General features: G+C 45.3%; 1 protein-coding gene across 1 annotated transcript; it reads left to right on the forward strand.

The window, feature by feature from the left end:
- Positions 1–6,716: 6,716 nt before the first annotated feature.
- Positions 6,717–116,150, forward strand: ZNF831 (zinc finger protein 831; the record flags this gene model as incomplete). The annotated part of the gene is made up of 6 exons (XM_082856685.1): positions 6,717–6,750; positions 37,151–40,780; positions 42,005–42,144; positions 66,156–66,307; positions 114,400–114,566; positions 115,305–116,150. Exons 2-6 carry the CDS (start codon positions 37,187–37,189, stop codon positions 116,148–116,150), a joined length of 4,899 nt encoding a protein of 1,632 aa, XP_082712811.1. The 5' UTR covers positions 6,717–6,750; positions 37,151–37,186.
- Between the last annotated feature and the right edge of the window lie 28,029 nt (positions 116,151–144,179).

The raw sequence follows: 144,179 nt of genomic DNA on the forward strand, positions 1-144,179 counted from the left end.
GTAGGGAAACAAAAGGGCCCACCTGCCCCTGGCTCTTCGTCTGTCACTCAGTCACTTTCATTCTCCGTGGCCCTGCGAGAGCACAGTCAGGGCGATGGTCTGGGGAAATGAACTGTGCAGGCAATTACGGCGGGAGAACATAGGAACATCGCGTGTGATGGGCCCTGGGAGGCTTTGAACCTTTCCCCGGATGCAGCACAGTCACAGCCCGGTGCGAGCCCGGAGCCAGCTTGATGGAATCATCTCCATCAGCCAGATGGGAGCTGTTCCGGAAAGGCTGGGGGTGGCATTTAACCCAATAGCCTTAGCTGCCCAGGGAGAGGGGATGAGGACAGTTTTGGGGAAACTGTCTTGAGAGTCAGAAGGGCATCATCTTGGCAAAGTTCTGCTCACTGCCCACTGAGCCACAGGTCATGGCAAGGGGCAACTTTGTGCTTCCTCACTCAGCCCTCTCCAGAGCGGGTTTGGACCCGAGACACCAACCCGAACGCAGCCCATCCTTTTTGTCAGAAGAGTCTGAAGGGCTGGCACGCAGTCTCACCCGACATTTCCCAAGATTGGTATGCAGACCCTGGGGGGTACTGTTTTTTTAAAAAAAAATTTTAACTTATGTAACTTTAGGTGGGACCATTAAAAATTTTTTTAAATAAACTTTTTATCTTGGTATCATTTTCGGTTTATAGGAAAGTTGCAAAATTAGCACAGGGAGTTCTCATGTCCCTTTGCCGCCGTCGTGAGCATCTTACGTACACACGGGGCGTGTGTCATGATGGAGAAGGGTGACGTTGATGAGTGACTGTAACTGAATTCCAGACGTTATTTGGATTTTCAGTCTTTCCCCGAATGCTGGGCTTCTGTTCTAGGAGCAAAGTGAGGGTCAAGGGATATCTTATTTATTTATTTATTTATTTATTTATTATTATTAATTTTTTTTGCGGTACGCGGGCCTCTCACTGTTGTGGCGTCTCCCGTTGCGGAGCATAGGCTCCGGACGCACAGGCTCAGCGGCCATGGCTCACGGGCCCAGCCGCTCTGCGGCATGTGGGATCTTCCCGGACCGGGGCACGAACCCGTGTCCCCTGCCTCGGCAGGCGGACTCTCAACCACTGCGCCACCAGGGAAGCCCAAGGGGTATCTTCTGATATATCTTTTAAAAAAGTGACTACCCAGGTAGTTATTTTAATGGATATTACAAAAGTATACCATGACCACATCAACTATGATTACAGCTTGCAACCAATTAGATGAGGAAAAGCAGGTCGATCTGAAGAAATATACATATAAATGAAGATGGTGTGCAGCCTGGGGATGCGGCTTCAGGCACGTGGTGGTCCAGCTCCCTCTCTTCACCGCTCTGCTGAAAGGGGGGCCATCGTGCAAGGTCCCCCAGAAAGCCGGTGGCAGAGTTCCGGCAGGAGAACTGGCCCAGCGGGAGACTCTCATCCCGGCACCCCTTCCACAATCCGACGGCATCTCCCTTCTCAACTGGAGGAAAGCAGGAGGTGGAGGTGAGGGACACTCTCTGTGGGAGTAAAGTTTCCATTTCAATTATTCAGCTGAACCTTGACCCTTCATTATCATGGATGATCAAAATCCCGCTGGATACGTCATGTTTTAAATAAAAACATGGTTAAGTGGCCCTGAGGATGTGCAGGCAGGTAATTGCATGGGCCACTCGTGTGATTACACTTGGGGGTGGGGGGCACTTTTCTATCTGCCCAGAAATGAGAACAACAGCTGTAGGGATATTGTCACACGTCCATGGAGCGCTCCTTTCTACAGGGACTCTACAGGTCAGCCTCGTTTCTCATTACACCTGGATTGTGATTACAAACCTCTTTTGACAATGAGGGCGTTAAGGGGAACTGAACCCAAAGAGGGAAGGGGCTTAAATGAAAATCCGAGTGTGTGTTCCCAAGAGCAGGCCGAGTCCCCCTGCCTCCCCCCGTGAAGCCCACCGTGACACACTTTGCATTTCATGAGCTTGGAGCCTCTGCGGTTTTCCAAGCCGGGCAGGTCCCACCTGCCTGGTAGGTCGTCTAAGTCCCTCAGTGCAAGCTCTGGGTTTGGCTCAAGGCCAGAGAAATTTGATCGGGCTTGTCACTCAGCAGATATTGACGTTGGGCTGACATTGTGCAGGGTGGCAGAGGACACAGAGGAACGCCCAATCAATCACTTAAGACCCATGGGACAGGTAACCCGAGAAGGACAAGAAATGTGCTGTGAGGGTCCGTCTCGGGAGAGTCCAGAGGACAAGGGTGATTGTTCTGATCGGTCTTTCGTGCTCTCCGTTCTTCACAAATTGTCCCACTGGATGTATAAGAGTTGAAACAAACAAACAACAAACAAACAAACACATCTGTTCATTTCCATTCATTTAACACAGCTTTGGGGATCCTGATGCTGTTCTAGGCCCCGTTCAAGGCTTTGCAGAGGCCCTCGGAGGTCAGGGAGAGAAGGGCAGGCAGCAGGATGTGGGGAGAGAGCCTGCACCTGGGGACCAGCCCGGAGAGACTCGCCTTGTAGGAACTTCTGATCTGACTCACCCGAGGCCCCGAGAAGCACTTCTTAGTGCCCTGCTTGCTGGCGAGGCTGAGCCGGGTCGCCGGGCCCCAGATTTCCTGCACAGACTCATCCTTCTGCCGAGTCCTGGGTGAGGCAGGTGGCTGCTCTCCGAGTTACAAGAAGGGGGCCAGGGGCAGCCGCCCCACCCCCGTGGCTTTCTGCCACGTGACTGCATATCTGGGGACTGGGGAAGGTTCTGGGGGCTGAACCCCAAAGGCAGGGGGTCATTCTGCTCCCCCTGGTCCCAGCTTCTGGACAGGAATGTGTGACGAGGAATGCAAGGGCCATGCAGCGTCGCCCCTTGTGTGCATTATTCTTCCCACCTGGTCTCCCTCAGACCCTCAGGGAGGGTCTGTCCTCCCTGTCCTGGTTTTGCTGCCTTTTCTTCTAGCTGCACCTAAGGGCCTTGCTTTAAAGAACAGTCGTCACAGACTGCCAATTTTGCCAAATGAGCCTTGCCCTTAACAAGAGAGTGAAATACCTTGTTTGTTTGTTTCCTTGGGGGGAAAACAGCCCAGGAAGGCAAATTCACAATCATTTGGAAATGACTTTTTTCTGTCTTTGTTGACTCTTGTCACATGCGTAGTGGCCTGGTTACCTGCTGCCCGCTCTGGAGACTTGATTTATATGACAGCGCTTAGAAAAATCGGAAGGGGGGTGGTTCTTTATTATCTTGAGATATAATTCACATACCATAAAGTTTTCCTGCTAAAGTCTATGAGTTAGTGAGTTTTAGTGTATTCACAGAGTTGTGCACTCATCACTACGATCGAATTCCAGAACATTCCACCACCCTCCAAAGAACCTCTGCACCCATTAGCAGTCACTCCCCTCCCTACCCCCAGCCCTAGGGAACTACAAATCTACCGTCTGTCTCTACAGATTTGCCTGTTCTGAACATTTCACATACATGGAATCAGACAATATGTGGTCTTTGGTGTCTGTCTGGCTTCTGTCACTCAGCACAGCAGTTCTGGGGTCCATCCACATCTTAGCAGGTGTCAGAACTTCATTCTCTTTTTATTGCCTGATGATATCCATGGCATAGATATGTCACATTTTGTTATATAATCATCCATTGATATATTTATTTTCAATTAACTCCAAAGGATTTATTTATTTATTTATGGCTGCGTTGGGTCTTCATTGCTGCACACGGGCTTTCTGTAGTTGCGGCGAGCGGGGGCTACTCTTTGTTGTGGTGCGCAGGCTTCTCACTGCGGTGGCTTCTCTTGCTGCGGAGCACAGGCTCTAGGCGCACGGTCTTCAGTAGTTGTGGCACCTGGGCTCAGTAGTTGTGGCTCACAGGCTCTAGAGCACAGGCTCAGTAGTTGTGGCACATGGGCTTAGTTGCTCCACGGCACGTGGAATCTTCCCGGACCAGGGCTCGAACTCGTGGGCCCTGCATTGGCAGGCGGATTCTTAACCACTGCGCCACCAGGGAAGCCCCTTTTCTTTTTAAAGTAGCTTTTGTACAGGAAAACTTTCTCATTAATTTATCTTAACGAAGTGCTTTCACACTGTAACTTCAGAGCAAAAAAGGCAAATCAAAGTCCTTTTCAGATATAGAGACAGATTCATTCCTGAGGGCTTCCTTGGTTAAGCCTGAGGAAACGTCTGTCCCAGGTCCCGGAGAGAGGCGACCGGCCCAGCTCAGCCCTTTCTGCATTCCTTTCCATAGCTCTCTGCTTCTGGGAGTTTTACCCTACTCCAGCGGAAGGCCCAGCTCTTCAGCACGAGAGTTTGGCCTTTAGTTGGTACCATTTCCTATTTCCGGTCTCCTCCTCTCCATCCCCTGGCCCGCGGCTGCCCTGCGGCCCTCTGTCTCCCTTTCAGGGACTGCCGAGCACTCACACGCGTTTGACCTCGGTGCATTTTCAAGCTTCCCCAGCCTGCCTCTTGTTGGTGCTTCTGCCCAGCAAATTCTTATGCATCCTGCAACAGCCAGCCCACCTATTACCTCCAGGAAGTCTCCCCAGACCCTCTTCCCCCGGACTCCCATGATGCTTTGTTTATATGTTACAGCCGGGCGTGGTTCTATGATAGTTACCAATGGGGGAGGTGTAGGTAAATAAATTGGAACGGAGGCTGGTGTCGGTGCTGGATTCTGGGGGGTGTCGGAGGGTCCCTGGGGAGGGGAAGGGACATGGGAGGTGTGGTCATGCGACCCTGTTGAGGCGTTGCCTCTGGCTCTGTGTCTGTCTCTTTCCCATTCTTACCTGCACGCGACCTGTGTGTGACCTCTTGCACGCCTGGTGGCTCAGAGAGCCAGGGTGGTGCCTGAGCATTGATGCGGGGTGTGTGGGGGATGGAAGCCATGTGAATCCGCATGATTTTGTTCTTCCAAAGACCAGCTCGCTCAGCCAGATAAGATTCCGATTCCTTCCCAAATCCAATCTAGCTCAACAGGAGGCTTAGATACATGACCAGCTGGATGTTATTGATGGCAAAGTGGGGTAAGGAAGCACTCCTCTCCCCAGTGAAAATAAATGGCATATTTTAAAGCAACAGGAAACTGGCCTAAACAAGTTAACGCACCACCAGTCTACACGGCCAGTTTTGCATCTGGTCTGCCCTGCGTCACCCCCAAACGTATTTCTTTTCATTCTCTCATATTCTGGCTTAGAGATTCCTTTTTTGGTTTTTTTTTTGACAATACCAATAGCTTCAATATTTTATTTTATTTTATTTTATTTATTTATTTTTAAGAGCTCAGATTATCTTTTTTATTGAGATGTAATTCACATATAACATTATATTATTTTTATAAAGATTCAATATTTGTATACATTGCCTCATGTATAATGATCTCCACAATAAGTAGCCGTAATATTTTAAAATTGAAGTATAGTTGATTTACAATGTTGCATTAGTTTCAGGTATACAGCTAAGTGATTCAGTTTTTTATATTTATGTTTGTATATATGTATTCTTTTTCAAATTCTTTTCCGTTATAGGTTATTACTAGATATTGAATGTAGTTCTCTGTGCTATGCAGTAGGTCCTTGTCATTTGTTTTATATACAGTGGTGTATATCTGTTAATCCCAAACTCCTAATTTATCCCTCCTTACCCTTTCCCCTTTGGTAACCATAAGTTTGTTTTCATTGTGGCTTAGAGATTCAGTTTGCCTCTCAACCTCCACCACTGAGAATAATTATTTTTATTTATGTATTGAATTCTGATATATTGTATTTTTACATGTTTATGGATTGTACTTGCTGTACTTTTTCACGTTCCATCACTCCTGTGTTTGCTCCTTCCAAAGTCAGAGAGAGCAGGGCAGGAACTAGGGTGGGGAGACAGAGGACTTACCATGGATGCAAACTGAGTCATCAAGACAATATTTTCGTGCAATATCTTGAAAATAAAAATTAATGCAAACTATTCCATATTGAACAAAATATTGACATTTTAAATAAAGACGGCATCACAGAGATCCTTGTGAGGCTTCTCACCATCATCACCTGCAGTGGAAATGCTCAATCTGGGCCCTCGGGAACCTCCAGCGTTAATACGTGGAGAGGCTCTGCTGATGCTTATTCCAACCGCATCTCCAGGAAAATGACCACACTGGCTCTAATTCTTACCAGCCTCCACAGAATAACCATATCTCTGATGCACTGGGTGTCACACCTTCATTTCCCAGCAGCAGGCTCGGTGGCTGGGTTGCTAGATCAATAGTCACAATTACTAAAGGCCTCAGCTGAGCTCTATTTTCTTCCCCGTCTCTGCGGCTCTCTCTTCCTGTTTTCTAAGCGTTGCTACTGTGACATTAAGTGATGTATAGAAAAGAATTGACTTCCTGTTTCTGAGCCAGCCCAAGTTTCGTCTCTGCTTGCATCTCCTCCAGGTGGTTCAAAATGGTGCTTTTCTCAGTTAAACCCGGCGTTGACTCAAAGGCCAAGCCATGGGAGGCCATCCTCTTTTATTTTATTTTCTAAGATGCAGGGAGGATGCCTCTGTCCTCTGAGATGCTGCCTGCAGAGTAGCGACCAGAGAGGATGCCTGAGACGGCCGTCTCAGCAAAGAGAGTGGGAGGAGGGCTGGGCCAGTGCCTCTCTGCTCTGGGGCGCCTGCCCACTTGTCTTTTCTGGGGCTATGGATGTCTCCCCAGTTTCAGGCCAGGTCATTCGTGTTTGAATCGGAGCACCACTGGCTGCAAGTACATCTCTCTTCATCAAGGTATGTAACATACTCCACAAAATAAGTCTGTAGAAGATCCTAGTTAAAAAAAAACAACTCTTTTTTACGTTGTGCTCTTAATGATATATTTACCTTCAAGCGCGCAGTTAAAAAGAAAATGCTACGTAAAACTGGGCCTGACCCAGTTCAGTAATTGTCTTGTGTGCCTGTCACAACTGTTATTTTTGTCGGAATATTTACTGCAAATCATAACGGCTGTCAGAAACTGAGTCCACAATCCGTGTTCTACTGAACACAGAACAACCTATAAGGAAATTCGTTGCTTTATAAGCAGTTCTTTTTTTTTTTTTTAATGATGGACCTAATTAAACTGAAGGTGTGAATTGGTTAGAAACATCAGTTCTATTAGCCCAAGGGTTAGAAAAATAAAACATACAGTATAATCTAAATATCAAGGTATTTGATAGCGACACTATTTTTAGCATTTCTACTGTTCAACCACCCAAGGGTAGCATTTTTCAACGAGATTTACAAGGGACCGTGGACCCTGGACCACGTATTTATACATATATTTGGCTTCCCTTCATCCAGAATAGCTAAGAGCTGGAGGGTCTGTCAGATAAGCCCTGGAGCCCATATTCTGAGAGGTGGCTGGCTCCTCTGTTCCCGTAGCAAATCTTTCTGTGAGAATGAAAGCAGAGATGTTATCTGCCTGAATGCAAGGGGAGACAGGATGCAACTTAGAAAACCGATAACATCAGCTGACTGGGAAAAGCAGAATAAACGTCAGGGTCGGTTTAAAATAATGTGCTTGTTAACTACCCTAATTCTATTGCCCCAGCTAAGGGCAAGCTTTTAGGATCACAAGACTGATATCCATCAGAGCAAGTGTTTAGCTTCTGCAGAAGGCTTGGGGGCTGTGGGAAGATTTTGAGAAGCCAGGAGATGAAGGGCTGCTTCCTCAGTTTTACTTTGACCAGGAAGTCGGGGAAGGGGAACCTCCCAAAACCTAAATAATCACTGCCTAGTTGCCCAGAGGAAATGAGGCCACCAGGAGGGGCAAACGGGTATCAGCCAGAGGCCTTTCTCGTGGTAGAAACCACAAGCATGTATGCAGAGAACCAAGATAGTGGAAGGAGGTGGGGAGGTCTGTGTGTGATTAAGGGGGAAAATCCCAACGTGGAATGCCTACCACCCATACATTCACTGGTTGTCTAGTCCTTTGAACAAGTGGACATGAGCCCCACCCTTTAAAGAAGGAAAACATGGCTTGAAAGTCACGGTGACTTATTCAAAGTCATCGAGTTTGGGAATTCCCTGGTGCACCAGTGGTTAGGACACGGGGCTTTCACTGCTGTGGGCCGGGGTTCAATCCCTGGTTGGGGAACCAAGATCCTGCAAGCCACGCAGCGTGGCCAGAAAAAAAAAAAGATGTTTTACATTACTTTAAAAAATAATTTACTAAGTCATAGAGTTTGAAAGGAGCAGAGCACAGGTTCAAAGACAGGTCTCGTCTCCGAGGTCTGGGTATTCAATCCTCCTGGGTGTGGCTCGGCAGGGATGGTTGAATGGTCGATGATGTGAATGGTTGCGTTCAGGAATCTCTGCAGAGTCCGCTGGGGGCATCCGTAGGCAACCTTCTCCCTGCTTTGACTTGCAACCAAGTGAGAGGTCTTTGAGGGTCTTCATTGCTATCATTGTATTTTCATGACGATTATTTGCATTCATACAATGGCAGAGCCTCTCTGTATATGGCGGTGATGTCAAATGGCCTCTGATATAAGGGTACCTGAGGACAAGTGAGTGGACCCAAAGGAAACAAAGCCAAGGAAAATGATGTGTGTTGAGTCAGTGTTTCTCCAAGGGCAGCCCAGGCCTAGGGACGTGGTTTTAGGTCAACTCTAGATGCTGCAGTAAATAACACGGACTCACACGCTGTGAAGGTTGTTTCCTGTTTCAGTGCCCTCTCTTTTTATTTATTTATTTACTATTTATTAGGCTTTTTTGTTTTGAGATAATTGTAGATTCACATGCAGTTGTAAGAAATAATCCAGAGAGAGCCCACGTGCCTTTTACCCAGTCCCCCCCCCCCATGGTAACATCTTGCAAATCACAACCTGCATATTGATACAGTCGAGATACAAACTATTTCCATCACCACAGGGATCTCTCATGGCCACACCCACTTCCCTCCTGCTCTCTTCCTCTCAACCCCTGGTAACCTTTCATCTGTTCTCCAGTTCCATAATTTGTCATTTCAAGAATGTTATATAAATGAAAAAATAGAACTACCCTATGACCCAGCCATTCTACCCCTGGGTATATATTTGAAAGAAACAAAACCACTAATTCTAAAAGATCCACACACCCCAGTGTTCATAGCAGCGTTATTTACAATTGCCAAGACATGGAAGCAACCTAAATGTCCATCAATGGACATTGGATGAACAGATAAAGAAGATGTGGTGCAGATATATACAATGGAATATTACTCAGCCATCAAAATAATGAAATTTTGCCATTGGCAGCAACACGGATGGGCTTGGAGGGCATTATGCTGAGTGAAATGTCAGACAGAGAAAGAGTGTATGATATCATGTATATGTGGAATCTAAAAAATACAACAAACTAGTGAATAAAACAAAAAAGAAGCAGACTCACAGATACAGGGAACAAACTAGTGGTTACCAGTGGGGAGAGGGAAGACGGAGGGGCAATAGAGGGGGAGGGGATTAAGAGGTACAAACGATTGGGTATAAAATAAGCTACAAGGATATATTGTACAACACGGGAATATAACCAATATTTTATACTAACTAAATGAAGTATAACCTTCAAAAATTGGGAATCACTGTATTGTACACATGTAATTTATATATAAGATTATACATCAACTACATGTCAATAAAAAAATGGAAAAAGTAAAATAAAATATAGAAAAAAGAAGAATGTTATATAAACGAAATTACAGTGTGTGGCCTTTGGGTCTGGATTTTGTCATGCAGCATAAATCTCTGGAGATTCATCAAAATTGTTCACTCCTTTGGATTGCTGAGTATATTCTATAATATAGATGTTCCACAGCTGGTTTAACTATTTATCTGTTGAAGGACACCAGGGCTGATTCCAATTTTCAGCTATTGCACCATGAACATTTGTCATACAGGCTCCTGTGTGAACTTAAGTTTTCATTTCTCTGAAATAAAAGGCCAGGAGTGTAATTCCTGGGTAGAATTGTAGTGGCATGCTTAATTTTTTTTTTTTTTTTAAAGAAACTGCCTAACTTTTTTCCAGAATGGCCTTTCCACTTCATATCCACACCAGCTAATCATCTCATATTTCCACATCCTCGCCTGCTCTTGGTGTCATCACTGGTTTTCATTTCCCCCATTCTGATGGGTGTGCAGTGACAGCTCGCTGTGGCTTTCATTTGCATTTCTCTGATGGTTAATGGCGCTGAACGCCTTTTCATGTGCTTGTTTCCATCTGTATATCTTTGGCGATGTGTCTCTTCATGTTTTTGCTCATTTTCTGATTGGATTGTTGTTGAATTTTTTAAATTTAATTTTTATTTTATATTGGAGTATAGTTTGAATTTTTTTTTAATGTTAAGTTTTCATACTCTAGATCTGAGTCCCTGGTCAGATATATGGTTTACGAATATTTTCTCCTGGTCTGTAGCGGGTGTTTTCATCCTCTTCAAAGCAGGGGCTCTTGTAGAGCAAATATTTTTAATTTTGATGGGGCCCAGTTTATAAATTTTTCTTCCTGTGGGACATGCTTTTGGCATCAAGTCTGAGAACTCTTTCCTATGCCCTGGATTCTGAAGATTTTCTCCTATTTTTTTTTTTTTCTAGAGCTTTACAGTTTTACAGTTTCCATTTAAGCTTGTTTCCCATTTAGAGTTAATGTTTGTATAAGTAAGGTGTGAGGTTTAGTTGAGGTTATTCTTTCTGTCTATGTATGTCAATTACTCCAGCACCATTTGTTGAAAAGGTTACCCTCCCTCCACCAGATTGCTTTTGAACCTTTGTTAAAAATCTGTTGGGCCTATTTGTGTGAGTCTTTTTCTGTTTTTTAAAACAGTTCTGTTCAATTGATCTATGTGTCTGTTCCTCTGCTGATATGACACTGTCTTCATTACTGTAGCTCTGTAATAAGTTTTCAAATTTATTGAAAATTTAGACTGATGCCTCCTATTTTATTATGCTTTTTCAAAACTGATTTATTCTAGTTCCTTTTCCTTTCTCTATAAATTTTCGAATAATCTTGTCTATGCCCACCAAAAAAATCTTACTGGGATTTTGATAGGAATTGAATTAAACCTGTAGATCAATTTGGGGAGAACTGACATCTTTACTATGTTCAGTCTTCCAATCCATGAACATAATCTACCTCTTATTTATTTAGATTTTCTTTGAGTTTTTCATCAGTGTTTTATAAATAGGTCCTGGGTATGTTTTGTTAGTTTTACATTTAAGTATTTCAATTTCTTGAGTGATTACAAATGGTATTGTATTTAAAATTTGGGTTTCCGACTGTTCATTGCTAGTATATATAAGTAGGATTGATTTTTGTATCTCAAGACTTTGCTGAACTTGCCTATTGGTTCTAGAAAAAAATTTTTTTTCCTTGGGATTTTCTACGTAGACAATCATGTCATCTGCAATTAGGGACAGGTTTTATTTCCTCCTCTCTTGTCTGTATGTCCTTTATTGCCTTTCTTGCTTTATCGCACTGGCTGGAATTTGCATATCTATGTTATGTGAAAGGGCTGGGTTGCATCTCTGTCTTATTCCTGATCTTTGGGAGGAAGTATTCAGTTTTCTGCCGTAAAGGGTAACGTTTTTAGATGCACTTCATCAAGTCGAGAAGCTTTCCCTCTATTTCTATTTTCTTTTCCTTTTTTTTAAAAAAATTAATTTATTATTTATTAATTTTATTTATTTATTTTGGCTGTGTTGGGTCTCAGTTGCGGCATGTGGGATCTTTCGTTGTGGTGCATGGGCTTCTCTCTAGTTGTGGCATGTGGGTTTTCTCTCTCTAGTTGTGGCACATGGGCTATAGAGCACGTGGGCTCTGTGGTTTGCGGCACGCGGGCTCTCTAGTTGAGGCGCATGAGCTCAGTAGTTGTGACCTGGGTTTAGTTTCCACGCGGCATGTGGGATCTTACTTCCCTGACCAGGGATTGCACCCATGTCCCCTGCATTGTAAGGCAGATTCTTTACCACTGGACCACCAGGCAAGTCTCTATTCCTATTTTCTGAGACATTTTATCATGAATGGGTGTTGACTTGTATCAAGAGCTTTTTCTCCAGCAATTGATAAATCATGTGATTTTTTTTCTCTGCCCTGTAAACATGGTGGATTACACTGTTGCGGCCCTGGGGCCCTGGGTCATGATGTGTAATTCTTTCTATATTGTAGAATCTATTTGCTGACATTTTGTGAAGGATTTTGCATCTATATTCATGAAGAGATAGTGCTCTGTAGTTTGTTTGTTTGTTTTTTTGGACTGTCTTTGTCTGGTTTTGGTGTTACGGTGATACCTAGTTTCATGAAATTAATGGGGAAATGCTCTCTCCTCTTCTGTTTCCTGGAAGAAGTTTTGTAGAACTGTTGTTAATTTTCCTTTAAACTCTAGGCAGAATTCTTCGGGTCCATTAGGACCTGAAGACTGCTTTTGGGGGAGTTTTAAAATTACAAATTTTGTCTACTTGATAGTTACATTGCTATTCAAATGATCTGTTTCGTATCTGGTGAATTTTGCTAATTTGTGCTTTTTGAGAAGTTGGTCGATTTTATTTAAGTTATTGAATGTATATGGATAGAGTTATTCATGGTATCCCTGTGCTGTCCTTTTGATACTTACAGGGTCGGTCATGATATTCTGTTTCATTCCTGGTGTTGGTAATTTATGTCTTCTCTCCTTTTTCCTTTCTAAATCTTGGTAGAGATTCTAAAGATCAGTTTTATTTATTTATTTATTTATTTTTTAACATCTTTATTGGCTTTGCAATAGTGTGCTAGCTTGTGCTTTACAACAAAATGAATCAGTTATATATATATACATATGTTCCCATATCTCTTCCCTCTTGCGTCTCCCTCCCTCCCACCCTCCCTATCCCACCCCTCCAGGCGGTCACAAAGCACCGAGCTAATCTCCCTGTGCTATGCGGCTGCTTCCCACTAGCTATCTACCTTACGTTTGGTAGTGTATATACGTCCATGCCTCTCTCTCACTTTGTCACAGCTTACCCTTCCCCCTCCCCATATCCTCAAGTCCATTCTCTAGTAGGTCTGTGTCTTTATTCTTGTTTTACCCCTAGGTTCTTCATGACATTTTTTTCCCTTAAATTCCATATATATGTATTAGCATATGGTATTTCTCTCTTTCTTTCAGACTTACTTCACTCTGTAAGACAGACTCTAGGTCTATCCACCTCATTACAAATAGCTCAATTTCGTTTCTTTTTATGGCTGAGTAATATTCTATTGTATATATGTGCCACATCTTCTTTATCCATTCATCCGATCATGGACACTTAGGTTGTTTCCACCTCTGGGCTATTGTAAATATAGCTGCAATGAACATTTTGGTACATGACTCTTTTTGAATTATGGTTTTCTCAGGGTATATGCCCAGTAGTGGGATTGCTGGGTCATATGGTAGTTCTATTTGTAGTTTTTTAAGGAACCTCCATACTGTTCTCCATAGTGGCTGTATCAATTTACATTCCCACCAACAGTGCAAGAGGGTTCGCTTTTCTCCACACCCTCTCCAGCATTTATTGTTTCTAGATTTTTTGATGATGGCCATTCTGACTGGTGTGAGATGATATCTCATTGTAGTTTTCATTTGCATTTCTCTAATGATTAGTGATGTTGAGCATTCTTTCATGTGTTTGTTGGCAGTCTGTATATCTTCTTTGGAGAAATGTCTATTTAGGTCTTCTGCCCATTTTTGGATTGGGTTGTTTGTTTTTTTGTTATTAAGCTGCATGAGCTGCTTATAAATTTTGGAGATTAATCCTTGGTCAGTTGCTTCATTTGCAAATATTTTCTCCCATTCTGAGGGTTGTCTTTTGGTCTTGTTTATGGTTTCCTTTGCTGTGCAAAAGCTTTGAAGTTTCATTAGGTCCCATTTGTTTATTTTTGTTTTTATTTCCATTTCTCTAGGAGGTGGGTCAAAAAGGGTCTTCCTGTGATTTATGTCATAGAGTGTCCTGCCTATGTTTTCCTCTAAGAGTTTGATAGTTTCTCACCTTACATTTAGGTCTTTAATCCATTTGGAGCTTATTTTTGTGTATGGTGTTAGGGAGTGATCTAATCTCATACTTTTACATGTACCTGTCCAGTTTTCCCAGCACCACTTATTGAAGAGGCTGTCCTTTGTCCACTGTACATTCCTGCCTCCTTTATCAAAGACAAGGTGACCATATGTGCGTGGGTTTATCTCTGGGCTTTCTATCCTGTTCCATTGATCCATCTTTCTGTTTTTGTGCCAGTACCATACTGTCTTGATTACTGTAACTTTGTAGTATAGTCTGAAGTCAGGGAGCCTGATTCCTCCAGCTCCGTTTTTCGTTCTCAAGATTGTTTTGGCTATTCGGGGTCTTTTGTGTTTCCATACAAATTGTGAAATTTTTTGTTCTAGTTCTGTGAAAAATGCCAGTGGTAGTTTGATAGGGATTGCATTGAATCTGTAGATTGCTTTGGGTAGTAGAGTCATTTTCACAATGTTGATTCTTCCAATCCAAGAACATGGTATATCTCTCCATCTATTTGTATCATCTTTAATTTCTTTCATCAGTGTCTTATAACTTTCTGCATACAGGTCTTTTGTCTCCTTAGGTAGTTTATTAGGTAGGTTTATTCCTAGATATTTTATTCTTTTTGTTGCAATGCTAAATGGGAGTGTTTTCTTGATTTCACTTTCAGATTTTTCATCATTAGTGTATAGGAATGCAAGAGATTTCTGTGCATTAATATTGTATCCTGCTACTTTACCAAATTCATTGATTAGCTCTAGTAGTTTTCTGGTAGCATCTTTAGGATTCTCTATGTATAGTATCACGTCGTCTGCAAACAATGACAGCTTTACTTCTTCTTTTCCGACGTGGATTCCTTTTATTACCTTTTCTTTTCTGATTGCTGTGGCTAAAACTTCCAAAACTATGTTGAATAAGAGTGGTGAGAGTGGGCAACCTTGTCTTGTTCCTGATCTTAGTGGAAATGCTTTCAGTTTTTCACCATTGAGGACGATGTTGGCTGTGGGTTTGTCATATGGCCTTTATTATGTTGAGGAAAGTTCCCCCTATGCCTACTTTCTGCAGGGTTTTTATCATAAATGGGTGTTGAATTTTGTCGAAAGCTTTCTCTGCATCTATTGAGATGATCATATGGATTTTCTCCTTCAGTTTGTTAATATGGTGTATCACATTGATTGATTTGTGTATATTGAAGAATCCTTGCATTCCTGGAATAAACCCCACTTGATCATGGTGTATGATCCGTTTAATGTGCTGTTGGATTCTGTTTGCTAGTATTTTGTTGAAGATTTTTGCATCTATGTTCATCAGTGATATTGGCCTGTAGTTTTCTTTCTTTGTGACATCCTTGTCTGGTTTTGGTATCAGGGCGATGGTGGCCTCGTAGAATGAGTTTGGGAGTGTTCCTCCCTCTGCTATATTTTGGAAGAGTTTGAGAAGGATGGGTGTTAGCTCTTCTCTAAATGTTTGATAGAATTCGCCTGTGAAGCCATCTGGTCCTGGGCTTTTGTTAGTTGGAAGATTTTTAATCACAGTGTCAATTTCAGTGCTTGTGATTGGTCTGTTCATATTTTCTATTTCTTCCTGATTCAGTCTTGGCAGGTTGTGCCTTTCTAAGAATTTGTCCATTTCTTCTAGGTTGTCCATTTTATTGCATAGAGTTGCTTGTAGTAATCTCTCATGATCTTTTGTATTTCTGCAATGTCAGTTGTTACTTCTCCTTTTTCATTTCTAATTCTATTGATGTGAGTCTTCTCCCGTTTTTTCTTGATGAGTCTGGTTAATGGTTTATCAATTTTGTTTATCTTCTCAAAGAACCAGCTTTTAGTTTTATTGATCTTTGCTATCATTTCCTTCATTTCTTTTTCATTTATTTCTGATCTGATTTTATGATTTCTTTCCTTCTGCTAACTTCGGGTTTTTTTGTTCTTCTTTCTCTAATTGCTTTAGGTGCAAGGTTAGGTTGTTTATTCGAGTTGTTTCCTGTTCTTACCTGTTTCTTCAGGTAGGATTGTATTGCTATAAACTTCCCTCTTAGAACTGCTTTTGCTGCATCCCATAGATTTTGGGTTGTCGTGTCTCCATTGTCATTTGTTTCTGGGTATTTTTAAATTTCCTCTTTTATTACTTCAGTGATCACTTCGTTATTAAGTAGTGTATTGTTTAGCCTCCATGTGTTTGTATTTTTTACAGATCTTTTCCTGTAATTGATATCTAGACTCATAGCATTGTGGTCGGAAAAGATACTTGATACAATTTCAATTTTCTTAAATTTACCAAGGCTTGATTTGTGACCCAAGATATGATCTATCCTGGAGAATGTTCCATGAGCACTAGAGAAAAATGTGTATTCTGTTGTTTTTGGATGGAATGTTCTATAAATATCAATTAAGTCCATCTTATTTAATGTATCATTTAAAGCTTGTGTTTCCTTATTTATTTTCATTTTGGATGATCTGTCCATTGGTGAAAGTGGGGTGTTAAAGTCCTCTACTATGAATGTGTTCCTGTTGATTTCCCCTTTTATGGCTGTTAGTATTTGCCTTATGTATTGAGGTGCTCCTATGTTGGGTGCATAAATATTTACAATTGTTATATCTTCTTCGTGGATTGATCCCTTGATCATTATGTAGTGTCCTTCTTTGTCTCTTCTAATAGTCTTTATTTTAAAGTCTATTTTGTCTGATATGAGAATTGCTACTCCAGCTTTCTTTTGGTTTCTATTTGCATGAAATATCTTTCTCCATCCCCTTACTTTCAGTCTGTATGTGTCTCTAGGTCTGAAGTGGGTCTCTTGTAGACAGCAAATATATGGGTCTTGTTTCTGTATCCATTCAGCCAATCTGTGTCTTTTGGTGGGAGCATTTAGTCCATTTACATTTAAGGTAATTATCGATATGTATGTTCCTATTCCCATTTTCTTAATTGTTGTGGGTTCATTATTGTAGGTCTTTTCCTTCTCTTGTGTTTCTTGCCTAGACAAGTTCCTTTAGCAGTTGTTGTAGAGCTGGTTTTGTGGTGCTGAACTCTCTCAGCTTTTGCTTGTCTGTAACAGCTTTAATTTCTCCATCAAATCTGAATGAGATCCTTGCTGGGTACAGTAATCTTGGTTGCAGGTTTTTCTCCTTCATCACTTTAAATATGTCCTGCCAGTCCCTTCTGGCTTGCAGAGTTTCTGCTGAAAGATCAGCTGTTAACCTTATGGGGATTCCCTTGGGTGTTATTTGTTGTTTTTCCTTTGCTGCTTTTAATATGTTCTCTTTGTATTTAATTTTTGACAGTTTGATTAATATGTGTCTTGGCATGTTTCTCCTTGGATTTATCCTGTATGGGACTCTCTGTGCTTTCTGGACTTGATTAACTATTTCCTTTCCCATATTAGGGAAGTTTTCAACTATAATCTCTTCAAATATGTTCTCAGTCCCTTTCTTTTTCTCTTCTTCTTCTGGAACCCCTATAATTCAAATGTTGGTGCGTTTAATGTTGTCCCAGAGGTCTCTGAGATGTCCTCTGTTCTTTTCATTCTTTTTTTATTCTGCTCTGCAGTAGTTATTTCCACTCTTTTATCTTCCAGGTCACTTATCCGTTCTTCTGCCTCAGTTATTCTGCTATTGATCCCATCTAGAGTATTTTTCATTTCATTTATTGTGTTGTTCATCATTGTTTGTTTCATCTTTAGTTCTTCTAGGTCCTTGTTAAATTTTTCTTGCATTTTGTCTATTCTATTTCCAAGATTTTGGATCATCTTTACTATCATTATTCTGAATTCTTTTTCAGGTAGCCTGCCCATTTCCTCTTCATTTGTTAGGTCTGTTGGGTTTTTATCTTGCTCCTTCATCTGCTGTGTGTTTTTCTGTCTTCTCATTTTGCTTATCTTACTGTGTTTGGGGTCTCCTTTTTGCAGGCTGCACGTTCATAGTTCCCGTTGTTTTTGGTGTCTGTCCCCAGTGGCTAAGGTTGGTTCAGTGGGTTGTGTAGGCTTCCTGGTGGGGGGGACTAGTGCCTGTGTTCTGGTGGATGAGGCTGGATCTTGTCTTTCTGGTGGGTAGGTCCACGTCTGGTGGTGTGTTTTGGGGTGTCTGTGGACTTATTATGATTTGGGGCAGCCTCTCTGCTAATGGGTGGGGTTGTGCTCCTGTCTTACTAGTTGTTTGCCATAGGATGTCCAGCACTGTAGCTTGCTGGTCGTTGAGTGAAGCTGGGTGTTGGTGTTGAGATGGAGATCTCTGGGAGATTTTTGCCGTTTGATATTGTGTGGAGCTGGGAGGTCTCTTGTTGACCAGTGTCCTGAAGTTGGCTCTCCCACCTCAGAGGCACAGCAGTGACTCCTGGCTGCAGCACCAAGAGCCTTTCATCCACACGGCTCAGAAGAAAAGGGAGAAAAAGTAGAAAGAAAGAATTATTAGAAGTAGAAAGAAAGAAAGAAAGAAAGGAGGGAGGGAGGGAGGGAGGAAGGAAGGAGGGAAGGAAGGAAGGAAAAGAAGAAAGAAAGAAGATAAAGTAAAATAAAAGTAAAATAAAATACAATAAAGTTATTAAAATAAAAAATAATTATTAAGAGAGAAAAAAAAAAGGATGGATAGAACCCTGGGACAAATGGTGGAAGCAGAGCTATACAGACGAAATCTCACACAGAAGCATACACATACACACTCCCAAAAAGATGAAAAAGGGAAAAAATCATAAATCTTGCTCCAAAGTCCACCTCCTCAATTTGGGATGATCCGTTGTCTATTCAGGTGTTCCACAGCTGCAGGTACATCAAGTTGATTGTGGAGCTTCAATCCGCTGCTCCTGAGGCTGCTGGGAGGGATTTCCCTTTCTCTTCTTTGTTCGCACAGCTCCCGGGGCTCAGCTTTGGATTTGGCCCCGCCTCTGCGTGTAGGTCGCTGCAAGGCGTCTGCTCTTCGCTCATACAGGACGGGCTTAAAGGAGCCGCTGATTCGGGGGCTCTGGCTCACTCAGGCCGGGGGAGGGAGGGGCACGGAGGCGGGGCGGGCCTGCGGCGGCAGAGGCGGCGTGACGTTGCAGCAGCGTGAGGCGCCGGCCGGTGTGACATTGCAGCAGCCTGAGCCGCGCCGTGCGTTCTCCTGGGGAAGTTGTCCCTGGATCCCGGGACCCTGGCGGTGGCGGGCCGCACAGGCTCCCCGGAAATGGGGTGTGAATAGTGACCTGTGCTCGCACACGGGCTTCTTGGTGGCGGCAGCAGCAGCCTTAGCGTCTCATGCCCGTCTCTGGGGTCCGCGCTGTTAGCCGCGGCTCGCGCCCGTCTCTGGAGCTCCTTTAAGCGGCGCTCTGAATCCCCTCTCCTCGCGCACCAGGAAACAAAGAGGGAAGAAAAAGTCTCTTGCCTCTTCGGCAGCTCCAGACTTTTCCCCGGACTCCCTCCCGGCCAGCCGTGGCGCACTAACCCCCTGCAGGCTGTGTTCACGCCGCCAACCCCCGTCCTCTCCCTGCGCTCCGACCGAAGCCCGAGCCCCAGCTCCCAGCCCCGCCCGCCCCGGCGGGGGAGCAGACAAGCCTCTCGGGCTGGTGAGTGCCGGTCGGCACCGATCCTCTGTGCGGGAATCTCTCCGCTTTGCCCTCCACACCCCTTTGCTGCGCTCTCCTCCTCGCCTCCGAAGCTCCCCCTCCGCCACCCGCAGTCTCCGCCTGCGAAGGGGCTTCTAGTGTTTGGAAACTTTTCCTCCTTCACAGCTCCCTCCCAGAGGTGCAGGTCCCGTCCCTATCCTTTTGTCTCTGTTTATTCTTTTTTCTTTTGCCCTACCCAGGTACGTGGAGGGTTTCTTGCCTTTTGGGAGGTCTGAGGTCTTCTGCCAGCGTTCAGTAGGTGTTCTGTAGGAGTTGTTCCACGTGTACATGTATTTCTGGTGTATCTGTGGGGAGGAGGGTGATCTCCGCGTCTTACTCTTCCGCCATCTTCCCGGAAGTCTCTATTTATTTATTTAAAAAAATTTATTTTATTGAAGTATACTTGATTTACAATGTTTTGTTAATTTCTGCTGTAGAGAAGTGATTCAGGTATACATATATATTCTTTTTCATATTCTTTTCCATTATGTTTTATTATAGGTTACTGAATATAGTTCCCTGTGCTATACACTAGGACCTTGTTTGTCCATTTTCTATATAATAGGTTGCATAAAGATCAATTTTATTGGTATTATTAAAGAACACTCTTTTTTCTTTCACTGACTGTATTATTTTTCTGTTCCAATTTAATTGATTTCTTTCTTTTTCTTTATTATTTCCTTCCTTCTGCTTACTTTGGGTATACTATGCTTTTCTTTTACTAGGTTATGGAGGTAGGAGCTTGGATTATTGATTTGAGACGGTCTTTTCTAGAACAAGCATTTCATGCTATAAATTCCCTCTCAGCAGAGCCTTAGCTGCGTCCCACAGATTCTGAGATGTTCCAGTATCATTTTCATTCATTCTCTGTATTTTTGGGCTCCTTGACACTTCCTCTTTGACCTGTGGGTTATTTAGTAGTTTGCTCTTCAGTTTCCAAGTGTTTGAAGATTTTTCTGTTATTGATTTCCAGTTTGATTCTGTTATGGTCAGAGAACGCTCTCTGTATGATTTCAATTCTTTACCTTTGCTGAGGTTTGTTTTATGAGATATGAGCTATGTTGGTGTAGCGATCTGGGTCCAGTCAGGAATCGGAAGCTATGTAGTAGGTTCAACAAGAGAAATTTAAAATAAGAACTATTAACTCTAAAGAGTGACTGTAGAACATGAGAGAACCCTCCATGGTATTCTAGGATTAAGAGGAAGGGCAGACTTGGAAGACAGTCAGACCTGATTGGAGAAGCTGGGATTTGGCCGCCAGATAGCAGAAGAGTTGGCTGGCTTAGCCAGACTGGAGGTTGCTGGGCAAACAACAGGGAATGTTCTGGAGTGCCTGGAGGTCAGAAGGCGTGTCATTGACCACAGGAGACATGTGTGTGCATTGGGACTCTGGACAGAAGTGGGGACGAAGGCCTTTGGAATGCATGGGCCGCATGTCTGGGTTGTGGAGTGCCCCTCTGTGGACACGTGACCAATGGTGGGCTGTGTGCCGGCTGCACGGGGCTGCAGAAGGAGCTTCACAGCCATGTGGACCCTCTGGGCCACAGACAGGCTCCGTGAAGTCTAGGTAAGACCTTTGGTTTCTGTGGGGGGGGGGGGAGGCAGACAGGGCAGCGCCAGGCTGAGGCCGCCAGGTTGCACAGGGAGTATGTTGGGGCTGTTGGTAGGGGTAGGACTGGTGTATACATCCTCACACCCATCCCACTGACCATCTCCCTGGCTTCTGCTGGGAATTTCAGGAAGCCTCTCCCTCCCAGTGTCCCTCCCACATCCTCTATGGGGAGAACTGAGCATTTTGCCCACTCTGAAGGGGAAAAGCCAACTGAATTGCATTGTTCACCATACAGCGTATGTTGGAGGTGCATTTGGAGCCGAGAGGCAATAAACTAAGAACTGACACAGTCTATCTCTCTGGCTGCTCAGCTTCTGCATGCAGCCTTTTATACACATTGGAACTTCCTGAAAACAACAAAACAACTGTGTGTTTCCACCCAGCCAGATACATCTCTCCTTACGAATGAAGACATTCTCTCTTCTTCACCATGAGAAGCCCCAGTCATTGTATCCACCGTGGGCTCTATTAATGGTCCCTCACATCTAATCTATGACTCACTGACTATTCTGTTCTCTCAAGACTAAGGTGTAAAATTAACCCCCAATAACTCATATAGAAGTTTAAACATACGAAGAAGGAGAGAGAAGTAGAGAATAACTGGTACGTGTCAGTAACTCATTCCTGGAACGCGCGCAGCATCGCACACGAAGCCCTCCCAGGCTTGTGCCTCTGGAAGTGGACACAGATTGTAGTTCATGTCTATGACTTTCTCCTTCCCTCGCCCTTAGGGCAGAACCTCAGCTGCTCTGGGTTCTTCACCTCTTGGAGTATCTAGTAATCCCTGGAAGGTTTGAGTATTTACTTTTTTCCCCAGATCACAGTCACATAGGTCCCTTTGGGGAGGGCTGTAGGAAGATTGACAGCGTGTCTTTGTGGCAATAGTACAGGGACCTTTATCAAGAGGGTCTGGGCTTCCCTTCAGTCAGGGGCCTCTGGGTCTATGAACTGATTTAGGTCTGGAAACTGGATGAAGGGCTGTGATTCTTTTTTGGCGACTCAAGTTGGTTTGCTAGTGGCCACGTAGAGTTTCTTGTTATGTCGAGCGAGCCATGTCCTAGTGGGGTGACCTTTTATTTTACCCCTAGGGACACCATGGTCAATTAGCTACTGCTAAAGATCTCTGTGACCCAAAGAATTCTGGCCCCTGGCACCTTCCTATTGCCCTGTGCTCGATGTGCCCACTCTCCCTTTGACAATTAAGTGTTGCCTCTTGGCCTCTGCTCTCCCAGGAGTCCCGCAGAAATCAGGGAGCCCATCTCAAGGCTGGCAGCCCTTAGTCACACTTGGCCTGAAAAAAGAGCAACCACAGAGGTTTTCAGGGATGCGGGTGTCCCTCACTAAAGTATTTCTCAATGCCCTAGGGAGGAGAGGGCCTTCTGGGTCTTCTTGAGAATTGTAGTTGAGGAGTTGGTGGGTGGGTCTGGATGTTACACGTGGTACATCCAGGCAGCCTTCCTAGTTATCTGAGCCTTTGAATTCTCACCTCCACATCAGGCCAGAGAACCGCTGGCATGTTAACCTCATTAAATCTAGGTCACTATGGGGTCCAGGTTTCAGTTAATCAACCAAGTAAGCTGTGAAAACCACATCCCGTTGCTCAACGAATACATTGAATTGAGACTGTCTAATAAGCACCCTATCAATAAATGTGGCCCGATGGCTGGTGTTCTTTTCTGCCCTTTCTGGTATAACGCCCTTAGAAGCCATTCCCGCACATGCATTCCCTGGTGATATATCTTATTGAGGACCTACAGCTCTTTTGGTGTATAAGCTATTCCCTCTTGAGTCAGAGCCTGTACCTGTCCCCTGAATCAGGCTGATACTTGGCTCTAGTTACGGGTCTAATGGCAAAAGTGGGGGGCTTGTGGTGGGTTCTGAGAAGAGGGAGCATCCCCTTTCAAAGCATCTACCCCAAGTGAGGGTATCACGGGGTTTTTGAGCTGAGGAAGACTGGTCTTCCTGAACCCTGGAGGAAAAGCCCCTGCTGAGCCCCTGCTGGTCAGAGAAGCTCAGAATGACTTGGAGGTCAATGCTGTCGGTTTCTCCAGATCCGATAAGATGTCCTTATTCCAAGTTTCAGGATCTCATTCTTAGACGATTAATGCCCTCATTTTCACCTGAGAAACTTGGTGAGACCATGAATTCAACCCATTTAAATGCAGCACCTTGCACCATTAAATTTTGTGTTTGATTTTCAGCCGTGTCAGCCCTGTGGCTACAAGAAATAAGAAATCCTTTCAGGGCTGTCCTGGAAGCTGTCTGATTCTCAGATCATGACTTGAGGTGGGAGTTAATGGACCTGGGTTTGTCATTTTCTCTCTAAGTGCTCAAGGGCCCTCAAAAAAAAATTCATCTCACACCACATCCCTGATTGTCATTATTACTGCCATGCAGCTTGTGTTCCCAAGGCACGCACTCCCATCGGCACTTTATCGCAATAAACCACGGGTGATGGCTTGATTAATTGCAATGCCACTACACGTCATGGGTGGCCAGCATCCCATTTCTCATTGGCAAGGATCTCAGCATCACACTCAAGTCCGAGGGTATGGCTGAATCAGTCCCCAGATCCCACATTCACCGATCTATCTCTTGGGACCCCTCCCATTACTAATTCTGTAGTATTTGTATCTAATCAGGAGGTAGAAATCACATAGTCAGTTACACTGGGGAAGTTTAGGGTAAGACTGATTAACCGTGATAAAAGAGTAACTATAAGACAAGAACATTCTGTATGGTCCCTAGGATTGAGAGAGACGGCCCAAGAAAGGCAAACTCAGAAGGGGTTCAGACTTCATTGGAGAAGCTGTGGTTTAGTCACCGCATAGCAGAGAGGGTGGCTGGGGTAGCCAGACTGGAGCTGGTCTGGAATCGCTGGGCGCACAATGGGCAACCCTCTGGAGTGGGGGTAGGAGGCAGGCAGTGGACAGCAGGGGACGTGGGCATGCATTGGGAGTCCGGATGCCAGTGGGGACGGAAGCCTGCCAAGCTCATGGGCTGCGTGGAGGGAGGCTGGGCTTGCAGAGGGAGCGGCCAGTCCGCGTGGGCCCCCAGCCACAGACGGGGTGTGCCTTGGCTGCCCAGGGCCCTGGTTTCACTGTCAAGAAAGCTGCAGCTACACCCTCTCCAACCCGAGGCTCTACGGCTGCAGAGAGATCGCATCCGTGGCCTGTGGTGGGCAGGCTCTGTTGGATATCCTCGTATTAATTATGTGGTTGTTTTATGTTTTACATTACAGATTCATACCTCATCCTAGTCTATTGGCGTCACTGCTTTACCACCAGCTGAAGTGAAATGTAAAAACTACCCTTCTTACCTTCTCCCACTTAAAACTGTCTTAAATATTTCTCTAAATACATTAGACAGTGTTTTTGTTTGAACCATCAAACATCATTTAGAAAATTCAAAAGGAAATACTGTATTTACCTATATTTTTACTCTTTCCATCATTCTTTTTCCTTCTTGAGGTTCCAAGTGTCCTTCTGTTATTATTTTTTACAACAATGGATTACACCATTAATTTATGACGACTTCTTATTTTATTTTTTATTTTAAAAAAATTTTTGGCTGTACCTCGTGGCTTGTGGGATCTTAGTTCCCCGACCAGGGATTGAACCTGCATCCTCGGCAGTGAAAGTGTAGAATCCTAACCATTGGACAGCCAGGGAGAGTCCCGCTTCTTTTATTATTTCCTTTCTATGTAGAGAACTTCCTTTAGCCATTCCTCCTGGTGACAAATTTTGTTGTTGTTGTTTTTTTTAATTTGAGAATGCCTTGATTTCCCCTTCATTCAAGAAGAATCTTTTTGTCGGATATAGAATTTGCAGTTGACAGGTCTTTTCTTTAAGCCCTTGAAAAATGTTGTGCTACTTCTTTCTGGTCCCAAGTTTTGGATGGGAAACCTGCTGGCATTAGGATTTGTTTTTCCTATAGGAAGCGTGTCTTTTCTCTTTCACTGCTTTGAAGAATTTTTTCTTTGTCTTAAGAGTTCAGAAGTTTGACTGTGATATGTTTTGGTGAGGATTTCTTTGGGTTTATCCTATTTGGGGTTCACTGCTGTACTGATTCCATGGGTTTATGTCTTTTGCCAAATTTTTCAGCCATGTTTTGTTGAGTATTGTTTTATCGCAGTCCATTTTCTCCTCTCCTTCCAGGACCCAGATGATGTGAATGTTATACCTTTTGTTAATCTCACAGGTCCCTGAGGCTCTGCTCATCTTTTTTCAGCCTATTTTCTCTCTGTTGTTCACACTGGGAAATTTCTATTGTTCTGTTTTCAAGTTCACGGGTTCTTTTTCCTGTCCCTTCCATCCTGCTGTTGAGTGCATCCACTGAGTTTTTAGAATTTTGGTTGTAGTGTTTTCATTTCTAAGATTTCCATTTGGTTCTTTTACTTTTGATTTCTTTGCTGAGACTATTTTTATTTGTTTCAAGCATATTTCTAAGTATTCATGGAGACAATTTTATGACGGCTGCTCTAAAATCTTGGTCAGATGATCCCAACACCTCTTGCATCTTGGTGTTGGTATCTATGAATTATCTTTTTTCATTCAGTTTGACATCTTCCTGGTGTGAGTTGTTTGTTCTTTTTTTTTTTTTGGCCGTGCTGCAAGATCTTAGTTCCCCAACCAGGGATTGAACCCACGCCCCCTGCAGTGGAACCTCGGAGTCTTAACCACTGGATCGCCAGGGAAGTCCCAAGTGAGGTTTTTTTTTTTTTTTTTTTGCGGTACGCGGGCCTCTCACTGTTGTGGCCTCTCCCGTTGCGGAGCACAGGCTCCGGACGCGCAGGCTCAGCGGCCATGGCTCACGGGCCCAGCCGCTCCGCGGCATGTGGGATCTTCCCGGACGGGGGCATGAACCTGCGTCCCCTGCATCGGCAGGCGGACTCTCAACCACTGCGCCACCAGGGAAGCCCCCCAAGTGAGTTTTGATTGAAACTTGAACACTTTGGTTACTATGTTATGAGAGTCTGGATGGATTAAACCTTCTGTTTGTGTTGGCTTCCTTTGACGCTGCTCAGCAGGGGAATAGGGTGGATGGAAGTCCAGGTTGCCCACTCAGCCATCACTGGTGTCTCTGGGGGAAATAGGAGGCCTGGTTGTTGCCAGTGTAAGCTCCCCACGTGGCTTACACTGACCCCGTGGACAGGAGTGGCCTCACTGCTGCTGAGGGGCGGGGAACATGCTGGCGCTCCCTGCAGCCTCATCAGACACCACCCAGCACGGAGGGAAGTGAATAAACAAACTGCGGCGCGCGCGCGCGCACACACACACACACACACTCGGGAATACTACTCAGCAACCAAAGGAATGAACTACTGAAGCAGGCAACAAATTGATTACCCCCTCCCCACCCCCATGTCTTCAAGATGGCATCTGGCGGTCCACTGGGTCCTCTCGGGGGCTCTCGTTACAGAGCTATTCCTCCTTCTAGGTGTCCCTTCCCAGCACTCTGCGAGCTCCAAGCCAGACCCCACAGGCCACTGGAGGACCTGTCGGGGTTCAGGACAGCTCAGCCCGAGGGGGTCTCTCTGTGCAGGACCTGGCCTTGCTCCAGCCATCTCCTTACAGCGCTTCAAGGTGGATGTGGGGGACAGTCTTGGTGTTGCCCTGACTTACACCTTCTCCTTTCTCGGTTGAAACCTGACCTTCCTGTTTGCCTTCCTCCTCTGGCAGGTCCCCTCATCATCATCTCTCAAGACTATGAAAATAGCAGCATTTTCTTTCATTTCCTCTATTAGTGTCATGTGGAGGCTGTAACAAAGTCCCACAAACTGGGAGGCTAAAACAACAGAAATGGACTCCCTCACATTTTTGGAGGCTCTAAGTCCCAAATCACAGTGTAGGCAGAGCTATGCTCCTCTGACGGCTCCAGGGAAGGATGCTTCCTGCATTTTCCAGCTTCTGTGGCTCCAGGTGTTCCTTGGCTAGTGGCCACATCCCTCCAATCTCAGCCTCCGTGGTCACATGGGTCTTTGCATGGCCGTCTCTCTTGTACGTCTGTGTCCTCTCTCTTCTTATAAGGACATTGGTCGTTGGATTTAAAACCCACCCTAAATCCGGTATGATCTCTTCTTGAGATCCTTAATGTAATGACCTCTGCAAAGACCCTAACTGCAAATAAAGTCACATTCACAGGGAGTAGGGATTAGGACATAGACCTATGCTTTTGGGGGACACGATTCAACCCACTACACTTCCCTTACATCACAGCCTCCTTCCACCTCTGAGCAGCTACTCCTGTAGCTCTGCTGTGGCCCTGTTACGAGGGGGCATCTACTCTGTTGTGCAGGAGTCCCGACACACGTCTTGCCTTGGAGCCTGAAGCCTTAAGCAAAGAGAGAAGGCGATTTTGAAAAACGTTTCACTCTCAACAGTAATATCTGCTCTCAAGATTTCGGTCTGCCCGGAAGTCCCACTTTGCATGCTGGCAGCTGAATCTTCCCTTGCTCTTTGTGTCTCTCTTCCTTCTTTAGGAAGGGATATGCCTCCCCGACAACTTGACCCTGAGCATATCTCTCCAGCTCTCAGCGCCTGCTTGCCCTCGTTGGGACAGTAACAGCGCCTATGTGATGGGGTCGCTGTGTGGGTTAGATGACTTGTGTACGTTGAGCCTTCGGCACAGTGACCCATGGCACGTGGTAGGCATTATGTGAGGCTCAGCTACGTCTGCTCTGAATCTGTAAAAATTCTCGATTTCTCTTTGGGCAGATAATTGCCTCGGGCTGACCAAGGTGAAACTGATTAACTTAGAAAAGGAAAAAAGGGAAGCATATGAACACTTTTCAGGTGACTGACCCCATTTCGTTCCAATGCTGGGACAAGTGCTTGTAGATGGTGTCCGTTTAATCCTCCTTGATCCCACCCCTCACCCCCACTTTACAAATGAGAATCTGAAGTTAAAAGAACTTGCAGAAGCCACACGGGGGTAAGTGGTCAAACTGGAAGGTGAACCTTGAGGGGGTTTCCGTCTTCAACCGAGGCGCCCCCAGCCCCAGGGACAGTGGACCAGAGGCAGAGCCCCCCTGCCTCCCATCTGCCAAAGCTGCCCTGACTTCAGCCTCTTCCCTCCAAACATCCGAAACCTATCGACCACCTACAGGGAAATCCCGTAATTTGTGTATGAAAGTTAGGCCATCGCCCGGGATGCTCTTCTGCATTCACTCGCGCAAGCCTTCTGCACGGCGTGTTTTTGTTTGTAAACTCTGGCCTGTTCCCTTATCTCACTTGGTTCAAGCAAATCAAGCGGAATGAATTTGGGTGAAGTAGTGGTGGGGACCAATGTGTGTTTGGGCCTGTCAGGTCCTGGGGCTGCTTTCAGGGAGGTGATGCCCCGAACTAGGTAGTCCCCCTCTCAGGGACCCTTCCAGACCCTTGAGAATCCGACAGAAGTCAGAGATGCTCTCGCTTTCCGGGAAAATTCACCCATGCACGTAATTTAAGTTGTAATTTCACTTTGCAGCCTGGCAGGCCTGATGCACACGCGAGTGGGATGCACAAGTGGGGCGAGTTTAATGGGGGGGCGTGAGGGCTGGCAGGGGGGAGGGCGGCGGTGTTACCCCAGGGACCAGGGACGGTGGGAACCATAACTGGGACCGGGGCATGTCGCCTGGCAAAAATGTGGCCTTGAGTAGAGGGACAGAGCAGCTTTGGAACCAGCCCTGGCCTGACTCTTTTCCCTCCTCACTCTGACCTGTGGGTGTAGACACCACAGGACAGGAGGCTACACCCTGGGGACACAGGGCAGAGGGAGGAAGATGGGGTCTGTCTGGAGGGTCTAGCCTGAAGTTATCTCAGGTCAAGATCTTCAATTAGAGGCATGTTTCCCCAAAGTATGAGACCACACCGCTCAGCTGTGCTAGTTTGTATGACAGATACACAGCTTAAAAGATTAACCATTATATATTTATTTTCATCATTCTTAGAAAAAATAGGAATCTCCCTTTTTTTTGGTAATGACACAGCCCTCCTCCCGTTTCCCCTCCAGTTAATACAAGTATTTATTTGTTGGGTTTTTTTTTTAACTGAGAGGCAACACATGGCATTTGGTATATACTTTGCACTTCTTGGCCAGTGAGAGTAAATGTCTTTTCACATATGTCTTTTTTTTAAAAAAAAGTTAATTGTTTTGATTTTTTTTAATTTTAAAGATTAACAGACAATTTTTAGAGTGGTTTAGGTTTATAGAGAACTGAGGGGAGAGTACAGAGAGTTCCCATATACCACTTACCTACGCCCCTCATACAGTCTCCTCTGTTATTAACATCTTACATTTAGTGTGGTACTTTTTTTAAATTGAAGTATAATTGTTTTACAATATTGTGTGAGTTTTAGGTGTACAGCAAAGTGATTCATAGATATATACATATATTATTTTCCATTACAGGTTATTACAAGATATTGAATACATTTCCCTGTGCTCTACAGTAGGTCCTTGTTGATTATCTATTTTGTATATAGTACTTTGTATCTGTTAATCCCAAACTCCTAATTTATCCCTCCCCCACCTCCGTTCCCCTTTGGTAACCATAAGTTTGTTTTCTGTGTCTGTGAGTCTTTTTGTTTTGTATATAGATTCATGTGTATTCTTTTTTAGATTTCACATATAGGTGATATCATATGGTATTTGTCTCTCTCTTTCTGACTTACTTCACTTAATATGATAATCTTTAGGTCCATCCATGTTGCTGCAAATGGCATTATTTCGTTCCTTTTTTATGGGTAAGTAATATTCCATTGTATATATGTGCCACATCTTCCTTATCCATTCATCTGTTGGTGGACATTTAGGTTGCTTCCATGTCTTGGCTATTGTAAATAATGCTGCTATGAACATTGGGGTGCATGTATCTTTTCGAATTAGAACTTTTGTCTTTTCTGGATATATGCCCAGGAATGGGATTGCTGGATCACATGGTAACTGTGTTTTTAGTTTTTTAAGGAACCTCCACACTGTTTTCCATAGTGGTTGCACCAATTTACATTCCTACCAACAGTGTAGGAGGGTTCCCTTTTCTTAGTGTGGTACTTTTGTTATAATTGATGAGCCCTGGAAACCACTGATCTTACTGTTTCCATAGTTTTGGCTTTTCCAGAATGTTATATAGTTGGAATCATACAGTATGCAGTCTTTTCAGATTGGCTTCTTTCACTTAATAATATGCATTTAAGTGTCTTCCATGTTTTTTCATGACTTGATAGCCCAAGTCTTTTAAGTCATTAAAATTAAATTTTAATTAAACTCATTTCTTTTTAATGCTGAATAGTATTCCACTGTCTGGATGCACCATGTTTTTTTAAAATTTTTTATAAATTTATTTATTCATTTATTTATTTTTGGCTGCTTTGGGTCTTTGTTGCTGAGCGCAGGCTTTCTCTAGTTGCGGCGAGCAGGGGCTACTCTTCGTTGTGGTGCGCAGGCTCAGTAGTTGTGGCACACGGGCTCAGTAGTTGTGGAGCACGGGCTCAGTAGTTGTGGCACACAGGCTCAGTAGTTGTGGTTCGCAGGCTCAGTAGTTGTGGCACATGAGCTTAGTTGCTCCGCGGCATGTAGGATCTTCCCAGACCAGGGCTAGAACCTGTGTCCCCTGCACTGGCAGATGGATTCCCTACCACTGCGCCACCAGGGAAGTTCACCATGGTTTATTTATTCACCCATCTACTGAAGGACATCTTGGCTGCTTCTAAGTTTTAACAATTATGAATAAAGCCGATATAAACAGGTTTGCAGGCTTTTGTATGAAAATAAGTTTTTGGATAATTGGGTAATCATATAGCCCCTTTTTTAATTTTTAAAAATTGTAAAATATGCATAACATAAAATTGATCATTTCGACCTTTTTTTTTTTTTTTTTTTGCGGTACGCGGGCCTCTCACTATTGTGGCCTCTCCCGTTGCGGAGCACAGGCTCCGGACGCGCAGGCTCAGTGGCCACGGCTCACGGGCCCAGCCACAACGCGGCACGTGGGGTTTTCCCGGACCGGGGCACGAACCCGCGTCCTCTGCATCGGCAGGCGGACTCGCAACCACTGCGCCACCAGGGAAGCCCCATTTCAATTCTTTTTAAGTGCAGTTCAGTGGCGCTAAGTACACTCACATCCTTATGCACATAGTTCCCTTTTAACGTAATGCTAGTCCAGGTACCCAGGGGTGGGGAGGAAGTGAGTGGCCCCGCACGCGGCACGGCGGCTGACAGGCGCGCAGGACAGACTGAAGTTTGGGAAACTTGCAACTAGAACAACAGTCTCAGCAACCACGTTCTTTCTGGAAAGTTCGATCTGCTGAATACGTTTAATCCATTCTCCATAGTCTTCTCTCTCAGGGCCCAAAACACGAGTTTTTAAAACTTATTTGTGGCATTGCCATGTTCTCTTTTTGCCCAGGCCCCCTCGTGGGTTGCTTTGAAGAAAGGGGGCTGTGGAAATAGTCACTTTCCCTCCCCATGGGGTGGCACACTCTCTCAGAAGAACATAGTTTTGGGGGGGTGTCGGGGAGTGGGGAGCCCACGCGTGGCAGAGGGAGGAAGTGAGGGGTCCGACGGGCTATCTGCAGGGTGGACCCTCGGGACGGCGACCGGGCGCGGGGACAGCGCTTGGCAGTGGGTCTCGCCGAGCCGGTGGGTCTCCCAGAGGCTTCCCTGGTGCGCCCGCCCTCACTTTCCCCCCTGCTCGATGGGGATGAGACAACTTGCCACCTCCCTGGTTCAGAGTGAGAATCTTCAGTGGCAGTCCTTTGAGGTTTTCCCAGGAAAAGTGCCGTATCCCCCAGGAAGGTGCTGGTGGGCTTGCAGCCTCCCAGTCAGCGATCAGCTGCTGCTAAAAGGCATCGATTTTGCTGTGATCACGGAACAGGCTGCAGAGAGAGCAAAATAATCATCGTGGCAGGTGTGTCAGAAATGTAACGCTCTTTTTCTGGAATTTCTATTTTGAAGCCCCCGCTCCTCCCACCCCAGGCAGTCAGTTCTAGGCTTCTTTTCTCTCTCCCTTGAGGATGGGCTTATTTCGGGGTACAGGTGGTGCTCAGCCCCCAGTTCCCCAAGCTCCACGCTGAGTCACCCCTCCTGCAGCATTACCCTTGGTCTGACCCATTTTCTCAGTCACGCTCAGCCCCCTCTTGGGTGCTCTGGGATTCATCCTGAGCTGCACCGGCTCTGGGCACAGAACCCTGGGGGCTTCCTCCCTCCCTCCCGCCTGGACTCGGGCTTAGGGATGTTGCTATTCTGTCCGGGGGGCGGGGTCTCTCCCGAGTGCCCCGAGGAATGGGGGTCCCAGGTCTTCTCTCTACCCAAGTCCCCTCTGAAGCCAAAGCTGGAGGGTCTCGTCGCCCCCCTCCGACTTTCTTCCCTCCCACCTCCTCCCAACCCGAGGATGGGAAAAACTGGCTGGTCTTCCTCAGATTCCCCTTAGAGTTTAGGCTTTGGCATTCACAAGTCTTTACTCAGTTTCTGCCACAGCACGTTCAGTGGAGGCCCCGCCCATCAATCCCCCTCTGCATTTTACCATTTGGGAACAAGCTGCAGGCAGCATTGCTGGGCATGAGAATTTCTGGGGCCACAGAGCCCGCTGGGTGTGTCCCCTTGGCCAGCTGGACATGCCAGCACACCATTGCTCCCTCAGTCCCCTGTGGGGTAATGTGTTCTATGTGATCTCTTGGTCCCCAGCCGAGTTTCGTAAGCTCCAGCTGCCATCGGTGGGGACTGGCTTGATGACACACTCTTTAAAGCGTCCTTCACCCCAGCCTTCCCGCTCCCCTGCTAGCATGGCCTGAAATCACCTCCCAACTAGAATCCTTATAATGACCTTCTTTCTTGGGAATTGCACCTGCGAACGGCATCCCTTCCCGGAGGCACTGAAGGGAGCCAGCTGCCTTGACTGATGGGGAAAAGACAAGGGGTAGGAGGGAAGGTGGGGTGGGGAGGATTCGCTAGCTAATAGTTCAAAATATTATGGCGTATCACTGGAAACTCAACTGAGCCAAGCACTTCCTCTGTGCCTGACGCCACCCTCGGTGTTTTCTCACACGTTATTTCATCTGATCCTTCCAGGAGCTGTGCCCAAGTGACCTGGGAGCTGGGTCTCGGGGGTGTCCACCAGCAAGCCTGGTGAGCAGGGACAGGAAGGCGGGTCTGATGGTTCCCCTGGGAAGCATCTCGAACTTTCTCAGCTTGAGGGAAGCCTTGTCTTCCATTCACATCAGTGCTTAGGAATTCTAATAGCTCCTACCCATCTCTAGGGATTTCTGTCTTTAAATCTTTCCTTAAAAAATTATAAGGTCTCAAATCTGTGAGATCTCTAATGTAGACAGGTTTATGAGGAATAGAGAATGGGAATGATGGTCTTGGGATAAAAAAGAAAAAAAGGACTGACTGTAGCATTTGCCAATTTCTGTGGTGTAAATAGTCCCACCACGGCCAATCGCAAGCTATGAACGTGACGTTACTGGACCTAAAATTGGCAGGAGGTGGAGATGTGGAGTGCCACCCTGTTACATAGTATTTCCACCATCCCGACGCAATCCACGTGAGTAACGTCCAGAGCATTGATCATGCTAAGATGTAATAAAATAATTAGTAAGTGATGAGCTTGGTGTATTTAGTTCCTTTTCTACTACTGACATAAAATTCACATAACATGAAAGTCACCATTTTAACTATTTTCAAGTGTACAATTCTGTGGCATTTAGTACATTATAATGTTGTGCAACTACTGAGTGCATGTGGTTCCAGAACATTTTCATCACTTCCTTTCATAAAGGAAGCTCTGTTCCCAGTTAGGCATTCACGCCTCCCTCTCCCTCTCCACCCCTGGCAACCACTGTCATCTGTTTGCTGTGTGTATGAATTTTCCTCTCCTGGGTTTTTCATGTAAAAGGAATCATACAGTGTGGCCTTTTGAGACTGGCTTCTTTCACTCAGCATCATGTTTCCAAGCCTTGTCCATGATGTAGCCTGTATAAATACGTCATTCCTTTTTATGGCTAAATGACATCTCGTTGTACAGATAGACTGCAATTTGTTTATCCATTCATCAGTTGATGGACATCTGGGTTGTTTCCACCTTTTGGCTCTGTTGCATTGTGCAGTTATCAACATTTATGTACACGTTTTTATTTGAATACCTATTTTCAATTCTTTTGGGTATATACATAGATGCAGAATTTCTGGGTCATGTGGTAGTTCTGTGTTTAACTTTTTCAGGAACAGCCAAACTGTTTTCCACAGTGGCTGCATCATTTTACATTCTCACTAGCAGTGGTTAAGTGTTCAAATTTCTCCATATCCTTACCAACATTGGTTATTTTCAGTTTATTATTAATATGCTAGTTGATGTGAAGTCATACTGTGGCTTTGATTTACATTTCCTAATGACTAATAATACTGAACATCTTTACATGTGTTTTTGGCCTTTGTGTATCTGCCTTGGAGAAATGTCTATTCAAGTCCTTTGCTCATTTTTAAATTGAGTTGCTTGTCTATTTGTTATTGAGTTAGAAGCGTTCTTTATATATTCTGGATTTATCATGTATACAATTTGCAAATATTTTCTCCCATTTTGTGAGTTGTCTTTTCACTTTCTTGATAGTGTCCTTTGATGCACAAAAGTTATTTTTTATTTTGAAGAAGTCCAATTTATCTTTTTCTTTTAATTGATTTTGCTTTTGGTGTCATATCTAAGAATCCAATGTCAAATCCAAGGTCATGATTTACCCCGATGTTTTCTTCTAAGAGTTTTGTAGTTTTAGCTCTTACATTTAGGTTTTTGATCAATTTTGAGTCAATTTTGGTATGTGGTGTGAGGTAGGGATTCAACTTCATTCTTTTGCATGTGAATATTCAGTTGTAGTAACTTTGTTTTTAATATATCGAATTGTAAGTCTATATAATTTAACTTTTAATTATGGCCACATTTAACAACTAGCTTGCAAAATTTCTGAAAAGTTAACCATCAGCTCTTGTGAGCCAGTGTGAGCTGGTATGAGCTGCCATGACTTCTACCTTTCCCTGATTGAACAGTCTTGCTGCTAAGGCTGGAATTTGGATTTGTTTTTCTTGAGGAGCTAAGCTGGGGATTGGTTGAAGTGGAACTCAACCAATGGAGCTCCTGGGAGATGGGCACCTGAGGGTGTAGGGTCTGGAGGCCCCCCAATTCTGTAGCCATGGGCCTGTTTACATTTCTCATTGCATCTGGCTTTCCCTCCCACAGTTGGAAGAGCATGGCTGGGTCTCTCTTGCTCCCTCGCCTAGCATTTGCCCAGCTGTTACCCCTGGCTGAGAGGGAACCAACTGTGTCTCTGTTGGGTTTGGAGGGGCTTTGGAAGCCCCACCTTTGAGCAGAGACCCAAGCCTGATCTTGAAGTTAAAGAAGTGCTTTTTTCCTGCTGGGGTGGCCAGATAAAATACAGGATGCTCAGTTACATTTTTTTAAATTTTATTTATTTATTTTTGGCTGCATTGGGTCTTCGTTGCTGCACGTGGGCTTTCTCTAGTTGCGGCAACTGGGGACTACTCTTCATTGCTTTGCGTGGGTTTCTCATTGCAGCAGCTTCTCTTGTTGCAGAGCACAGGCTCTAGGTGCACGGGCCTCAGTAGTTGTAGCATGCGGGCTCAGTAGTTGTGGCTCGTGGGCTCTAGAGCACAGATTCAGTAGTTGTGGCTCGTGGGCTCTAGAGCACAGGCTCAGTAGTTGTGGTGCACGGGCTTAGTTGCTCTGTGCATATGGGATCTTCCTGGGCCAGGGATTGAACCTGTGTCCCCTGCATTGGCAGGCAGATTCTTAACCACTGTGCCACCAGGGAAGTCCCCTCAGTTACATTTTGATTCCAGGTAAATAATGCATAATTTTCTAGTGTAAGCAAGACCCATACAAGAATTGGGACATACATATACTAAAGAAGTATACAGGGCTTCCCTGGTGGCGCAGTGGTTGAGAGTCTGCCTGCTGATGCAGGGAACATGGGTTCGTGCCCCGGTCCGGGAGGATCCCACATGCCGCGGAGCGGCTGGGCCCGTGAGCCATGGCCGCTGAGCCTGCGCGTCCGGAGCCTGTGCTCCGCAACGGGAGAGGCCACAACAGTGAGAGGCCCGTGTATCGCTAAAAAAAAAAAAAAAGTATGCATTGTTTATCTGAAATTCAAATTTATCTAGGAATCTTGTGTTTTCATTTGCTCAATCTAGTGAGTGTCCCCTCAGGTCAGTTTTCTTCCTTATTGTCCTAATCCAGTAGCGGAGACTCAGAACTCCAGAGTGGGAAGGGCTCTAGGGAGGTGCCCACTTTACAGACCTGGAAACTGAGTCCCATCTGAGGAAAGGGACTTGCCCCAGCTCATGGGATCACTGTGGACTTTGAGGACCTTGCTGAGCTACACGATTTTTCTTTTTCATGAAGTCAGCACATTTTCTGAGTGTCTCCTCTGCACAGGGCACTGCGCTGGGTGTTGGGAGACAATGGTGACAAGCCTGCCATGTACCTGTGTGCAGGGGAAGAATCAAGAATTCCCTCTGAGAAGCAGCCACGTAGCACAGGGAGATCAGCTCGGTGCTTTGTGACCACCTAGAGGGGTGGGATAGGGAGGGTGGGAGGGAGGGAGACGCAAGAGGGAGGAGATATGGGAACATATGTATACGTATAACTGATTCACTTTGTTATAGAGCAGAAACTAACACACCATTGTAAAGCAATTATACTCCCATAAAGATGTAAAAAAAAAAAAAAAAAGAGAATTCCCTTTGGGCATATTAAATGAGATAGGATTGAGACAGACCCGGGTCTGAACCTGCTTTGCCACATGTTAGCCGCATGACGAGTCACTTCCACTCTCTGAGCCTCAGTTTCTCCTCTCCTTATATGGTGATAAGGGTATTTTTCTTGGGGGATTGTTGTGGCTTCAGTGGAGGGGACGAAATGCCTGATGGGGTAGGGAAGAGTTTACTGTGTGATGAGAGAAGAGAGTTGCCCACAGTAAAGTTCAGTTGTTGCTCACAGGTTGCCCGGCATCCTGGGCCACGCAGACGATGTGGGATGGAGGCGCCGGAAGTCACCTGCTCTGCCTTGCCTGCCGGGGACCGGCCAGCTCCTGCTTCTGGCCCCCCAGGGGCCCCAGGTGGGCAAGCCTCGCCTCACCTGACCCTGGGCCCCATCATCCTGCCCCCAGAGCAGGGCCTGGCCCCCACCCTGTTCCTGAAGGCCTTGCCCATCCCACTGTACCACACAGTGCCTCCAGGGGGCCTCCAGCCGCGTGCCCCCCTCGTGTCAGGCAGCGTGGACGGGGGCAGCGTGCCCTTCATTCTCAGCCCCCTGCTGCAGCCTGAAGGGCCCGGTCCCACCCAGGTGGGGAAGCCAGCGGCCCCAGTGCTCACCGTGAACTTCGTGGGTGCTCTGCCCATCCTGTCACCGGGCCTGGGGCCCATGCTGGGCAGCCCCGGCAAGGTGCGCAACGCCGGCAAGTACCTGTGCCCGCACTGTGGCCGGGACTGCCTGAAGCCCAGCGTTTTGGAGAAGCACATCCGCTCCCACACGGGTGAGAGGCCCTTCCCGTGCGCCACCTGCGGCATCGCCTTTAAGACCCAGAGCAACTTGTACAAGCACAGACGGACCCAGACACACCTCAACAACTCCAGGCTGTCCTTGGAGTCGGACGGCGGGGGAGGCAGCCTCCCGGAGGAGGGGGACAAGGCCGGAGTGCCTTCCGGGACCCACGGGGCACGATCAGAGAGACCCCTTTCTCCGGGTGCCCAGTCTGCTGGGCACTGCCTGCTGCCCAGGTCGCATCTGTCCCCGGTTGCCAAGAGCCTGGACCTGAAGATGGACACTGTTGCCTGTCCAGGATCCACGTTCGATGTCAGGGAGGCCCCTGGAGACTCTGCCCCCGGGCTCCCACTGGCCAGCTCGCAGCCGAGGAGGAAGCTGCCGGAGCAGCAGTCCCCGACGGCCAGCAGGTCGGGCTCCGTGCTGCAGCAGCAGCAGGTGGAGAAGCCCGGGGATGCCAAGCCCTCGGAGGGTCGGCTGCGGAAGTGCGAGAGCACCGACTCGGGCTACCTGTCCCGCTCGGACAGCGCAGAGCAGCCACCGGCCGCCGGCAGCCCCCTGCACAGCCTGTCGGAGCACAGCGCCGAGTCCGAGGGCGAGGGAGGCCCGGGGCCCGGGCGCGCGGAGCGGGCGGCCGGCCTGGAGCTGGAAAAGAGGCGGCTGGAGGAGCGCATCGCCAGGCTCATCTCTCACAACCAGGCCGTGGTGGACGACCCCCAGCTGGCCCACGTGCGGCCCCGCAAGACGGTCCTGTCCAAGCAGGGCAGCATCGACCTGCCCATGCCCTACACCTACAAGGACTCCTTCCACTTCGACCTGCGGCCACCGGAGCCCAGGAGGACGCCTGCCGCCCTCCGCGCCGCGCGCTCCACCTGCGCGCCCCCAGACAGGGCGCGGCCCCTCTTCTTCCACTCGGTCCCCACGCAGCTCTCCACCGGCACCGAATGTGTGCCTGTCACCAGGAGCAACTCGCTGCCCTTCGTCGAGGGCACGGGGACGTGGCCGGAGCCGCCGGACCCCCGGGACGCCTGGTCCCGGAGGCAGAAGCCTCTGAGCCCCAGGCCTGCCCCCGCCCGATTGGCCGATGTCCCTGGCGGTCACCCCCGGGCCCTGGTCAGACAGGCTGCGGTGGAGGACCTGCAGTGTCCCCCGACGGGAGACGCCTCGACCCCGGCGGAGGACCCGGATGGAAAGAGACCGGCTGCGGGGGAGGGACAGGCCGGCCAGGGCCAGGCGGCTGGTAAGCAACGCGGCCAGAGGCGGCCGAAGATGTTCTCCCAGGAGAAGTGGCAGGTGTACGGGAAGGACACGTTCAAGAGCATCTACCAGAAAACGAAAGCTGGCCACCACGGAGGCAAGAAGGCTAGGGAGGTCACAGCGGGCGGCGGGGTCGAGCTGGACCGTCTTCTCCAGCGGGATGCAGAGGGTGGCGGGCGTGCAACCCCCTCCCAGGATGGGAGGAGGCCCCCGGGCCCCGAGGACACTGCCGTGGAGGCCAGTCCAGCGCCTTGCGCAAGCCCACCGGCCTGTGAGGGCCTCTTGGTGACTGAGCCCCCCAAGCAGAGGGAGACAGTGGCCAGAGCCGGAGGCAGGGACCAGCCCCGTGTGAACAGGGCTGCCTCACGCCCTGCCCTCAGCTGCAGAGGACCCCTCTGCTTGGGCAGCAAGAGCCCTCTGCTTCCCCCAAACGGGAGGCTGGAGCTGGGGTGTCAGCTGCTCCCAGCACCCAGTCCTCCCAAAGGAGGTGACTTAGAGGCTCCCAGGCGGGGTCTGCCGGACCCCAAGCTGGAAGGTGGCACCCGGGGTGGCGGAGGGGACGCCAAGGAGACCTGTCAGCAGGCCCACGTGGTCCCGAGCCGGCCGGGTGGGAGCTCCGGGGAACCCCAGCCCACACAGGTCAAGCTCCCCTCGGAGAGGAAGAAGCTGAAGGTGGAGGCGCTAAGCTGCCAGGAGCCCCCAGGAGCAGGAGGAGAGACCCCGGGGGGCCCCATGCACGCTGCCTCCCCGCCCACTCAGAACCAGGACAGTGACCCCGGGGAAAAGCCAGGGGGGCTGCCTGGAGGCGGCGACTGCACAGCGAGGGGCAGGGCTGGGACCCTGAGGTGGGCAGGGCCTCGGGACACGGAGCCTCGGCTGCGTGCTACAGCTGCAGCCCCCGGGTGTCCCTCCCAGCTGGCCTTGCAGCCTCGGGCCCCCGGCGTCCTCGCTGCCCCAGTGGACATGGCCTTCCCCCCACAGTACCTCCTCAGGTTACCCCAGGGAGAGACCCGTCGCCCGCCGCCCATCCCCCAGAAGCCGGACCAAGGCCGGGGCCTTCTCTGCAGGAGAGGGGGACCTGAGGAACGGGCATCCTTTATGGAGTCAGGGCTGGAGGCCCCCCTGCTTCCCAGCCCAACCTCAGGCCAGGCCCCTGGTGGAGCAGACAGCTTCGGGGAGGACCCCAGCTGGTCCACGCCGTGCGACAGGAGAAAGGGGGTGCAGGGAGAGGAGAAAGGAGGCTTGGACACTGGCACCCCAACAGCTGGGGTCCCCAGGGGGGCAGTCTCCCTCCCGTCCATGCCAACGTGTGACTCTTGGAGGAGTGGGACCCATGACACCCAACAAGCCTGCAGCAGCAGCACTTGGGCGCGAGCCAGGCCCTCTGGGGGCGTCCTCCATCCCTGGGAATCCACTGGGGAGCTGGGGGGGCCTCTCGAGAGTGCCCCGTGGGGCCCTTCTTCAGGGCCACTAGCGGGGCTCAGTGCCGGTTGCTCCCGCCAGCCCGGCCCCTCCCTCTCGGCCCTCCCACCCCCGGGCTGGCCTGAGTTGGCCTCGTGTGCGCCCGCGGAGACCCCCGGGAGCTGCAGGGCCCAGGGGCCTTTCCCCTCGCTGAGGGCTGAGCCCCGGCTCACATGGTGTTGCCTGAGCCGCAGCCTCCCTCTGCCGCTGGAGCAGAAGGAAAAGGACACTTCCGTGCACCTGGCGCTGCATTTCCCTGCTGGCAGTCTCCCGGGTGAGGGTCCTGACGCCCAGCCAGCGAGCAAAGCAGTGTCTGGAAGATGGACCAGGATGAGCCCTGGAGGAGGAGGGCAGACGCAGACACTGAAGGTAACACCCAGCTTTGTCCCAGGGCCCTGGGGGCTGAGGGAGGATGCTTGGCAGGCAGGACTTATAGCGATGGAGAGAAAGTATGAAGCCATCCTGTGTAGCATCTGCTGTCCATTATAACATCTTCTCAGCCTGCTCCCAAGGGAGAGGAAAAAAGGCGCAACATGTAAAATAAAACGAAAGAAAATCATGAGAAAAGGTTTCAAAGGACAGAATGACTGTACCCAAGACTCCGGGTGAGATTTTTCATAACTAGACATAAACCTTAATGCTGAGTTTCCTGGTAGCAGAGGCGAACAGTAAAAATGAAACGCTGGTCAGGAGAGCTTATAAATCAGAAACCTTTTTGAGAGATAGACTCCAAACAAAAACTCTTAAAAGGAGAAAGTTATCATTACCAGGGACTCCAGAGAAAATAGCTGCTATGGTCAGATTTAACTTACCCCTGAGTTTCCTGGAAGCAGTGGCAAAACGGGAAAGGAGCGGGGTGCTCTAGAGAGTTCTCACTGGTGATTAAATTTATAGTCCCATCTTTTTTGTGGGGGGGGGGAGGGCCGTGCCTCGCGGCATATGGGATCTTATTTCCTGACCAGGACTCAAACCTGCACCCCCTGCATTGGAAGCGCAGAGTCTTAACCGCTGGACCGCCAGGGAAGTCCCTGTAGTCCCATCTTGAGAGCGACTCCATGCATCTGGATTGTATAATTGAGGGTGTTGTCCTGCTCTGGGATGTCCTGGGCCAGGGTGACTGGAGAGTATCCTGCAGCCTCAGTTGTAACTTAATCATGTGGAACAACAGGGTCTGTGTCCCAGAGCTTGAAGGCTGTTCTCATGGTAACACTGCCTTTATCCCAAGAGTGGGGGGTTAAGAAAGAGTGTGCTGGGCCTGAGAGAGGGTGAATCCAAGGCCCAGCTTAGCCTCCTTCCTCCACAAGGCCATCGGGTACTGGGTGTGGGCATTCCTGGAGGAGGGAAAGGAGCCGGCCACGGTGTTCCCTAGGCCTCCAGTTATCACCAAAGGTCTGGGCTTTTTCTTCTGTGGATCCAGCCCAGGCAGGATTCCAGAAGGTTCTGCCCAGCAATGCTCAGACCATTTGGCAATGCAGCATTTCGATGCCCGATTTCCCCAGACAGGCATCCTGTCTGCAGAGAGAGAACCCTTCTGTGTTGTTCCCACCGTGGGGGCTGTGAGCAATATGACGCCTGCGTGCCTGGTATTTTCAGCTCTCCGACCCAACAGCCCCAGGGATGCCATCCCAGGAGTGGATGTCTGAGCCGGAACGGAAGAAAGGATGGCCTCGTAGGAGGGCAAAGATGCCTCGTGGGAGCAGCAAGCAGAAACAGCGGAGGAGCCGCTCCAAAAGGTAGGGTGTGTGGCCACCTCTGTCATTTCCCCGTGTGCCCAGTGTCAGGAGCTGCAAACTGCGATTTCAGTAAACCCCCAAGGAAAACTTCACAAGGGGTTCAAGAGGCATCTCTGTGTTCCAGGGAGAGAGAGAGAGACAGAGAGTCCTGTACAGGAGCTGGGGTCTAGAGTTTCATGGTTAAAGGACTCAATGTGTTTCCCCATCAGCCTACCGGCTATGTGTTTTTCAGTGGCGCCTTTTTTAAGGCCAGGCGTCCAGCAAATATTCGAAATAACTGAGTTGAAAACGCATCCATCCAGTTTAAGTCCTGAAGAGAGAGCATGTTAATTATTTACAGCTTTTATTGCTTTTTTAATTATGCAAGTGATGCATGTCCTTTGCAGAAAAATTAGAAAATACAGATGAGTGAGGAGACGACAATAAAACATCCTAGTGATCTCACCACTCGGAGACAATCACGTTTAGGTGTATGCCCTTCTAGACTTTTCTCCGTGATCTGTGCACGTACATAATCTCCAGACTGTAAATGCGGGGTGGGGGGCAGATGGATTTTTAAACCCCTCTTTCATCGCGTCATTCTGATTGTCTCGCTCCTTTGCTCAAAACCCCTCAGGTTGCCCACTGCGTACCCTCCTCCCTCCAACACCCCGCCCCCCCCCGCCCCGCAAAGCTTTTAGGTCCCATTTTCCCATGGTCGCCCCCCTCCCTCTCAGTGTGATGTCATATGGTCCCAGCCCTCGCCTATTCTCTATTTGACACTCCGAACCCAGTTCCCCAAGGCTCTCCTGCACCCGCAGTCTCCCGTTCCTAGAATGCCTGGCCTTCTCCTATTGTCAGTGTTTGGTCCAGACATAGGTATTTGTCGAGAGGCCACACAAATTCCTAATGCTTGCCTACAGCTGCTCAGGCTCTCACTGGCCAGAGATGACATACCCTCTTCTGAGGCCCCTGCACCCGCTTTCACTTGTCTGCCAGGACCACATTTCCAGAGCTGGCATCACTGAGGGCTTGCTGTGTGCCAGGCACAGCATTTTTCTCTCGAGGAAACTGAGACACACAGAGAAGTCGGGCAACTTCCCCAAGGACCCGGATCTGAACCAGCAAACCTTACTCCAGAGCCCAAGTGCTAAACAGCAGCTTGCCCCAATGCTCCCAGCCCGTAGTGGACGTGAGAGTCACCTAGGGTTTTCTGGAGGTTTCCTGTGATGCTGGGTCAAATTCAGTGGGTCTGGGATGGGCCTGAGATTCTGTATCTCTAACATGCTTCCCAGTGACGCTGAGGATGCTGGTCCAGTGAGCTAGCTTGGAGAGCAATGCTTTACATCACCCAAACCACATCGCGGGAGCTCAGGGATACTGGCACGTGGCTTTGCTCCCACAAAGCCCTAAACTACATCTGAGTGACAGCTGGCAAGCCTGAAGTCTCCAGGCCTCAGTCAGAGTCCCGGGAGATGTGGGGAGGGGGACAAAGGTGGGGTGCCTCATTTACAGTTCCCAACACTGGGACTTGACTGTTTCAACAGACATTCGTTGTGCACCTGCTAGGTGCCAGGTGTCTACATGTGGAGGCCGTTGGGGAAACATTCCCAAATAAGGCTGATGGTCCCAGGCTGGTCCTCCGAGAGGCCTGGAGATGTCTCTCCAGGATGCCTTGCAAACCCATCAGGAGCCCAGGGGCCAAACAGCCCATGTAGGAATCTTATTTGGCCGCAGCATTGTTGAAAGTTTTGATGCTTAGTATCCAGATAATAAATATCAGGAGATTTCACATATAAACCTGGATTTTGGCTTTTCTTAAAATATCTGAAGCTCTGAAGATATTGGGCCTGCCTTCTTGCAGGGCAGCAGCTATGCCTGTGGACGGCGCCTGTGCTCTGCAGCCTGCCTCAGTCCCCACTTGTCCCTAGTGTCCTTTTTTCCCTTTTTTTTTTTTTTAGTTTTTTTAAAAAAATTGAAGTATAGTTGATTAACAATATTGTGTTAGTTTCAGGTGTACAACACAGAGATTCATTATACACACACACTTTCTTTTTCAGACTCTTTTCCCTTATAGGTTACTACAAAATATTGAATATGGTTCCCTGTGCTCTACAGTAGGTCCTTGTTGTTTATCTATTTTATATATGGTAGTTTGTATCTACTAATCCCAAACTCCTAATTTATCCCTCCTCCCACCACCCCCCTTTCCCCTTTGGTAACCATACGTTTGTTTTCTATGTGTGTGAGTCTGTTTCTGAGATAAGTTCATTTGTGTCATATTTTAGTTTCCACCTATAAGTGCTATCGTATGGTATTTGTCTGTCTCTGTCTGACTTACTTCACTTAGCATGATGATCTCTAGGTCCATCCAGGTTGCTGCAAATGGCATTATTTCATTCTTTTTTATGGCTGAGTAGTATTCCGTTGTATGTATGTACCACAACTTCATCCATTCACCTGTTGATGGACGTTTAGGTTGTTTCCGTGTTTTGGCTATTGTGAATAGTGCTGCTGTGAACAAAGGGGTGCGTGTGTCTTCTCGAATTATGGTTTTGTCTGGATATATGCCCAGGAGTGGGATTGCTGGATCTTATGGCAACTCTATTTTTATTTTTTGGGGAAAACTCCATACTGTTTTCCATAGCGGCTGCACCCGTGTATATTCCCATCAACAGTGTAGGAGGGTTCCCTTTTCTCCACACCCTCTCCCACATTTATTATTTGTAGATTTTTTTTTTTTTTTTTGATGATGGCTATTCTGACCGGTGTGAGGTGATACCTCACTGCAGCTTTGATTTGCATTTCTCTAATAATTAGCGATGTTGAGCGTTGTTTCATGTGCCTTTTGGCCACCTGTATGTCTTCTTTGGAGAAGTGTCTATTTAGATCTTCTGCCCATTTTTTTGATTGGGTTGTTTGCTTTTTTGGTGTTGAGCTGTAGGAGCTGTTTGTATGTTTTGGAGATTAATCTCTTGTTGGCTGCATCATTTGCAAATATTTTCTCACCGCCTGTAGGTTGTTCCCTAGTGTCTTACGTTTAGTCATGTAGTCTGCCTGGCCCTCATAGGCATGCGTGTTTGCAAATCTTCATCTTAACATCCGGTTTTGTGGGAGCCAAAACTCTGCCTCCCAGTCAGTGAGCTTCTCAGCAAGAGGCTGCAGGTGAAAAAGTGAGGGGGCAGAGGGACCCCGGCGTGCAAACAGGAGAGGTCAGAACCCAGGCTCGACAGCTCTGTCCTGGAGCCTCCAACCGGGTGCACTGGGGATGATGCTCTTGAAGTTTTTACATTCACCAAACTTTGACTGGTCGACCGTGATTCCTTCATCATTCGTGCCTTTATTGGCTCGTGATCGTCCTTTGAGTCATTCTAACCTCAGGACCTTTGCACTTGCTGATCTATTTACCTCTACCTGCACACACCACCTCTGGCTCCTCATGGGGCTGGCTCCCCCTCATCTCAGCAAAGACGTTGGCATTGTGGCGGAGACTCACCTGACCCCTGTACCTCAGTGGTTCCCCCCTTTTTTCCTCCATCCCATCGTCTTGTTTTATTCCCTTCATAGGTTGTTGGTGGAATTCATTTTCTTGAGGCATGGAATTGATGGCAGCTTGCTTCTTAAAAGCCAACAGTGGAGGGCTTCCCCGGTGGCGCAGTGGTTGAGAGTCTACCTGCCGATGCAGGGGACACGGGTTCGTGCCCCGGTCCAGGAAGATCCCACATGCCACGGAGCAGCTGGGCCCATGAGCCATGGCCGCTGAGCCTGTGTGTCCGGAGCCCGTGCTCCGCAACGGGAGAGGCCACAACAGTGAGAGGCCTGCGTACCGCAAAAAAAAAAAAAATATATATATATACACATATATATATGTATATATATCACTGTTAAGAAAAAAGATATATATCTCACACTGAATTTATCATCCTTCAGTTTGATTTTTAAACTCCATATTGTGTTTTTGAAGATCTCGCCATGTTTGGTACATACAGATAAAATTCATTCATCTTAATTGCTGTAGAGTATTCTATCCCATGGAAATAACACACTGTATTTTCCATTCCCCTATTTATGGACATTTAAATCATTTCCAGTTTTTTGTGTGTGTGTGCTAACTTTGCAATGAACATGCTTATACGTGCCTCCTCAGACACAATGTGAGAAGTTTTCTAAGAAATATACCTAAAATGGAATTACTGGGTTATAAGATAATCACATTTTCAACTTTACAAGTTATTACCAAATCACTCTCTGGAGTGCTTGTGTCACTGTAGGTTTCCTCCAGCTAACAGTGAGAGTTTGCCCTGCTCCCATATTCTTACTAATGTTTGTTAGGAGCAGATTTTTAATGTTTTGCCCACCCAGAATTTGTAGGATTGTGTATATATCCTAGATTTGCATATATTCTTTGCCTGTTATATATATTGCAGATATTTTTCCAGGTCTATTATCTGACTTTTTAAGCCCATTCATTTATATTTACCTGCATCATTGCAAACATCTTGCCTCTTCATTCCTTTTGGCATGTCAGATCTTCCTTCTGGGATTGTTTTCTTCTGTCTGAAGTATACTCTTTGGAATTTCCTTTAGAGAAGAAAAATCTCAGTTTTTTTTAGCCTGAAAGTGCATTTATTTCATCCTTGTTGTTGGAAAATATTTTTTCTGGGTACACAGTCTCAGGTTGACAGTTATTTCCTCTCAGTCCATCAAAGGTGTTATTGCATCGTCACTTGGCTTCTATTTTGTGGTGAGAAGTCAGCTATGAGTCTACTCATCTGTCTTTTGAAGGTCTCTTATCTCTGGCTACTTTCAAGATCTTCTTCTTTGGTGTTCCATACTTTTACTTTGATGTATCCAGGTACACGTCACTTTAATTTATTCCATTAGGAATCCACTGGGCTTCTATAATTTCTGGATTGATGTCTACCCGGAAAATTCTCAGCCATTGTTCTTCAGATGTTGCCTCCATCCCAGTCTCCCTCTTCTTTGGAACATTGAAATAATGCATCTTAGATCTGTCTTTCATGTCTCTTAACCTCTGTTTTCAACAACTTTGTCTCTCCCTGCTATAACCTAGATACTTTGTTCGGATGTTATCTTTAACATGTTACTAATTTTCTTAATCCACCGTGTGTTTTTTTCAAAGCTCTATTGACATATATTGAATTTTAATATCATGCGTATTGAAAGTGTGCAATATAATAAGTTTTGACACGTTCACACCGGTGAAACCAACAACACTATCAAGATAGCAAACGTATCCGCAATGCCCACAGTTTCCATGTACCTCCTTGTAATTCTTTCCTCCTGCCCCCACCCTGCCACCCTCCCCACCCCCAGGTAACCACCGATGTGCTTTATGTCACTATAGAGTATTTCACTTTTTCTAGAATTTTATAAAAATGGAAGCAGACAATATATACCTTCCCCCCGCTTTTTTTCGGCTGGGCGTTTTCTTCACTCCATATGATTATTCTGAGGCTCGTCCATGTTGTGTGTATCAGTCATTTGTTCCTTTTCATTCCTGAGTAGTAAGCCATTGGGTGGATACGGCACAATTTGTTTATACAACCACTTGTTGGTAGACATTTGGCTTGTTTCAGTTTTGAGCTGTTACAAATAAAAAGTACTATAAATATTCATATACAAGTCTTTGTATGGGAATAAGCTTTAAATTCTCTTGAGTAAATACCGAAGAGTGAAATGTCTGGATCATATATGGTAGAGGCATAATTTTTTAAGATGCTGCCAAGCTGTTTTCCAAAGTGGTTGTATCATTTTACATTTCCACGAGCAGTGTGTGACAGCTTCTGCTTCTCCACCTCCTTGCCAACACTTAGTATGGCCATCCTTTTTCATTTTTGTCATTCTAATAGATGTCTGATGGTATTGTATTAGTTTGAATTTACATTTCCCTAATAAATGATGATATTGACTATCTTTTCATGTGCTTCTTTGTCATTTATGTATCTTTTTTGGTGGAATATCTGTTTGCATCTTTTCCCACTAAAAATGGGTTGTTAGTTTTCTTCTTATTGAATTTTGAGAGTTATTTATATATTCTGGCTATAAGTCCTTTTTCCGATATGCACGTGGTAAATATTTCCTTCCAGTCTGTGCCTTGTTTTTTGTTGTTTTTAATTCTCTTAACAGTGTCTTTTAAAGGGCAGACATTTTAAGTTTTGATGAATTCCAATTATCATTCTTTCTTTGGATTGTGCTTTTGATGTCATAACTAAAAAACCTTGGCCTAAATCATAGCCACAGAGATTTTTCTCTTAAGTTTTCTTCTGTAGCTTTATTGTTGTAGGTTTAATATTCAGACCTAGGATCAAATTTTTGTATATGGTGTGATGCATAAATCAAAGTTCTTAGTTTTGCAGGTGGATACCTAATTGTTCCAGCATGATTTGTTCATCTGTTTGTCTATTTTGATGCATATGCCATGTTGTTTTGATGACACTGCCTGACTTGAAGGGTTACTCTAAAACTTAAGTATTCAAGGCAGTGTGGTATTCACATCAAAATCGACAAATAGATCAATGAAACAGAATAAAGAATACAGAAATAGACCACACATACATGGTCAATTGATTTTTGACTAAGGTTCAAAGGAAGTTCAATGGCAAAAGTATAGTCTTTTCAACAAATTTTGCTGGACCTGGAAAGTTTCCCCACCAGGAAGCCAAGGCAATCATGAGGCTCACCTCATCTGTTCCTCTTCTCTCAGGGACCACTGCTTTCATTGCTTGGTGTCTAATGTCCTGAGAATCATTGTTTTAGACATTTGTCCATTTTTTTATTTGGGAGGGCACATCTAGTCACTGCTGTACCATCTTGGTCAGAAGAATTCCCTGGACTAATGCAATGGCCTCTTAATTGGTCCCCTGCTTTTACACGTCTGTCGAGTTTTAAATTTAATTCCTGACAATATTATATTTAATTTTTTTTAAGTTCCATTTAATTATTTTTCAAATCTGCCTGGTCATTTTTATAGTCTCTTGCTCTTTACTCTTCTTTTTTTAAATTGAGGTATGACTGACAAACATAAAAGCTGTGTATATTTAATATATACATCTTGACAAGTTTGAAGGTACATGTACACCCATGAAGCCATCACCACATTCAGTGTCCTACACTTTCCTAAACTTATCCATCATCTCTAGAAGTTTCTTCCCTTCCTCTTTTTTGCTTTTTGATAAGAATATTTGACATAAAATTTAAATTTTATGTAAATTTTAAATTAAAAAATTTTTAAGTATATAATACAGTATCGTTAACTGTATCGTTAACGATAGTTATCGTTTAAGTATTAGATATACAGATATCGTTTAAGTATATAGATAGTATACAGATATCGTTTAAGTATATAATACAGTATCGTTAACAGTATCGTTTTAAGTATATAATACAGTATCGTTAACTATATGCACTGTGGTGTGCAGTAGATATCTAGTATTTATTCATTTTGTGGAAGTGAAACTTTGTACCCTTAGATCAACACCTTCTTGATTCTCCCTCCCTCTATCCCTGGTAACCACTATTCTGTTCTCTGTTTTGATGACATTGACTACGTTAGGTTCCTGATTTAAGTGGGATCATGTAGTATTTGTTCTGTATCTGGCTTATTTCATTTAGCATAATATTTTCCAGTTCATCCCTGTTGTAGTAAATGGCAATATTTCTCTCCTTTTTAAGACAAGTAATATCCCATTTTATGTATACACCACATTTTCTTTATCTAGTCATTGATGGATGTTTGGGTTGTTTCCATGTCTTGGCTATTGTAAATAATGCTGCAATGAACATAGGTGTGCAGTTATCTCTTCAAGATCCTGATTTCAATTTGTTTGGGTATTTACCCAGAAGTGGGATTGCTGGGTCATAGAGGACTTCTATTTTTAAGGTTTTGAGGCACTTTCGTACTGCTTTCCGTAATGGCTGCATAAATTTACATTCCTACCAACAATGTACAAGGGTCCCCTATTCTCCACATCCTCACCAACACTTACCTTTTGCCTCTTTGATGAGAGCCATTTTAAGAGGTGTGAGGTGATATCTCACTGTAGGTTTGATTTGTATTTCCCTGATGTTGAGCACCTTTTCATATACCTGTTGGCCATTCGTATGTCTTCTTTTGAGAAATATCTATTCATGTCCTTTGCCCATTTAATAATTGAGTTCTTGGGTTTTCTTCCTGTTCATTTTGCTATTCAGTTGTGTGCGTTCCTTATGTATTTTGGATATTGGTTCCCTGTCAGATATATGGTTTGCAAATATTTTCTACCATTCCCTAGGTTACCATTTCATTCTGTTGATTGTTTCCTTTGCTGTGCAGAGGCTTTTTGGTTTGATGTCGTCCCACATGTTTATTGTTGCTTTTGTGGCCTGTGCTTTTGGCATCATATCCAAGAAATCATTACCAAGGCCAGTACAAGCAGATTTTCTCTATGTTTCCTTCTAAGAGTTTTAGTTTCAGGTCTTATGTTTAGGTCTTTAATGCATTTGGAGTTGATTTTTTGTGTATGGTGTAAGACAAGGGTCTAATTTCACTGTTTTGCATGTGGATATCCAGTTTTCCCAACACCATTTATTGAAGAGACTATCTTTTCCCCATTGTATATTCTTGTCCTCTTCCTCCCACCCCCATTGAAAATCAGTTTACAGTAAATGTGGGCGTTTATTTCTGGTCTCTTTATTCTGTTCCATTTGTTAATACATCTGTTTTTATGCCAGTACCATACTGTTTCTATTACTGTAGCTTTGTGATATATTTTAAAAACCCAGGAAGTGTGATGCCTCCTGCTTTGTCCTCCTTGCTCAAGATTGCTTCAGTTATTTGGAGTCTCGTGTGGTTCCATATGTATTTTAGGATTGTTTTTTCTATTTATGTAAACTGTACTCTTATTTTCAACCTTTTAAAAAGACACACTAAATATTTTGCATCTGATAATGCCAACACAGGAAGTCTTGGCATGTCTGGCTCTGTTTTATATATGAGCTCTCACTTATGGTATCTTGTTTCCTTGTTTGTTTTTGGATATTTGATGGTGAGCTGAGATTTTTGCAACTTTGTGGTGGGTTTCTCCAGTAATGATTTGTTTTGCTTCTGCTAGGTGCCTGGGGGCACACAATGAGCACTACTTTAAATAAGGGTCTTGGTTGTAGGTTTCTCCATGTCACAGGGTGGTGTGAATTCAGCCTGCAAACCCATGAGAAGACTGTCTTATTGTTATGAAATTAACAGGAGACACTTTTGCCCCTCCACTCAGTGATAAGATTGGAATTAAAAAATATATATTCTCTGGGCAGGTGGGGGGGTAGGATGTATTATCCCTAATTAACCCGTATATTGAGGGTATAGCCTCTGAGGTCTCAGTTTTCTGCAGGAGTAGAGGTTGGATCTTCCACGGGACTCACAGGGTAGATTCTGGGTTTGAATCATGCACGCTGAACCCCACCAGACAATGGAAATGGAAGAGCAGGATCATGGAAGCAAAAGGGCAAGCTCACCTGGTTTGGCAAATGCCCTCAAAATGAAATCACTCTCACTTTTTTCCGCTTGGTTTTTAACTTTTACATGTATCTTACCTTTTAATCAGAACACCAATGCGTTTATAAATTGTAAACATTTTTATATTTAATCTACATTTTTCGTTGGTTTCAGTATAAGGGTAAATATGGGGGTAGTCAACCAAAGTAACCAGTTCACTGTACTGTTAGAAATGGGCTTCTTATTTTCTAACCTTGCTTATGCTTCTTTGATCATCAAGAAATTGCATATTTTGATGTAGTCAGATGGAGTTACCTTTTCCTTTACGATTATTATTTTTTGTTCTTGTCCAAGAAAGTTTTCCTTGTCTCAAGCCCCCAATGTCACCAATACAGAAAGATAGTCCCTCATGTTCTTTCTCTCTATATATTAATGCAAAGAAGGATTTATTTTCATTTTTGTTTATATAGAAAACAGTGGACCTTGGGTCAAGGTTGGCTCTTGGCTTGTTTCTGTATGCCCTGTGTACGTCCTGTATACCTGTATGTGAGGTAGGCATGATTTTTACATTTTAAAAAGAATGTGTGTATGTATACTGGTTTGGCCAAAAAGTTCATTCAGGTTTGTCTGTAAGATGGTACCAAAAACCCGAACGAACTTTATGGCCACCCCAATACATACATACATATATACACACACACACACACACACACACACACACACACACACACACACACATATGTGTATATATATGTATATGAAAAATGTGTGGCAGAGATTGTATGTGGCTTGTAAAGTCTAAAATATTTATTACCTGGACCTTTATATAAAAAGCTTATAGACCCCTGGCCCAATCCCCTTTTTTCACTTATTTGCTGTATTTTAACTTCCCGTTCGTACCTGAAGTTTATTTCAGGGCCCTCCCTTGTGTATCATTCGACTCTTTGTTGCCAGCTCCAAACACCACACTGTAATGAAAATGGGTGTTGTCATTAATGAAAGCACATGAGTTAAAGGAGAGGGATTAGAAAAGGCAGGGTCCATCTTCAGAGTGGAAATGGGAAAATGTAGAAAATTCATACTTGGACACCTCATTGCCCTGACATTAACTAGAGGCATAGAGATTCAGAGCATTCATTAACAATGTCTCGGCCGTGCCCAGAGCAGGCACTGGACCATGGAATTGAATTTTACTGATTAATTTGTAACTGTGTACAGTGCTGTACAAAGCATGAAACGCTCAGAGACTTGTTCTAGGGAGCTCCTGGCAATGAACAATGAATTATGAAGCCCCAGGTGAATCGGGATGAGTGGAGAGGAGGTTGGAGGTTATATGGGTGAAGGGTGCTTTGTAAACCCTACAATGTAGATTCATCATAGAAGGGGCGAGCACAGGAGAGCGCACAGAGGATGGAAACCCCTTAACTGATGGTGTTTTTCCTTATAAAGCAGATGTTTATAGTCTGAGCCTGTGTCTGCTCACTTTTTACTCATTCAACGAGGTAACTCTGAGGTGAGATGGAGACGCAGACCTAGGGACGAGGTGGCCGCCACTCCTCATGGCTGAGACCCTCTGTGACGTGCTACACGGCTGTCTCAAGTCCGGTTTGGTGGGATGCTGAGGGTCTGCTATACCTCCACTCCACTTCTCTTTGCTTTGTTACTCCCCGTGGGATCAAGAGAGGAAAGTGAGGAGGATAATATGACACACCATATACTCCTTCCCCAGGATGAGCGTGTGTCAGGCAGGCCACGCAAACCTGCAAGTCTGCCTCCTTGGATGTACCTTCCAAGACCTGGCTGATAAAAGGGACAGTGGGCATGGGGGTCAGGGCGGGATTGGAGTAGGCAGGGGGGTCAATGGCTGTCAACCGGCATCAAGATACATGACAGACCTCACCCTGCCTCCTTTTGTGAGCTTCCCACTGGACTCCAGGCAAAGCTGGTGTCCCCTGTGCTCTTGACCTTGGTCCACCAGTCATCAGTGCCCCAGCTGGAGCTGACCTGGGGTAAGAAAGCTTTTTTCTGATTCGTCTTCCATGAGGTCTATAAACAAAGATATTGTGCTGTTCTTACGTAAGTGCTGATAATGTCGGCTCTTACAGGAAGATCTACAGAGAGAGAGACCAAGAGAGCAGAGGGTGTGTCAAGTATGAGTTGGATTTAAAGTCTGGCCCTTAAATAGCAGCTTATTAAAACAAAATGTAAAGCACTGTACAAGACAGCTAAAAGCAGAGAATTAGACATGAATACAAAAATCTAGACTGATCTTCAAAACATAGCCTTGAGTAAAAATAAAGTGAGAATAAGAATGGCTCTGTGGTACAATGTCACGCACAAAAGCGACACTACATATTTATAAGCATACATGCATATTTAAGGAGGTTTGGCAAACATGCCCGAGTGCTTCTGGGGGAAATAGGCGGATGGGAGTGAGAAGAAGAGAAGCAGGGGCGACACTCTAACCTTGCATCTGAGGTTGGGCTGCCTAGAAGCAGAGCCTGAGACGGGGATTCTTGTACAAGAGATTTACGCAGGGAGGGCTCTCAGGAGACGTGTAAGGGATGACGGAAGCAGACAAGGGCGACGGAAGAACTCGGCAAAGATGCGGGCTTGGGTGTCCAGTCGCGCCTGATCCCACAGGGAGCTCTGGAGTGTGAAGTGCATCCCAGAGATGGTCCCGCTCAGAGGCAAAGGGACTGGGCTCTCACACCCTGTGACAGTCAGTCAATGGCTAAGGGCCCTTCGTGGGGGGTGTGCACACTCCCCCAGGCCTTCCAGGCAAGCTGGCTCCCACTGGCCTAGGGCAGCCCTCTTGAGAAGGTGGTAAGTGTGCGTCCCAGCAGCCGGCCACAGACGAGCAGCCCGGGGAAGGCGGTGGAGACAGGCACTAATGGCATCTGCTGAACCGCGAGGGGCCTTGCAGGACAGATGATGGCGAGCTTGCATGACCTGCCCCACCGTGGCTGTCCGTTCCCAGAGTGATGCTGCTCTAGGAGGGGCTGCACACAGAATGTTCTGGAGAACACAGGAGGGAAAAAAGTAGACCCTGCCCATGACTAAACAAAAATTGCTTTGAAGACAATGCCAAGATCCACTTGGGCTCCCCCCAAGGCCGAAAGGGTCCAAATTCTGTCTTAATGAGATCTGAATCCAGAGGCTGGAGCGCTCTCAGCAGTCTCCTCGTTGTTTTCATTGAGCGCAGTTCCTCGCTTTTGTCCGTTTTCCAAAAGCAAACCTCCCTGCAGTTCAAACTGTGCCATTCTTAACACCTGCCAGCTTGTAGGCAGTCACCCACTGACGGGGGGCAAAGGTGACCCACGGCACACAGGGGAAGAGTGCTCCCACACCTCCCACCTTCCTTCCTGCCTTTGTCTCTGTACTTGGAAATCACTCTCCCCCGGCCCAGCAGGAGCCCCGACTGGTTCAGGGATTTGTGATTAGCAGAACGGCAGCCCTGTTGCTCTCCACCTGGGCTCAGATAGTCTTTCAGGAACCTGGGGTCTTGACAAGCAGGAATGAGTTGCTTCAAAGAACCAGGAAGGCACCCCTGGGGAGTGACAGCTCCTGCCCAGGGCCCAGGAGGCCATAGTGCCTGTAAGTGGAGCCTCTCCCAAACATGAAAAAGATGAAGACAAAGTCGCTCTTTCCTTGTTGCTGCTATGAAAATGAGCGCCCAAGAGGATACGGAATTCTGCAGATCTTACTTAAATTCAATTCTGCAAGCAGCCCTGATTATTAGGGGACGGCGGCTGGATGTTGGCGGCAGCTCAGACAAGTGAGAAAGAAAAATGGCCAAGCAGGTTACCTCACCTTCCTCCCCAGCCTGGTGGCTCTAAAGAGCATCATCGAGGGAACAGAATTCTTGTAAACTGAGGCTTGCAAAGGGAAGGGAGTCCCTGTGGCTCAACCAGCAGCTAGAAGTGGTGCAAAGATCTTTCCAAAGAGCTGAGCACTGATAATGGTCAAAATGGTTCAGGGACTCGAGTCAAGAGTTTAGCTCCCACCTGGCTCCAGGGCTTCGAGTCTTAGGGCATATCGCAGGCGTTCTGCCTCTCAGTTCTTTCACCTGCCAAGTGGGGCGCTAGACCAGCTTGCTGGTCTGCTTTTGGCTGCACATTCTTATTGGTAAAAAATTTTTAGCCTGCACCCTAAGAAATGCACAACTGTTCATTTACCAGTTATCCATCTGTTCTACTCCCCTAATGTATTCTGTACATTATAAAGGGCCCGCAACAATAGATATAAGAAAGTCTAGATAAAAATAACTGTAGATAGAAGCTCAGTATTTTTTTAATTTATTTTATTGAAGTATAGTTGATTTACAGTGTTGTGTTAATTTCTGCTGTACAGCAAAGTGTTCAGTTATACATATATATATATATATATATATATATATATATATATATATATATATATATACACACACACATTCTTTTCCGTTATGGTTTATCCCAGGTTATTGAATATAGTTCCCTGTGCTATACAGTAGGACCTTGCTATTTATCCATTCTATATATAATAGTTTGCATATGCTAAGCCCAAACTCCCAATCCATTTCTCTCCGCTCCCCCCACTTGGCAACCACACATCTGTTCTCTATGTATGTGAACCCATTTCTGTGTTGTAGTTAAGTTCATTTGTGTCATATTTTAGATTCCACATGTAAGTGGTATCGTACGGTATTTGTCTTTCTCTTTCTGACTTACTTCATTTAGTATGATAATGTCTAGGTCTCATGTTGCTGCAAATGACATTATTTCATTATTTTTTTTATGGCTGAGTAGTATTCCGTTGTATATATATACCACATCTTCTTTATCCATTCATCTGTCAATGGACATTTAGGTTGTTTCCATGTCTTGGCTATTGTGAATAATGCTGCTATGAACATAGGAGTGCTTGTATCTTTTTGAATTATAGTTTTGTCTGGATATATCCCCAGGAGTGGGATAGCTGGATCATATGACAACTCTATGCTTAGTTTTTAGAGGAACCTCCATACTGTTTTCCACAGTGGCTGTACCAATATACATTTCCATCAACAGTGTAGGAGGGTTCCCATTTCTCCACGCCCTCTCCAGCATTTGTTATTTGTAGAATTTTTAATGATGGCATTCTGATGGTGTGAGGTGCTACCTCATTGTAGTTTTTTTGTTTGTTTGTTTGTTTGTTTGTTATTTAAACTAACATAGCATTGTAAAGCAATTAAACTCCAATAAAGATGTTAAAAAAAAAATGAAACATTAACCGTAAAATAAGCACCAGTTGGTTTTGAATAGCTGTATAGGCCTGCCCAGAGGTAGAGGGCAATGTTGATAGTTTCCTTAAAAATTATTTTTATTTTTATTTTTTAGGATTATTTAGAAGCCTTTGGCTTGTCATGTTGCTTTGATAGATACCAGATTTTGCACAAATTAAGAAACCATAAATGCATGTCTTACATGTTTTGTTGTAAGTGATACGTAGGATGTTTGTCATTTAAATAGCAGTTTAGAGTTATGATTACAATAATTCCTACCATAAGGAATAACTGTCTAAGCAGTTCCCATAGACCATAGACACCATGTCACATATTCGGGTCTTTCTACCTTTGTTTTCCTCCCTCCCTCTGTCCTTTCTTTTGGGGCCATTAAAAACAAACAAACAAAAGACATTCATTAAGGGTCCTGAGCTGGGTGCTCAGTATTTAGACTTAACCTCAGTCATTTTAGACGAGACTTCCCAGTTGTGGAGCTCACTTTGACATGTGTTCCTTGCTGGCCATTTCCAGCAGCAAGACGGGAGGCCTCAGGAAGCCATCCTGTGATTAAGAAGCCTTGGCTGAGTTGTGACTTCTGGTTACAATCACAAGCCCTCTGCATTTCTGGAAGTGGCTCTGATGGGCAGGGGTTGCTGGAAGGTCTCTCTCTAAGCCTTTCTGGGGGATCATCAATGGATCCACTAGGAATAAGCACTTTATCATTGGTGGTAAGACTTCAGGTGATCAGAAAATGGTCAGATTCTGTTACAGGAGATTTCCTTTTATGATATATAGGAACAATATCATAAAATTGTATCACAAAATTGAATTGGTAATCTCAACATTCTGATGGAACCCTGGTCTTCAACAGATTCTTCACTTGTGTTTAAATCAACTCTACAATACCAGCTTTTATCTAGTATTTTCATGGGTAGCCAAGCTTGACTTTGAATATATTTACTGGTCTTTTGGTTTTTACGTGTATCTTTACTATTTCCTTATTAGAAGAGAATACTTTATTTTTGTTTCCTTTTTTTTAAGGTTTAATTTTATTAGGAAGATTAAAGATTTTGTATCTTAGAAAGCAATATCAAAACCATTTATTATCTGAAGTGAAATATGAATGATTAACTTATTTCATAAAATCAATAAAATGGAATCGACTGAAAAAATCAATGTACTTTGTAAATATGTCTTTTAAAGTATTTTCTCTTTTTTTTTAACATCTTTATTGGAGTATAATTGCTTTACGATGGTATGTTAGTTTCTGCTTTACAACAAAATGAATCAGTTATATATATACATATGTTCCCATATCTCTTCCCTCTTGCGTCTCCCTCCCTCCCACCCTCCCTATCCCACCCCTCCAGGAGGTCACAAAGCACCGAGCTGATCTCCCTGTGCTATGCAGCTGCTTCCCACTAGCTATGTACCTTACTTTTGGTAGTGTATATATGTCCATGCCTCACTCTTGCTTTGTCACACCTTACCCGTCCCCATATCCTCAAGTCCATTCTCTAGTAGGTCTGTGTCTTTATTCCTGTTTTACCCCAGGTTCTTCATGAGATTTTTTTTCTTAAATTCCATATATATGTGTTAGCATACGGTATTTGTCTCTCTCTTTCTGACTTACTTCACTCTGTATGACAGACTCTAGGTCTATCCACCTCATTACAAATAGCTCAATTTCGTTTCTTTTTATGGCTGAGTAATATTCCATTGTATATATGTGCCACATCTTCTTTATCCATTCATCCGATGATGGACACTTAGGTTGTTTCCATCTCCGGGCTATTGTAAATAGAGCTGCAATGAACATTTTGGTACATGACTCTTTTTGAATTATGGTTTTCTCAGGGTATATGCCCAGTAGTGGGATTGCTGGGTCATATGGTAGTTCTATTTGTAGTTTTTAAGGAACCTCCATACTGTTCTCCACAGTGGCTGTATCAATTTACATTCCCACCAACAGTGCAAGAGGGTTTGCTTTTCTCCACACCCTCTCCAGCATTTATTGTTTCTAGATTTTTTGATGATGGCCATTCTGACTGGTGTGAGATGATATCTCATTGTAGTTTTCATTTGCATTTCTCTAATGATTAGTGATGTTGAGCATTCTTTCATATGTTTGTTGGCAGTCTGTATATCTTCTTTGGAGAAATGTCTATTTAGGTCTTCTGCCCATTTTTGGATTGGGTTGTTTGCTTTTTTGTTATTGAGCTGCATGAGCTGCTTATAAATTTTGGAGATTAATCCTTTGTCAGTTGCTTCATTTGCAAATATTTTCTCCCATTCTGAGGGTTGTCTTTTGGTCTTGTTTATGGTTTCCTTTGCTGTGCAAAAGCTTTGAAGTTTCATTAGGTCCCATTTGTTTATTTTTGTTTTTATTTCCATTTCTCTAGGAGGTGGGTCAAAAAGGATCTTGTGATTTATGTCATAGAGTGTCCTGCCTATGTTTTCCTCTAAGAGTTTGATAGTTTCTGGCCTTACATTTAGGTCTTTAATCCATTTTGAGCTTATTTTTGCGTATGGTGTTAGGGAGTGATCTAATCTCATACTTTTACCTGTACCTGTCCAGTTTTCCCAGCACCACTTATTGAAGAGGCTGTCCTTTTTCCACTGTACATTCCTGCCTCCTTTATCAAAGACAAGGTGACCATATGTGCGTGGGTTTATCTCTGGGCTTTCTATCCTGTTCCATTGCTCTATCTTTCTGTTTTTGTGCCAGTACCATACTGTCTTGATTACTGTAGCTTTGTAGTATAGTCTGAAGTCAGGGAGCCTGATTCTTCCAGCTCTGCTTTTCATTCTCAAGATTGCTTTGGCTATTTGGGGTCTTTTATGTTTCCATACAAATTGTGAAATTTTTTGTTCTAGTTCTGTGAAAAATGCCAGTGGTAGTTTGATAGGGATTGCGTTGAATCTGTAGATTGCTTTGGGTAGTAGAGTCATTTCCACAATGTTGATTCTTCCAATCCAAGAACATGGTATATCTCTTCATCTATTTGTATCATCTTTAATTTCTTTCATCAGTGTCTTATAATTTTCTGCATACAGGTCTTTTGTCTCCTTAGGTAGGTTTATTCCTAGATATTTTATTCTTTTTGTTGCAATGGTAAATGGGAGTGTTTTCTTGATTTCACTTTCAGATTTTTCATCATTAGTGTATAGGAATGCAAGAGATTTCTGTGCATTAATTTTGTATCCAGCTACTTTACCAAATTCATTGATTAGCTCTAGTAGTTTTCTGGTAGCATCTTTAGGATTCTCTATGTATAGTATCATGTCATCTGCAAACAGTGACAGCTTTACTTCTTTTCCAACGTGGATTCCTTTTATTGCCTTTTCTTCTCTGATTGCTGTGGCTAAAACTTCCAAAACTCTGTTGAATAAGAGTGGTGAGAGTGGGCAACCTTGTCTTGTTCCTGATCTTAGTGGAAATGCTTTCAGTTTTTCACTATTGAGGATGATGCTGGCTGTGGGTCTGTCATATATGGCCTTTATTATGTTGAGGAAAGTTCCCCCTATGCCTACTTTCTGCAGGGTTTTTGTCATAAATGGGTGTTGAATTTTGTCGAAAGCTTTCTCTGCATCTATTGAGATGATCATATGGTTTTTCTCCTTCAGTTTGTTAATATGGTGTATCACGTTGATTGATTTGCGTATATCGAAGAATCCTTGCATTCCTGGAATAAACCCCACTTGATCATGGTGTATGATCCTTTTAATGTGCTGTTGGATTTTGTTTGCTAGTATTTTGTTCAGGATTCTTGCATCTATGTTCATCAGTGATATTGGCCTGTAGTTTTCTTTCTTTGTGACATCCTTGTCTGGTTTTGGTATCACGGTGACGGTGGCCTCGTAGAATGAGTTTGGGAGTGTTCCTCCCTCTGCTATATTTTGGAAGAGTTTGAGAAGGATAGGTGTTATCTCTTCTCTAAATGTTTGACAGAATTCGCCTGTGAAGCCATCTGGTCCTGGGCTTTCGTTTGTTGGAAGATTTTTAATCGCAGTTTCAATTTCAGTGCTTGTGATTGGTCTGTTCATATTTTCTGTTTCTTCCTGATTCAGTCTTGGCAGGTTGTGCCTTTCTAAGAATTTGTCCATTTCTTCCAGGTTGTCCATTTTATTGGCATAGAGTTGCCTGTAGTAATCTCTCATGATCTTTTGTATTTCTGCAGTGTCAGTTGTTACTTCTCCTTTTTCATTTCTAATTCTATTGACTTGAGTCTTCTCCCTTTTTTTCTTGATGAGTCTGGCTAATAGTTTATCAATTTTGTTTATCTTCTCAAAGAACCAGCTTTTAGTTTTATTGATCTTTGCTATCGTTTCCTTCATTTCTTTTTCTTTATTTCTGATCTGATCTTTATGATTTCTTTCCTTCTGCTAACTTTGGGGTTTTTTTGTTCTTCTTTCTCTAATTGCTTTAGGTATAAGGTTAGGTTGTTTATTCGAGATGTTTCCTGTTCTTACCTGTTTCTTCAGGTAGGATTGTATTGCTATAAACTTCCCTCTTAGAATTGCTTTCGCTGCATCCCATAGATTTTGGGTCGTTGTGTCTCCATTGTCATTTGTTTCTAGGTATTTTTTAATTTCCTCTTTGATTTCTTCAGTGATCACTTCGTTATTAAGTAGTGTGTGTTTAGCCTCCATGTGTTTGTATTTTTTACAGATCTTTTCCTGTAATTGATATCTAGTCTCATAGTGTTGTAGTTGGAAAAGATACTTGATACAATTTCAATTTTCTTTAATTTACCAAGGCTTGATTTGTGACCCAGGATATGATCTATCCTGGAGAATGTTCCATGAGCACTAGAGAAAAATGTGTATTCTGTTGTTTTTGGATGGAATGTCCTATAAATATCAGTTCAGTCCATCTTGTTTAATGTATCATTTAAAGCTTGTGTTTCCTTATTTATTTTCATTTTGGATGATCTGTCCATTGGTGAAAGTGGGGTGTTAAAGTCCTCTACTATGAATGTGTTCCTGTGGATTTCCCCTTTTATGGCTGTTAGTATTTGCCTTATGTATTGAGGTGCTCCTATGTTGGGTGCATAAATATTTACAATTGTTATATCTTCTTCGTGGATCGATCCCTTGATCATTATGTAGTGTCCTTCTTTGTCTCTTCTGATAGTCTTTATTTTAAAGTCTATTTTGTCTGATACGAGAATTGCTACTCCAGCTTTCTTTTGGTTTCTATTTGCATGAAATATCTTTTTCCATCTCCTTACTTTCAGTCTGTATGTGTCTCTAGGTCTGAAGTGGGTCTCTTGTAGACAGCAAATATATGGGTCTTGTTTCTGTATCCATTCAGCCAATCTGTGTCTTTTGGTGGGAGCATTTAGTCCATTTACATTTAAGGTAATTATCGATATGTATGTTCCTATTCCCATTTTCTTAATTGTTGTGGGTTCATTATTTGTAATTGTTGTAGGTCTTTTCCTTCTCTTGTGCTTCTTGCCTAGAGAAGTTCCTCTAACAGTTGTTGTAGAGCTGGTTTGGTGGTGCTGAACTCTCTCAGCTTTTGCTTGTCTGTAACAGCTTTAATTTCTCCATCAAATCTGAATGAGATCCTTGCTGGGTACAGTAATCTTGGTTGCAGGTTTTTCTCCTTCATCACTTTAAATATGTCCTGCCAGTCCCTTCTGGCTTGCAGAGTTTCTGCTGAAAGATCAGCTGTTAACCTTATGGGGATTCCCTTGTGTGTTATTTGTTGTTTCTCCTTTGCTGCTTTTAATATGTTTTCTTTGTATTTAATTTTTGACAGTTTGATTAATATGTGTCTTGGTGTGTTTCTCCTTGGATTTATCCTGTATGGGACTCTCTGTGCTTTCTGGACTTGATTAACTATTTCCTTTCCCATATTAGGGAAGTTTTCAACTATAATCTCTTCAAATATGTTCTCAGTCCCTTTCTTTTTTCTTCTTCTTCTGGAACTCCTATAATTGGAACGTTGGTGCGTTTAATGTTGTCCCAGAGGTCTCTGAGACTGTCCTCAGTTCTTTTCATTCTTTTTTCTTTATTCTGCTCTGCAGTAGTTATTTCCACTCTTTTATCTTCCAGGTCACTTATCCGTTCTTCTGCCTCAGTTATTCTGCTATTGATCCCATCTAGAGTATTTTTCATTTCATTTATTGTGTTGTTCATCATTGTTTGTTTCATCTTTAGTTCTTCTAGGTCCTTGTTAAATTTTTCTTGCATTTTGTCTATTCTATTTCCCAGATTTTGGATCATCTTTACTATCATTATTCTGAATTCTTTTTCAGGTAGCCTGCCTATTTCCTCTTCATTTGTTAGGTCTGGTGGGTTTTTATCTTGCTCCTTCATCTGCTGTGTGTTTTTCTGTCTTCTCATTTTGCTTATCTTACTGTGTTTGGGGTCTCCTTTTTGCAGGCTGCACGTTCATAGTTCCCGTTGTTTTTGGTGTCTGTCCCCAGTGACTAAGGTTGGTTCAGTGGGTTGTGTAGGCTTCCTGGTGGGGGGGACTAGTGCCTGTGTTCTGGTGGATGAGGCTGGATCTTGTCTTTCTGGTGGGTAGGTCCACGTCTGGTGGTGTGTTTTGGGGTGTCTGTGGACTTATTATGATTTGGGGCAGCCTCTCTGCTAATGGGTGGGGTTGTGCTCCTGTCTTACTAGTTGTTTGCCATAGGATGTCCAGCACTGTAGCTTGCTGGTCGTTGAGTGAAGCTGGGTGTTGGTGTTGAGATGGAGATCTCTGGGAGATTTTCGCCGTTTGATATTGTGTGGAGCTGGGAGGTCTCTTGTGGAACAGTGTCCTGAAGTTGGCTCTCCCACCTCAGAGGCACAGCAGTGACTCCTGGCTGCAGCACCAAGAGCCTTTCATCCACACGGCTCAGAAGAAAAGGGAGAAAAAGTAGAAAGAAAGAATTATTAGAAGTAGAAAGAAAGAAAGAAAGAAAGGAGGGAGGGAGGGAGGGAGGAAGGAAGGAGGGAAGGAAGGAAGGAAAAAGAAAGAAAGAAGATAAAGTAAAATAAAATAAAATAAAATAAGATAAAATATAATAAAGTTATTAAAATTAAAAATAATTATTAAGAGAAAAAAACGGACGAATAGAACCATAGGACAAATGGTGGAAGCAAAGCTATACAGACAAAATCTCACACAGAAGCATACACATACACAGTCACAAAAAGAGGAAAAGGGGAAAAAATCATAAATCTTGCTCCAAAGCCCACCTCCTCGATTTGGGATGATTTGTTGTCTATTCAGGTATTCCACAGCTGCAGGTACATCAAGTGGATTGTGGAGCTTTAATCCGCTGCTCCTGAGGCTGCTGGGAGGGATTTCCCTTTCTCTTCTTTGTTCGCACAGCTCCCGGGGCTCAGCTTTGGATTTGGCTCCGCCTCTGCGTGTAGGTCGCTGCAGGGCGTCTGCTCTTCGCTCATACAGGACGGGCTTAAAGGAGCCGCTGATTCGGGGGCTCTGGCTCACTCAGGCCGGGGGAGGGAGGGGCACGGAGGCGGGGCGGGCCTGCGGCGGCAGAGGCGGCGTGACGTTGCACCAGCCTGAGGCGCGCCGTGCGTTCTCCCGGGTAAGTCGTCCCTGGATCCCGGGACCCTGGCGGTGGCGGGCTGCACAGGCTCCCGGAAGGGGGCGTGGAGAGTGACCTGTGCTCGCACACAGGCTTCTTGGTGGCGGCAGCAGCAGCCTTAGCGTCTCCCGCCCGTCTCTGGGGTCCGCGCTTTTAGCCGCGGCTCGCGCCCGTCTCTGGAGCTCCTTTAAGCGGCGCTCTGAATCCCCTCTCCTCGCGCACCAGGAAACAAAGAGGGAAGAAAAAGTCTCTTGCCTCTTCGGCAGCTCCAGACTTTTTTTCGGACTCCCTCCCGGCCAGCCACGGCGCACTAACCCCCTGCAGGCTGTGTTCACGTCGCCAACCCCAGTCCTCTCCCTGCGCTCCGACCGAAGCCCGAGCCCCAGCTCCCAGCCCCGCCCGCCCCGGCGGGGGAGCAGACAAGCCTCTCGGGCTGGTGAGTGCCGGTCGGCACCGATCCTCTGTGCGGGAATCTCTCCGCTTTTCCTTCCGCACCCCTGTGGCTGCGCTCTCCTCCGCGGCCCCGAAGCTTTCCCCTCTGTTTATTCTTTTCTCTTTTTCCCTATCCAAGTACGTGGGGGGGTTTCTTGCCTTTTGGGAGGTCTGAGGTCTTCTGCCAGCGTTCAGTAGGTGTTCTGTAGGAGTTGTTCCACGTGTAGATGTATTTCTGGTGTATCTGTGGGGAGGAAGGTGATCCCCGCGTTTTACCCTTCCGCCATCCTCCCGGAAGTCTCACACTGTAGTTTTGATTAGCATTTCTCTAATAGTGATTCTGAGAAGCTCACTATTTTCTTTCTCTACCCTTTTCGTGCCCTCCCCCTGGGATGTGAAGGCTCTGTTTTAGAGATTATTATATTTTTTTGAATGTTTATTTCACCTTTTATTTATTTAACATCTTTATTGGAGTATAATTGCTTTACGATGGTGTGTTAGTTTCTGCTGTATAACAAAGTGAATCAGCTATACGTATACGTATGTCCCCATCTCCCCTCCCTCTTGCGTCTCCCTCCCTCCCACCCCTGTAGGTGGTCACAAGCCCGGAGCTGGTCTCCCTGTGCTATGCGGCTGCTTCCCACTAGCTTTCTATTTTACATAGACCAGATGATCTGGAAGAGCTTCTCTAGGGGTAGCATGTGTGATGCCCGTTTTTTCAGAGGAGATGCTTTGGGCCTGACCTGTCCAATAACGGTAGGCACTAGCCACCAGTGGCTCTTTAAACTCATTAAAATGAAATTGAATGTAAAGCTCAGTTCCTCGGACACGTGAACTACATTTCACTCACTCTAGAGCTGCCTGTGGTTAGTGGCCACCGTATTGGTCCATGCAGGTTATAGAAGACGCCCATCACTGTGGATAGTTCTACTGGACAGCCTGTTTAGTAAGTAGTCAAGACCATATAATTCAGTATTTAATTACAGCAACTGACCTTTATTAAGCGCTTGTTGTGTGCTAAGTGGTGTGGGAAGCATTTTCTAGGCACTATCTCATTTCATCCCTACAACGGCCGCCTGAGTTGCGTCCTGTTTTCATCCCCACGTCCTGACGGGAGAATGAAGATTGGAGGGAAAAGGGGTTCCTGACAGCTGATGAGCTGCCTGGACCTCACGTCCCTGTGTTCTCCCAGGCTTCCCACACGGACCTGGATTTTATCCTCTGGGCATATCCTGTCTTGGATTTTTGTGCCTGTGAGCTCCCGGACACACTCTCAAGGCTGATCACTGCACATGTGCTTCTCGTCCCCCAGGTACAAAGGGAATTTCTTGCAAAGTCGTTTCCAGCTGAGAGCCAGCAGACTGAGGAAGCCACACTGGGTGCTGAGAAAAGACGGCCGTTCACCCCCATCCGAGGGCCCGGCCCCACGCAGGACCTGTGGGCAGGCTTCTTCCGAAACGGCAGGTAAGGCTCTCCTTGGAGGTGCATCCAAACCGGGCACCAGGCTGCTGGGCTATGAAATGAGCAGAGCAGCCATCCTTGCTGTCCGGAGCCTGAAGTCCAGCAGGGAGATGATGCATGTGGGGTGACGTGGGACAGTCGAGACCCTAAGCTAGGGGAGAGGGTCCTGGGTGAGGATATGGAGAATCCAGTACTGAGAAGACAACAAACGTCCTCAAGTACTGGCCACGGATGCTCAGCCCTGTCCAAGTACAGATTCCCTCCAGGACCTGGAAAACCTGAATTGGAACTCTGGGTGCCTCTACTTTTCCCCATCATTAAAGAGGAAGTTCACTGGATTCTTTCCACAGGGCCATTGTGAGGCTAAAATGGGTCAGTGGATGGGCTTTTGAATGAATGTGAGATAGGAGAATAGGGAGGAGTTACGACGTGAGAGCTGCAGGGAACATGCTTCCACGGGAGGTGGTGAGCAGGGCCCTCTCCATCATTCTCGGAAACAAACAAAGGATGAACTAATGGAGGCTGCTTCCTGGAAAAGGGCTATTTTAAGGTGCAGTCACTGGGCAACGAGGGCAAGCCGCGTAACTTCTCTGGCCCACAATTTCCCTCCCTTCCTCCCATCTGCCTGGCAGTCATGAGCCCAGCCTTAGCCTTGCTGGCAATGTGTTGGCTGGGGAAGATGGAGACCATATTTGAGAAGGTGGCCGGCCCCATCTGGCCAGTGGTGACTGAATTACCACCCTTTTGTGGCTGATTGCTGTTTGTTTGGCTCAAGGGCTGACCCTGGGCTCTGCCTGCTGGCTGCGGTTTTGGTCCCTGGAGACAGTTGGCTGGGGCCCCTCCCCCTCCCCCTCCCCCTCTGTGTGGCTCCAGCGCCCCCTGCGGGCAGATGGTGCTTCCATGCTGCCCCTCGACCCCCCACCTCCAACCCCGACGCCCTCTCTGGTAGGCAGGCAAGGACGAGGATTAGTCTTTTTCTCAGTGAGAGTTTAAATCAAGGTAGGTATTTGCTCAACTGGATGGCCAGTTGTGGAAGGCAAACGCACGGTCTTTTTATGGAACGTCAAGGGTTAAGACCTCATGGGGGGAGGCTGAGTGGGTGTAGACAAAAGTGCAGTCAGGGCACCCGGCTTTGCCCTTTCTTCATTTTCTGTGGCTCAGTCACCTTGAACTCCACTGCTTTCCTCCTGGTCAGATAGATACAGCCAATGGAACTGCCCATTGGGGTGTTCATGGGCGATACCACCTCCACAGCAGAACCCACCAGAACCCACCAGAACTCTGTCACTTGTCCCTAATGGCAGTGCTTTCCCACCAGCTCTCTTCCCAGCACCATAAATAGAGCTGAATCGAGCTGCTCCTGGAAACTCCCATCAGCTTCCATGTTTCCATTGCTAAGCTCCGTGCCAGAAACTGAAAGGGAAAAGACGACAGTCCCTGCTCCGGATAAATGTGGTTCAGGGTGAAGACAGACAGACAGGCTTGCTGTCCATCCTTTGCTCAAATCACATGGGGAATGACACTGGCGGGTCAGTGAGCTCCCTCCTGGGAATCTTATGTCTGTGCAGCGAGGCCGTTGATGGAGGTCTTGCCCACCCAATGGCTCAGTGTGAGGATAGAGCGAGCTCGTGTGCGGCAGGGAATTTACAGACCCCAAGGCAGGTGATAAATGTTGATTGTAATTATCTCCTGAGCATAATAAGCATATGTGCATTAAGACCTGGTGCGTGCTGAGTGCCAAGTGAGTGTGGAGCGCGTGGTAACCAGTGTGCCTGTTGTTTAGCAGAGGACAAGGTCAGGGTTGGAAGAAGAGCCCAAAGGGGGAGTTTTCTCGGGAGAGAGACGGCTTCTTCTGGAAATTCAGGTGTAGGGAGAATAGAACAGAGGCTTTCTGGACTGGGGAAGAAAATTGCCTATGGCAGCCAAAGAAATTGCCACAAACTTGGTCCAAGGTGTATTCTCTCCCAGTTCTGGAGGCCAGGAGTCTCGCTGTCTCTCCGAGGCCTCTAGGGGAGGATCCTTCCCTGTCTCTCAGCTCCTGGGGACTCCAGGCATCCTTGGCTTGTGGCCGCATCCCTCCAATCTCTGTCTTCATCTTCACAGGGCTTCTCCCCTGTGCTCCTGTGGGTCAAATCTCCCTCTGTGTTTCTCTTATAAGGACACTTGCCGTTGAATTTAGGGCTCGCCCTAAATCCAGGATGATCTTATTTTGAGATTCTTCATTTCATGTGCAAATACCTTTTTCCAAGTAAGGTCACAGTCACAGGTTCTGTGGCTTAGGACTTGGAGGGGGAGGCATGATTCAACCACTAACCACTCAACAACTTTCCCCCTATCTGGGAACCGACAGAAGGGACCTTAAAATGTGTTTCTAAGTGAAAAAGGCAGCAGCACCCATGAACACTCAATTTACAATAATGCCCATCATCTGTGCTCTTAGGGTGTGCAAACAGTTTTGGCAGGAAAGTTCTATTATAAGCTTAAATCAGTATGTATTCATTAAAACGGGATCACCCAGCCCACCACCCAGCAGGATGTGTTCACACTTGTGGGGAGTCTTGTCCAAGTGGCTACAGGCAGCTCCGATCGTGAGACAGGTGTGTTGGGTAAGGGGCCCTATTCGCTTCTCTTTGGGAAGAAGGCCTGTGGCCGGCTGGATAGGGGGTGGGCAGGGCCTCTGAGTGTGGCTGTGTGGATGGTGCCCATAGGGGCTGAAATCCAGCCGCCACTGGTTGGTGCAGCCTTTTGCTCTGACTGTGGGGCTGTCCACCCAAAGCAAGGAGCTCCTTCCTCCTTCTCCCAAGGGGGTGGGGGACACCTTTCCACACATCCTCCAGTGGAAGTTGTTGCCTCTTCCTAATTTACATGTGTACGCCGTGTGCTCATGGTACCCCTGGGGACCCCAGTGCCAGCAGAGAGACCAGCTGGAAAGCCTCTGATCTTTCATGGTCCTCTCCACACCGTCTTTCCTTTACAAGCTTCTCTTGGCCTCGGGGAATGGCCTTGCTCCCTCCACGTTGGGAGAATCCCACTTCTGTGCACTTCTGATCTCAACATCGGCCTTTCCTACCAAAATCCTAAGAGCAAACTGTGGGCTCCAGTGAATGGGGGATAAAACCAGCCCCAAACAGAAAAAAAACCAGAAACGAAATCTAAATGTGGAGCTAAGATTGAGAGGCCAAATGTAATGTGAATCCCCCTGGGAACCTAGTGCCCCTCCCTCCATGTAGGTAATAATGTTGCAGCAGCAGCCCAGGGTGGTGACAAATGTCTGCACTTTCATGTTTGTTATTGGAACAGCCAGTTGAGTCAGAGGTCTGGGTCACTGGTGCCCATTTTCAAAGGGCTCCCTCCTGCCACAATGTCCACTCAGGACAGATGTGAGCCTGTGGGGTGTGGTCTAAGCATTGGCCCGGGGAATATTAATCACCCCGCCACCCCCATTCCTTATTGAAGTGTCAGAGAGGGAACAGGGATGGCAGGTTGGGTAAACCAGCATGCCCGGAGTGGACGGGCTGTTATGGACACCACTGGGTTGGGGGCAGGTGGTAGAGTGCCTTAAAATAGATACCACCTGGAAATCAAAGGAGCTTGGGAAGTTTATTTACACCATCTCCCAAAGCCAGTGTTTCACAGCAGAGTGACAGGCACTCAGAGTGTTGGGTGTTTGAAGACAGAGTGCTGTAACTTCAAAGGAACCTAAAGATGGCCCTTGGTCGCCCACCATTTACAAAGAAATTTCTTGTGTCCTTTGACCTGGCAGGTCCTGGTTGGAGAGATCAGAGCTGGCTGCTCAGTGAGGGAGCTGACCTCACGGTGTGTGTGTGTGTGTGTGTGCGCGCGCGCGCGCCCGCGCTCACGTGCGTGCACGTGAGTATACTTGTGAATGCATGCAAACATGTATATTTTTGTGGGGGGAGGACCTGGTTTCCACAGCAGGACAATGATAGGGTGATCTGTTTTGGGTGACCTGAGGGGTTGTAACTTGGGGGAACCCAACAAAGAAATTGAGAATAACCTTTGCAGGGGAATTTCCCAATTCGAAGGTAGGGAAAACCTTTGGTCCTGATCCTTGAAGGCCAATTAGAATCAGCAAAACATTTTCAGATAAGTAGACAGGAATACTTGTGTCCAGGGGCCAAAATAAGATATTGTAACAGATTCTTTCTCCTCTTTATTTTTGGAGAAACTTCCTGTCAATAGTTTACGAAGGTGAGAGAGAGGATGCTTTTGAACAATATCTTTTTAAAGGTTGCTTAATTTCCCTCTCCTTTCAACTCTTCCAATAGCTTGGTACTAATCATTCGAATTAACAGATGGCTTGGTTGTGAAGTCATCTGCACACAGAAGGCCAGAGGAGTCATCAAGGATGGAGACCTAATTTATAAGATTTTATGGTGATTGGGATCTTTGAGACTCTCCTTACAACTGAACGTTTTCATTTTTTAATTTTTATTCTTTTGACTTTCCAATACCACTGAATTTAATTTTTTTCTTTTTTTAAAATTTTTATTTTATATTGGACTATAGCTGATTTACAGTGTTGTGTTAGTATCAGGTGTACAGCAGAGTGATTCAGTTTTACATATATATATATCTATTCTTTTTCAAATTCTTTTCCCATTTAGGTTATTACAGAATATTGAGCAGAGTTCCCTGTGCTATACAGTAGGTCCCTGTTGGTTACCTGTTTTAAATATAGTAGTGTGTTTATGTCAATCTCAAACTCCCAATTTATCCCTCCCCCGCCACCTTTCCCATTTGGTAACCATAAGTTTGTTTTCTGTGTCTGTGAGTCTGTTTCTGTTTTGTAAATACGTTCATTGTATTTTTTTAGCTTCTGCATATAAGCGATATCATATAATACTTGCCTTTCTTTGTCTGACCTACTTCACTTAGTATGATAATCTCCAGGTCCATCCATGTTGCTGCAAATGGCATTATTTTATTCTTCTGTTTGTTTGTTATGAATGTCACATGCCTTTTATTTATTTTATTTTTAACTTTTTTTATTGAAGTATAATTGAATTACAATGTTGTGTTAATTACTGCTGTACAGCAAAGTGACTCAGTTATACATATTCTTTATATAGATACATTTATAAATTCTTTATCTATATACATATATATATTCTTTTTATATTCTTTTCCATTATGGTTTATCACAGGATATTGAATATAGTTCCCTGTGCTATACAGTAGGACCTTGTTGTTTATTCACCCTATATATAATAGTTTGTGTCTGCTAATCCCAAACTCTTAATCCATCCCTCCTCCACCCACTCTCCCCCTTGGCACCCACAAGTCTGTTCTCTATGTCTGTGAGTCTGTTTCTGTTTCGTGGATAAGTTCATCTGTGTCATACTTTATATTCCACATATAAGTGATATCATATGGTATTTGTCTTTCTCTTTTTGACTTACTTCACTTAGTATGGTAATGTCTAGGTCTCATGTTGCTGCAAATGACATTATTTCATTATTTTTTTATGGCTGAGTAAAAAAATAGTATTCCATTGTATATATACACCACATCTTCTTTATCCATCCATCTGTCAATGGACATTTAGGTTGCTTCCATGTCTTGCCTGTTGTAAATAGTGCAGCGATGAACACTGGGGTGTATGTATCCTTTCGAACCATGGTTTTCTCCGGATGTATGCCCAGGAGTGAGATTGCAGGATCAAATGGTAGCTCTATTTTTAGCTTTTTAAGGAACCTCCATACTGTTCTCTGTAGTGGCTGCACCAGTTTACATTCCCACCAACAGTGTAGGAGGGTTCCCTTTTCTCCACACCCTTTCCAGGATTTATTAATTGTAGACTTTTTGCTGATGGCCATTCTGACTGGTGTGAGGTGATATCTCATTGTAGTTTTGATCTGTGTTTCTCTAATGATTAGTGACGCTGAGTGAACTGTTTTAAAACCTAAATTCAGTGGTCCATCCTGTCCAAGTTCCCAGCAAAGGTGTGGAGGGAGCTGGAAGTTTCTTTGGAAACATCAAGTATCGTTGACTTACCAGACGCCCCAGGCTGAATGTGACTAAGAACTGCAGGGTTGTTCCTGTTTCAAAGAAAGTCCTTCCTCACCCAGGGTCCCTTCCAGACCAGGGCTGAGGTGTGGAGTTAGGTGGATTTAATCTCACACTTGAGCTGCTTCACTGAAGGGACTGGTAAAAACTGGTTCTTAGATATTCAAGTGGTTGAATATGCCCAGGAGAGGAAGCCTCCCCTTGAGGACAGTCCTCGTGATCCAGACGTTCTTCACGGGATTCACCTCCCAGTCGGAGGTCAGCTGGGGAGGCAGTGACTGTCACAGAATGAGAACAGTCCCTACTAAACTGACTGCTGATACATTTAGACCCCATTCAAACACTTCTCTTTGTCTCTCTCCATCTCTCCTTACCATTACTTTCCATCCCTGCCCTTCAGATTGACTTTCACAATGTCATGTAAACCGATTGCCAAGTGAAACGGCAAATCATGCTCAAGACATCGAATTTAATGAGATTGATGGGAGTGACCATTGGGTTGATTCATTCCCATTGGCAGAATCAGGTAACGAGTAAGAGAAAACTGGTGAGGCTCATTCCAGAGAGTGACGGGAACATCAAAGGCTTAAGAGAAGCCCTTAGAAAAATTGAGGAAAGTCTAGAATATTTGGGGGATGGGAAAAAGTGTCTCTCGATAATCTTGCTCTGAAAGTAAATGTGAAAGTGAAGAACAGCCCATTGTTCTACCCTATAGTTTGGTGTAAAGATGTACTCTGCCCCCATCAACGTTCGATTAACCTTTGTTGATGTTAACAGTTAGCTCATAGCTTGTCATTATAACCCACAAACTGGAAGTTTGTTTTACTTTCATTTTTGTAGGTTCATCTGCTTATTTTCACAACATTAGGTTTCATGGTTTTTCAAGAGAAATTCTCCAAGTTTAATTTTCCACTGTTTACTGTGAAATTTTGGTCCCCATTGTGAATGAATTCATTTTTCGTGGTCTTTCGTCCGTGGCGATGATCTCAGCTATTAAGGACCCTGTTTGCCCAGCTGATAAGTCATCTTCTCCTTTGCACAAGGTGCCTAGCAGATCCGTAGTGTTTGTTGAGTGACCAGCTGAGCTGAACAGCAGAAGTGAGTCTCCTTATTTTAAGCTTCCTTTAAGCTCACCTTCAGTTGAAAGGACATTCAAAACCAGCCCCCAAATCTTTAAGAATGAAGGAGGGGACATGCAATCTGGAGGTTTCGTTCCTGATGGTGTTTTGGGGATGTGTCAGCAATGGAAGAATCCAGTGGGTATCGAGTTTGGATGGCGGTGGGCTAAGCAGCATAAAAGCAAACTTCATCGTTCTTTTCCTCATAAAAGAAACTTCCTTATCTAAAAATAGTTCCAGCTCCCCCTGCCCCCTTGCTAGATTCAAATTTGTGGAATCGCCATCTTCACCCGTAAGGATCATCTAACGCCACCTCCGCTTTACAGGTGAGAGCTCTGGCGAGACAAAGGTGGGGGCTTTGAGCCGGCAGGTGTTCACTCTGATGTCTTTTAACCTGGGGTCCTCTCTTACACCACAGCGGGACCAAATCTTGAGTGGGGGATGTGTTTCCAAAGCCAGCAGTAGTCAAAATTATCTTTGAAAATTCTACAAATCCATCATAAGAGTATGAACGGTGTCTACAACTCTTGAGCAGAAATTCTCAGGCATAACATGTTTGAGGACCATTGAGGGAAAGGAAGGAAAGAAAAAAGGCAGTCCGTCCATCTGGGCTGCTTTGACAACAAACAGCAATTTCTGGTGAGGAATTCTCAAAGGTCCCCGCTTGGCCGCGTGGTGTATGCGATTTGGTTTCAGCATGAAGTGTCTGAAACTGTGATGACGTCTTACTGGACTGGCTTGTTGCCGGGGGATTAACTGAGATGTTGGATCTGTGTAGGAGGTAGTGAGTTTCAGAAGTCAGGGTTTAAGTTAAATGTGTGATGGGACCCTGCTGGGGCGGTTTCTCATCTTACCTGAGCACCTGTCTTCCTGGTGCCAGTTTAAGAATTGGGGGGCCGTTCTCCACTTGGCAATTACGCCCGTGTAATTAACGGTCAGAGAAAGACCATCTTTTGTAGCTTAAGGGGAAGTTCACCACTAAGCTTGTTATGAAAACGATCTCTCCGCTGTTTACTCACCAAGTTAGGGTCTTAGGGACTCAGGAAGGGCAGCTTTGCAAGTGCGTGCTGGGCGCGCGCGTGCGCATTTGTGTTCTCGCGTCTGAGTGTTATTTTTCCATTAGGAAAAGCAATTGAAAAACCCACACGTCCATACAAAGTGGGTGACACCACCTGAGCAAAAGCCACTACTGATCCTCTTTTGTTGTGGTTATACAATTCCTGATGCATCTCTCCTGATGAGGTCACCGCTCTGAAATGAATACTTTTCTTTCCAGAACGTGGGGCACGGTGGGGATGAGTGCGTCATTCAGCTGTTTGCATTTCAAGTGGGACATTCTAGTCTCTGGGAGCTTAAAACCCATCAGCAGCCACAGCCCTATTACCCTTTTCCTAATATCACAGTTATTGACCCTGGGCTGCAAGAGAAGAATCTCATAATTAGGTTTGCCCTGCTTCTGTGTTTATGTGCACATTTCTTTCTCTCTAGCCGATGACATATCAACTTTTATTTATTTTATTATTGAAATCCTTTGTGTTAAAAGGACCTGCTCCATTAACTGAGACCTGTTCTATTTCCTCCAATGCTGGGATACATTAAAACATTCCGTGGTATAAAGAGCACTCTTAAATATTTCCTTAGAAACGCATTTTGTGGAACTGAATGGAGAACACTGATGTGGTCGAGGTTAATTATTCGGGCTTTTGCTGGGCACATTGGAAGCCGTGCTGCTTCTGCCGGTACACGGACTAAAATTGGAACACTGAAGAGGAGCCCAGCGTGGCCCTGTGCCCGGATGACACATCTGAAGTCATATTGATTGAGGGAGATGCTTTATTGAACGATACGAACTCCACCGAGTTTCTGGGTTTGCAATTTCCTGCAGCTGGCGTGGCTTCTGGCAGTAAACACTGTGTGATTCGGGGCTACATTTAAAAGTGAGATTTTAGAAAAAATCTCCCAATAACTAAACTCAGAGGGCGCTTTCATTTTAGGAGCTGCGCCCACATCTAATCCCCCCAACAGACTTGTGATGAGTGACTCATTCTCATTTTGCAGAGGGAGAAACTGAGACTCAGAGAGGCATCCAGTGACTTGCCCAGGGCCACCCAGATGATGAATCTGGGGGTCCATGGTGTTTCCTACAGTCAGAAATGTCACATCTGCATGTCACCTGTGCAGTTAGTTGCTTATGTGATCCATTTAAGCTCACTGACAAAAACCATAAATACATTTATTAAAAAAAAAAATGTTTATTGACACCAAAAATGGAAAGCCAATATCACCTGCCATTAAGAGAACGTTACAGAAAGAAAATGCTATGAACAATATTTTCTTGGTAAATAAATTCTAGCTAGACTGTTGTGGGCAGAAGACCAAGAGCGCTAGGTACACTCCCTTTGCTTAAAAAGAGATTTGGAAGCGTTAGGGAGGTGTTAGAGATATATTAGCATGCAGCTGAGACGTTCTTCTTTCCCTAATCAGAGGGATGTAGGGAGAATAGCTTTCTCACTGGGTGATTCCATTTTATTTAACACTAAGCTTGTGACTCACCGCCCACTGGGGGTCTGAGCCCCTCCCTGGGACTTTCTTGTGCTGTCATATCCGCTTTTCTGTGTCAGTAAGATCCCCCTGGCTTCTACGGTCTTATCTGGGATTTCCTCAACTCTTGTAAGGCCTTCACCTGTATCAACTTAAACTCTACATTCAACAGAGTTGGCTGTAGAGGCCATGGACCAACATTCTGCAAAGACCCTGCTTGCAGACTGAACCTTTTCTGCCTCATGGGGGTGGGAGCTTGGGGGTGTCAGAGGTCTCCTAGGCAGGTTCAAACTCTGCATTTGTAAGACTCTGAGATGGGGCTTCCCTGGTGGCGCAGTGGTTGAGAGTCCGCCTGCTGATGCAGGGGACACGGGTTCGTGCCCTGGTCCAGGAAGATCCCACATGCCGCGGAGCGGCTGGGCCCGTGAGCCATGGCCGCTGAGCCTGCGCGTCCGGAGCCTGTGCTCCGCAACGGGAGAGGCCACAACAGTGAGAGGCCCCCGTACCGCAAAAAAAAAAAAAAAAAAAGAGTCTGAGATGCTGACCCAGAGGCTTCTGTGGCTGAAGGAGGGATGGTGGGAAATGCCCAGGATGCAGAGAGAGGAGGCGGGAGGGACCAGGCACATCTGAGACCTTGGTGTGGGCTCATCCTTCTCCTGAGGAGAGTGGGGAGCCATTGGTGGATGTGGGTGCAGGAGAGGAGGGCAGAGGGAAGACCAACGTAGGTGCAGGGGGGAGAGAGGCTCGGGTTAGGTAGAGTGGATACCTAGGAGGCTGATGAGAAAGTTCCTGAAACAGGTTGGGCAGGTTTGCATTGAAAAAGAACTTGGAAAAAAGGGATGCTCCACCTAGAGGAATAGAAACGTTAACTATTAGTTTTTAGTTATGCGTCTAATCATGAACCATGCTTCTTTTAACACCTTAAAATATGGTAATAAGGCTCATGTTCACTTTGACCACCACCCCCATTCCCAACGGCCCTCCCAGATAAAACTACAGTTTGGAATTAGGAGGGCATCTGCCAGATCGTTATTTCTGTGCATGTGTGCGCGTGTGTGTGTATGTCTGTGTTTAACGTGAGTGGTACCACACTGCCCATCTCATCGTGCAACTTGCTTTTGGCTAACTCAACAGCATTTTGTGGTCTTCCCACACTGCTAGTACATATAGACCTATCTCAACAGTGTAGGTAGGGACAGAGTCTCTCGGGGTGGGGCTACTGTAATTTTAGGTAGTCATTCTCCCAATAATGGACAGTTTATCATTGCCAGTGCTTCACTATGGCATCGTGCTCTTTGGACCCACTGTCCATGACTCCCTGACCCAAGCAGGGGGTTCTCTAGGGAAGACCCAAGAGGAAGAATCACTGGGTCTTTCTTATGTTGCACATTTAAAAAAATTTTATGTTATATTGGAGTATAGTTGATTTACAGTGTTGTGTTAGTTTCTGGTGTACAGCAAAGTGATTCAGTTATACGTGTACATACATCTATTCTTTTTCAGATTCTTTTCCCATATAGGTTATTACAGAGTATCGAGTAGAGTTCCCTGTGCTATACAGTAGGTCCTTGTTGATGGATCTAGTTTATATATGGTAGTGTGTATATGTTAATCCCAAACTCCTGATTTATCCCTCTGGTAACCATAAGTTTGTTTTCTATGTCTGTGAGTCTGTTTCTGTTTTGTAAATAAGTTCATCTGTATCATTTTTTTTTAGATTCCACATATAAATGATGTCATATGATATTTGTCTTTATCTTACTTCACTTAGTATGATAATCTCTAGGTCCATCCATGTTGCTGCCAATGGCATTATTTCATTCTTTTTTAGGGCTGAGTGATATTCCATTGTATATGTACACCCCATCTTCTTCATCCATTCATCTGTCGGTGGACGTTTAGGTTGCTTCCATGTCTTGGCTATCGTAAATAATGCTGCAGTGAACATTGGGGTGCATGTATCTCTTCAAATTAGAGTTTGCTCCAGATATGTGCCCAGGAGTGGGGTTGCAGGATCATATGGTAGCTCTCTATTTTTAGTTTTATGAGGAACCTACATAGCGTTTTCCATAGTGGCTGCACCAATTTACGTTCCCACCAGCAGTGCAGCAGGGCTCCCTTTTCTCCACACCCTCTCCAGCATTTATTATTTGTAGACTTTATGATGATGGCCATTCTGACCGGTGTGAGGTGATACCACATTGTAGTTTTGTTACATCGCACATTTTTATTAGATATTTCCAAGTTGCTTTCTGTTTCACATTCCCATAAATAGCATGTACTTCTTTCATTGATCTTATCAAACTTAAAAAAAATCTGCAAGATGGGTAAAAGATGCTATCTCGAATGCCCATGGCCAGGAGGGCCTTTCCACCCGTGCCTTGCATCCCACTGGGGGGTCCATTCCCCAGACAGACCATGAGGAAGCCTGGCATTAATTATCCAGTGGAAAAAAACATGGAGGGCTGAGTAGACTATTTTGCTTTTAAATCACAGAGAAGTGAGTTTCTCTTGACCAAACTTTAAGTCCACTGGGTACAATCTGATGTTCTCTCCAAATATTAATAGATTTGTTCCTCGGCCGAGGCACGAAGTCTTAGTCTGCTCCGAGAGAGGTCCGTCACTGCAGAGGACACAAGGCCACACAGGACTTCCTCTGTGCCGAGCCAATTCATTAGACCCGGTGAGCAGTTTGCAGCAGAGATTAATTGATTTGCAGGCTGCCCAGCACTGAGCGTTACTCAGCTACCTCCCAGAAAGCTCAGGCCGCCCGGGAGCCCGACAGAGCAGACAGTAATATGCGAGACTTTAGTCAAAGGCCGAGCGTTGTCTTCATTCCTCATTATAAACAGAAGCCAGAGTGATGAAGTTCTCAGCCCCTTCTGGTTTGGTGTGGGATTTTGGGGCCATAGTCCAGGCTCCCGGAATAAAATGAGAAGCCTCGTGGAGCCGCAGCTGCCCATGTGATAGCAGTGTTCTCTTCGCAAGCTGTGATTATCCCCAGACAGACACCTTGCTTATCTCGCTCTGAAAAGTTGCTCTACCAGAGGTGGAGATTTCAACTCTGCCTGCCTGTATCAGAAAGGACTCTTTGGGGTGTGGGGCAAAGAGACTCAATGTAAATTGACCTAGACAGAAACATTCATCATCTCATGGAACAGAGAAGGGGGCTTCAGGCATGGCTGGATCCAGAGGTACCAGCGATGTCACTCGGACTCAGTTTCTCTCCATCTCTTGGCTGCTCTTCTGGGTCAGCATCACTGGCTCCTCTAGTACCTGCCCTGCCAAACATGCTTGACTCCTTTCCGTAACCCAAGTCCCCAGACTGAAGCCGGGTGGCCTGGTTGGGGGTAGGCATCTCTCCTGAACCAGTCACTGGGGATTTGAGCGGCCCCTGTCCTTGTATGGAGGGACGGGTTGGGGCCCACCTCCGCTACAGCCTTTAAGAGGAGAGGAGAGACAGTTTCCCAAAAGAGTCGGGGCCCAGATGTCCAAACCGCCTCTTACTCATGGTTTAATGGAATTCAGCATCTGTGTATGAGCAGTCATGCCCCCTGAGAGGGGGAGAAGCACAAGATGCCATGAGTCCTCTCCTCAAGGAGCTTGGGGACCAGTTGGTGGACCGAGACACCTTTGTGAAATAGATGAGAGTTCCTGTGCAATTAGCGGGGCCCGCTCTGTGCCAGGCAGTGTGTGGGAGCAGAACGAGAGGCAGACAAGAACACAACACGGCCCTGTCCTTAGGGAGAGCCCAGTCTGGCAGAGGGAGCCGGCACAGACTGGTAAACAAGTCATTACACATGCAATGCGGTAAGCTGGCTGATATGATTAAGCTTCCAAATGAGCGATCCTGACAAGACCGGCTGGAGCGTGGAAGGGAGAGTGGGCTAGCATAAACAGGAACAAAACAGGAGGGGGCCGTGCTTCCGACGCCCATCCCAAGGCCCCCGCATCGGGGCACCCGCTGCAGGAGGAGCGCGGCCCCCTACAGAGACCCGCAGCCTGTCACTCTTCATCATTCCTCTTCTCCTCCTTGGATAATAAAGGGTTTTTGCCATCCACACTAAACTGCCGGAAATGGAGGTGCACAGCACTTAACTACTATTTACTTATTTACCTAAAACGCTAAGTGTTTCCCTCGGCAATCGCTAACAGATTCCTAAAGAAACGGGGCGACGCGATCTGAATTCTGATTTCTGCGCCAACAGAAGGTGGGAGGACCAAAGTGGCCAGTGCACTCATGGCCGGTTCCACTGGGGAGGTGGGAGGCCGGGGCCATAGAGTCACATACCTTCAATCCCAAACCTGAAGTGGAGACGGCTCTGCTTTGGAAGGTCTCTCTGGAAACTGTCCTCACCTTTGAGTTGGGAGAGCCCCTTCTCAGCAGAACCCACAAAAGGAGTCTTGTTCTAGAATTTTCTATGTCGAAGGCTGGTAGACAGATGGAATCAGAGGGAAGTGATGATTTCAACAGACCTACAGATGGGGGACAAAATCATGAAGGGTTCCGGGCTCACCTTGTTGGATCCTTCACCTCCACTTGCGAGCTGGTCTTTAGGAGGGGCAAGGCTGCTTTGGTTTTGGAGACAGGTGGCCTTTAGGGTTAATTCTAACTAAGGGATTAGTGGCAAGGGGAGGCAGAATGGTGTCACCAATAGGGAGCCTAGAGGGGAAATACTGTTATATAGACCAACTACATGGAGTCATAATGAGAAGGTCGTTCTCAATTCCCTGTTAAGCCTCTTGCTTACATCACAAAGGAAGTCTTGTTTTGATGCTAATATGTCTTTAACACCTGCCTAACTAAAAGTCTTTACTAATCTCCCTTTGAACAGACAAAGGTTGGGTTTCAACCTCTAGCTAGAATTTGAGAACACAGTTCTGTTTTTATTGTTTGTATTTTGACAGGGACCTTCTCAGGCCAGATACTTCATCTCACCCAGCTTCCTCCTACAATAGCCTTGAAAAGCCAAATACTTCTTCCCTCTCCCTCTCTCACAGCCTCCCTTAGGCCAAGAGTAGTGCAGGGGAAGAAACTTTGTTTTTGGAGTCAGAAGAATTCATTTGAGTCCTGACTTCTCCTCTTACCACTTCCTTGGCCAAGGTCATCCCTTCTCTTTCCCTCAGATCCTCATCTGTAAAATGGGGCCATTTCTGAGTCCGCAGGTGTCAGAGACATTCACCTATGCTGACTCGCTAACCTAGCCCTTGAAAAGCCTATGAGGGCAGTCTAGAAATATCCCACTCATCTCTCCAGAGGACTGTTGAGACACTCAAGCTACATGAGATGGTGAGTTGGAAAGATGCTGTGTCACCTGTAAAGGACTTTGTAGGTGTGCTGGTTATCGTGGCTGACAGTGGGGGACCATGGGCTATATTTCCACCCAGGTCTGGGAAAGGTATCTGCAAGTCAAAGCGATGAATCAAGGAACAGTGCATTTCAGCTAGGGAGCTACGCGGTATTGAGCCAATTCTTGGGGGCACATGAATTTATGCACTTGGATACAGATGGTGCTCTCCCTGCCGGGGTGAGACTGGCCCCAGAGGTAGAGGAGGCAAAGGGATTTGAATAATCCTCTGCTCCTGCCCCATCCCATCTCACACCTCCCTAGCAACGATGAGCTCTTTCTTAGGGACGCTGTCTTCCTCTAAATAAATGCATTCACGGCGGCCTTCACCCCACCGTTGGACGCTGGCAGGGAGCAGTGGGGAATCTGGTCCAACAAGGATTGCTTCCTGCTTGAGCATTTGGAGTTTCCTCCAAATGTTTTTCTTCATCCAGTTTTCAGTGTGGCCCCATGGGGTCAGGAGGGGGATGTCGTGGCCGTTCTCCATCCTAATTAGAAGTCTTGCCCAAGTTCAGACATGAAGGAAAAGAATGAAAGTTCCATTCCAAGCTTTTTCCTTTGCTAAAACTCTTTAAATTTTGGCTTGTTTACTTCTCTGACTTCCAGAGACACGAAAAAGTAATTTTCGTGCCCCCCTCCACACAGACATTAGTGATCATTTTCAGTCATTTTCAGCTCTCCCTTTTTGCCACGAGGCACCTGGCATTCCGGGAATGGACCAAAGCCATTTTTCTAAGTACTCGCGTTTGAAATTATTAAGTGTTCATTAAGCACCCCCGGGTGCAAAGCACTCCCGGAGATGTTTGTTTCTCAATTTTCTATAATTTCCTGATTTTTTCCCCTTCGCTAAAGGCAGATTGAAAAATGAACTCGGTGCATTTGAGTCTCTGAATCATAGTTAATGTGCAACGCCCCCTCCCTTAACCGCGCTGTTTCTCTTCTGCCCCCTCTTGTCTCTTTTCTTATCAATCCGATAAAGTTCTAATTCTTTTTAACCCCTACTCAGGGGCTGGAACTTTTTGTTTGTTCCTGACTACCTGCCAGGAAGAAATGAGTGCAAAAGCCGTGACCAGCACTCGCCCGGGACTGCGGGTGGGAGCGGAGCGATGGAAAAATCGAGAAGGCGACAAAGGCAGCCTTTGATGGGCAGCGGGGCCGCGGGCAGCTCTGCGGCATCGGAGCCGGTGCAGGATGAGCTCGGGCTCAGCTCCCGGGGGGCCCTGCCCCCCACTGATTGGCATCAAGGACCCTCGAGAACCCCAATCTCTGAGTGGACCCTTCTGGAAAAACACAGAAGCCCGAAGACCCCCTCCTGTGCGCCCTCACACCCCGTGATGCTGAGTCTTGCATGAGCAGAGAGAAAGGCTGTTTTTCTCTTTCTCTTTTTTTTTTTTTGACAACAACCTCACATAACCTCAAAAGTTGCCCATGAATTTACCAAAACTTTTTTAATGAAACTATTCTAACCTCTGGTGGGGGTTAAAAAAGAAGCCCTGGGAATTTATTACCCAGAAAAAAAAAAAAAAAAAAAGGCAGCACGACTTTTTATTTGATGGGAAATCGTCTTCCAAGCTTCAAGGGCGCCCCCTAGCGCCAGCCTGCGAGGAGCAGGCAGCGCGGCTCCCTCTCGCCCGCGAGCCCGGCTGAAACCCCAGCTCTGCGGTCCCTTTCTGGTGGGGGGGGCGGGCCCTGATCTCGCCCAGTTGTGCGTCCGGCCTGGACCGGACCTCGATTCAAGCGCGGGGGAAGCTGTGCTGTCGGGGAGACCTACTCTGAATACCAGGCGACCCCTTGGCACGAATTTATTTTCTGTTGTTTGGAATTCAGGTGACTACAGCCCTAGGATGGGAGAGGACAGTTTTGATCCAAGAGCCCAAGTGCTGTTTGAAAGAGGTTGGACCCCCGCTGAAGAAGTGACTCTTGCCACTGTCTCAGCACACAGGCGACCCTGGCTTGTTTTCGGTCGTCTCATTGCTCTCATGTAAATGCCACCCAGATGTACAAGAATAAAAACCGGTGCTAAGAGAAGGGGCAGAAGCCCTAGCCGAGAAAGGAGGGAGGGAGAGAGGAAGAAGAGACGAGGGTGATAAGATGGGGGCGAAATAAAGGACTCGACGGGGCGGGAGGGCGCGCTGCCGGACCTCTTCAGGGCTCCCTGTTCCAAGGTACGTGATGCAGGGTCCAGGATTCTGCTGCAAACGCAGGCTCCCGGCTCTTTGCACACCGAACAGGACTTTTCGATCTTTCCGTACCAAGTATGTGAGAGATTTCTATCCTCCCCAACTTGGAAACACCTGTTCTCCTTCAGAACTGGCCGTGTTTTTAAGACGCACACGTTAAAAGTATTAAAAAGCAAATATTCTGAACTAGGGATGCGGGAGAGGAGAGAGCGTGCGGTAGCCTGCTTAGCAGGGACACCAGTGGGGCAGCATCAAGAGGGCGGGCTCGGAGAGGAGCCGCGGTCCTGCGTCCTCCCGAGGCGTCTCAGCTGCCCGACACCTCAGTTTCCCCATCTGTGCTGTGGAGACGATAAATAACAGTGTCCCTTTTGTTGGGCTGTTGACATATCACTTATATCTATCATTTAAAATAGGGCTTAGCATCATACTTCACGGTGAGCATGCCAGGTCCTCCTGTTTACTAATCTATCTCTAGAGAGGAGCCAGAGACCCAGACTTTTCCATTAAGTTAAATCTCCCAATTTGTACTTGATGGGAATGAATTCACATTAAAAAACAAACACATACATACACAGTGGTCTGAGCCCCAGTAGAGTCAGGTACTTCGAGACCTTTACTTGGCAGGCTGCCGAGAGGCATGGGAAGGGAGGGAGGATAGAGGAGGGGCCTGGCTGCCACCCCTCCCTGTCACCTACTACCCGCACATCCGGGACACTTGAGCCAAATGCTGAAGCCAGTGGCGTCACAGTTCTTTCGGGGTGAATGGATTTTGGGGAAATGACCCCTTTTCCTCTCCCCCCACCCCTCCCCCCGAGAACGTGGGAGGGGACCCACTTTGAGTCCATGCCCACCAGGAAGCCATGATGGAAATGTGTTGGCATGTGGGCAGCCATGGAGGAGTGGGGAGGGGGGACTTCCCCTCCTTGTCCCTGGAGACCCCGCTTGCCCCTCCTGTCAACTGTGTGCTTTTCACCAGCCCAGGTGCCTTTCAACCTTGGTGTTTCAGGGCACATCTTGGCTTCTGTCTTCGGTTTGGTGACATCGTCTCTGCCAGGCTGGCTTCTCATAAGTTCCTGCACCAGGAGAGGAGAGCATGGTGGGGGGGGGGGGCTCGCCTCTGCTTAGTCCCCTCCTGGGTTTCCTGTGTCCCCTCCTGATTGGCACGTCCTTCTGCCCTGATGCCTGAGCACGTGCCTCACTGCCCATCTACTCTTACTGCTTTGATCTCTCCGGCTGCTCTTTGCACATGGCCCAGCCCTGGGCGAGGTGCTTCCTTCACTCGGCCCTCCATGCACTCACAGGCCACTTACTGAACATCTGTTGTGCTGTGACATTGTTCCTTGAAGGGCACATCAAGCCCATTTCACTGAGCTCCCATTGTCTTCAAAAATGTTGAGAGTTTAAAGCTTCTCCAAGTGTCATAGAGAAAACAACAACAGAAATTACATGGCACAGTGATTCCAAAAAGCATTAGAGAGTACCGAGAGCCAGAGGCACGAATTCCTATCTATCTTGGTTCAGATGGAGTAAACAGAATATGTTATTGATTTTTAAAACCACACATTAGTGTTTCAAAAGAAATTGGTTTTGTATGTTTTAGTATGAAAGCAATTATTTTCCTTTTAAAACTGCTTCCTGGGTCTGTACGGGGGTTTTTTTGGTTTCGTTTTTTTTTCTTCTTTCCCTTTTCGTTCTGCAGAGCAAAATACTGCATGTTGCTAAGTGGAGGGGGAAAGGCTCTTCATTTTTCACTTGTTAATCTCTATCTGCTTTAGCTTTTAAATTCTATGTTCTATTGTGTTCAATTCCAATGAATTTGGATTAATTTAAGTAACATTTCATTATAGATTCAATGCATACATATTGTTTTTTAAATTAAGAAATGGGGAACATTTTTAGTGACTTTTAAGTCATGCTGCATCAAAGCTAAGAAAATCCACTTAGCCTGGTTTAGTCTGGAAGTTTCCTTGAAGAGGAAGAGGTGCTTTTCGGTTGTGTTTGCTTTTGTTTACCTTCCCCCATCTCTCCTTGGATTATCTGCAGCTCGTTTAGTAAGACCTGCGTTGGTTCTGACAGCTTGAAGCTTTCAGTGCTTCTGAGGACAGAGGACGTATTTCTTTGCTTCCAGTTTTGCCACTCAATAAATTTGAGGAGTCACGATGCCGTCATCTGTGTAGTTAGATAAGGGAGAAGATGATTTCTCTATTATTTTGCTTAGAAGAATGGGAAACTAGATTAATCACTGTCCTTTGGAAGGGACTCTTAATAGAAGAGACTGGCTCCTTTCACTGGGCTCATGGTGTGTGCCCACACTGGATGGTTTTCCAGGGGTTGGGAGCAGACAATCAGGGCGCAAATTTTAAGTCTGTCACTAGGTGACGTTAGGTAAATCCTTAATCCCACGTTCAATGTGGTTAGGAAGGGGCTGGGGATCCTGGGTGTCCATGGCACACACCCACCTCCTTCTCTGGGACAGAAGGAAAGTAAGCAATGGCTGTAAGAGTCAGGAGAACAGTTTGTCATGGGTTCTAATTCTTGGCAGCATGGGACCGAAATCCAACTCAGAAAGATTTAAGCACATGATTCCTCGTGAAACAAAAAGCCCAGGGACTCAAACAGTATCACCAGACTTAGGGTTAGAGGTTTCTCCCTCTTCCTGAGTTAGCCTCCTTCTGGGTGGCTTTCATTCCCAGGCACGTGGTGGTCCCCAGAGGCCCCAGCGTACATCCTACCCACTTAGCAATTGCAGTAGGGAGTGTTCTAATTGAAGTCCAGCATTGACTCCGACTTAGTGAGGTTTGGGTCGCGTGCCTAGCCCTGAACCTTCTGTTTGCCCAGATGAGTGGAATAAGCCCACTCCTGGAGATGGGAGGGGGCGGCGATTGATTATAAACCAGCCAACTCACATTGAGACGAGATGTTCCCGGAAGGTGGAGGAAAGGCTGCTGAAATCAGAGAACAACCCACTCTTGCATCCTAGGTAGAGGAGAACAAAGAGTGGGGCAGTTGCGCTCGGCGTGCCATGGGCTACAAGGTGACAGTTGTACTCAGTACCACTGGTGCCCTGCCCAGATCCCTTTTCAAGCCAGGCGCCCACCCATCTCCATGTCCTGGCTGCTGCCCTCTCTTATCTGTACCCTTCTCCAAAGGATTGGCCCTTGGCTGATGGCAATTACTTTGCCCCCAACGTAGACACGGACCCTGGGGTTGGTCCACAGCCCCTGACTGATTGATGGAGGGATAGGACCACTCAGCCCTTTGGCCTCCGGGTGGGATGAGTTTTGTGATACAGTTCACACTCCAGACCTCCCTGTGGGCATCTCCAGAAATCCTTGTTATCTAACTTCGCCTGGCTTCTCTCACTCATCTCAAGTTTCTCTCAGGTGGGCCCTCTCAAAAAGTCAGTTACACGAGAGCCCGAGATACCAGTTATTTATGACTCGAGAATCACAGCTATTCACCACTTACTCCCCGGTATAAGGCTGTCCCCTATTTTCTCAACACAAAGATCCGAAGGAGTTTCTGGACCAACCTGAAATACAACATCAAGACAGAGATGAAGCAGGCAAACTTCTGCTTACAGTATTTAACGTATTCAGCTGGTTGCACGTAGCCCTTTAAATCACACATTACATAAAATACCGGTGGAGCGACATTGTGTTTTCTACCCACATTTCAAGAAGCCATTCTAGCTGCACTTGTAGCATGCATCTTTGAGGTGGCTTTTGTCATCGCTAGAGCCCCTGGTTTGAGGCACCTAAGAGAGATTTCTGAGCGCAGCATCTTCACTTTCATCCCAGCTCTTTGAGATTTAGTACTTTTAGAATCAGAGTGCAATGCCATCCTAGAAATTTATCCACGGCCATGAGCACCCATTTACATAATATTAGGTCGGCCGCTTTCATTTCTCAGGTAGGTACCTGTTCCCAATTTTCACCAAATAAACACATCCTGTTTCGCTTTTTAAAGCAGCCTACAAGGGACTTGTTTACGATAACACCCAAAGCTTATAATTGTGTCCCAAGCACCCAGGAAAAATGACTAAATGTATATTCAGGGTCCCCCCTCCCATCACTTTTTGAAACCAGTTTTTTCAGATGGTATCTATGTAGGACCCAAACCAGCACTGACTGGCATTGTTTCAGGCTAATGTGTCTTCCTAAATAGTATTTTGTCATTTACAATGAAGTCACGGAGAGAGCTCCCTGGAAAATGGGAGACTTTGTAGGGATTTGATTAATAAAGCAACTCCTTCTTTTCTGAGGGATAAATTGAGGGGGGGGGACCTCTCTTACACTTGGGCATATCATATCCTCTGAGTGATCATCAGAGGAACCGAAATGGGACCAGCTGGTCTTGCTTGACTCAGATGTGACATCTTGAAAGCAAAGTGAAATTTGGGAGGACATGGAGAAGGGATGCTTTCTTTGCTGTCTTAGTACAAACAGAGGTAGAAAAAGACCTAATATCTAAATGATGATCCAATCATATGGGGATATTTGGGAGTAGCTATGTTTCCCCATATGCATTATTTTATTGTTCTGTTTTCTGCTTTAGAATTATGCATTTTTTTTAATTTAAATTGTATTTTATATTAGAGTATAGTTGATTTACAATGTCGTGTTAGTTTCAGGTGTACAGCTAAGTGATTCAGTTATACGCATACATATATCCATTCTTTTTTGGATTCTCTTCCATATAAGTTATTACAGAGTACTGAGTAGAGTTCCCCATGCTCTACAGTAGGTCCTTGTTGGTTACCTAGTTTACGTACAGTACTGTGTGTATGTTAATCCCAAACTCCTGACTTAGCCCCCGCACACCCAACGTTTCCCCTTTGGTAAGTTTGTTTTTGAAGCCCATGAATTATTTTAAAACGTCATTCATTTCAAATTCCTTTATTATAAACATCTTTATTCTCAAACTTCAGTTCTGTTCATTGCTCAGCCATATTATAATTCGTTTGCAATGTCTTATATTATCTAATAAGATTCACAAGAGGAATAATCTTAGCAAATATCAACAGGGTGGACACCATGGGCGAGTCACTCTTCTGAGCTCTTTTATCATCCCCTGTGAACTTCTTGATGGAAATACAAGTGCTAAAATTATACTCTTTCGTGTTTTTTTTTTTTTTTTTTTTTTTTGGCCGTGCTGTGCGGCATGCAGGATCTTAGTTCCCTGGCCAGGGATCAAACCCGTGCCCCCCGCCCTGCAGTGGAAGCATGGAGTCTTAACCACTGGACCGTCAGGGAATTCCCTATACTCATTTTAAAGCCAGGAAATGAGGAGGTTACACGAGAAGCAAGCGCTGAAAATCTAGGCAATCTGCCTCCAGACCCAGGTTATGAAATGCTATGCTTCTCATTCCAAATCTCACTAATTATCAGTGGAAGCCCCAAATGAAGTACATTTATGTCTATGGTTTATAAACAACTATTCTGAAAGAATTTTAATCATCCCAAAATATACGTATTAGTCATGATAAATATATACATATATCTTGTATCAAAGGTAATGATACATATATTTACTGTATAGCAGTAGCTAACTTATGTCAAACATAGGTTGACCTGTGATATAAGTTAGCTACTGCCATGTAACAAAACACCCCCAAACTCAGTGGTTCATGAATCTTTATTCTTGCCCGTGAGTCTTTGGGTTAGCAGGGCATTCAGGTTTGGTGGTCTTGCTGGGTTTGGTCACGCATCTGTGGAGTCAGTGGGGAAACGGCTGAGACTGGCTGGTCTAGGATGGTCTTCCACTCACATCCTGGACGTTGGTTGACTGACAGCAGGGAGAGTGGGGTTGCATGAAGCATATGTCTTCTAGCCTCCCAGGGTTTCAGAGAGAGGGCAGATTCTCACAGACCTCTTGAGACCTAGGTATGGAATTGGCATGACATTACCCTGATGCATTCTACTGGCCAAGGAGAGTCACAGACCAGCCCAGATTCAAGGCGGCGGGGCGGGGTGGGGGGTGGGGGAATTGACTCCACCTCCTGATGGGGGACTTTAAAAATCACATTGCAAAGGGTGTGGATACAGGGAGTGGTGAAGAATGGAAGCTGTTTTTGTTTGTTTTTTTGTTCTTGTAATCAGTCAACTCTGCTTTCTATTTAGTGCATGTGGCTGCAATTTAGAACACATTTACCAGCCCTTAAAAAAAGGTGGTTCATCTTTTCACATAATGGGTAGGCTAGGGATACGTGCTCTGGGCTAGTGCAGCTGGGCAGGGAGCCCAGCAGTGAAGGGTCCCTCCACTTTTCTGCCCTGCGCTCCCCACCCTATGCCTTTATCCTGTGCACAGGATCATCATCGCAGCCCCTCCAGGCGTCATGATTGCATTTCAGGCAGGGAAAAGGCCTAAGATCCGAAGGGGTGTGCCTTTAAAAAGCTGTCTGGAGTTGCCATGTCATCCTGAAATCCCACTCCTGGGCACACATCCCAAGAAAACTAGTTTGAAAAGATACCTGCACCTCAGTGTTCATAGCAGCTCTATTTACAATAGCCGAGACACAGAAGCAACCTAAGTGTCCATCAGCAGATGAATGGATGAAGAAGATGTGGTGCATGTATACAATGGAATATTACTCAGCCATAAAACAGAACAAAAATAGTGCCATTTACAGCGACATGGATGGACCTAAAGATTATCATATTAAGTGAAGTAAGTCAGACTGAGAAAGACAAATATCGTATGATCTCACTTATATGTGGACTCTAAAAAACGATACAAATGAACTTATTTAAAAAACAGAAACAGATTCACCGACATAGAAAATAAACTAACGGTTACCAAAGGGGATTGTGGGGGGTGGGGGGGGGAGAGATTAATCAGGAGGTTAGGATTAACAGATACACACTACTATATATAGAACAGATAAACAACAAGGACCTACTGTATAGCACAGGGAACTACACTCAATATCTTGTAATAACCTATAACAGAAAAGAAACTGAAAAAGAATATACATACATATAACTGAAAAAAAAAGATTGCTAAATACCATCTGTATCTACTACATGATAGTATGATATAATTTAATTCCCCCAAAGGCAGGTAAATATAGAAGGAACAACTTAAGGGTGAAGAATATGCAAAAAAAACCAATAATAAAGCTGTCTGGAGGGTTTCCAACAATCCCTACTTACATCTCATTGTCTAGCACTGGGTCACAAGCCCACGCCTGGCTGTAGGGAGTCTGGGAAAGAGTGTTCTAGAGGAGCACTAAACATCTTTGGGGTTCTATTGATGAGAAAGAAGGGGAGAGTCATAGGGGGTAGGTGACTCCCAGTGTCAGCCTCAGCAAGTGATACTAGCGTTTCCATCTGAAGCAGTCTTAGAAAGTTTACTTAAAAAATAATCTTGTTGAGCAACTAAGCCTGTGTGCCACAACTACTGAGCCTGTGCTCTAGAGCCCGTGAGCCACAACTACCGAGCCTATGCACCACAACTACTGAAGCCCGCGCACCTAGAGCCCGTGCTCCACAACAAGAGAAGCCACTGCAATGAGAAGCCTGCACACTGCAATGAAGAGTAGCCCCCGCTCACCGCAAACTAGAGAAAGCCCGCACGCAGCAAGGAAGGCCCAATACAGCTAATAATTAATTAATTAATTAATTTTAAAAAGTAATCTTATTTAAGTGAAAAAAGGGAGTTAAACATTTTTATGTAATTAATAGTCTCTCTCTGTAAAAGACCAGATAGTAAATTTTTTACTTTGCCAACCATACAGTCTCTATTGCGAAGACTCAACTCTGACGTTGTAGGGAGAAAACGACCACTGATACTACGTAAATGAATGGGCATGGCTGTGTTCCAATAAAACTTTATAAAAATAGGTGGAGGGCCAGGTTTGGTCTTCAGGCTGTAGTTTGCTGATCCCTGGTCCAGATAATTTGTAGATACGACAAAATGGTGAAGGCTTCAGCAGACAAGCCAAATTCATCAAGGTTGTATGGGGATAAGCAAAGTTTAGGTAATAGTCTAAAGTTTATTAGACTCTTACTGTAAAATATTTCTCATCACTGTGGTATTTAGTATGACAAAGCTTTGGCTTCTCTAGTGAAGAATGAAAATAACAGTGAATTTTAAAAGATACTTGTAAACTTTTATTTCTCTCACAAGTAACAATTGGGTGTACGTAGAACGATCTAGGATGGTGGCTCGATGGTGTGGTAGGAACCCAGTTTCCTCCTGTCTTGTTGCTCTGTTCTCTTCACCATAGCTTTCCTGCTTTGTGGTCTAGGATGGCTGCTTCAGCTCTTGCCATCACATCTGCACTCCATCTAATAGGAGAAAAGAGGAATGAGAGGGGACCAGCCCTCCCTTTAAGGGCATGCCTTGGAAACTGTGTATATCACATGCTCTCACATCTCGTTGGCCAAAACCTAGTTACCTGGTCATACTTGGCTGCAAGAAAAACTGGGAAATGTAGTTTTTAGCAGAGTGGCAACACACCCCATCCAGAAAGTGGGTTCTCATTACTAAGAAAAAGGATTAGAGAATAGGGAGGCAACTCCCGTGCTCTGCCACTAGGGCTAGAGGTATAGACGGGGTGAAAGTCCAAACTTTAAATTCAGTTAATATTCATGCCAGTAATGCCATTTTCCAGGTACTATGTACATGCTAAAATTTCCCCTCTGTGCCTTGATCATGAGTCTCTCTGGGCAGTAGTAACATCTTATTCCTTTCCCTACTCCCCATCACAAGTTAAAGAAAAGATAGAACTTTGAAATTCTAGTTAGAGAAAAACATGTTTCTGTTTGTTTATCTGCAGAAAGCAAGTGATACCACTTCAAGAATCTTGTTACTAAACACCCTTGTTCACGTCGGCAAGCTCGGGGATGTGCATTTCTTCCTTAAGTTCTTTCACGTGCTTCTGCTTTTAACCCCTTTGGCATGCTCCCCCCACCCCCAGTTGTCAAACAAGGAACCAGGTAGCCTCCTTTGTCCCCACCATTCCAGGTCCTGCACCTGATGGTGGCTGGTTTCATCTTGTCACTTCCGTGCAGTCGTTGCTGCTTTTCCTCCATCGCCCACTGAAGGAATCTCAAATTATATGGTGAGCTATGGTAATAACAGTAGTAAAAACACCTTGCTATTGTCTACACAGAACAAGGTGTGAGACTGTCATAGCTGCTTGAGGGTGTCCCATTATTCGTACATATGCTACTGTTTCTTCCCAGTACCCCCGACTGATCAGCTGGGGAGAACTCGTGGTTATACCTGTGTATCCCCTAAAAGAAAATTAATTTCAGTGGAACGAAGAGGATGGAAGCTGTATGGGGCCCGGAAACGTGAGCTGCCTTGTAGATTTTGAGGCTCTGCTTCCCTTCTTGGGGAAAACAGGGCTGAAACCTGTGGTCACCTTTAATCTTCTTCAGATTCCCTTCAGACATAGAGCCTGTTACGTTCAAAATTCAAACTGAGCCTTTGAAGAGAACTACCGCTTTAAAGAAAAATAAATCCTTGATGAATGCAAACTGACATTAAATGGAGTTTAAAAAAATGATCAGGGTTTTAAAATATGATTATAATCAGTGGGAATAGTGGAGCAGAGTCAAATCATTATTGATTTCACTCGTGGGGGTGGGAAGGAAGAACTGCCGTGAATTCATCAGAAAAGGAGCTTTTCTGTAAAGCCTGACCAACTGGGAATGCTCCCTGGGGTCCACCTCTGCCCTGGGGCCCCTACCCGAGTTGCTGAGATGCTGGACACTTATTAACCCTTGACGAGCTTCCCCTGGAGCTTGTGCACCTACCATCACATCAAAGGGGAGAAAAATCTCCGCTCAGGGGTCATATTTGCCATTTGAGGAATCAAGGGGAGGAGCAGCATCTGGCCCAAATTTTGGAGTCAGACCGAGTTAGTTTCACTCCCCGAGCTCATTTCACAGGTGTTTATCGAGCACCTAATATGTGCTGTTCACTCATAGACCTTTAGGTGCTGGAAGAACGGGGACCATAAAGACAGGCCGTGAACCCTCACTCATGGGGCTGACGTTCCAGGTGGAAGGAGACGGGCCACAAACCACAAATGAATGACTAAGACAACACCGAGCGGTGATGATACAGGCCATGCCAGCAGGAATAAGAGACCCGCCGTTATCCCAGGAGCATTTATCCCAGGTCCTGAGAGGTGCTTGTGGTATGAACCCAGATAACTCCTTCAAGCGCCCTGGCAGGAAGTGCTAGCTTCCTCCCATTACACAGATGAGGAGGCACAGAGGGGAGTGATCTGTGCATGGAGGTGAGCATTTCTTTACAACTCCTGGCCGGCTCAGTAACCATCCCCCCACCCCCGCCCCGAAATGACTGGCTTTGTGCCTCACAAGGCCGCCGTTTTGGCCAATGGTCTCCCCCCAACATCTGCCTTTGAGCCCCTCTGGGCGCGGTGGGGGGAAAACTTGCATAGCAGGGGCACAGGTGGCCTGACCAGAATCAAGGGAAGCTCAGCTGCGTCTGTTTCCACCCTAGACCGTAGGGCGGCCGAAACACAGAGCTCCAAAACAGACGAACAGGAGACCCCAGTCTCATCAGGAAATAGCCAAGAGCTTAAACTCTACCAAAGCCAAGGGCTTCGAAACGATAACTTCAGAGGAAGAAGAGTGCCCATGCCTCCTCCCCATGCAGAGTTCCTCTAAACACGGGGGCTGTGGTCAGATGAAAGTTTTATTTATCAGACCTAAAGCGCACCTCTGCTTTATCCCAAACACACGGCAGGAACTGGGGAGAGACCTTGAAGGATTCTCTCAAGGCCTTTCTCTAATTTTCCTGAGGATCAAAGCCGACAACTGCCTTCACCATGTGCCCAGCGTTGATGAGTTAATCCGTGTGTGTGTGTGTGTGTGTGTTAATGTGTGTGTCTGTGTCTGTGTCCGACAATCTGTGACCTCTCCCCATCCTCTGAAAAAGAATAAAAGAGAAAACGACCCAGATGGGCTTCTCATTCTCACAGCTTTCCCTCCCTCTGGCCGCAAGCAGCTTTGCCACCATAGGCTTTGGGTTCCTCCCTGAGAAGAAAGGTCAGCCAGCGGTCTGGGGGTCTCGGGGTCCTTTGGGGAGTAACAGAGCACAGAGGTGTGCCCCTCACCTTCAGACACAGCCTCACCTCGCTCCACATAAGAGCTCCATTCTTCAGCTCGTTCTGTCCTTGAAGAATTGTTCTGTTGGTTCTTGTCATGGTTGATGTTAAGATTGGTTTCATCAGAAGAAATAAACACCTTCTAACGGAAATCCTGGTGTGCCTGTGACCCGTGCAGGACACAGGGCCGAACTCAGAAGGCCCCAAGCTTGGTCTGCTGGGATGACTTGAAATTCTTTCTTTCCTTCCAGTTGTATTGAGATACAGCTGACATGCAGCACTGTATCAGTTTAAGATGTACAGCATCATGATTTGACCTACATACATCATGAAATGATTATCATGGTAAGTTTAGCGAACATCCACCCTCTCATATAGATACAAAATTTAAGAAATTAAAAGAATTTTTTCTCCTTGTGATGGGAGGTCTTAGGATTCACTCTCTTAACAGCTTCCATATATAACGTAGAGCAGTGCTCATAATATTTATCCTGTTGTATGTTACATCCCTGGCACTCCTTTACCTTATAACTGGAAGTCTGTACCTTTTGACCACCTTCATCCAATTCCCCCACCCCTGCCCCCACCTCTGGTAACTGCAAATCTAACCTCTTTTTCTATGAGTTTATTTTTGAAGTATAATTGACCTACAACACTATGTTAGTTCCTGTTATACAACACAGCAATTCGATATTTCTATACATTTCAAAATGTTCTCCATGATAAGTTTAGTTACCATCTGTCACCATACAAAGGTATCACATAATTTTTGACTGTATTCTCTACACTGTACATTTCATACAGTGACTCATTTATTTTGTAGCTGGAAATTTGAACCTCTCAATCTCCCTCACCTATTTCTTCCTCTCCTCACCCCTATCTGTTCTCTGTACCTATGACTCTGTTTGGTTATGTTTGTTTGTTTGTTTTGGTTTTTAGATTCCACATATAAGTAAATCATACAGTATTTGTCTTTATCTGTCTGACTCATTTCACTAAGCACAACACCCTCTAGGTCCATCCATATTGTTGCAGATGGCAAGACTTGATTCTTTTTTATGGCTGAGTAATATTCCATTGCATGTATATACCACATCTTTATCCTTTTGTCTATTGATGGCCACTTTATCCATTCACCTATTGATGCTTCCATATCTTGGTTATTGTATGAGTCGAAATTCTTAATCATTTTGAATAAAGACCCCACATTTTCATGTTCACTCGGCCCTGCAAATTCGGTAGTTTGTCCTGACAGCCCAATACCCTGGGCAGTATCAGAGAAAGTGGTTTGAAATGGGAGAACTGGGAAAAATATATATATACCCATCAGTGAAGGGAAAATGCTCTCATGATACATCCCAGAAGAAGAGCTGCATCGTGTGCCCGAGATCTAAAGAGTAAGGGAGAAAGTGTGGACTTCCAGGAGGTTTTTAGGTGCCTCTTGTCTCTGACAGCGTCCCCAACTTTTCTTGTTTTTGATGCCCTTGACGGTTGGGAGGAGTCCCGCTCAGTTGTTGTGGAGAATGTCCCTCCCCTGGGGTTTGTCTAGTGGTTTTCTCGAGGTTAGACTAGGGGGATGGGTCTGAGGAGCAAGACCCCAGAGGCGCAGTGCCCTTCTCATAACATCCTATCAAGGCTAAACCATCAACATGGCTTTTCATTGCCGCTGTTGACCTTGATCACCTGGCTGAGGTCTCTCAGGTTCTCCATTGTCAAGTGATCCCACACCTCCTCCCACCATTAGACATTTTACCCACAGGAACTCTGCTTCTCTCCACCGGCAGTGTCCAGGACTGCCTCTGCGTCCCTGTTCTACCACTGGCTTCCTTCGGTTGCAAACTCTGCCCTGAAGTCTCTCCTCACTCGCCCAATCTCATCTCCTGTGATGCAGGCGGTAATTATTATTTCTAGAACAAAGAACCCAGAGCCGCTACTGGTGATCAAGTTCACCGTCGTCTCTACCCGAACCGAAACATTATTGGAAAAGTAAATTCCTTTTATTTTCCTTGAAAATATTTGATAGGCAGTGCATGAGAATTCTCGCTGAGAAAATAGACCCAGAACCTGTCATCAGAGGAGAGATATTACCTATATAAAAAAAAGAACCACCGGGTACATTTCCACACTGAAACCTATTTCGAATTTTATTATTTACCCTGTACTCTTTCATCGATTCCCATCTCCTCTCCTTGAATTTATGAGCAGGTGGGCGTAGCCTCCTGCCCCTCGGAGGACCTTCGTGATAATGGAGCACGCATCCGATTCTCTGCCAGCGAGGGCAAGGCAGCAGGGGAGGGCGATTTCAGTGGGAAAAATGTGGATCGCCTTGAGTCCTCATCTACGGGGGAGAAATGTTTCTGAGCTAAACAGACTAGGAATTTTTTTAAAAATAGACTTTTCGAAGGCTGATTTTGCATAGTGAGGTTAAAAATGTCTTGAACTGACAGGAAGTATGTGGGATTCCGATTTTTCACAGCCTGACCGTCCATCAGTCCTTTCCCTTCTGTCTATGTGTTGTGGCCTCCTGGGTCTGTCTGAAGTCGTTTTAAATTCATTCCTCCATCTGGGCCTGTCTGAGAGCCCTCCAAGCTCAAGGTACTGTCGTGACGTGCCTGGACCTTTTCTGCTTCCATCGGACACAAAAGGAAGTGTGTGTGTGTGCCGTGCTGGCCGACTGGCCGCTTGGACCAGACCTGCCATTCGTCCATTTGTTTTCTTCTCTCCCCTCTGCCAGGTGAAGAGGCGGAGAGGAACACACAGTGTCTTCCTGGGTGGCTTGGTTTGTCCCTTCAGGGAACCCTGTCTTGTGGGCTGAGGCCTCTCCTTCGGATGGGTACCATTTTCTTACGAGCCATTTGCCCTCAGGTGAATGGCAAAGTCAACCCTTGCCCTTCTGTGAAGTACACACCATTGACAAGTTTCACTATAAAAGCCAAAGTCTGCACTCTTTTCGCCTCCTAGCTTAAATGGGGAAGCAAAGGGGTTTTATTCTTTTTCTCTCCCCTGGCCCCGCTTAAACATCCTAGTGGGAGGGGACTTCCCTGGCGGTCCAGTAGTTAGGACTCCGTGTTTCCACTGCAGGGGGCCCGGGTTTGATCCCTGGTCGGGGAAATAAGATCCCACAAGCCGCGCGGTGCGATCCCAAACCAAACCAAAACAAAACAGAAACAACTGTAGCAGTAGAAGTTAGGAGCCTAACGAAACTCTCATCTGGAAAATGTGTCCAGACCTGCAGTTACTGGAATGCGGCCGTTGGGCTCCGACCTCCAGAAAGCGTTTCCACGTGGCGCCTCTGTTGAACGTGATCATCTCCACCGTGCCGTTTCTGCCGCCCCGTCCTTCCCCTCTTGTGTTTATTAGAGACTCGCCCGGCTTTCTCACCCAGAAAAACCCTTTGTAACAGTGAGCTCTCCTTGGTGGCCTCTCCTGGTGGGGCTGGGTTAGGGGACGATCGTAGATAGCCTGGGGTCCTTGGATCCATGGGGATGGGAGAAACAACTCTGAGATTGTAGAGACTGGTAATTTCTGAAGGTTGTTGCTGTGTTAAACATTTCTTAACCATAGTAGAAGGGCCACAGAATGCTGCTCCTCTCTTTGTCTTTTGCTGGTGGGCTCGTCTCCGCAGGGTTTTTGGAACCCTCATAAGTCATTTCGTCACCAGGGGCTGTTGGGACCAAGTCCCCACTCAAAACCTTTGCGAGGCACCTCCTCACAGAGGTGGCTTTATTGATAATAATGGCTCGTCCTGAGTCAGTCTGTCCCTGGGTTGACGGCGGCGTGCAATGCCTGGAGCCTGCGGGGAGGCGGTGGCTGCCCGGGCAGATGCTTCTGAGCCCAGCCAGCTCCCCTTCCCCACACCTCACGCCGGGGGCCAGAGTCAGCAGGTGCAAATGCAGGCACCCAGTTAAAGCCGAATCTCACGCGAGCAGTAAATACGTACATGTATATACACACGCGCATAGATGTGTATATAACATATACGTGTTAGCGCAGTATGCCCCCAAACATAGCAATAAGACACATTATGCTAAAAACCATTCATTGTTGACCTGACATTCAGATTTAACTGGGCACCCACGTTTCATCCGGCCGCCTTTCCCTAAGGCCCTCAGACCCCCCTTTCCAGCCCAGCCCATCCCGGGGGGACCCCATGTGCTTGAAAATGGTCCTGAATGTTCTTTCATGTCTGATTTCACGTCTGCATTTTCCGGTCAGCCTGGGGGTGCTCTGTCATCTCTTCCCCGTCTGCGTGGCGTGGGGCTCTTCCTGCAGCTGGGTTGACTCCTGGGCTGTCAGTTGTTCCAGCTCTTAATCGGCTGCCTCTTAAGAGGGGTGGGAGGCTGGTCCGGTCACCTGGGCACCCGGACCCCCCAGTTTCGCCTGTAATCAGTCTATTTTGATCTCTCTCTCTCTCTCCCCACTTCCCTTTGTGTCTCCCTCTGCCCGTCTTTGCTTTCTGGGTTGCTTCCCTTGGATAAGGCAGTTCCTTCTGTGACCTGAGGCCGCTCAGCCAGACACCCAGACCCCAAGCCAGGTCGGTGAGGGAGGCGCGCATCCTCCAAGTCCTGTCGCTCCACCAGTGATGAAAGGTCACCTTCACTTTCTTTCTTAGCCAAGCCAAACCCTGGAAAGAAAGGGGTTAATTTTCTCTTCTCTTTGAAATATGTGCGGGAGACAGCATCAAAGCTGCCCCATTCTGGCTCAGAACACACACTCAGAAGCTGTAATCAGGGGTGACCTTCTAGGCAGGGTGCATTTCTACACTGAAACCTATTTTAAATTTTATCATCTCCCTCCTGCTATTTCATCTCCTCTTGCCCTCCCCCCTCGTATTTATTAGAGGCTCGGTAGGGATTTCTTTCCCTGAGAGAACTTTTATAATAATGAAGTATGCTTGGCAGACGCTCACGGTGAACATACAGGATTGGAGGGTATTCTGCAAGGGAAATGGGCAGGCTTGTTTTCCTCTGTCCGAGAGAAATATTTGAGATAAGATAGACTAATTATTTCTCAAGATGGACGTGTTGAAGGTTGCTTTTGCATAGAGAAGTTGAAAACCCCTTGAAGGGGCAGAAAGCTTCTGTGAGCATCTTTATGACTTCCCTCCCTGGCAGGCTGCTGTCATCCTGTCTCTCTGGGTGCCAGCATCCTCTGGGGTTCAAGCCCATTTCCCATCTTTCTGATGCTCTCCCCACAGTGACTTTTCCTCTTTTTACATTTTCGTGAGAGGTCTGACTGAGAAAGCTTACCAGAGCCCCCTCTTCGGTGCTTCTAGCCCTCGTTCTTTGATAGATGTTCATACTATTGTCTCATTATTTTTCTCTCAGCTTTCACAGAAACAGTGTAAACTACTTTATTTCAAAACCATTATGTTAGTTTACTCCATGATAATTTAAGCCGTGTATTCTTTTTCTGATCTGAATTTAGTAATAACATATTTTAAGACAGAAGTCAAGAAGATTTCCTGAATAAATTTTCCATGACAACTGCTGACGTTTCCGGGTTTTTGGTTTTTTTTTCCCCTTCTTTAACGTCCTTTTATTGGACCTTAGTTTTACATACGTAATTGAGTCATCCTTTCTTTCTCCAGGCATTTTAAACAGACCCTGGGACTTCTATGAGGAGAAAATTTTGGAGTGTGTGTGGGGGTCGTCTTATCAAACCAGCTGTCTTTGATTCAAGAAAATAACCAGGGGCCAGCTGTGTGGTCAGGTGCAGTGGTGACCCCAGCCCGACCCTGCTCGGGACCACCCCCAGTGAGGATTCCAGAAACTGCTTGAAGGCAGGAGTTTGTCAGACTGTCTTCTCTCCCTAGAGCAAGATTTGCATATTTTATTTTTTTAAATTTTTTTCTTTTTTTAAGTATTTATTTATTTTTGGCTGCGTCGGGTCTTAGTGGTGGCAGGCAGGCGTCTCTCCAGTTGTGGCATGCGGGCTCAGTAGCCCCCGCGCGGCATGTGGGATCTTAGTTCCCAGACCAGGGACTGAACCAGCGTCCCTTGCATTGGAAGGCAGATTCTTAACCACTGGACCACCAGGGAAGTCCCAAAATCTGCATATTTTAAATTCTGTTGTTCCCACAACCTCCTTCGCCTCTGTATATCATTTATGCAGAATTGTATATCTACCTCAAGTCTCATCTTCCACTCCATTCCCTACTCCTTCCCCAGGTGGAATTTTCTGGATGTGTGACATTATTTATACGCTTTCCCAGACAAGGGTTAAGGGGCATCTCCCACTTTCTGTAGGATCTGGGTCTTCCTTCCTAAAGTGGTTTTGACTTGCAAAACAGACTCCCTTTGTGGGTGATGGAGTAGAAATCTTCAAGGAAAGACGTAAAGATTTCTTAAATGCCTCAAAGCGTTGACTTTCTCAACGGTCCTAATATGTCAATCGCTGTTCTTAAAAAAAAAAAAAAAATCGAGAAATCAACTTTCTTAATGAGTTTGGTAGGGTTAACATTTATTTCTGGGGCGGTATTCTTTCTTCTTTAGCCTCTCTTTTTCCTTAATGTTGCGTTGGGAGTCCTACCCGTATTTCCAGGAAAGCCTTGGGTTGTGTAACTGAGCTTTTATATTTCCGGTGTGTTTTAAGCAGACTGATTAAATGTAGGGGGAGATAAAGGGTGTGACCCTGAGTCTAGGAGAGTTTCTGAAGTTAAAAAAAAAAAAAAAAAAGTCCTGAATTCAAGTTTCCCATCATAAAAGGTAGAATTTCTAAAGCTGGTGGGAGGACAAAAGAGTGACTTCATAGGATTCTGAAAGACTTGGGTCTATCTCTTCCTGCTATTACTCTTTTCCCCTTTGTTACGTGCACTTCCGAGTCAAGCCTCTTCATCTCAGGGCAGAGTCAACCCTTGGTATTTTATTTCCTACTTCGGCTGAAAGAACTCATGACTGTCCCCCTTTATTTTCTGCCAGCATCCGTAGAAACCACATAGAGGCTTTTGCTCAAAACACACTCATTGAGTCGCATTGCTACGGAACTGCAGTCGCAGGAGCACTCTTTCTTTTGAGCTGGAAATCTTGAGAAGAGCTGAAGGCGAGTTGAAAGTCCTTCAGTTATGGGCAGAGTCCACCCAGTAGAGTTTCTTTCATTATTAAGAAAAACCCCAGTTAGAAAATCAGGCTGAAAGGATACATTCTTGAGTAAATTTTGGTCTGAAAAGTTTTCAAAGAGTCTTTTGAGCTGCCTTTATTCTCTTCCCTTTCTCTCAGTCCCCTTTGCTCCTCAACAGTATTTAAGAAATGCTGTCGAATTCTGTGCGCGCACAGGATTTCACATTATTGAACTATTTTACCCTGACTCCTTCGCTAATGTTGTTTAGGAGAAATATCTCAGCGGGAGAAAGTTTTCAGCTTTCCAAACACTTGCCTTTCCTCAGAAAAGGTAGAACTAGAGTGGCAGGTGCTCTGAAGAAAGAAAAGAAATGCCCAAGGACCATGTGAGAGGCGTACGTAAACACGTTACAAAACCAGAAAAGTGTTCTCTCATCCTGTGTCCTGGTTTTCTTGTCTAATTAAGTTTTACTGCAGCTTAGGGTTGAGGAAAGAGCTAGATTCTCCCCGAACATTTATCTTTTCACAGAGACTGAACTTAGGATGTTTGCTTTCCTAAGGTGAGTGCGTAACCAAAATGGAGGAGGCCAACGCCAGTATTTTCTTTCTCGTCTTTGTTTCTAGTTGGAAATTGGTCCATTTTCCCCCCTTATCAGGATTAGTGAAGGAGAAGAGGGAAGCTCTTTCTTCCCAGCTATTACCATTGAAATGGCTCAGTTCCTTCTTTTTAAGGACGCAAATCTTGAGGACAAATGCGCTCTCAAATACCTCAATCATATTTCGAGAAATGGACCATCTTTACAGACTCATTTCGTAATGAGAAGCATTGAAAACCATAATTCAAAGGGTAGATACTCTTGATTTCGATCTGGGCCTTATAGATCCCCAATGGTATTTTCAGTAATTGTATTTTTTCCCTTTCACCTCATCCCCAGAGTGGCTCTCTAAATTTTAGGTACATGCTTATGGTCTGGGAACAAACTTTTAACTTCAGGATTGATTTTAAACGTGGCTTTCCACTCCACATCTTTCAGGGAAAAAAAAAAAATTCTCTGAGAGGGAAATCTTAAACTGATTGCCTTTCATCAAAGAAGAGAATAAGCACCACTGAGAGTAGTTTCTGAAACAAAACATATGATTGCTTAGAAAACTGCATTAGGAGAAAGAAATCCTCTGGCATGTAGTGAGATTTCGATAAATGTGTTTTTCTGTCCCTCTGGTGGGTCCTTCAACTATGTTCTCTCTGAAGAACCCAGTTGGGGTTTCATACTATTCCTCTCCAGAAAGTGGGCATAGAGGGAACCCACCTCAACAAAGTAAAGGTCACACATGACAAACCCACAGCTAACATCATACTCAATGGCGAAAAGCTGAAAGCATTTCCTCTAAGATCGGGAACAAGACGAGGATGTCCACTCTCGCCACTTTTATTCAACATAGTTTTGGAAGTCCTAGCCACAGCAATCAGAGGTGAAAAAAATAAAAGGAATCCAAATTGGAAAAGAAGTAAAACTGTCACTGTTTGCAGATGACATGATACTATACATAGAGAATCCTGAAGATGCCACCAGAAAACTACTAGATTCGGTAAAGTTGCAGGATACAAAAGAAATTCACAGAAACCTGCTGCATTTCTAGACGCTAACAACAGAAGATCAGAAAGGTAACAATCCCATTTACCATCTCATCAGAAAGAATACAATACCTAGGAATAAACCTACCTAAGGAAGCAAAAAGACCTGTACTCCGAACACTATAAGACACTGAAGAAAGAAATTGAAGACAACACAAACAGATGGAAAGATAACACCGTGTTCTTGGATCGGAAGAAGCAATATTGTTAAAATGACTGTACTACCCAAGGCAATCTGCAGATCAGTCCAATCCTTGGATGGTTTTTTGAGGTGACATTTTCATGATTCCTCAGGCTGGTCATTTCCTCTCAAGCCAGATTAGGTGTCCTTGTGGTATGACTCATAACCCATCTCCTTTGTGGCATTTACCACAATACAAATCCTTATATAATTATGTCCTAATTTTCTTCTCTTCACCTACGTGTGTACTACCTCAGCGAGGCAGAATTGAGCTTCTTGAATCATTAACAGTAACCCCATATTTAATTCCAGGGTGAAGGAGCCTCTTCTGTGCTTTCTCCTGGCCTCATTTACTTTCTTTCTGACCGGAATCTCTTCTTTTGAATGTTCTGTCCGTACCTAAGCTTTTAAGGGACTGAAATATTTTAACTGGATTTTTTTTCCGTTAACATAGTTTAGGAAAAATTCCTCTGAGGCAGACGTTATCAAAGCAGCTGTCTTTCATTGAAAAAAATAGAAAGGTAAAGAGAACTTCTCTGACAGGTACTTCCTGAGATAAAAGGTTTACCTAATCCTGTTGAAAAGGTAGAATAGTTCAATATTATGGGAGGATGGTGATGCAATTCTCTGAAATTAAGTAGCTGTGAATTGTTGTTTTTTTTTTTCACCCTTTCAACTTTTGTTAGTTGAGTGAACTGGGAGAGGTGGGCCTGGGGAGGTTTACTTCATGTCACTTGTGCCCTGCTGTCTTTGTCACACATCGCCTCCAGACGTTTTCCTGAGAGAAACAAAATGGCAGCCTGAACTCCAGGGTTCCGTCACCCACCAGTTCCCTCTCCGCCTCTGACTAGAGCTAATGGCTCCGTACCATTATTTTTCCTGTCAGATTTAATGGGGAGATATTCTTTTCCTAAAGCCATTAGTTAAGTAATATTGCTTACAGAATTGCTGAAACAGGGGTAACACCTCCTTCTCAGGGTGTAAATCTTAAGAAATGATGAGGCGCTTGCCTAAACACATCAATTATATTCCAAAGCCTGAACTTTTTTTCTGCTACAATTTTCATTTAGAGTCAAGAAAGTTTGAAAGTAATGATCCCTTAAAGTAGGTTCTCTTGATTCAATTTTGGCACTAAATAATTCAAATAATATTAGCTGGGTTTTTCTTTTTTCTTCCTTTCTTTTCTTTGTTCGTCATTTCGTTTTCTCTCTTCCCCACAATTTGTCCTCTCTTTATTTGAAGGCATTCTCTTATTGTCTGAGGATGATTCAAGTTTCAACTTATTGAAAGATTTTAAGCATACTTTCCCACTAAATATATTTTTTTAGAGAAAATGGTAAGTGAAGTGTTCTCAAACTGATTGCCTTTCATCAGAGAAAGAGAAGAGAAATTTAAATCGTAGAGAAAAGTGGTTTCTGGAAAAAAAGAGATTGGAAAATGATTACTCGGAAGAGGCAGAATTTCACACAAAAAAATGAGGCTAGAACAGAAATACTTCAGATTTGGTTAGAGATGGGAAAATATATTTTTCTTTTCCTTTTGAGTCTTCTCAACCTTTTCTCATCCTGAGAAACTGAACTCTTGGTATGAGGGTGTGAGGGTCCATCTCCCTCTGTCAGATGTGTGTTCTGATTGAAATGACTTCCCTTGTACACTCTGGGGCTTTTCTTCATGACGTTCAGCCTGAATTTCAGAGCCAGTGTCATTATTTGCCTCTGATTTTTCTTTCAAACGAATAAAGCAATCCCATACTTGTTGCAACAGAAAAGCAACATTGACATATGCAAGGAAAGCTCGACAATCCCCAGCCTCGTGGCCCCCCGAGGTTGCCAGAGTTGGGCTGATGTGGCCATCACATACATGATGGACACTTTATTTTGTGGTTTACACAGATAGATCATACCACACATAGTCATCGACTGCTCTTTTCTTCTTAATATATCTTGTATATAACTCTAGGCATATATTACAGATTGATAGATCATTTTAATAATGGCACAAAATCCCACAGTATAGCTGTACCATCTTTATTTATTCAACTCTTCCTGTACTGATGGATGTTCCTGTTGGTTCTGTTGGTTTTCCTACCACAGCTGTTGCTGCAGTAAATATTCTTGCTCCATTTTGCAAAGAGCAGTTGCTGGATCAATGCGTGTTTTATAATTATAAATTTCATTTTATAAGATACTGCTAAATTACTTTTCAAAAACAGGGTTACTCTCCCATAAATACCTTTTTAACAGTATTTTTGAAAAGAAACTCTGCTTCTGCAAAGGAGCAGAGCCTGCGCGGAGACTAAAGCCTTCCCTTCATCGTGGGCGCCCTTGAACCTCTTCATGGACAAAGGGTCTCACGCTGGCCTCTCTTGGCAGCACTCAGGCCACGCATACGTTGGTTAGCACGGCGCTGTTGTTTGAAAATTAACTCCTTATCAGTGTTTAAAGGGAATCATGGAACTCAGATTTCCGGTTTCTCTTGGAAAATGGATAGTTCTGGCAAACCGGATGCTTGGTCCTCGGTGGTCTTGGAGGGTGGGAGCTGAGGGGCAGCCTTGCCCTTGGAGGCTGGGCCTGTCCTCCCTCTCCATCCACAGCCCTCACCCCAGGCAGAAGCCCTTGTTTCTGTTATTGGCCTGGCCCTGTAGCTTTTGAGTTTGTGATTCTTGGTTTCAACCAGGGTTTCCCAGCCGTGGCCCTGTTGACCTTCGCAGCTGGGTCCATCCAGGGTGGCCCGTGGGTCCATCCTGTGTACCGCATGTCCAGGAAAGTCCCCGGACATCACCTCCGGCTGAAAACCACTGGCTCAAACAGACCCACAAATCCCATTTTCTTCGGTAGATGTTGAGATGTTGAGCGTGTTCCTGAGCCACTTTCATTATTTCTCTCTATCCTGTAGGCCTCTGTCTCGGTTTCTGAAGGAATGTTGTTGAATTCTGTACACAACCAAGCTTTAAAGTCACGGAAGTATTTCAAACCAGCCCCATTCGCCGCATTGCGAGAAAATATCTGAGCGGAGAAAGTGATCAAAACACTTTCCTTTCATCTCCGGAACAGAAGTGTAGACACGGCCGTGATTCCAGGTGGTTTCCCAAGTAAAAGCTTTACCTAATTACACACACGTAAAAGGTACAATTTCTAAATACTGGATGAAGAGGCTTGAATAAGTCCCTGGAAGAAAGGGAGACATTGCCTTTGTTCCCTTGGGTTTTCTTTTTGTGATTTAGGGCCTCGGGCAAGCACCCTTCTCCCCTTCTGTTCTCACAAGAGTTCTCCTCAGAATGTTCCCAAGCATCAGGAAGAATCAGCAAGGCTGGGGAGGGGGTCTCTCCAGGGCTTTTCTCCCCCTTTGCCTTCGCTCTCCTTCTCTGACAGGAGCAAATGACTTTCCAACATCTTTTCTCATTAGAATTAATAGAGAAGTATTAATTCTTTCCCTAAAGCTATTAGTTAAGTCACAGAGCTCCGGAATTGCTGAAACAGGGTAATTTCTCCTTCCTTCCAACGTGTAAATCTCGAGGCAAGATGAGAAGCTTTTGTGAGTGTATCAATTAGGTCCCCAGGAAGGGACCCTCATAGACAATTTTCATTTAGCCATAGGAAACTTTTAAAATAACGATACATAGACTAGATGGGCTGCTGTGTTCTGTCTTGGCATTTAACGTTTTCAAATGGCATTTCTTCGATCATCTCTTTTCCTGATGTGATTTCATCATCCTAGTTTCACTCTGTATTTTAAAGTCACTCTCTTGTTGTCTGGACAGGATACAACTTTTAACTTAAAGCAAGATTTTTTTTTTTTTGCGGTACGCGGGCCTCTCGCTGTTGTGGCCCCTCCCGTTGCGGAGCACAGGCTCCGGACGCGCAGGCTCAGCGGCCATGGCTCACAGGCCCAGCCGCTCCGCGGCATGTGGGATCTTCCCGGACCGGGGCACGAACCCGTGCCCCCCGCAATGGCAGGCGGACTCTCAACTGCTGCGCCACCAGGGAAGCCCCTTAAAGCAATATTTTAAACACCGCTTTGCACTAAACATAGTCTATTAGGTGAAGAATTTCTGTGCGGGGACAGTTCTTGTCTTCATTGCCTTTCATCAAAGGAATAGAAAAGAGATGAGAACCACAAAGGAAAGTGGTTTCTGAAATAAAAGATTCATTTGTGATTACTTAGAGGCGAACCTTCCGAAGACTGCATTAGGGTAGCACAGAAATACCCGATGCTGTACTCGATCAATATATTTTCCTGGCTGTCTCTCAAGTCGCTCTCTGCCTGTGGGACTCAAGTGGGTGGCCGCTCCCCACGTCCTACAGTCCACCCACTTCTGATTGTTTTCTGATTGGAATGAATGTCCCCAGCCCCTGCCTGAGAAGAATAAAGCTTCTTCCCTCCATCATTTTCAGCCGTATTCTTTTCTTCTTCAGAGGCCTTATAAACAAAAATTGTAATACGATTGCAGAAACAAATGAATTTCCTTGCAGAAAATTTTAGTCTGATATCTGGTGTGACATAGAGCCTTAAAAAATATTGGTTGAATAATTACTCAAATGAATAATTCAGACTCGGTAGAGAGAAAACCAGCCCCATACAGGTGGCATGTGGGAACGGTTTCACAGTATGCATGGTTTTACTCATTTCCATGGATACAGGTGGGGTCAGGGCCCCGTTGTACCATCTCATTGCACCCTCTGCTTTTTCCTTCCTAGCATTTGCTACATATGCTTGGTGATTTTTTTTTCCGATTGGACTTTTATTTTTTTCATATTCTTTTCCATTATGGTTTATTACAGGATATTGAATATAGTTCCCCATGTGATACAGTAGGACCTTGTTGTTTATCCATCCTATATATAATAGTTTGCATCTGCTAACCCCAAACTCCCAGTCCATCCCTCCTCCAACCCTCCCTTCCCTTTGGCAACCACAAGTCTGTCCTCTATGTCTGTGAGTCTGTTTCTGTTTTGTAGACAAGTTCATTTGTCATATTTTAGATTCCACATATAAGTGATATATGATGTTTGTCTTTGTCTGACTTACTTCACTTACTATGATAGTCTCTAGGTCCATCCATATTGCTGCAAAAGGCATTATTTCATTCTTTTTTATGGCTGAGTAGTATTCCGTTGTGCATGTGTACCACATCTTCTTTATCCATTCGTCTGTTGATGGACATTTAGGTTGTTTCCATGCCTTGGCCATTGTGAATAGTGCTACTATGAACATAGGGGTGCACGTATCTTTCTGAATTAGAGTTTTGTCTGGATATATGTCCAGGAGTGGGATTGCTGGGTCACGTGGTAGCTCTATTTTTAGTTTTCTGAGGAACCTCCATATTGTTCTCCATAGTGGCTGCACCAATTTACATTCCACTGGCAGTGTAGGAGGGTTCCCTTTTCTCCACACCCTCTCCAGCATTTGTTATTTGTAAGTGATTTTTTTTTTTTTGGTGTAATTATTTGCTGGCTGAATTTCTCCCCCCATTAGACTGTCACTTCCATGAGGGTATCTGCCTCCGTCACTGAATACGTTGCCTGTGTTCAGCACAGTTCCTGGCACAGCGTTGACTGTGGTCAGTGCTCAATAAATATTTAGGCTCCATCATATGGGCTCATAAATGGGCTCAAAAAATATGGACTCAAAGGGGCTCAACTAGTATTTGGAATATGAGCAAATAACTGCCCACAAAGTGATTCCTCTTAGAGTTCTGCCCCGCCTTCCTTAAGTAATTGCACATTGTAATTGCTAGCACATTTTGCATCCTTCGATGACAGGGGTGCTTGTAAACAATTTCATCTCAGATAAATTAGTAGTCTGGGAGATTACCCCTGGGATCGTGTTGATGCTTATAGCTTACTTAATGAGGCCAACGTGATAGACTCATTTTTACCCCTTCCTTATAATTCAGCGTCTTTGGACTCCAAATTCATGGAGGTTTGGGGTATATTGGGGCAACTGATGAAAAGGCATCAGATTACTTACATTTTCAGATAATGATATTTGAGTAATATGTCTGTTAGCATTTTAACAAGGCCTCGCAATGAGACAGCCTGCAGGAGGCTTGACATTAAAGATGTCACCAGTTAAGCTGTAAGTTTCATCGTGTTGTTTCTTCACTCCGTTTTCCTTCTAATTATTTTACAGTTTCCTGCCGCCTTTCCAAGATGGCTAAATTTAAATTTGCTACAATACGAAGCAGTCTCTTCCTCTCTCCGCGTGGTTGGGCAATGATTTCTGAGGGAAATTATTAAAAACGCAGCCTTTAATCGGGGTGGTGGGGGGGCAGAACAGCACACAGAGCTGTGATGAGAGATGGGTCCTATAGTAAGATTCTGGTAATTGCGTAAGAGCGGTCGAATTCGCAAAGATTGCGATAGGACGGTGGAATCCATAATTTCTGAAGATGTACAAAGTGATTCCCAGAGTGATGCCGAAACGTAAAGAGGATGCCGTTCTGTGCTTTAACCCTTGAGTGGAGCCCTACCGACCTTTTGAAAAGGACCATTCATCTAATAGCAAGGATGCTTTCCTTCTTCAAGAGTCACAATTCGCTTAACACACTTCTGTGACATTATTTGGGCATTTTTCACAATGATTAAAGGTAACGCACTTTTCTCTGTAGACTGTTAGGTCACAGGCAAATTAAATCAATGTATTTTCTTCCCTTGCTTCCTCGGATGAGTCAGAAGTTATTGGTCAAAGGCGTGCATGACCTTTTCGTTAAGCTTAAAAACCCAAATGACCTGCTGAGAAGATGCTTGGCCAATCTGATTATTTTCTCTGTACTAATTGGTTTTACGTCTTCTTTGAATTGAATGAATTGCCCGGTGGTTTTGTCACTGTGGGAGCACAGCTTAATCCACTTAGAGCGAGGCGCTTGGGCTTGGTAAACTCTGGAGCTCTAGAAACGTTTTTCATCATTGTGGTCTTTGGGTGATTTTTCATAGGTGAGAATGCAGATGGATCTCAAATCCATCCGTTTTCTCCATTTCTATTTCCACTGCCCTAGCCAAGTCATCTCACCTGGCCCCCTAGACTACTTTGGGAACCTTGTAACTGGTTTTCCCATCCTATTCCCCTCTCTCCTTCTTCAGTCTCCATGTAGTAGCCAACTGCCTCTTTAGAAGATATAGACCTCTTGCTGGAAACACTGGTTTCTTCACAATGAATGAAGAATAAAATCTAAACCCCCTCCCAGGGCTGCCTGCACCCTGCAAGATCTGAGCCCTTGGTGGCTCCCTCACCACCATCTTTCCACCACCGCCATCCACTGATTCCTTAATCCTCCCAGCTCCATCCCACCGCAGGGCCCCTGCCTCTGTTCCTCCTTTGTCTGGAATGGCCTTTGAGGGCCATTCTTATCCTGAAGGTCTCATTTCAGGTGTCACCTTCTCAGAGATGCCTTCCTCAACTAGGCAAGCCGGTTACTGTCTGTAATCTGCCCTTCAGGGACTGTTACTCTCTATAATATTCCCTGTTTATCATCACTTTTGTTATTACTCTACCCTCTCCTGTTTATTGCATCTTTGTCATAGCCTCCTGTGTATCGTTCCTCTCTGGGGTCCCCCCCCCCCCGTTTATTTCCTTCGTGACCCCCGTCACAACCTCAATTATCTTACTTGTCTCTGTTCCTCTTCCCCGTCTGAACAGAGGCTCCTGAGGGCCAGGGCACCTTCGTCTTGTCCTCCAATTCCTCAGGGTTGAACATGGTACCTGGTTCCTTGAAGGAGCCCAGGACATGTCTGTTGAGCGGATGAATGAAATACCAAAGACCCCGGTGCTGCATCTTTAGGTGATCTCAGTAACGTGGTGCACAAGTGAAGATTGTTTGTATTAAAGGAAAAATCATTGCTTCCTTTCCCAAATTGTCGCAACGTTGATGGATTTTTAAAGTTGATCTGCTCAAGATTAGTGTGCTCGATCATCTTAGTGACCTACCCCTGGGGGTATAAGAAGTAGGTCTGTTCTTTTGGGTTCAAGGTGGAGGACAGAGCACATACACTTCCTACACATCCCTCCCAGACATTAGTGAAGGAATGTGTTTGGAATGCCCAGGTCCAAGGGGACAAGATGACCGGAGAAGAAATGGCGCCATGGTTGTAGGGGCTGGAATGCAGAGGCTAAGTGGTCACTGATTAGCAGACCCAAGTGAACTTAATCCTTGTTTAACAGTGGTCAAGCCCTAGACATTCAGAAATCCATGGTACCAGGTGGGGCTGAAAACAGGAGCGTTGGTTGAAAGAATCAGCAGCATTCAAACCACCCCCCCCCAGATCTGCACCCCACCCCTGCTTCTCAGAGCCTGGTCACGTCCCTCGCTCTCGCTTTCGCCCCCAGATAAGACTCTGGGCTTACTCTCTGGAGACTCTACAAAATGCTGGGGAGCAAGGGGGCTGTACTGAAAACAGGGGGTTTAAGCAAAGGCTGGCACTGCACATCGAGGCCCCGCTCTCAATCCCAACTCCGACTGCAGGATGCTGGGACCTGCCTTACACTTTCCAGGCAGGAGATCAGAGAACTCCTTGGGCAGAAGCCGACCGGCCTGTGTGGAAGACCTAACGGGGATTACTTCAGGTCTCCCCACATCAACAGGGCAACCAGATAACCCTGCAGGGAGGTCCACGATTGACATTTTATGTTTGTAAAGTGTTTCTAACCAGTTTTTCAGTGCCTATTTCCTAAACATGAGCAGGTAGTTAAGATTGCCGGGTATCTCAGGGAAGCCTTTAGTGGGAAAGAGAGAGATAGAAACATGCAGAAACAAAGGAACTTGGAAGAAAGAGAGACAATATAGGAAGAGGCGAACTTCAGCAATAACAATGACAACAGATCATTGTTAATCTTGCCTGAGACAGAAGGGAAGATGTTGGAGCCATGAAATAGTAACAGGATGCTATAAAGAAGGAATAATAATAATAATAATAATGGAATTAAAAACATGATAGCAGACACGGACACCTCTGAGTTGAAATAGAAAGTTGAAAGAATTCTCCCAAGTGAAAAAGACAAAGAATTAGAAAATAGGAGAGAAAAGATAAGAAAAATAGAGGATTAGATCAAGATGTCCAATAACCTACAAAGAGCAGTTCTAGAAAAAAGAGAAAAGACAAAACATAAGGAAAAAAATATATCAAAGAAATAACATATTTTGCTAAAATGGAAAGACGTGGTTCAGGTTGAAAGGGCCCACTGAGTGTCCAGACAATGAATGGAAATAGACCCAGGACCACGGTAACACTGGCATAAAAAGAGTTTAGGAGTTTCCAGAGAGAGAGAAACCAGAAAGTTTCCTCCAAAGGATCGGGAACCATGAATCATGTTGGCTCCAGACTTCTCAACAACTAGAGCTCAGTGGAGCTGAGCTCTGCTGAAGGAAGATGAATTTTAATTCAGACAGCTATACCCAGACAAGTAGCCAATTAAAGTCTAAACAATTTTATTTCACCCTTTCTCATGAAGCTGCTGGAAGTTTTGCGTTAAGAAAGAATGCAAACAGAGTAAACCCAGGAAAAAGAAGCGTGGGTGTCCAGGAACCAAGGAGGTGAAGAAAATTGCCGGGATGAGGGTGGCACGCGGGCTCAGCCCCCATCGGGCCAAGGGAGCAGTGGTCCACTGGGAGCAGGTCAGAAAGTTTTGAGAGACAGATTTCCAAGGAAATGAAATGGAACCTAATAAATGAAATAAAAGACCACAGGGAAGGAGGTGGGAGGATGATTTTAGGAATAAGTCCATACAAAAAAGTAAGCAAAAGAAAAAGACAAAATAATGATTAACTCCAGGGAGAACAGTGCTGGCAAGAAAGGCAATGTAATCACAGCACGCTACCTGGCTTGGTGGTGAAGAGCGTGTTCCTCAGCTTAGCGATGTAAACACTGGATGTCCTAAACAAAATTATGACATCATAGTTGTATGACTGTAGAGAGGGGAGGGGGTGTGCCCAGGTGTGCAGGTGATAAGGATTGTGGATGGGGGAGCTCGTCCTAAACCCTCCTCTCCCCTCATGACGTCATAGGCTATCCTCCAAACGGGAAACAGGGAATCCAGAAGGGGTGCTACACGCTTGTTCTTAAGAGAGAAGGAGATAAATACAAAAGGAATCCAAAGTGGGAAAAGACGAGTGGGTGGGCAGGTGTGGCTGTTTCTCTTAATACACAGAAATACTTGACTTTTAAAAACTCTGGGCATGTGTAGCGTTAATCAAGCTAAAAGCAGATGTAAAAGTGGGTTGAATGCTTTTCTCTGGTGACACAGCTCTTCTAGCATGTTTTTCTGATCTCCTCTCATGATGGGATCTACTTGCTGAAACTCTGTGGTCCTTCAGACTTGTATCCCAGGCCAATATGACAAAATGGAGGAGAGAGTACCAATGAAGGACGGGGGGAAGGGCAGCTCTTCCCCTGAAAGGGAGATGCTGTTTTGGGGATGTTGTCAAGGGCATATCTTTGTCACCCCTCTCCCCCCACACATCACAAACACCACCACAGAACCACAGCAACACAAAAACCAACCTCCCTCCTGCTGTCAGCGCCCTGATGGAGACTAAGGCATCCTACATGATAGGGAAATTTCTACTCTCGACCCTCAGTTGAATGGCCAGAGAATTCATACCGATCCAGAATTAACCCATGTGGCCAGGAACATGACTTTGATGAAAAAAAGATTCACATGAAATATCTTCTAAAATATCTGTAATCAAGGGAGTTTTCTGCCTTGGGAATTGGTTTTGCCATTTCTTTCCTTATCAGAAGTGGAGACGTTTTGCTTGACCACGTGAACCGTTTCACGGCAAATCCATTTCCCAGATACACCGCGTGAGAGGAGGCTGTGAGTTCAGAGCTGGTCGTGAAGACACAGATCAACTCCTAGGAAATGACTGTTGGCTGATTTTATAACTTCAGGTGTATGTCCATGTGCCTCCCCCCTTTTTAGGTCTAAATCTGTCAGGGGAGCCACCTTGTGCTGCCTCAGAATCCTCTCTTTGTGTTGGGGACGGAGAGAAGGAGGAGAGGAAGGAGGGCAACAGACACAGCTCGGGAAGCTCCTGTCCTCACCCAAGTTCAAGAGCTGTCAGGGAAACAGACAGATCAACCTCGAAGGTGGGAACTGTGGTTCTGAGCGGTCTCTGCCTATCTCTTTTCTAGATTTATGCCTCTTTTTTCTTGTTAGTGTCCAGTGTGGCAAAACTCGCTTGGGCCACCTAGAGGTTTCCTGGCACAGAAACCCCGTGAGGCAAACAGACGCCTCCAGACATTGCGCTCAGTCAGACGGCGACTTGGGCTGTGAACTTGGGATGATCTCACAGTTGATTAAAAACTCCCAAGTCCCTTATTATTTCGTACCTGAATAGAGATGCCTGTCACCCTGCGGAGGTCACTGCAATGCGGCATCAATGCCAGGCAGACTGGGGGGCTTTGGGCTGAGAAACATGAAAGTGCTATAGTCCAGACCGCACCTTGAAAAACCGCTAATCTGGAAAAACTCAAATGCACGGTACTATAAAGTAGCACACCCGCTGCAGGAGCAGTGATGATTTAAAATCGGATGCTCAGAACCGGTTGGATAATTGAGTGGCTGGGTTTTCACAAGGCCAGATACAAATACAGAGCTGTCTCAGTAGCTTATTGTGTGTCAACACGGAACTTTACTGGAGTTAATGCATCAATTAGTTATTAATGAAAACTGATGAGAACACTGTATCGAAGTTCAGGCTCTGTAAAGAATCATTAAGACCTCCAGACCTTGTTCCCATTGAGGACCACGTTTCTGACCACAAGTTTTTTTGTACCAATTAACCTTTTGTCCCTCCATTTATTTTCCTTTGCACACTGCTGCAGGAGATTTCTCCATCTGCCGGTGAGCATGGGGGTCGTCGTCCTCAGAATACAGCTGTGAGGTCAGGATTATCTCTGCCATCTGACTCCTTGGTGGCAGTGGCTGATGACAGACTTCCAGCCCGTGGCAAAGGTCTGCGCGTGGGATTGCCTGAGACTCACCTGCCGCCCCCCCAGGAGCAAGTCTCAACAGACCCCACACCACGCATTTCCTCAGATGCTCAAGAACCTTCTTCCTTTGAGTCCAAAGGAACCTCTGTCTGCCATGACCTTGCTACCTCTGTGGCTGCCTTTTGTCCTTCTCTGGGGAAAAGAGCAGATCACGCAACCCTGGGAATTCACAGTGTGGAACCACAAGACCACAGCCAGGGTGCAAGGGAGACCCTGACACAAAGCTCCCCCGACGGAAAAGCGATAGCAGAGGGTGTGTCCCCATCACTCTTGCCAGGGAAACCTTCATCTGGGCAGAGACTTTCAGGTTCAGTTCCACTGGGGTCCACTGGAAAAACTCATCTTGAAATACCAGCTTCAGGACCAGGTTCAGCTAGTTCACACCAAGAGGAAGGGAAACACAAGACATTTTTCCCTTCCGGGGGGAAATACGGGTGTGGGGAAGTGCGGGTGCCCTGCCCTCCTGTAGGAAATGACAGTGGGAAATGTCAAGGATCTGGATTCATCGCTCTAAAGGATGGTGTGGTTCCGTCTAGCCCAGGGCAGCCCACGGAGATCCCTGCAGCCCCTTCGAAAACCCTCAGGAAGAGGAGTTTGGAAGGAATGAGAAAGCAAACTCGCGTGGAGTTCAGCGACACCAGCAGCGATGATGAAGATCGGTTGGTGATAGAGATCTGAAACTTCCAGAGAAAGATGCGTCCACGGTCAAAGACAGATGATGCTTCACAGTAAATGCCGTCAAGCGGGCAGGAGAAGTGAACTCTATTCATGAAGCCCCTACAGAGAGGAAAGCCATTTGGGGGTCTTTCTAAGATCTCCCCAACCAACTCTGAAACCCAAACGCAGCTTCACCCTTCCCAAGAGGCCCTGCTCACAAGGCACCAGGCTGGGCAAAGCTGGCAGTGAAGCAAGGTCTAAGAAGTCTTGACTTACACAGTGACTGTGGCTTGACTCCCAGCTGTATCCACTGCATTGGTCCTTCACTGCCTCATCTGGGAAAATGGCATTGACCCAGAGAGCCACGATCGACTTGTTTCCGAACAAATGTGAACCCCCCCAGAGTCAAGGTGACAGGTTTCCTCTGTTAGTGAGCTGGGGGTTGGCTTCAAAGGGAGTGAGCATACTTGGGAAAACTGGGGTAGCTTGCAAAAGAGATGGGGTGTGAACTGGGCATCGAGATACTTGTGTTTATTCTGGAGACAATATCCAGATTCATTCAAAAACTGAAGTTTGGTCCCAATAATTTGCCTCCTTAATGGAAGTTGTAAATATACTTCAAAACGCCCATGATCTGGTGAAATACTAAGTATCTTTCAGTGTTGCACAAATGGTCAGTGCTTATGTATGATTCAGTGACACAAGCATGTACAGCTCTTGTGCCCAGTGCCTTTTCTGTGGAGACCTCTGACACCCTTGGTTCTTCCAGCTCTTGCAAAAGGAACGTTGTGTTAAAAGTTAATAGAACAGTCCCTGTAATGAGTCATTTTTGAGGGGGAAAATTCACTTATTTTCCTCTGATTCTTTCTGTCATATTGTGCTCCGAGCAATTTCGATTAGAGGGTTACACTTTAGTAATCTCTGCAGCTTAAACTGATGCCTGCTCATCGTGATGGGAGCCTTTTAGATTTCCTCCAGAAGCTTCAAGGATACAAAACTAATTGGAGTTTTGACGCTGTTTTACATCTCAGTAATTTTATTTTGGGGGCTTGGTGTTACTTTGCTGTCAAATTAAATCAGCCTCTGTATTGTGCAAGTCAGAACAGCACAGAGAAAATTCGCCAGTGTTCCAAGCCCGTGCGCCCCTGTGCAGAAGAAAATAGGTGATCTGCGTCAGACGACGCAGTGAGCAAAGCCTCCGATTAACTGCACTCTTCTCCTCCTCCTTAAACGGGAGAGGAAAAACTTCAAGACATTTACACTGCTGCATTCCAATAAAATTTTATACTTGCTTTTGGTATGGTTTTGTACAATTTGAAATTTATAGCCGAGCTCTTTTGGCTTCACTTTGATGTAAGGATGTTCATATGACATCTTGTAATTCAGAGGCGGGGCAGCAATGCAGAACGTCTCACGTGCACGAAGATGCTTTAATACGTCCTTGTCTGTGACGAGGGATGGTCCGATTTCACGTATCTTCAAGTGAATTTTCCAATTTTAGGGTAACTCTAGAAACGTCAGGGCGGGACTAGCTGCCCCGGGTGACTTAGCATATGTGTGTGGTCATTTCAGATGCACTCATACGTAGCCCAGTGATTTCGAGCCCAGCCAAGGAAAACATGAGAAGGGAGGTGAAAGTATGCCAAGCATTCGCTGCGTGGACTTTCTAAACCAAGCAGAAGTGACGTCATTATCTACCCATTGGATCGTCCGTGCCACTGTAACGAGAGAGAGGTCTAGGAAAATGGTCTGAATCCTGGAGGGAGAGAAAGGGACCTTGTCCTGAGCTGGCTGGGGCATCCTGGCGAAGACTCACGCCCTCTCAGCGCCTGTTTCTCCGACTGGGAAGAAGAGAGTAAGACAAGATGTGCCGAATGTGACCTCAGGCCCCGACCCTTGTGCGAGTGGCTCGGAGGTGGTCCCCGTGGGAAAGGGTCCTGCGCTCAAGGAGTTTGGGAGGGGGCTGTGGGGAACTAAAGCCCATTATTTTTTTGAAGAATGTGAGCTCAGGGAAGCTCCTTCTAATGTTTTTTTTTCTCCAGAGCTCTAGATTTGGGGGTGCAGTCAACCCATTTCTAAACGGTGGCTCATAATGCAAAAATTAGAAGCAAAAACAGAACACTACTGTGTGAGTGGAAGACAACATGTCTGTGGGCTGGATTGGTTTACTTTGTGTTGGGAGGTACTGGTCATCCAGATGCTTCTCTCCTGGACGGCTGCGGAGCTGTTGGCTGGACCACTGGACTGAGGTCAGTGAGTCACTGCTCCCAGTAGCGCCGACCTCAGGATAGTCAGGTTAGGCGGAAGCTTGATCTTTCTATGAGCCACGGATGCTGGCTGCCACATCCCAACCTCCGTCAAACATGACGCAACATTGATTCCATCTCCAACTCCCCGTGTCTCTCATACAAGAGTGAGCAGGTTACCAAAATTTCCTGTCTCAGCTGGTCATTTAGCTAGTTGGTGGCAATGTTTTACAAGTGTACCTTACTTTATATCAACATGAATTTGTGAAAAGCTATATTTCAGTGGGTTTAAAAAAATTTTTTTTAATGTATTTTGAATGACCCGAGGGAACTTGGCTATTGAAAATGATCCCAAGGTGAATATTTTTTTTAATGAAAAACTCTTTTATAAATCAACAATCTCTGATTTTATAAATGTTAACTTTCCTAGGGTTTTTCTTAAAGTGGAATGCAACTATAGGGATACATTTTAAAGATAATATCAGTGATCTAGAACCCAGTTTGGGTTATTGAAAATAAAACTTCAGTAATATGGATTGATCATTGCTGCAGTGACTCTACAAGTGTGTGCTGTGTAATGGTTCAGGGAAGACAAATTTATTTTAGAACAGGGCAAACTAGAGTTTAAAGATCAGGGATTCCCCCTTTCTCCCCAGTACTGCTAATTTCATTGTACCTTCAGGTAAGGCCTTAACCCACGGTGTCTCAGCTTCTCCCACAGAGAATAACTCCTGGGATGCTGGTACCGACTAAGATAAAGGGCACTTTGAATTCTTTCCTTTTCTCTCAGAGCAAGCTATACAAATGCCACTAACCATGATGCCCGAGACACTGCCAAGTTTCTTTCTCCAGCTGTACCTGCACCTGGCCAGATCTCACCTGTTGAAGATGCATAGAGAAAAGAGCTTTCATGTTCCCCCTTGGCAACCTATACCGTTAAGTGGCTCCTAACGTCATGTGCTTTTTGATGGACAACCTGAATCCTCCTTGTTGTAAAGCATGATGGAGACAACTCATGTCTCCTGTTGCATTTGAGATTCTGGACGAAGCTAATATCCTTTACTTCACAATCCAGAAGAACCTATGGTTCATTTGTCAAGAGATGAAACAAGACAGGGGATTGGTGCTTCTAGATTCGAATCAAAACCTTGTCAATAGCATGATGGGTACCGGAGGGCAAGTTAAACTTCCCTTTCCTAAAATCCCTCCTCTAAAGCTCAGATGGGAAGAGTGGCCTTGTAAAAACGCATCGTGGCCACAGTTCTTGGCATGACAGGTGAACGATTTGCAGCCTCACGCCAAAACGTATTTCCTTGCATTTACATTCATTACTTAGAATGATCACATTCTTCATTTTTTCCCCAGCATAGAAATTTGCGTTTTGCACAAAATTTGCCTGGTGCAGCCGATTTTTATAGTTATGGAAACTCATCATTATCGGGATGTACCACTGCTCAGATCCCCAGACATAATTCAATATGGTGAGGAGAAAATGGTCTGCCTGGCCCTATGGTGACCATATTTCTACAACCACAGCAAACAGGGCTTGTGTATTTCTTCTCACTTCAGTTGTGATTCCCATAATTCTTGAGGGAGACTCTTTGGCTTTTGAAACACTACATTTCTCAATATATAAGCACAAGTTTTTGCCCTTCTCTTTCAGATACTCATTAAACATAGGTGTCAGGACCCAAAAAATCCAGTGCCAGGTTTGTACCTTGTACAATCCTTTTCACCCATGCTTTGTACTTATGTGGGAATACATATAATTCAATCTGAAGTATAGAACATTGAGCATATTACTTCACCACTGGAAGAAAAGAAGCCAGGGAAAATAGTCAGCCTCAGTCAGTTGAGGCCCTAGAGGATGACTCAATACCTTATATATGCAGTCAACTCTTCAGAACTTACTACTCTATTGATTGTTCACAACCAAGAAGCTATTGGCTTCTTGGTGGTTTGTTTAAATGTATTTCCTTCTTTATATGGCTAAATTATTTTGTTTTGATAAAAATAAAACTGAAAATGAAAATGCCTTGTGTGATTTGTTCACATTTTAACCAAAACTACCACAAAAAATATCCTATATAAATGGGATGTCTGATTATTCCTAAACAGTTGACCAAGCGTCCTGGCCGCCATATTGGTATCCCATTCCACTCAAGGAAAGGATTAGGTTATGGCAAATTATCACATTTTCTTGGGCTGTTTTCTTTTCCCATGTGTCTCTTCTGTCATTGTCTGCCATATTTTATGGTTCATAACTTAGAAATGTGTTTTAAAATTCCTAAATGTAGCTAAAGTTTGAAGCCACATGAGGGCACTATCCACAGTGCAATAATCCCAAAGTTTTCCCCTTAGAATTGATGTTGCTTAGATAATTAATATTATTCATTAACAGAGAAAAAAATCTGTAATTCAAAGCAGTGCCTCCTTATGAAGATAAATCATGTACTCTTGGCAAGAACAAGTAGACTTATTTTACATACCAACACAATATTCTTCTATGTCTGTGCCTCCTGAAGCCACGTGAAGTCAATGAAGACACAATGCATTGGGAGAAAAAGTGGGAATGGAAACATGGGAGGAACAGATACACCAACTGATGGATCTTCATAGCTTTTTTGCTAACTTATCAAACTCTAATAGTGATAAATTAATCCATTATTTCCAAATTTCCATCATCTGAGAAACATCTTACTGCTTTTTGCCATATGTGTCCACATGTGGGTACATTATTTACTTAATACTTTCATTTAAATCATCTTTGTCTTAAAGAAGCTATTCTTTTCCTAAGTAATAATATCTGTGAAATAACCTTAATTTGGTAGTTGTGTGTATCTTCTGATATGCATTAAAATAAAAGTATTAAGACTGGTTATCCATGTACCAGTTAAATATCATCTTCGTACTACCTGGCACACACCCCACACTCAGGGGAAGCATGGAGCTAATCTAAAAGGTACATGTGTTGTTAGTTCTTGAGTTACTCCGTTTTTTTGTTTTTGTTTTTTGTTGTTTTTTTTTGCGGTACGCGGGCCTCTCACTGTTGTGGCCTCTCCCGTTGTGGAGCACAGGCTCCGGACGCGCAGGCCCAGCGGCCATAGCTCACAGGCCCAGCCGCTCCGCGGCATGTGGGATCTTCCCGGACCGGGGCACGAACCCACGTCCCCTGCCTCGGCAGGCGGACTCTCAACCACTGCACCACCAGGGAAGCCCAAGTTACTTCGGGTTTTGTTAAGCTCAGCTCTCTCTCCAGTCCAGCAGAACTGGTGGCGGCAAGTTGCGTTGTAGGTTTATCAGATAAGTGTCTTCAGTCAAACTTTACAGCTGATTAATTAGCATTCCAAGTCAAAGGATTCTCACTTCTTTTAGTCTCAAAGGAACAATCATATAATGTCAATATATATTTTTTCTTTTTTGGTATTTTATTGGTTGATTGGTTGATTAATGAGTACAGAATGATATACAGGAAAGCGTGGTTAGGGATTCATGCTGAACCACCAGTAACTCCCATCAGTTCTGATGAAACACCCGCTTCCATACTCTTGAACTTGAAGCAAATGCATTTGGCTGTACTAACTGTACTAACTTGTCTGTACTAACCCTAATTCTCCAGTCTCCTGCTTGGGGACAGCCTGTTGATCTCTGGGCTGCAAACGCAGAAGGAATTGCTTGGTGACATCTAGGACATTTGTCTCCAGCTGCGACAGACATCTGCTTTCAGCCTCCCTCAGCTTCTGCCGGGGGGCAAACTCAACACCCTTTACAACTGAGCATCCGGGTGATTTCTACCCAGAAGTAGGGGAATTGTTTTCTGGGTAAATGCAGGCGTGAACGGATTCCTCTAGGGAATTGGCGGTTTTGTACGTGCAGCATCTGGGCACGGGACCCAGCCCTGTCTCTGGCCCCAGTGGCAATCTAGTTTGTCTTCTATGTGTATGTTGTGTGAAACAGAGTAGGATTCAGCAGAATCCAGCAGAAATTCAGACAGAGCCCCTTGATGCCATCGTAAATGAAAGGCCAGATATCTAGGCTTGTGTTTGGTCTAGAGAACTCCACCTTATGCGCATGCGGGCACACGTGCGTGCGCACACACACAGACACACACGCACACGTAAGCCACACCCTACTCTGAAAGTCCTCCTCTTGTTAAAATAAAGAATTGGGTGGAGTGGGCCAATGAGGTAAGAAATGGCTCCCTAAATGGCCCCAAAGAGACTTCCTTGGAGGCAGGGCCCATGGTGTCTTCATCTCGGAATAGTGCCTGGCTCAGAGCAGGTATTAACGCACACTTGCTAAGTAAACGAATGGAAATAGCTCACCAGGCAGAGAGACGAAAGAAAGATTCTAAGACGGGTAATTTGACACACCCCTTTTCTGATGGAGACCTGCCTCCTTATCAGAGATGAGCCAAGGCATCCAGAGAAGTTCCTGTCCAGCGACTTCAGAATTAAGCGACAATTTTCCATGACTATTCCATCCCGTTCATTCGCCCAATATTTATCGAGTGCTTAAGTTCATAGCAGGCACAGGAGAACATAGGAGTGGAGAAGGCATACAGGATCCGTGGAGCTTTTATTTGGGGGAGAGAATGCCAATTCATGAACCAACCAGGCAAACAAATGTGTAAGCAGCGTGTTATCAGACGTTGCCAATGGCTAAGAAAGCAAAGGGAACGTTAGAAGGTGTATCTTACCCTAATTCAAAACGTTTAATGCAAATAAACGTTTTTCTTTTGTTGTCCTCAGTAGAAGAGAAACCGTCCTACACATTAAGATCTATCTCCTTTTCTGTTTCATGCCACCACCTCAGTTCTTCGCACGTGAAGCAGAGAATGTTGCAGGGTGACGTGTCTCTAGTCTTGTACTTATAATTTCTTTTACTCTCCTGAAAGCTTCAGTTAGCATCAGTAAGCATGGTAATTTGGGGCTGCCTGTGCTAATGTGCTGAATTCCACATACCTTAGCACTTAGAGAGTGAACGCCTGTTGGATTCCACGGTAGCAGAGAAACCCAGGTGGGCACTATTTTGCAGCTAATTTTCTCAAGAGAAACCATCAAATGTTTGATGACTTGATGTGCTCAAGTCTGGATTCTTTTCCTCAGGAAAGGTTAAGAAAGCATCCTTAAAGTCAGAGATTCTCAAAAGGGAGCAGTTTACCTCCCTGAAGACGTAAGACAATGACCAAAGACAGTTTTAAAAAAAAATTTTTAATGTCTTATTTTTAAAAATTGATTTTATTGAGGTATAGTTGATTTACAATGTTATGTTAATTTATGTTGTACAACAAAATAATTCAGTTATACATTCTTTTTCATACTCTTTTCCATTATGGTTTATTATGGGATATTGAATATAGTCCCCTGTGCAATACAGTAGGACCTTGCTGTTTACCTATCTTATATAAAATAGTTTGCGTCTGCTAATCCCAAACTCCCAATCCATTCCTTCCCCACGTCCCCCTTGGTAACCACAAGTCTGTTCTCTCTGTCTGTGAGTCTGTTTCTGTTTCCTAGATAAGTTCATTTGTATCATATTTTAGATTCCACATAGAAGTGATAGCATATGGTATTTGTCTTTCTTTTTCTGACTTACTTCACTTAGTATGATAATATCTAGGTCCATTCAGTGTTGCTGCAAATGGCACTGTTTCATTCTTTTTTATGGCTGAGTAATATTCCATTGTGTATATATATACCACATCTTCTTTATCCATTCATCTGTCAATGGACATTTAGGTATTTTCCGTGTCTTGGCTATTGTGAATAGTGCTGCTGTGAACATTGGGATGCATGTATCTTTTCAAATTGTAGATTTGTCCAGTTGTACGCCTAGGAGTGGAATGGCTGGGTCATATGGTAGCTCTATTTTTAGTTTTTTAAGGAACCTCCATACTGTTCTCCACAGTGGCTGCACCAATTTATTATACATTCCCACCAGCAGTGTAGGAGGGTTCCCTTGTCTCTACACCCTCCCCAGCATTATTTGTAGACTTTTTAATGATGGCCATTCTGACCAGTGTGAGGTGGTACTTCATTGTAGTTTTGATTTGCACTTCTCTAATAATTAGCAATGTGGAGCATATTTTCATGTGCCTGTTGGCCATCTGTATGTCTTCTTTGGAGAAGTGTTGACCGAAGGAAGTTTTGATTTCACAGCTTGGGTGAGGGGTGCCACTGGCATCTGAGCTGGAGGCCAGGGATTTGCTCAGCATCCTACGAGGCACGGGATGGCCCCCATCAAGAAGTATCCAGTCTCACTGCCAGTAGTGCTGAGGTTTAGGAGCTCTGGTCTAAGGAGGTAAGGTCACATTCTATTAGAGACCCTAGAACAGCCCTGTCCTCAAACTGATGACGAGATTAGAACGGGGAGAAAGACTTGCCTTGGCAGGACCAGAAGCAGAGTCCGGGCTCCGTATCCCAGTCTGGTATGCTTTCCGTAGCCTCACATCTGGAACTTTCCAAGTTGCGTGAGGACTTGCGTCCTGAGTCTACACACAGTAGACCATCTATGGGTTATGGTCCAATTAACTTCATTTTTTTTTTTCCACTCTTCGCTCCACCTTGAGGAGAAAGAACCAGGACATGGGAAGTTAAGTCAATGTGAACAGATGTGTGAATATCAACTAGACATTCAGTAAAGACAGATCAAAAGACCAGCTTTTACCGTGAGGGTAAATGCAACCCGAAGTCCCATACTACTCCATTGACCTCTACAGCCAAATGGAATGAAAGAACATGAATACTGCTGCTGGGAACCAGGGAGTTTTCAGATTTGGTTGGGGTGCACGAAATCTGAAAGTTTGCTTTGAACCTTCTTCTTTGTAGAGGAAACTGAGAACCAGAGGATTTGGTCCTGGCTCGAGTCAGAGGCAAGGCTGTGACTAATACCAAAGCCCCCAAGTCCAACATGCTTGCCATGACATGACCAGGTCCTGCCTCTGAAATCTTCCATTATGTCCGCTGTCCTTGCTAAGACTGTCAAGTAGAACAATACATTTCATAAAGGTTTTCTGCATCAGGGTTGGGAAATACCAGTGGAGTTCTGGTTAACTAGAAATCATCCAGAAAATTAAATTATCCACACGAACCCATTCCCCAAATGTTCTAGTTAATCTAGGTGTTATTCTGTTGGTTTTGCAAAAAGAAAACTTCTCTCCTAAAACATCTGGACTCAAATAGATGTGAGTGGTGCCTATGTGGTCCCCTAATTTATGTACTTGAGTACAATAAATTTGGCAGGGATCACAAGCGTAGACAAAGAAGTGTTAACAGCAAAAAAGACATCACCAAAAAGCCTTTGGAAGACAAACACTTCTCATCTTCAATTATAAGACAACCTGATGCAGAGAGAGAATAAATTAATTTTAAAACCTCCTGCACAAAGAAAGTAATGGAAAAATACATCATAAGTAGTTATCCCTTTTGTGCTAAAAACAAGTGATTTGGAGAAGATAACTACATGGGAGTGAATGTGTTAGTCTTATTATCTTTTTCTGGTTTTAAATTCTTAGGGGAGAAACAGAGAACAAGAGAAAAAAGAAAAGAAGCTTTCATTGTTTCAACAAACATTTATTGGGTATTAGTATGTTGCCAGGCACCAGGCTACACTTTCTGTGACTTTTTCTACTTTTTTTTTTTTTTTTTTTTTTTTTTGACTTTTTCTACTTTTAAAATTACTTTCAGTCAAGAACTTCTAGATGCCTCGTTGCTGGATTCCAACAGTTCGAGAAAGGCCATTCTTGTAAGGTTTTTGCCAAAACCATTATGGTTCAACTTCAGAGATGCAGCTGGGAATCTCACTTTGTCCCCTCACCCCCCATGGGAACCTGAGTTTTAGGGCTTGGTGCAACTAGGCTTAGGGGACATCCATGTGCAATGAGAAGTTTATGAGTCTCAGGTTGGCTTTTCCTGGAAGCAGACTCTGAAACAGTGTTCAGTGCCGGGGTCTATCAGGGGATGCCCTTGAGGTCCACAGCTGTGCAAAGGAGAATAGAGAAGCAGGTTGGGCAGAAGGAGAAGCTGAACTCGAATACAGACCATGACAGCCTTGGCCAACCCTTGGGATGCTCTGGAGAAGGGGTATGGCCTTGGGGAGGCAGATTTCTGCAGCTGAGGCAGTCGTCAGAGGGACCAGCAGTGCCTGCTGACAGCACTTCCGGCACCTGGGGCAACAATCCTTCGCTAAAGAGGTTCTGGCGGCAGTTCACAGTATCCACTACAGTGAGGCTCCTCTGCGGGCACATCCATCCTCCCTCCCTCCCTTCCTTCTTTCCTTACTGCCATGCATCCAACAAATATTTATTCAACACCTGCCATCTGCCAGGTATAGCCTGGTAGAGAAGCTGTCATTAAACAAAATAGTGCGCGTTATTTACTTAAAATTTGTCAAATGATAAAAAAGGACCATACCAGGTGAGAAAAGAATTGGGGGAACCGACAGAATCGGGGTACCTTGAGCCTGAATGCTGACTTAGGATGAGAGGAAAATGGACGTTTCAGGTGGAGGGAGCTTTGAGCGGCAGGAACCGAAAGGATGGTGATGTGGCCCTGACATGTGGGATGGGAGCAGACAGTGAGACTGCAGGGGGCAAGGGCCAGACCTGGGGGATTTTATGGGCAGAGTTAAGGAGTATGCTTTTATCCTAAAGGCTATGACCAAAAAATCCCCACCATGCTTAGGGATCTAGGACGGAGATCCTTCTGGGACTAGAAAGCTGGAAATTGGCTTAAAGTGTAAATGCCCACTCCTGTCGGCAAAGTTCATACTGTTCCTGCGAACAGGAGGTACCTAAGATGAAAATAGCATCTTCCAACGGGCTCAAGAGGGAGCTGCACAGAGCTGCACAGAATTACATGTGGAGCCGTTTAGAGTTTTGTCTCAGCATCTGGTTCACCCTGACCATGGTAATTTTCACAGCAGCTCATCTCAACGGAATAATCTAAGCTATAAAATGAAATACTTAAAAGGGTCAGTTGACCACAGGATTTGAGAACTGCTGTCCACAAACCCTCTAATGAAGAAGTAGATGGCTTGAATTGCCTTGCAGTTTTTCTTCTTTTTTTTTTTTTAAGAAGAAGTTGGGGGTAGGAGTTTTAATTAATTAATTAATTAATTTTTGCTGTGTTGGGTCTTCGTTTCTGTGCGAGGGCTTTCTCTAGTTGTGGCAAGCGGGGGCCACTCTTCATTGCGGTGTGCGGGCCTCTCACTGTTGCGGCCTCTCTTTTTGCGGAGCACAGGCTCCAGACGCGCAGGCTCAGTAGTTGTGGCTCACGGGCCTAGTTGCTCCGCGGCATGTGGCATCCTCCCAGACCAGGGCTCAAACCCGTGTCCCCTGCATCGGCAGGCGGACTCTCAACCACTGCGCCACCAGGGAAGCCCCTGCCTTGCAGTTTTTACAGTCACCTGGATGAAAAGATGACAGAAAATAAGTCACTGTAACAACCAGAAGAGTCCAAATGTCTGCTGTCCGGGGTTGCGTCTTATGAGACTCACGAAGTAAGACATTTCTCTTCTGACTACGGAGGAACAGAAGTGAGATGAATTGGGATCTGAGAAAATTCCAGAGTCTTAGACTCGCATTTGGAGTCTTCCTCCTTCTCTCTCCCTCTCATTCCCTCTTCACTGAGAGAGAATGGTGGGGAAGCATTTGAAAAACAAGCCTATTTTTGGCTGAAGGAGGAGCAGACTCTACTGATGTGCGGTCTTACCCAGGATTCACTCAGAACACCGCACCCGCCGGGGCTGCTTTGTTTTGTTCGGCTACCTCCGTTCTTATTTCACATAGATTTAAAGTTTGAAACGCTTAACCTTTTCAGTCAGTAGCTGAGCTCTCACCCCGTAGAGATCAGCCAATTAAAAACACAGTTCCTGGGTCATTGTAGATGAGTCGTCTTTTATTTGATGCTTATAAAAATGGTCCACATCCGACCAGGAAGGCATCAGGAAAAAGCACTTCAAAATGTGCTGTCTTCAAAGTGTCAGAAGATAACCCTTCAGGGCTGGGAGCCTGGGAACAGAAGGTGCATATTGGTCTTTAATTAAGGAAACGGTTGAGAAGGAAGAACATTTAACATTTTAAACCACCGGTGGCTTCACAGCTACAGGAAGCGCCTGGGTGACAAAGATGGGCTTGTTGCCCCCGCTGTCCTGGTACCTGCCTTGGCCCGTGCAACTGACCCAAAGCTAAATGCTTCCCACCAAGGGGGAATTAGAAATGATCATCGACTCCCCGTGCTGCGGGAACTCAATTTTCACAAGTGGCAAAGGAAGCAAAGCTGCCGTCCCCTCCTGGGGGACGCATTTGCCACAAAACATTAACAGAGCTGGAGAAGTAATGGTCCACTGCCCGGAAGACCCGCAGGTGTGGGACCGTGCAAGGGCGCCGCCATACGCCGAGAGATCAGAACCTCATCATGCAGATTTCATCACAATCTCATCTGAGGGAGAAAGAGCTTATAGCAGGAGGGATGGAGGGAAAAAAATCCTAAGGATTGTACTTTGATGTTATAAGCAGATTGTTGGAAATTACTGACAGATTGAATGAAATAATACGCTTTGGAGCAGCAGGGAACTTAAAGGTGGAAATCTAATTGATTTCTGCCCTAAACCTAGGAGCAGCTATATTATTAATCAGCCCTGGGGTCACTGCTTGGTGGTCTCCTGCACACCGGGAGGAAATGTAGCTTCCAGTTACATACGTATGAATTTCAAATGACACCTGGTGTACCAGAGGGAAGAATTCGTGTGGCTGGGGAGTCGCAACCCATCTCTGGACGCACTTGAGCAGAGCTACACCACCCCATAAAATGGTGGAATTACAGAGCACTGGGGGTGGGCACGGAGAGGGTGAAAAGCCCCCAGTCCATAAGGGTCCCACCTGGTCAGCTCTCTGTTGAAGCACACGCTCTCTTCCTTCCTACAAAGCCCTTTGCCACAGCCCTGGCCTGAATAGACTTCAGATCTGCCTTGAATACGAACTACCTCTGGGTGCATTCAGCCATTTTCTACCCTGAAAGTCAGAGAGACAAAAGGCAGGTTGTGTCTGTATTTAAATGATCTTTCAGGGGTTCACTAAATGTCGAGATAAGGGGAAGGCCAGCTGGGGAAGGCTTTTCCGAATTAATATGCATTCTTTACCATCCAAGTTTGAAAGATCCTCTTCGGTTAAGCTTCCAGAGTTTTCCTCCGGTATTCAAACAAAAGACAAGGTGTTTGTGATAGGGTTGATCATAAGAAAGGAGGATGGTTTCCTTGAACAAGCAAGTCTTTTGCTTTCATGGAGAAGAGACCCCCCCAAAATCACCAGGGGTGGCCCATTTGCATATGAGCAGCCCCTGTGGGTCCAGCTGGTGCTGGATAGCCGAGATTCCGAGACCAAGACAGACCTGTTTCTGCTCACAGGAAGGCTCAGAATAAGATGTGTTCAATTATGTAGTGTGAGCTGGAATGCTCATTCAGTGATCCATTCATTCAACAAGCCGTCAACAAGCCAGAGTGCCTAAAATCTTCAGAGTCAGCGTCCAGGAGTCACCAGATAAAACAAAGGCTTATAGGAGAATGTGTTCAACGCTTTGGACCCAGACAGACCTGGGCTTGAGTCTGCCTCTGCTCTGAGTCTGTCTGGTTTGAGTCTCCTCTGTGCCTCAGCTTTTCCTTCCATAAAATAGGGACAGTGAGAACCAGCTCTTGGGTTTCTTGCATTAAATGAGGGCCTTTCATCTCTTAGCCAGCAGCTCTGGTCTCAGAACTTGACGACACCCTAAAAATGACTGGGAACCTGAAAAGATTACAAAATGATAACAAAATCTCTATTACAAAATGGTGATCAATATTTATCATTCTATAAATCAACATGAAAACTATTTAAAATTATGTATTAATTCATTTTAAAGTAGTAATAATAAACCCATGACATATCTTTATATAGAAAACAGCAATCTTTTCCAAACCAAGCATTTAGTGAAAAGAGGGGCATTGTTTGCCATTTTTGCATATCTCTTTCAATGTCTGTTGCAGTATCACACTCCATGTGGTCTCTGGAAAATTCCACCATGTGCTCCTAAGAGAATCTGAATATAAAAGGCCAATAACATCTGAGTATTTCTCTGAAAATGGTGTCAAACCCCTTGAAAGGGACCCCAGGTCTCACCACAGCACCACTGGGGCAAGTCCTTTGATCTTCACTATAACCCTCCAGGTAAGTACTATTTTCATTCCCATTTTACAGATGAGGAAATTGAGGCACCAAAAGGTTAAGAAACTTGCCTGAGGCCACACAGTTAACCGCAGCAGAGCTGGCATTTAAACCCAGCTGTCTGCCCCTAGGGTCTGTGTTCCTCCCTAACCCCTTCTCATTCAGAGAACCCAGAATAGCGTCAGACAAAGGAAGCTCTTGGTAAATGAGAGCAGGTGGGACAGCCAGGAAGTACTGTGACATCCTTCTGTTATGGAAATGATCCCATCCCATCCTCCAAGGGCCAGTTCATCATGATGCTCAGGGAAATGGATGGAGGGAGAGATGGACAGCCCATTGGAATCGAGATTCAAGGCTTTGGAAAACAGTCCTGAAGAACCTGAACATTCCTTAATCACTGAATTCGCATTCTAGAACATCTCCAGGGACTAGAGGTCACTCACAGAGAAGAGTCTGTCTGCCTGAGCACCCGAAAAGCTTTAGAAATCCCCCGGCCATCAGCGTGCTGTGATGGGGCCAACCCACCACGTAAATTTGTGGAGAACAAATGAGACACACACGTTTAAGGGAAAGGGGCGAAACTGTCCCATCAGCACAGGTCTCTCATGCTTTGACCAAAAACGTGGGTAGTTGATTCAAACGACTTGCAGCTTGGGGCGGGGGTGGGGTGGGGGTGGGGGTGGTACCCTCTGAGGCCAAGCAAATGCAGAGGAATATGTCTCACACTTAAAACAAATCCGTGGACCGTTTTTGGCTCAAAATATGCCAAGACTTTGCAACTCACCTGTTCCCATTTGCCAGTTCAAAAGAAAAGAAGAAGAGGAAAAAACCAGCCACATTAGAATTCATGGGAGGAAATGAGATTGTATTTGAGACACTGGCAACTGGATTTCTTTGTTTTATTAGCATAAGTGAATTATTAATTCAGCACAGAAAAAGCATAGATCTTTGTCATATGAAAAGTCGCCAGTACCACAAGGGACCTTCACAAACCAGGATGATAATAATATCTTACTTACATTTGCATAATGCTTTGCAGTTTCCAAGGCCCTGCCATATACTCTGTGGGTTTAGCTTTGGTAGCTGCATGGAATAGAGTTTTGCCCTGGGTAGAACTGCAGGACAGCAAGGGGATTTGATTTCATCACCATCAAGGCCCACATCAGGGATAAACACTCCAGATTTAATCAGAAGCGCCTGGGGGGAAAGGTCATTAATATTTAGCATTTCTTATTGCATTCCCAAACTCCATCAAACTTTTTCAGAATGTGCCTTTGAGAATCAAGGGCCACGGGCCCAGCTTCGGGGAGTGGTCCAGTCTGAGCCTTCATGAGCTCTGTCCGTTCTTTTATCCCTAACGGGATAGAGATGTTTGCCACCGTGACCAGCTTGTCCCAGTTTGCCTGGGACTTTCCCAGTTTTAGGGCTGAAAGCCCAACATCCCAGGATTCCCCTGAGTCTTGGGCAAACGGGGGTGTTGGTCACCCTACCAACAATCAGGGTTGAGAAATCCCTGATAGCATCACACACGCTGTGCCCACTGTGGTCCTTTCCTTCACCTCTGCAGTTTCACTTCCGGCTGCTGCTGGCTCGGAGCTTAATGTTTCACAAATGCCTTTCGTCTGGCTGGCAAGACTGGCCTCAGAAACGTGTTCCTCTCCTCTCTCCCCTCCCCAGCTCTGTCGAAGCAGTGAGGGGACAGTGGGTGCCCAGCACGGGAACACCCAGTCTCTTTGTGGGGAATCCCCTGAGTAATATTCCATTGTGTGTGTGTGTGTGTGTGTGTGTGTGTGTGTGTGTGTGTGTATACACCGCATCTCCTTTATCCATTCATATGTTGATGGACACTCAGGTTGCGTCTATATCCTGGCAATCATAAATAATGCTGCTATGAACATTGGGGCGCATGGATCTTTCTGAATTAGTGTTTTGGTTTTTCTCGGATATCTACCCAGGAGTGGGGTCGCTGGGTCACACGGTAGCTCTATTTTTAGTTTTTTGAGAAACCTCCATATTGTTCTCCATAGTGGCTGCACCAATTTACATTCCCACCACAGTGCACAAAGCTTCCCTTTTCTCCACATCTAGAAACGTGTTTTCCCTGAGAAGCCAGAAGTTTGTGGACAGAATAGCCCCAAAGACAAAGACCTTGGAAGTGCCCGTCTGCCCGTGAGGCCATCTGACCTACCCTATGAAGCCGAAGGCTTAGAACACAGCAAAGCCTCCTCTTCCTGTGCAATTTTGGGAAGATCCAGAAGGTTATACTGAGGAGGATTTAGCAGCTAAAGCTGATAGAAAAAGAAAATAAATATCACTGTCCTCCAGGATGTAGCCTGAAAAAATAGCAACATAATCTTGATTTCATAATAATTCAAACCAGATGAAGAGAACTTCGTATCTAACCCCATACCAATTGCTCTGATTTCTAATCAATTACTGTGGAAGTAATCCATCCATCACCCACCCATCCATCTATCTGTCCACCCACCATCAGCCACCGGGAGGGGGAGGGGAGGTGCCGAGCACAGCCTCCGGAGTCAGGCAAGATTGGAGCTAAATTCCTATTTTGTTCATGCATCAGTTCTACGATTTGGGGCAAATTACTGACTTTCCATGAGCTTCCGTTTTCTCATCTGTAAAGTGGCGGTAGTAATCGTTCCAGCTTCACAGGGTTAAAAGCACATGGAGTTCTAAATGCTCAGAGCCCGACACACACACAGAAGGTTCTCACTCAACATGAGCTCTCTCCTCAGTTTTCACAGAACAAGCCTCAAGGCACCATCGAGTGGTGGCCGCAGAGAGCCAGGGTCAAGGTGAGAGATGGCGGAGCCCTTGAGTTCCATCCATGGTGTGGTCGTTGCCCATTTTCACTTTCAAGTAACATGTCTACTTCTATACCTTTATCCTCCAAAAACACGTTGACAGGTGCCCCAAGACATTTTTTAGGAGAATGCAGCATAAATGTCCACCCACAAGTAAAAAGTTCAATAAACCATAGTACATCTGTTCAATGAATATGCTGCAGGGTTCAAAAGAATGAGCTCAGCCTGCAGTGGAGACAGCGAGCCACTAGGAAGGGGGGGATTCTTTTGAAATAGCTCTCGGTGGAACCCAGTGGCCGAGTGGAACACCTGCAGCGTCTCTTGCATTGATTTCCCACACTACCTTGGAAGCACCCCTCCAAAATGTCCGTTGTTGATTTCCTCGTGTGTAAAAATGGGGGCAGTCATTGCCGAGTGGAGTTTTTCTCCAGTTTAAGTTGATTAGCCTTTGGGTACATGTAGATACAGAGACAAAAAAAAATACCAGTCCTCAAAAAAAGCTCAGTTTTAGAATATGATGAGACTCAAAAGGTACCAAACATGTAAAAAGTACCTGAAAAGAAAAAGTGCAACACAAATGTAAGGTTTCTAAATAAAAGCCTGGGAATTCCCTGGTGGTCCAGTGGTTCAGACATGGGCTTTCACTGCCGTGGGCCCAGATTTGACCCCTGGTTGGAGAACTAAGATCCCACAAGCCGTTTGACGTGGTTAAAAAAAAAAAAAAAATTAGTTAATTAAAATAATAAATAAAAGGCTGGGTGAGATGGTCTCATCTGTCTTTCCATCCCTTTCTCTCACCAGCCTGGTGACACCACCAACTATAAAAAAAGGCTGCTGTGGAGGTTCTGCTGCCTCTGAGTGGCCAGAATGAGGGCGAATCTCCACCTCTTATAAGATAGGCTATTTTTAGATAACAGGTTTTCAACCAAGGCACAACATGGTTAGTATAACTCCCTAACACTCAAAGCCATTGTCTTGTTCTAGTTGAAAATCTTGGAGGATAACAGTTTGGGAACTTGTTTCAATTCAGCAAACTATGGTTTTAACAGGAGCCTGTGAGAAGTTCCCAGCCCTGCTTTTGGGGCATTCTTTAATCACAATGAATGTCCCCTTGAACTCAAGTGAGCTTTCATTTTTTTGACTGGAGAAGCAGCAGTGATGGGTACGTGTGGGATGTTCTTCTCCTCTTCGCAATTATCGGAACATTTTAATCACATTTTCCTAATCAGTGAAGCGCTCACAGCACGTATAGGATCATGAGTGAAAAATGGATACTAGGCTGGGCTTCTCTGGTGGCGCAGCGGTTGAGAGTCCGCCTGCCGATGCAGGGGACACGGGTTCGTGCCCCGGTCCGGGAAGATCCCACATGCCGCGTAGCGGCTGGGCCCGTGAGCCATGGCCGCTGAGCCTGCGCGTCCGGAGCCTGTGCTCCGCAACGGGAGAGGCCACAACAGTGAGAGGCCCTCGTACCGCAAAAAAAAAACACAAACAAACAAAAAAAAAAAATGGATACTAGGGGAAACTAATTATTTTTTATTTTTGAGGGCAGGGGGAGGATGCTAGCTTAGTAGCACCATGGACTTATAAATGGACCTAGGACTTACAAATGCTCCAAAGTTCAACAGATTCCCTTACAGCAGAGCACTGATGGGCAAGCCTGCAGGGAACATTTCCAAGTGGAGTTACATTGCACAATGTACGTGCTTGAGCCCTAGGAGTTTTAAATTTATGCCGTGTATGAACTGCACTTATTTTCACCATGATTTTCCAGGGAAAGTTTCGAACCCCAGGGGAATAGCGTCCAGTCCTAGAGTTAGAAGACAATGGAAAGTCAAAGGGCTCCAGCCTTTTTTCTTTTTCTGTCTCCCATCCTCCATTGACAAGAAACAGAAGTTCTGCCCGTTCCTAAAGCAGATGGTCTCAGTTGGACAAAGCACATAAAATGAACACATACCTGGATTTTTTTTTCATACCCAAATTTTTGTTTGCAGATGTTAGTCCGTGTGAGCAGAGTTGGTGTGAGGGTACCAGGGATTCTCAACCCAAATGTTCCAGCCGTAGATTTTAGTTGCTAGAGTCACTGGGTTCCCTGTTCTGCCGGAGCTGATTTGAGTTGTGTTTTGTGTTTTGTCATCTAAAGAGTCCGCCCCGGTTTCTAAACACAGAGCCCGGTCTGCAAAGGGATGCCTAGTAAGCATTCCTGTCTGAATGACTGAAGGCTTTAAAATGCACACTCCTGTGCACCAGGGTTCCCAGCCTTGGCACATAGACACTTGGGGCCAGATGCTTCCTTGCAGGGGCTGTCCTGTGCCCTGTAGGTGTAGCAGCATCCCTGGCCTCCATCCACTAGATGCCGGTAACCAACATCGCTCCCCCAAGCAGCGACAATCAAAACTGTCTTCAGACACTGCCCAGTGTCCCCTGGGGAGCAGGCGTATCGCCCCCAGTTGAGACCCACTGATGTAAACAAACCTGCAATTGGACATCTATAAAAAGTACCGCGTGGACTGGATGAGAACACCAGAAACTAAACTAGACTAAAGTGAGACAAGGTGGATTGAAATGAAAGGAAGGTCAAGATCTCGTTTCTTGTGCTCCTTCTGGTTTAGAAGAGGTTTGCCGTATTCAGATGCCAATGCTGATCCCAGACATTTATGTTCCAGAAGCTTCTGGTCTGCGTTGGAGTCATTTAATGTCTTACCGAGCACGGCTCACATTTCCACCCTGTCTCCATCTTTCTCTCTCTTAATGATGAAGGGGTTTCAAATAAGCACAAGTTTGCTTATCATCCTAATTGCACTTATTTATTTAGAACAGCGAAGTCCTCTTGAGACGACAAATGTGCTTTCTGCCAAAGTTCTGCAGCTGAAGGTGTAGAACGGATCGTGTAATTAATTGGGTTCCGTCGCTAGAATGCAGGCTTCCCTTTGCTTCCGTTTTCAGGCTTGAAAAGTCCCAGAACCGGCCTTGCCAGGTGAAGCTTCCATGCGTTTTAGCCTGCGGGACGGGACCTCGGAGGCCGGCCCTGCAGGCCCTCAGTTTTTTCATTGGCTTTTGACGTCAGGAAGATGTCCCTTTGCACACAGCCATCTCTTCTGTTGAATCTGGACAGCTTTGAACGTTCATTACACCACAGAATTGGGCTCTGCTTCTTGCCAAATTGTTATTTCTCAAAGCTTATTTAGACAACATCTGGCCTCCGTTTTGGTTGATGTCAGGATTTTCTCCCGAGGCCCCTGCCTTGCTTCCCCAGCTGTCTAAGGCTACTTCTAACCATGAAATCTTATTCATAATCTACTGTGAGACAGAACAAAGGCACCACAGCTACAGAACCTCCTCAGAAGTCAAACGCATCACTACCCCTCGCCCAATCTTTCCCCGCAATGCTTCTCTGTTTCCCAGAAAATGTACCGGTATTTCTGACTCTGTGGGGAAATGCACCCATGGCAAAAACCAAATCTGAAAGTCTCAGAGCTGACTGCACTCTTTTGCACATCAGCCTTTAATTTCATTACCCCTGCTTTGTCTGGATTCGTTTTTTTTTTTTTAATCCCCTGACACAACTTTCCAGAGACTTTCCGCACCTCTTTCCCATCCCAAACACACACACTTTGCAGAAGGAGGCAGGACTGCGCTCAAGAGAATACGTCAGGCAATCCAAGGAAACAATCGTATATTCCTCAGTGACACGTGAAAAGGGTGAATTTAAAGTACTTCAAGTAGCCAATGCAGGAAAACAAAAACAAACAAAAAACCCCAGCAAGACCCATGGACCCATATGTCAGATTTGTACACGGATTTGATCAAATCGAGGGATGACCCAGAGGTCCTGCCTGGATGAACCCATGCCAACGTACATTTAAAAACTGACTTTTCAAGGAAATCTAAGGGACTGATACAGAATAAGTATTTAAGGCAAACAAAAAAGCCATGCACATAGGAAGTAATCTTGTTTCCTGTCCCTGGCAACTTCGTGGAGTGATTTAGTCTTTAATATGTCTGAACATCAAAGGAATCCATTCATTTGAAATATTTTCCAAGATGTCATAAAATAACGTTTCTCTTCCGAACAAAGCCCGAGTTGGCACGGAAGCTTTCATTTGTATAGCTATTGGCATTTAAAATAAAATTCCCCTCCAGAGAGAAAAACTGCTCAAAGAGAGCTTGTGTCTGTTCAAAGGCCAGGCAAGTTCAAAAATTATAATTCAAGTGACCCCAAAGCGAAGGAGGTGACACCTACCAAGGGAATCAGTCACACATTAGCCGAGATGCTTTTCCGGCTTCGAAGGGCAGGGTATGCAAGAGGAGTATTTTCTCGCCTGGGGGTGAAGAGGTCGTTCCTCCCAGGAAATCAGCACCTGTTGGAACGCTCCGCCCAGAGAAACGTATTCTATAGCAACATGGTGTGGTTTGATCGCCCCCGGGCCGCAGCCGCATCTGGACAGTCTCTGCTTATCATTCATGGAAAGCAGAAGCTAGCAATTAGTACTGGATTTAAATAAAAAATCAAAGCCCCCCCGGCATTTGCGCCCCCCTCCTTCATTTCCATGTAACCTTTCTTCCCTGGCCTTTCTCCTGGCACTTGTTTAAAATGAGAGATGCGGAACATCTCTTTCACTTGAAACTTGCATTATGTTTCAAACCCCCGCCTCCCCGCTTCCTAAAACTGCCTTTGGAAAACTACAGAGAAGCCCAGACATCCGTCCAGCAGTGTGGACCCACCCCGTTCCAAGTGCCTCGCCTGGTGCTGGGCGTCGCAGGGCAGCATTACAGCGGCCATTAAGACAAGGATCGTATTTCAGGGTCCCCTCTCCGGGGGGCTTCACCTCCCCTTTCAAGAGACGGTGTGGAGAATGCAGAACAGCTCACTGCAGACCAGTTATGCTTTGCAGAGGAGCTGGGAGGAGAGAGAAATGATTTGCCCTAATTACTCTTTCAAAGAGTCACCCTCTGCCCTTGGACTACAGGGCTCTGAAAAAAAAACTTACTTGGCCACTGTTGTCATCAGTAACTTTTGGGGCCGGGGGAGAGGATTCCCCCCCCCCCGCTTTTTAATTTATTTTTTAATGGTGTAAAATATAGATAACATCAGATTTACCATTTTAATTATATTTTAGTGTACAGTTCTGTGGCATTAAGCAAAATTCACATTGTCGTTCAGCCATCAGCGCCACCACTGGACCATTTTTTTTTAATCGAAGTATAATTGGTTTACAATGTTGTGTTAGTTTCTAATGTATAGCAAAGTGATTCCGTTTTAGATTCTTCCCAGATTCTTTTTCAGATTCTTTTCCATTACAGGTTATATTACAAGATAGTGAAGATAGGTCCCTGTGCTGTACAGTAGGCCCTTGTTATTTATTTATTTTATATATACTAGTGTGTATCAGTTAATCCCAAGCTCCTAATGTATCCCTCCCCGACTTTCGCCTTCGGTAAACATGTTTGTTTTCTATGTCTGTGAGTCTGTAAGTAAGTTCATTTGTATCATTTTTTAGATTTCACATATAAGTGATAGCATGTAATCTTTGTCTGACTTACTTCACTTAGTATGATCATCTCTATGATAATCCATGTTGCTGCAAAAGGCATTATTTCATTCTTTTTTATGGCTAATATTTCACTGTGTGCCTATACCACACCTCCTTTAACCATTCCTCTGTCAATGAACGTTTAGGTTACTTCCACGTCTTGGCTACTGTAAATAGCGCTGCTACAGACATAAGGGTGCAGGTAACTTTTCCAATTAGAGTTTTCTCGGGATACATGCCCTGGAGTGGGACTGCTGGGTCATACACCACTGGAACGTTTTTCATCTTGCGAAACTGAAACTCTGTGCCCATTAAATACTAACTCCCCTTTCCTCCCCACTCGTTTGAGCACCGCAGGCGCAGGCACCCACCGCTCTACTTTCTGTCTCTAGGAATTGGACTCCTCTCAGCTCTTCATATACATAGAATCTGGCACTATTTTCCTTTTGTTACTGGCTTATTTCACTTAGCAAAATGTTTTCAAGGTTCATCCCTGTTGCAGCACGTGTCAGAGTTTCCCTCCTTTTTCAGGCTGAATAATGTGCCTCTGTATGCAGTATGTACCACATTTTATGTATCCATTCCACCATCAGTGGGCATTTGGGTTGCTTCCACTTTTTGGCTACTGTGAATAGCACTGCTATGAACATGGGTGTACAAATATCTGTTTGTGTCCCTGCTCTCAATACTTAGTTTCTGTTTTCAGTAGTAGCCATCTTATTGGGTGTGAATTGATATCTCATCGTGGTTCTGATTTGCATTTCTCTAATGATTAGTGATGCTGAGCCTTTTCATGTGCTTATTAATCATTTGTACTTTTTTTTGTTCCTTTGGAGAAATGTCTATTCAAGTCCTTTGCCACTTTTGAATCTGTTTCTTTGTGGTTGAGTTTTAGTATTCTCTACATATTTTATGTATTAGTTCCTGATCAGATACGTACTTTGCAAATATTTTCTCTCATCCTGCGTGTTGCCTTTTTACTCTGTTGATAGTGTCCTTTGATGCACGAATGTTTTTAATTTTGATGAAATCCAACTTGTTTGGTTTTGTTATTGAGTTATAGTTGACATACGATATTATATTAGTTTCAGGTACACAACATAGTGATTCGATATTTTTATGCATTATGAAATGGTCACTGCAGTGAGACCATCTATCACCATACCAGGTTGTTGCAATATTATTGACTATATTCCCTATGTGTCCATTACATCCCCATGGCTCATTTATTTTTTCGCTGGGAGTTTGTACCTCTTAATCCCCTTCACCTTTTTTGTCAGTCCCCCCTCCGCCTCCCCCTCCCCTCTGGCAACCACCTGTTCTTTCTCTGTATTATGAGTCTTCTTCTGTTTTGTTTTGTTTGTTCCTTTGTTTTGTTTTTTTGATTTCACATGTAAGTGAAATCATACTGTATTTTTTTTTCTCTGACTTATTCCATTTAGCACAATACCATCCAGACCCATCCATGTTGTCACCAATGGTAAGGTTTCATTTTTTATGTCTGAATAATATTACATTGTGTATATATATACCACATCTTTTTATCCGTTCATCTATGGATGGACACCTAGGTTGCTTCCATATCTTGGCTATTGTAAATAATGCTGCCATGAACACAGGGGTGCATGTACCTTTTTAAATTAGTGTTTTTGTTTTCTTTGAATAAATACCCAGAAGTAGAATTGCTGGATCGTATGGTAGTTCTAATTTTTGGCTTTGAAATGCAAGTCAAAACCACAGTGAGAAAGCATCTCACACCTATCAGAATGGCAATTATCAAAAACAGCAGGAAACAACAGCGTTGGTGAGGGTGTGGAGAAAAGGGAGCCCTGGTGCACTGCTGGTGGGAATGAAGATTGGTGCAGCCACTGTGGAGAACAGTATGTTTCTTCCTTTTGTTCCCTGTGCCTTTGGCGTCATATCCAAGAAATCATTGCGAAATCCCAAGCAATGAATTTTTTCCCCTAGCTTTCTTCTAAGCGTTGTATAGTTTTAGCTCTTAGGTTTAGGTCCTTGAACAGTTTTGAGTTAAGTTTTGTGTATGGTGTTAGGTAAGGGTCCAACTTTGTTTTTTTATATGTGGATTTCCAACTTTCCTGGTACCGTATGTTGAAAAGACTGTCTCTTCCTCATTGAAGGACCTTGCCACCCTGGTTGAAAATCATTTGCATATATATGCAAGGGTTTTCTTCTACACTTGCATTCATAACTTTTACTGTATTTATGCATTATTTGAATTTGCCGTGTTCTAACAGCATCTGTGTGATCCTGGTTTCCTCTATAGTAGTTCCACTAGATTATAAAATGCTTAACAACAGTTAAACAGGTTTTCTCAGTATTTTGTTTCTTTGAGTTGCCTGGTGGCTTTCTTTTTTATTTGGGAGATTGTCCGGATCAATGTAGTCAGGTGCGCATATTGACCTAAGTGACCTGGCGGGTGGGTGTACATTGATCCCGACTTGAAACTTGACCCCCACCCGCAGGCATTTCACAGGTAACTTATGCAGAATTCGAATGATTTTGTACCACAAGCCTTCTCCTCCAGCCAGTGAGCACCTCGGCAGTACCCTGCCCATTGCTCACGTCTCAAGAAGTTTTGTTGGGTAAACAGATGAGCTGGTGGGTAAATGGTGTTGGGAATATGGGAGTGACCACGGATGTCTGGATCTGTACCCTCCCGCCCTCATCAGTGGGGAGAAGTGGCCCAGTTGGGTTGAATCACAGCTAGATTCTCTTCTCTGTCCTCTTTTCTGGATCTTCCAGCTCTAAACTTTGGATCTCCCCAGGTCTCAATCTCCAGATGTCTTCTTGGTCCACATTTATTTCCAAGATGAGCCGATCCTGAAAGCGTTACACGCAATCCATCTGCTGACAGCTCCCAAATCCAAATCTTCAGACTGTAGTTGAGTCTCTGAGCCTTTCTGCTTCTCAGTTTCCCCATCTGTAAAACAGGGATAAAATGACCTTCCTCGCTGCTGTGTATTATCTATATTGTGTGTCAATATGCAGCACCTGGCAGGCGCCCAGCAAGTGGCAAGCATTAGTTTTAGTTTCTTTATTAAGTTTCAGCTATAGGAAGCCCCCAAGATCAATTCTAATAAGGAACACTTGGGGGGGAAATGAAAGCAAGAATTAAAATATTGTAGACCCTAGCATCTCCTGGCTGTTCTTAAGTGATAGAGGGGTGGGTAGGAGGTCCCAGGGCTGGAGGGAGGCCCTCCCAGGACTCTGGGTTACAGAGTTGGCCTCCAAGATAACTCTTTTCTCTTTTTCACCCACAAAAGCTTTTCTATAGGAAATGTGCTTTGAGTTTGAAGTAGAGATGAGGGATGGAATAAAAGAAAGAAACTCGTTGAGTGCTAAGGGAAAGGACTTTGGGGTGTGACCCTCTAATCTTGGGGTGTAGGGGCTGCCCACCCCTTAGTTTCAGTTTCTGAAATGGCATGAAAAATTCTCTTCACTCAGAATTCCACGCATTCCAAAACACGTCTGCATCCACTCCCTCTTCCTAAGTTTCAGGCCAAAATCCTCGAGGGCATTTTGAGTCCTTTCCCTCACCGTCCTCTTGCTTCCCAAATTCAATATCACAAAATCCAGTTGGCTCTGCCCCCAGAGTATTTTCTGAACCTGATCTGACCATGATTCTTTACTGCCACCACCCTGATCTCAGATTCAGCCATCATCATCTCCTGTTTGGTCTGTCCAAGCCTCTTAACTGGGCTCCGCGCTTCAGTCCTTGAAATCAAAAATCTGTTCCTTACCTGCTGCTAGAGGGCCACGAGCCACAGAGAATTATTCTCAGGCCTGGAAACCTAATGGAAGTTGCCCTGCTGGATTTCTAACTTGCTTGGGACCAGTGACCCCTTTATTTCCCACAGTTTCTCCTTTTCGGAATGGCAGTGTCTGTTCCTATACCTGTCCCACCATTGTATTCTGGAAGCAGATAACTTGTTTCCTAGGGCACAGGTAAGCAGGTGGAAAATAATTTTACCCTGGGATAGATCATAACCAATGTCTCATCCATGCTGATTTAGATGATGAGATGCTGGACTTTTGAGTTGTTGATATTTAGATGAGATTTGGGACTAGAGTTGATGCTGTAATGGGTTGAGATTTGTGGGGAGTTGGGGTTGGGGTGAATATGTTTTGCACGTCAGATGGAGCCAGAGGCCAGTAGTGGGTTGACTGGTAATGCTCCCCAAAAGACATGTCCCCAGGGAAACTGTGAGGGTGACCTAATTTGGAAGAAGGGTTTTTGAAGATATAATTAAGAGATGAGATCATTCTGGATTAGGGCGGGCCCTGAGTCCAATGACAAGTGTCCTTTTAAGAGGCTTGATTCCACCCTTGCTAGTCTTTGCACAACTGCTTTGCTTGTGAGCAACTGGACCTGGGAAGTTGAGGGGCAGCTGGTGCCTGGAGCAACCCTCATAAGGTCTGGTGGCATTGCCATGAGGTCCTATTGATGCCACCTTGCATGTTCCCAGCCTCTGCTCCCAAGACGGTGCCCTTGGCAAGTCAGTTCTGGCTGGAGACAGGCACACAGGTCCCCAAGCCCAGGGGATTCCCGCCTTCTCCTCCAGAGGAGGGGCTGGGTTGGCTTATCTTTAACATAAACCCCAGATATCAGAGCACGTCTTGACACCAACCACTCCTTGTTCACATGTTTTCAATGTCAGCTCAGTTCTGCAAACTCACCTGATGAGCTTCAGTTGGGCACTATCACCTGCCAGGTACTGTGTGATGCTGAGGCCATGAAGGTGACAATGGCACGGTCCTCACACCAAGGAGCTCGCCTTCCATTAGCGGGGACATGCCAGGGCAAGACCGCTACTGCAGAGGAGGGAGTGTGAGAATCTGATGAAAAGCCTGGGTTTGGTGTCAGACAGACCTGAATTCTGGCTCTGGTGCCTCCGTTTTTTGGTTTCTTTTTTTCAGCTTTCTGACCTAAGGCCAGTTACTCGATCTTTCTGTGCCTCAGTTTCCCAGATAGCAAAAAGGGATCATATGGCTATCTACCCCATGGCTGACATGAAGATTAAATGAGATGAGGTAAGGGAAGAGCTTAGCCTGGTGACTGGTACATAGCGGAGAATCAGTAAATGGTAGCTTTTAATCTTAATAATAAGTTATGATTTGTACTCAACTCGGCAGAAACCCACCTCCTGGGTTTCACATCTGGCCGTGCAGAGGGTAAACTGTATCCCCTCCTGTGCTTGCATCGTACTCAGTATCACTGCAGTGAAAACTGC

This window comes from Leucopleurus acutus (assembly GCF_964270905.1).
Source record: "Leucopleurus acutus genome assembly, chromosome: 16".
Lineage (NCBI taxonomy): Eukaryota > Metazoa > Chordata > Mammalia > Artiodactyla > Delphinidae > Leucopleurus > Leucopleurus acutus.